The sequence below is a fragment of the Misgurnus anguillicaudatus genome, chromosome 24 (assembly GCF_027580225.2).
Source record: "Misgurnus anguillicaudatus chromosome 24, ASM2758022v2, whole genome shotgun sequence".
NCBI classification, from domain to species: Eukaryota; Metazoa; Chordata; class Actinopteri; order Cypriniformes; family Cobitidae; genus Misgurnus; species Misgurnus anguillicaudatus.
In genome coordinates this window covers 31,186,698-31,297,747 of record NC_073360.2, presented here as the reverse complement: position 1 = coordinate 31,297,747, position 111,050 = coordinate 31,186,698, and the positions used below count along the sequence as shown (strand labels likewise).

General features: G+C 37.6%; 6 protein-coding genes across 10 annotated transcripts; 3 read left to right on the top strand and 3 right to left on the bottom strand.

Moving 5' to 3' along the window:
* The first annotated feature begins 1,134 nt into the window (after positions 1-1,134).
* On the top strand, positions 1,135-2,874 carry LOC129438885 (C3a anaphylatoxin chemotactic receptor-like). The gene has a single exon (XM_055197785.2). It carries the CDS (start codon positions 1,152-1,154, stop codon positions 2,187-2,189), a length of 1,038 nt encoding a protein of 345 aa, XP_055053760.2. The 5' UTR covers positions 1,135-1,151; the 3' UTR covers positions 2,190-2,874.
* A 3,865-nt stretch (positions 2,875-6,739) lies between these two features.
* Positions 6,740-14,214, bottom strand: lin37 (lin-37 DREAM MuvB core complex component). The gene is made up of 10 exons (XM_055197133.2): positions 14,061-14,214; positions 13,449-13,544; positions 13,293-13,359; positions 12,188-12,238; positions 12,028-12,057; positions 11,717-11,802; positions 10,941-11,098; positions 7,885-8,010; positions 7,167-7,240; positions 6,740-7,083 (listed from the first exon to the last, which is right to left on the bottom strand). Exons 2-10 carry the CDS (start codon positions 13,483-13,485, stop codon positions 7,005-7,007), a joined length of 708 nt encoding a protein of 235 aa, XP_055053108.1. The 5' UTR covers positions 13,486-13,544; positions 14,061-14,214; the 3' UTR covers positions 6,740-7,004.
* Positions 14,188-36,709, top strand: proser3 (proline and serine rich 3). 4 transcript variants are annotated; one of them, XM_055197128.2, is made up of 15 exons: positions 14,224-14,324; positions 14,482-14,511; positions 14,584-14,682; positions 14,782-14,893; positions 16,603-16,895; positions 18,093-18,244; positions 21,085-21,173; positions 21,621-21,706; positions 22,087-22,220; positions 27,769-27,968; positions 28,648-29,075; positions 30,081-30,264; positions 30,458-30,632; positions 34,739-34,820; positions 36,522-36,709. In XM_055197128.2, the coding sequence occupies exons 3-15, from the start codon at positions 14,663-14,665 to the stop codon at positions 36,577-36,579; spliced, it is 2,013 nt and encodes a 670-aa protein (XP_055053103.2). In that variant the 5' UTR covers positions 14,224-14,324; positions 14,482-14,511; positions 14,584-14,662; the 3' UTR covers positions 36,580-36,709. The 4 variants fall into 4 exon arrangements, with proteins under 4 accessions (XP_055053102.2, XP_055053103.2, XP_055053104.2 ...); XM_055197127.2 differs by lacking the exon at positions 14,482-14,511 and having other exon boundaries at positions 14,188-14,324; XM_055197129.2 differs by lacking the exon at positions 14,482-14,511 and having other exon boundaries at positions 14,282-14,324; positions 14,593-14,682.
* hspb6 (heat shock protein, alpha-crystallin-related, b6) lies at positions 36,486-38,367 on the bottom strand. Its single transcript, XM_055197134.2, has 3 exons — positions 38,080-38,367; positions 37,693-37,815; positions 36,486-37,542 (listed from the first exon to the last, which is right to left on the bottom strand). The coding sequence occupies exons 1-3, from the start codon at positions 38,236-38,238 to the stop codon at positions 37,381-37,383; spliced, it is 444 nt and encodes a 147-aa protein (XP_055053109.2). The 5' UTR covers positions 38,239-38,367; the 3' UTR covers positions 36,486-37,380.
* A 3,024-nt stretch (positions 38,368-41,391) lies between these two features.
* psenen (presenilin enhancer, gamma-secretase subunit) lies at positions 41,392-45,406 on the bottom strand. Of its 2 annotated transcripts, none has more exons than XM_055197125.2 (4): positions 45,268-45,406; positions 43,881-43,974; positions 43,542-43,646; positions 41,392-41,921 (listed from the first exon to the last, which is right to left on the bottom strand). In XM_055197125.2, the coding sequence occupies exons 2-4, from the start codon at positions 43,939-43,941 to the stop codon at positions 41,782-41,784; spliced, it is 306 nt and encodes a 101-aa protein (XP_055053100.1). In that variant the 5' UTR covers positions 43,942-43,974; positions 45,268-45,406; the 3' UTR covers positions 41,392-41,781. The 2 variants fall into 2 exon arrangements, with proteins under 2 accessions (XP_055053100.1, XP_055053099.1); XM_055197124.2 differs by lacking the exon at positions 45,268-45,406 and adding an exon at positions 44,348-44,484.
* On the top strand, positions 45,385-99,269 carry kmt2bb (lysine (K)-specific methyltransferase 2Bb). The gene is made up of 32 exons (XM_055197123.2): positions 45,385-45,693; positions 47,767-47,845; positions 48,657-51,827; positions 55,562-55,761; positions 56,012-56,116; positions 56,261-56,417; positions 60,486-60,696; positions 60,810-60,874; positions 60,956-61,210; positions 61,763-61,869; positions 61,962-62,072; positions 67,514-67,627; positions 72,201-72,347; positions 73,291-73,383; positions 75,097-75,214; positions 81,142-81,255; positions 85,437-85,639; positions 85,849-85,950; positions 89,701-89,811; positions 92,323-92,399; positions 92,509-92,732; positions 92,833-92,936; positions 93,136-93,273; positions 94,151-94,309; positions 94,426-94,543; positions 94,653-94,731; positions 94,841-95,001; positions 95,088-95,258; positions 95,343-98,412; positions 98,507-98,599; positions 98,918-99,022; positions 99,128-99,269. Coding segments are annotated over exons 1-32 (10,272 nt in total). The 3' UTR covers positions 99,129-99,269.
* The last annotated feature ends 11,781 nt before the right edge of the window (positions 99,270-111,050 follow it).

Here is a 111,050-nt window from a genome sequence, read left to right as displayed (position 1 = left end):
AATATGCAGATCGTTATTTATTTTTATCAACTCACAAAACCGCTAAGGTTGTTGACGTTTTACATTGAAGACTCATAAACGTTTTGCTCTTTGTTATGGCTGTTTTTGCACTACTTTCCCAGTAAAAAATTTGCAATGAAATTTGTTGCGTTTTTATAATAAAATTTTACATATAGCTCTTATTTGTCACATCTGACCTGAGGCACTAAAGGTATGTTTAAAGTATTTCTATCATGCATTTTAGTTTCATACATATTTGGTTTTTAAAAAAGAACTCTTTCTAATTCCAGGGATAAGGATTGCATGATTCCTATTTCGGGTTACATTTCTTCGACATCTTAAACAAATATAAAATGAGTAAGTAAAATGTTCTGGTGAATTAATGTTTAAAGTATAATCAAACTGGGCTTTACAAGTCATTTCAATGTAGTATCTTGACTAGTAAAATGAGTTGCTTAACTTATTTTGATGAATCAATGTAAAAACATGTTGCTTTATGACGCATCACAACATTTTTTACATTACTGTAAAACATGTTTGCTGCCTGAAATTTTCAAGTACAATCAGCTTTAAAAGTCATTTCAAATTACTATTTTTAAGTTTTACTGCACTGTAAAAAATTGCACTTAATTTTTCAAGTTATTTCAACTTAGATTTTATCTTGACTAATGAGGAGTTACTTACGCTAATTCAACTTTATTTTATAAGTTACAGCAACTCTGTATCATTAGTAAAAAAATAATCTAAGTTGAAACAAGTAAATCCAAGTTAATTATACTTAAAGATTTAAGTGCATAAAAATTGACAGTGTGAATTTTCACTTATCAAATAAAGTTAAGTGATTTCAACTTGTTTTTACAAACTTATCGCTTAAAATCGCAAATAATTTAAATAGTAAATTGGAATAATTATTTTATTTTACTTCTCTGAAATCTAGGGCAGCAAAATTGTTTTACTGTGTGCATAGCCGTTGTTCCTACTGAAATCTTATGACATTGCAATTTTAAAACAGCATTTTGAAATATCCTGTAACACCAAGTATGTCCCCATATGAAATATCTAGATAAACAATAAACATGCAAACTATTCTTTATGCATTTATTTTCTAAATTAGCTTTATTTTTTTAGACCAAACAGGAGATTCATCCAATATGACGACGTCAACCAGCAATGCACAAGTCAACATGGACCTCCTCACCTCCATCACAATATTCCTCCTATGTGTGACACACTTGCTTGGTGTTGTTGGAAATGGAGTGGTCATCTACGTAGTGGGTCTAAAAATGAAAAAAACTGTCAACACCATCTGGTTTCTGAACCTGGCAGGAGCCGATTTTCTATTTATTTTCTTCATGATCTTTAACATAATCTACACATTCCGTAATTTCGACTGGCCTTTTGGTGATTTCATGTGTAAGTTATGCAGCCTGGTGACAGTGCTTAATATGTTTGCCAGCACCTTCCTTTTAGCGGCTATTAGCGTGGACCGTTGTCTGTCCACATGGATGGCGGTTTGGGCCCGGACCAAACGTACGCTATTCAAAGCAAAAATAAGCTGCTTGGTAATATGGTCGGCATCCATCGCTTGCAGTATTCCTTTGGTGATTTTTCGAAAAACAAAATTTTATGATTCCGTACAAATAACCGTGTGCATTGCTGATTTTCCCTATGATCTAGCAACCTATAAGATTCTGGTAATGTATCGTTTCATTGTGGGATTCATGCTCCCTTTCATCGTAATCTTTAGTTCGAACCTGGCAATTGGCGTGAAAGTTCGAAGGCTACGAAGAAACAATAAACTTAAGCCATTTCGTATTATTCTAGCTGTAATCCTCGCCTTTTTCTTCTGCTGGCTTCCCTTCTACATACATCAACTTATCGACCTGCGGATACGCGAAATAAATGCTACAAACCCGTCAGACGAGCTTGACAGATTTAAGGAAGTTTTAGACGCGGTAGCGCCCCTCATAGTTAGTCTCGCCTATCTGAACAGCTGTCTGAATCCATTCTTGTATGTGTTGATGTGTGACGAATTCCAGAAGAAACTAAAGCAGTCTTTGGTGATTGTGTTTGAGAGCGCATTTGCAGAGGAACACCTGACACTTCTCTCACAACAATCCCAACCCAAAAACAACTCCCAATCTATGCATGGTAAAGGAACTGAAGGAACTGGGTCTTCTGAGGATTAATATAATGCACCATGCACTATGATATGTAAGGATTTTAAGAATATATTTTATTACATTTACGCATTTGGCAGATGCTTTTATACACAGCAACTTGCATAACAAGAATTACATTTTCATTCATATGTTCCCTGGGATCTAACCCATCTTTTGGAATTGCTAATGCTTTACCACTCAACATATTTTTTGTGCTATGCCATGATGAAACAACGTTAATATTATTTAGTGACAAAGAAATTAGTTTTCTTATGTACAATGTAACAATGTAATAGTAGCTGTAATTTTTTCTTAATGCAGTTTTTTTACAATAAATATATTATTATTATTGTGTTTTCATGGATCTTTTAAAACCTTGAAATATAAGCTATTTTATAACTAAGGAAACCTTGACGACGGGACATTAAATTAAAAAATAATGCACACCCAAGGTGGTAATGCGGCACGATGCGAATATGTTGATGTGAGAAGTGTAAATAAGATACACCATCCTTTTAGTGGAACATTTATCAACTGGTAAGACAAGGTCAACAAACTAAACCTGTTAAACTATCATAATTCAATTGCACAAACCAATGGACTTTTTGACGAATGTCTTCAGCTAATCTTTAGCTTCTTTGAAGTAAAGCATATCTAATGAAGCACACACAAAAGACCTGAACTGGAAATGACCTTTCTTGCCAAATACAAAAGTTTGTTATGCAAAACCTCAATTTTAAGTAAGAAATAAAACCATGTGAGGATCATTACACTGTCAGTACCCTTTAAAGAATCTCTTGCCATCTGTGAAGATGTGAACGATTCCTCCAATAACCTAATTAAGACCTTGATGCACTTAGAATGAACTTTTAAGTTCCTTAAACAAAATATATATATATATATATATATATATATATATATATATATATATATATATATATATATATATATATATATATATATATATAACAATGTCAGAAAAAAATGGTCCCAAGCTGTCACTGTGGTATACTACCCTAACATTTATGGAAAGATATGTATTAAGTACTTTTAAGGTACTAATAAGCAATTTTAGTAAGGAATAATTGAGGTACTAATATGAAATCTTTAAGTGAAAAGGTACCCCCCAAGTGACAGCTAAAGACCATTTTTTTCAGTGTAGGATCTTTTAGACTCTTTTAAAGGGTGTTTAAAGTGTCTTTACATCTGCGAATGTGACATCTGAATAATGCCAAATGCCTCTATGGGGCGGTTTTCCCAGACAGGGTAAATCCCACACCTTAGTTAACTTCAAATTCAAGGACTTTTCAAGGACTTTCCAGGTCCAATACCCTCAAATTCAGGGACTAAATGTGGGGGCACATTTCAAGTGAGAGCAAGGTTACATCGTGTTACCTTTTAAGATACATTGTTACAGTTTCCTTTTGAGGGAACTCATGCTGCGTCACTGCTGGGACGCCTTCAGGGGTAAGTGCGTCTGAATGTGTATATTAAGTTATTATATTGTGAGGCTTAACGATAAAGACAGGGTGATGCGGGAACCAGGGAGACGCAGCGTCTCGTTCCCTTCTCAGGGAACAACAAATTACATACGTAAACCGAGACATTTTCATGTCAAACACAACTATGCAAAAAAGCATTTTGGTTTGAATCAACATTCGCATACAGGAGATATAAGCATTTAAAGCGAACAGTTTAGCACGTGTGCTTAAAAGTCTAGAATTTTTATGATATTTTCCTACACTACACAGGGAATAATATGGATTTTTTTTCCAGAAAACTTCTTGCATAAAATAGATTCAAGCACTTTCAATGACCTGTATCTATGTCTGTATATTTTCAAAAACTTCCCAGGGCCTTGAATTTTTCCCCTCCAGATTCACAAACTTCCAAGGACCCGTGGGAACCCTGCTAATCCCAGATTATAAACTGCCTTAATTTAAAAACAGCTTGCACCGACATACCTTACCAATTATTAGTGCTATTGTTTTGTCTCAAGATGCACACCAGTAATGTTTTAAAATGTATGTTTGTAAAAATGTCCTAATTTACATCAATAAAAACACTGCAGAGAGTAGGTGATATATTAAGGTCATATGAATTTGATATCTGGTCTAAGAAAGTGCAGTCAGGATGAGACACAGCATCTCAATATAATCTCAAAACTAAAAAGGACAGAGTTGAAGTCAGGTTTCTTTCGCAAAGTTTCACAATACAAAGGGTGCGACACCAGAAGTATCAGCAGAAGTCATGATATGATGATTCTGACTCTGATACTATTTGCAACATGACCAAAGTGGTTACTTCTAATCTTGTTTTTAAATAATCACTGTAAAAATTTAAATATTTAGGCGTGGACAGGGTTTAGATTAATTCAGGACTAACCCTTAGTTATACCAGTGCCAGATGGACATCTTTGAACATAGTGACATGTCGTCTTGTTTAGCAGCATCTCTCACACAAGTGGCCTTTCTTATTCATTTTTTATCAATTGGAGCGATACTCAATCATTCAAGCATAATTCATTAAATCTGATTAGATATTTAGCATTGCACTCAAAAATGACCAAAGAGTTTTGATATTTTTCCTATTTAAAACTTGATTCTTCTGTAGTTACATTGTATACTAAGAACGACGGAAATGTAAAAGTTGCGGGTTTTTTTAGGCAGATATGGCTAGGAACTATACTCTCATTCTGGCATAATAATCAAGGACTTTGCTGCCGTACCATGGGTGCAGCAGGCGCAATGATACTACGCAGTGCCCGAAAACAGTCCCCAGCTATTAAAAGTTACCAGTTACCAAGAGACTATTTTCGAGCTGCACAATCCTCATTGCTGCACCCATGGTACGACACCAAATTCTCATTACAATTTGGTCATTTTTAAGAGCTATGCTAATGGTCTAATCAGATTCAATGAATAATGCTAAGCTATGCTAAAGTTGGTACCGCCAGAACAGGAGATTGGCTGAATGGATTTCAAAATGGTAAAATTAAATTTTTTAACTCTAGGGGAGCAGTGGAGTGTCCCTTCAGCCTCTTAAGACCCAAGGTTTGGTTTGTGTTTTTTTTTTTTTTTAGATTTCTACCAGCTGTTTTGGGGTTAGGAAGAACCAATAAATATAATAACCAAATATTTTCTTTCAACATGAAGTGGTGTAATTGTCTACGTTTGTGTACAATAAGTTCCAGTTACACAGAACTAAGTATTATGGTGCAAACAACAAAAAATATTATGTCCATATACGTGGACTACGGAGCCCCTACTGGGACATGGAGAAAAAAAATAAAGTTTAGTTTCGCATGTGCACGGGAAACTAAACTTTATTTATGTTTTTATATATGTCCCCTTAGGAGCTCCGTTGTCCACATACGTGGACATCATAAGTTTCAAGTGTGCACGCGAAACAAAACTTTAAACTAAATTCTGCACATGAAGGTTTCGCGTGAGCACGTGAAACTTATGTTACGTGAAACATCTGGGCTATAGAGCCAAAAAACCCCATCTATAAGCCTAAGATACGGTAACACTACAGTTTCCAAGTAATTGGAAGATTACTCACTTTGTGATGCATCAACAAAACAAGATTCTGTTTTGACACCTTGGTATCCACCCCTCTATTTATAGCAGTTTCTTGGAAGGCTGAAGAATGTTGTATTTCATCCAAAGAGGATGTCTAGACTTGGCAGTTTTTTTCTTCTTCATTGAATATTTCATTATTTTAAACATAATAGAAACAAAGTAATTACTGATCCAGGAACATGACTTCATAAAATCACCTGCTTCACCCAAGAAATAATTACTGCAATTTATTATTTACAGCAGGTGCAGTCGTGTCCTAGTGGTTAGAATTTGGCTTGTAACCCGAAGGACGGCAGTTCAAGTCTCACAGCTGGGAGTTGCGAATAAAACTAGACTACAGTGTGTTTATTTGTGTGTACGTGCACGTACGCACACAGTTGAACGCACAGCCTTGCACAGTTTATTTTACTCGTACGTGTACACAGATGTACGGCGCATGCGCATTGGGACAAAATGCAATCCACAGGGTTCCCACTCCAAGTCAAATTCCCTGACTGAAATACAGATTTGTTGGGGATGCCGTGAGCGTGGATAATGTAGTTTACACTGAGTTTATAAAAATGTAGCTTAAATGCGTGAAATGAATTAACAGTGCCAATCAACAGCTGTTTAGTCAGTGGAGGCCCAGAAATGGTATTCCTTGTCACAAGTTAACAAGCAGATTACATTTTGATAAATGGAAACTTAAAGCAACAAACAAAAATTTCTGGACTTGAACAAAAAATATACAATTCCCTGACTTTCAATGTCTGGAAAAGATCTTTTAAAATTTCATGATATTCCATGGGAACCCGAATGCATCGCTTGGGTTACATACTCTGTCCTCCTGTATGTGCATGCGTGACATACGTGTACAGTGTACGGCGGGTATTAAACGTCTGTCTGCATTCATTACGTGCGCACTCTTCTAATGCCCTTGAGCAAGGCTCACTAATCACTGGGTTGGGTTAAATGGCGCGGTCACGGTCACATACTTGACAAACGTGTCACACACACTTTCACTGTTTTTTACTGTTAATATAAACCACATAACATTTAACAAAATATGCAAAGCATTACGTTCCTCTTAAATTCTGCAGAGCAAGTCTATTTGAAAATAAAAACAAGGACATTAAAAAAACTGGTTTGCTCACATGTATTTACTTTAGTTCTGGATTTACAATTCTGGCTTAGTTGTGTAACTTTCCTTTTAAGGCTTCTTGTTAGAACATGTCGTTTCACTCCCAACACATCTGAGATGCATTTTTTTCTTCACGGACTAGCGTTCATACATTTCCTTCAGGATTTTTATGCTCTCACTGTATCTTAGTTGGTTTTTATTGGAGGCCTCCTTCCACCTACAACACATACGAATCAAATGAGAAACAACATATATTTTTTAAATGTGTGCGTGTGTGTGTGTACACAATGCCATTCATACTTCTGTCTAATTTTCTTCCAGCGTTTGATGTGACTGAAAATAAGAGGTGATGACCCTGCTGCAGCGTCTATGGACTGAAAGAAAAACATCATTAGTAACTAAAAATATGCAAAAATGTATGCAAATGCAGCTGAAGGCTCTTATTGTTTGAGTTTCGTATAAATGTACTGTATGTGTGTTTGTGTTATCTTTAATTCTGACTTGAGAGTACATACATGCATCTTAAATGTCCTTATTGCTTCTTCTTCTTATAATCTTTATACATTTGTATATATTCATCTCATAAGTTTTCATATGACTGTGTTGTGAAGTAGTACGTTTCTACTGATTATACATGATAACACCTGCTGATTCAGTATCTTCTAGTAAGAGTGAACACTGAAACGCAACTAAGATTGTTCAATAAACCATTTCCTTTCTATTTATCAAACTTCATTTCCTGCCTGCTGTTCTTCCTCTTCATCTCTGTATCTGCATTGTGGTTAAGTAAGTGTTAACTCAAAACGCTGACCATCTTTGAGTAATGAACAATGTCATTTTCCTGACTAGCTAGCTGGTTTTTAAGCTTTGACCTTTAGGATCTAATATCAGCATGGTGCACTATATCATATTGATCTAAAACGAGTGAAACATTTTCTAAGAATTTCCTGCCAAGCAGGATGTTTACAAAACCAAATATATATTTAGGATTTATGAAACATGCAGGTCAGCAGCTCACCTGGCTCTCTGCAGGCTTCTCTACAGGTGGAATTCGGAGATTAACAGGTTCATCTGATTTTATTGGACAGACAGGTGGAGGAAGTCTGTGGATGTTCTGACCTTTGCCGTTTAGCATGTCACTCATCTTAAAGAATAAGAATTAAAAACATATCTTTTTTATTTCTTAGCCATTTCGATTCGAGTAAGACACTTTCAAGGCAATTTCAGAAAAAAAAATACGAATTTTCATACGCATTTCAGAGGGATAGATGATGCAAGATGTAGCAACTTTTTAAAAACAACATTGCTCTGAAGTTAACAAGTTGCCTAAAAGTTGAAAGGTTACCCAACAGTAAAATAAAATATTATTGACTAACAATAGAAATCTATAGGGCGATGAGTCCCCTGTGGTCAAAATCAGGTTTTTAATGTTGTTTATATCTCTATGTGGTGTTTTTCAATATTTTTTAAGATAAACTATGTGCAAATTCAACAACATTGCTGAGTAATTCCTCTATAAAATTGCAGTCATCTCATTCCCTTGGTTTCCTACATCACAAACATGCAACTAATCACATCAACACAGTTGAACGAAGGGATCAGGCAGTTCGAGTCATAGAAACGTATGCCACGTACACTTTGTGCTAAAACAAAATACAATGTGAATGCTCAAACCTTCTCTAAAAATGCCTGTTGCAAACATGCAACTCACTAATGCATTGTGAAAGCAGCAGCTATGTGTCTGACACTGCCGAATGTGGCATCTATTTACATATATATCTATGGTTCGAGGTGGTGCGATTGAGTAAACGAGGGGACTAATTTGCATATTCATATATCCAAGTATACTAAATAAGGCAAGGGTATATAGTTACATTCAAGCAGTTTTAAAGAGGACATTTCACAATACTTTTTTAAGATGTCAAATAAATCTTTGGTGTTCCCAGAGTAAGTATGTGAAGTTATATCTCAAAATACCCCACAGTAGGTGTGAGCAAAAATGCAGTTTTGGGTGTGTCCTTCTAAATGCAAATAAGCTGATCTATAAATGGCAGTTGTGTGGTTGGATAGTGCAGATTAAGGGGCGGTATTACTCCCCTTCTGACATCATAAGAGGAGAGAAATTTCAATTACACTTTTTTCACATGCTTGCAGAGAATGGTTTACCAAAACTAAGTTACAGGGTTGATCTTTTTCACATTTTGCAGGTTGATAGAAACACTAGGGACCCAATTATAGCACTTAAACATGAAACAAGTCAGATTGTCATGATATTAGGGATGGGCAATATGGCCTTAAAAAATGATCACGGTAATTTCAGTTGTTTGTTGCGGTGACGATAAAACTGACGATAAATTATTCTCTTCTGTAAAATATCAGATTAGGTTATGTTTAAGTTGTGTTCCACTGTGACTGTGCTGAAAAACATCACACAACTACATTTACACAATAATAATTCAAACCAATTACAAGTTTAAAATGTAAACACAGATTCTGTATTTATTTATACTCTCATGGTGCAAAAATAGTGCAAACAGGAAAAGTAACAATGTCTTTAGATGTGTTTAAAAATTACAATAGAGTACAACTGCAAATAAATCCTAATAAAGTAACAAACATGTTAAAGTAACCTGATAAAGTAAAGAAGTTTAGTGTGGAACAGTCAATAGTCCCTTTCACACATACTGGTAATTTACTGGTAAAACATGTCATGTGTGAACAGAACCTTTCCGGTAAATCAGTACTCCCAATTTACAAGTAAGACAGGTTGTAAGATTACCAGTAATTTACCAGTAAGTGCTATTTGTGAACGAAAAATATAGGATTACCGGCATTTAGAACAGACGACGTCAGACCGCGCTGACAGCTTCGGCCAGAACGGGGTTTTTTTTATAGATGACGCGTTTACCCCCGCACTGTTTACAGATGTTTCCACACATGTGCTGCTTAAAAGTCGAGCACACCTGAAGTTAACATCCACATTTCTTCACCAAAGTTGTTTCAAACAGCTTAAAATTTATTTGCCAAATTGCCGACATCCTTACCACACCCTCTGTGATTTGCAGACGGCCCCTAAAGCAGCCTAGGTGGATATGCAGCGAATATCAAACCTAAAACTAACTTTACCTCGCTCCTCTGTGAAGCCTAATGTGCAAACGCAGGTTCCATTTGACGCCGCCTAACGCAATGTTATTTGGTCACGAGCAACTTCGCGACTGTCAGCGTTTGCCACAGATGTGTAAACAACAAAATACGAACCGTGGATATTAAGTCATAACCCGCCATTGTTATTACAAATACGACACTGAACTCACCGGCCGTGCGCCACAGGTAACTTCCTCCAAGTTTACTGGTATTTCGATATCTGTGAATGATGTCTTACTGGTAAAAAGACGAAAGTCACTGCATGTGTGAACAGCATGTTTTTGTATTTACTGGTAAATGCATTCTGGTAAATTCATGGTAATAACAACAAGCACCTCCTCAGCCTCACGTCCGCCTTCCGCCATGTTTGTTTTCACTCTGCACGTGAACAGTGAATTGGGCGCGCACAAACTACCTCATCAACTAGATTTATCGTTGTTATCGTGAAGCGTCAGATTTTCATCGCGAGGATACACTTTGGTGGTATATCGCAAACGATATCAGATAAGATATCGCCCATCCCTACATGATATGTCCCCTTTAACGACAACAAACAAGATAAAGGTTAGCAGGCAAGGTGTCTTATTTTTAAAGATGCAACATTGCACTACACTTCTCCACCTGTGTGTGTGTGTGTGTGTGTGTGTGTGTGTGTGTATTAATTTGAATTTTAACACACTGTTTTGTGTCATCCTATTTAACACATATGTTAATTTAGCACATTATTTGTCATTTCGTGTTAATTTTGAGTTCAAATAAATAGAAGGGACAACACAAGATGTGTTAAAACAACACAAAATGTGTTGTTCCAAAAATAACACAGAGTTGTGTTGTCCTTAACTAGACACACGATGTGTTATTTTAACACATTCGTTTTAAGAGTGTAGGAACATTTTCAAAGATTGCAATGTGGACACTGCTATCAGGTACCTCGTCTTCCCCAGAGCTGTGAGGAGGGCTGGGTGCAGTTCTCTCTCTCATAGAGGGGTTGTTTCTCATCCATGCCCGACAGATGGGGTAAAGTGGTGTGGTAGTGTTGAACTGAGCCAAGTCAACACTGCGATCAAATAACTTGATTATATAAGCATCTGAAGAAGAAGATCAGACACACATCACACATGCATTAAAAATAACATACCCAATATAAAATATTAAAACAAACCCATATATTTAGTGTATTACTTTATTGGAATGACCATGTAATTAAAAAGTTTAAGAGGGTTATGCAATAGCAAGCAAAATGAAGAGCTACAAAGTGAAGGCATAAATTTAACATCAAAGATGCCGATTCTCTCTAAGGGGGCGTGCACGACAAAGCTTTTACGCCCGCGGCCGGCGCATGTTTTCAATTGTTTCCAATGGAAGCTCTGCTTCTTGGAAGTTTTTCAAATAAGCCAGCAGCTAGTGTTTTTTTCTCGAGTTTTTTTCAACACACAGTGCTGAGCGTCGAGAGTTAAAAGAGATCACGCTTGTCAATGTCAGTTCTTACACGACCTTCCAATCACAGTGGAGGGGGGCGGGACAAGTATCACAACAACCAACCGGCTCACAGCTCAAGTATCGCAGCTACCAAAGCGCTCGGCTGAAGAAAGCTGGCGCTCAGCTGAAAAACAGCTGGCATTCGGCATCCTCCAGGCTGTTTTAAAAGTTTAAGCATTTAAAAGTTTTGGTGTGCACAAACCCTAACAGATGTTTAGTCATCTTACTCTGTTTATGCTGGTTGGTGTCAGCCAGACTATCATCCATCTCCTTACGCTTCTTCCTTCTGTGTTGTGGGAATCGTGACGATGGTCTGCGAGAGGCAAAAGTGTTCTTAAGACATGTGATACAACCTTCACTACGGATAAAAATCGGAAGTAATTTGGCAATTTTTTAACGAGAAGAATGATCAGTCCTTACTACAAAAATCCACCTTACCCAACTCATTTATTATCCTTTTCGATTATTAAACACCAGAGTCAATGTTGTCCCATTCATTTAAAATATAATACCAAAGGTTAGAGAAGATTATGCTTACCTTTTCCCGGCCGATGAAGGTGATAAATCCCTATATAGAAGAAAAGAAAGCAAACATTATTTATTTGCTTTACATAAAATTGTTAAATCTGTCTTAACTATTTTATATATGAAATACTTTTTAATTTAATAATATAACTGTGTTCATGTCAAAAGCATACTTGCTCAAAGTGTCTGCCACCATTTTCCCAGCATCCTCCTCATTCTGCTCTCTGTGGAACAGACAAAAGAAAAATTTGTGATTTGTCTCTAAAAACGAATGCGTTCTTATTCATAAAAGCCTTAATTTGATTATTCCAGTAATTACTTGGACACAATTCAATATTCATTTCCTGAATCAATATTTTTACATTGCAAAGTTTTCTGTAATCAAATGAAAGCAATGAAATCACTGCTAGTGATTGGTTTAAAATGAACGCCTGATAAGAAATGTAATAATAGCAGTTAACAAGACTATCAGACTGGCAATCGTTCAGACATCTGATAAATGAAGGATGTACTGTATTAGTGGAAACAAAACCTGTAAGTGCCTTGAATGGTCATAAAGTGTCTAAAAGTGCCTAAACATTGATAAGCTTTTTGATTTCCCAAATTTGTGGAAATTTAAGAACAAGAAATTAGCTGTCTAATGTGAAACATCAAATATGAATGGTAAACATCAAATGTGACTTGGGACCAATCATAAGGGTCATTTTTATTAAGATTTATTTCCATTGATGTATAGTTTGTTAGAAAAGGACAATATTTCATGGTTTTCTGAATTATGTTTGTCAATACCCTTGACTTAGATGAAGATCAGATCACATTTTATGACAAATGTATTCAGAAAACCATGCAATTCCAAAAGGTTCACATACTTTTCTTGCCACTGTATTAATAATGATAAATAAATGGTTGATATATTTACAGTGGGAAATGTACAAAATATCTTCATGGAACATGATTATAAATGATAAATATACCAATGGGACTTATGACAGATTTTGTGGTCCAGGGTCACAAATATGACCTGCTGTTATTTTACCTTCTGATATTTACTTTCATTGGGTTGTTGTTATACAGGCAGAATACCTGATGTTGGAAACCATATTTTTATACGTCGGTCGGTAATACGCAATGTTGGGTGTTAAAATAAGTGCTTTGTTATCATAGCCAATTGTTAAATTGCCCAATCACTAATGTCAACCATCAACAAAAATCACATGACTATGAAATCACATTTGATAATAGGTATTGGGTGGATTTATTTAATATAAATGTACTAACCTCTCACTGTCACTCCTTTCAACCAGACCTTGCAACACTGCATCAAGCCGGTTTCGAGCGCCAGGGTCTGCAGAAGAACACATTTACAGATATACTGCAAAATTATATCATAAATTGAGAATCATCTGAAAAACACTAACGTACAAAAACCCTCACCTGTTTTCTCAGTCTTGATCTTAGAATGAAGCATCATAACTTCAAAATGATTTTCTGGATTCTCCTGAAGGATTTTCTTCCTTTACTGTCATTCACCTGAGGATTTAGTGATATGAAGTTAATAAAAAGACAGTTTATCCAATCAATACTATAGTATATTATTAATATGATGATATTATTGTTGATACTACTACAATTTTTCTCATAATTTTTTTAAATGCTATCATCACTATTATGGTTATTATTATTTCTATGTAACTCCCCAGCTAACGTTACACTTCAATGACGACATTTAAACATAAGTCAGGCAATAGCCCTATAATGTGTATTATTTTAAAGTATCGTCATTCAGCTGAACGTTTAAAACCGCATATACACAATTCTCAAACAATTATATTATATATTTATTTATATAAACATAAGCAAATGTTAATAACGACTATTATTTTGCTAATCAGCTGCCATGACAAACAAATGACGTTAGCTAGCCAGAAACCCCCTAAAATTCATTATTAACGACATAAAACACTTCTCTATCTTTATTAATATCCGAATGTTTTAAATAAGTGTAAGATTTTATAGCAAATATTAGTTTATAATATAAAATGAGACCTTTTTCAGCAGTAAACCTTTAGCTGAGAGATTGACGAGCCGAATCTGTGTCCTAGTTCGACTTTCCTCTTCCGCGCGCAAGGACATTTCTGGCTCGTCATTGGACAAGGCAGTTGGGAGAGTATCGCTCTTATTGGTTCAAATCGTTGTCGATCAAACAATACGAACCTCGATTGGTTCCTGAGCGGCATTCGAACAATGTAAACAAAATGGTGTTCGGACTACATTTCCCAGAGAGTTCAATACAGGCACACAATTCGAAAAGTAAGCAGAGACTGTTTCCTTATCTGTATGAAAACTATATAACTAATATGTGTTGTAATTGTAGATATGTTCTGATATGTTTGTTTAAATATTACAAATAGGACACGGTACGTTTAACGCGGTCACAATTTGAGCTAAACGACTGTTTAATTCCTAGGTAACGTAAACACGCGACAGTTATGAAGAGGTAGTTTAGGTTTAGCGTTACTGTACTACAGCATAGAATGCGTTACATTCATTAATAATCATAATTTTCCAGGCTTTATAGAAGGATTCAGTAATTGTGCATTATGGTGAATCTACACTTGCGTTCTGTGCTTTGAGCAGAACAGCGTTGTATGATCAGCATGAGATCAAGGTGGGTTGCCTATTCAAATAATGTATAATAAATCATCAGGATTCAGGTCCATCAGATAAGTTTGATGAAATGTACAACATTCCCTATTACTTTACTTAGTGGTGCAGCTGTTTTCACAAGAAATAATCCTTTCCCTCGTGATCCTCCTTTGCCAAAGAGCCACTACAGCCCAACTAGATCCAGAAAAATCCCAAAGCAGCAAAAAAGTCTGGTAAGAAAAACACACTTGATGTTCTTCTGTGTCTAATTTTGGAAATGCTAGAAACATACTTATATATTCATCAAAATATGTGTTTTGGAGACTAGAATATAACTGTGCCAACACATTACAAAAATTTTAAAGGGCACCTATGGTCCGATTTCCTTTGGTGTGTAAGTGTGTATTAGTACATGTTAATGATATGCAAAAGGTACATGCCCCAAAGTAAACAATGACGCAAGTTATCATCTCCAACGGTAATCTCTTTTCTTTGACTTCAACAAACACACAGATTGCAGGCAAGTTTACTTCCTAGGATTGGTTATGTAGACAAGACCGACATTATCCTAATTCCTCCCACTTTGGCCTGTAAGATAACTCCTGTCAGCATTGCATTGTGACCGAATCTTTCATTATGGTAAAGAGCTTTACATTTCCGGCTGACGTCAGAGGTGTTCAGGCCAATCACAACGTACAGATAAGCTGGCCAATCAGGGACACAGCGCTTTTCAAATTGATGCGTTTTGTACAAAATCCATGTGTTTAAGGAAGAGAGTGAAATCTGGAGCTACAAAAATTTACAGTATGTGATAAATAATGTGTTTTTTTGAACCATAAACCACGCAAACACATTGTATTATACCAAATACACAAAATAACGTTGTTTTTTAGCTATGAAATGGGTACACTTTAAAATAGTTTTGAAATGGATGACTTGGACCTGTAGCTGCGAAAATACATATTGTGCCTTTAAAGGGATAGTTTGGCCAAAAATTATATTAAACCCATGATTTACTCACCCCCAAGCTGTCCGAGATGCATATGTCCATTATTTTTCAGAAGACCACATTTCCAGTTATTTTAGAAAATGTCTTTGATCTTTCAGTTAATCAAATGTAAAGTTATTGGGTCCACGTCCTTTAAGTCCAAAAAATGGGCTTTTATCCTTCCCCAAAGAAATCCAAACGTCTCCAGAATGATAAACAAAGGCCTTCTGAGGGTAATCCGTGCGGTGTTGTTGTAGAAATATCCATATTTAAAACTTTATAAACAAAAATAACTACCTTCTGGTACCGCCGCCATCTTAAGGGGATCGCACACCGGCCGCGCAGCTCAGCGCCGCATCGAGTCGCGTCTAGGACAACTCAGAGGTATTGTAAACCGGAAGTGCACATTAAATAGCGCGAGCTTCGGCAGATAGCGTCAAAATATACGTTAGCAGCCAATGTTAATCGTTAATGATTTGGGACAAATATGATGTAATTTAATGTTAAACTATGTGAGTGGCGCTGTGTGGCGCGACAGGGATTTGAGCAACTTCCTGAGTCACAGCTGGGCGGCGCGGACAGGCGCCACCTGGCAGCGCCGGTGTGCGTACACTCATAGAAAACAATGTGTTACCTTTTTTTTGAGCTGTGCGGCCGGTGTGCAATCCCCTTTAGACTCCTCTGTATTCAGGAAAGCGTATCAGCTTAGTGTTATGATATTGCCAAAAGTTGCATAAATACACAAAGTAATACAACACCAATACAAAACTTTTATTTCCGAGATGTATTTCACGTGTTTATCATGAAATAATGCTAACCTGTGAGATTTAAGTTATCTTCTGGAAAGTGATCATTATCTCAAATCAACATCAATGTGCTATAAAAGTGAGTAGGTGCAAAGATTAAGTTTAAACTTGCAAAAACAGTCAATCGTTTCCCTCCCTTACTTTACAGGCATTGAGTCCCGTCCTGTTTACTCAGAAACCCATTTCTCCAGAACCACCTTCGCAAACTTTATCTCAGAAGAAAGAAGACCAGGTCTTTCATGAAGGATCACACAGTGTCCTCCTCTGCCCTCCGACATCTAGTGAAGGCCCTCTGAGCTTCTCAGAGTCTTGGCCTTCTACTGACCTGAGTCCTTCTGCAGCTAACAGTCCATCTTCTCCCTGCACCGAATCTCAGATGTATGCCGCAAGAAACATGGTAGCTACAGGAACGGGGCCTAAGGAGCCCTCTGTACTTGCAAAGTAAGAACAATTTGTGGTTTCAGCGATCCATTTTAAGATTTAAACCTCACTTGGTCCTTGTGGTCTACAAGTGATCCCAATCGACATTACATTAGTTCAAAATGTGGTTCCCTTTATCTCAGATATATAACATTTTGTGCCTTTTTCTAAATAATCTATCTATACATACACAAAAAACTGGGCTTGATATAATATTTATTTATAATGTCATTTCTAATGTTTATATATACAAAAATTCACAAAATTTATCACTAAAGTAGTGATGTAAGCAGTTGGCCATATCCAGTAAAATGAATGGCCTTCTATGGCCCTCTGCTGGTCAAAGCTATTTCTTTCTTAAACGTTTATTCGTATATATTATTACATTTAGATAATAATTTAAGTGATTTTTTTTAAATATAAAATCTATATTTCTTTTCACATGCAAGCTGATGGTGTAGTTGAGGATTTTTTGTGGTAAATGGGTACAAAAGTACTTCAAATCTCTCGAAACACAGCTTTATTGTATAGATGAGAAGTAAACACAAAGAAATGATATATTATTTATATTATTGAAAATTTATATTTTTCTTACAATTATGCTTTCAGTTTTGGGGTCATATAGACCCCAAGGCCAGTAGTGTAAACAGAAAAGTACCATTTGAGGGTTAAGCTGTGACCATTAATAACTGCATGAAAATATTTTAGCAAATGCAACAAGCTCTAAGGTATTTCACTTTATAAATCAAACACCAGCTTTTTTTATCATACAGTCTGTATGCAATCTCTATCTGTTTTGTCTTTTGCCGATGGGCCAAGACATCCAATAATGTAATGGAAGCATAAAAAAACTTTATTTATTATTTTTAGTTGTCTACAAAGTTGCTTGAAATTATGTAAAGCATACATTACCATTTAACCTTAAAGATCATGCTCTGTTGTTTCTCTATTGAGAACAAAATAGGATTTTTAGTTTTGCAACCCTACTGTTGCACTCTAATTAAGCTGTTGTCAATAAGAAGCCGTTTGTAACTGTTTATCAAGCAATAAATCACACAATTGACTTGTCTTTTTAAAAGACAAGCTGTCAATCAAGTGTTACCACAGACAATTAAAAAGTAAAATTCTTTCAATCAGAGTCAGGAGTGTTACCATTTAAATTTGTTGTATAATTGCTACGTGGCACCTTTCATGAAATGCAGCATTTTTTTAATGTAGGTACATTGAGCGCTTCCGTTTCGGAAAGCCACAGAGTCGAGAGGAACGTCAGCGTGAGGTTGCTCAAGACGATGATCAACTATTTTGGTGGAAGTCCACATCGCCTCCATCCAGTTCAACACCAACCCAAGCATCAGAGAAACATGCCAGAGGTTTTTTAAAAACAATCATTGTTCATTACAGTAACACTGGACATGTCACATTTAATTTATATACACTATACTATAAAATATAGTATATAACTCTTTAAATGTAGTCAAGCTGTTTTGATATATTTTATTATGTTATAACGTTCACTTCTGAGTGTCAAAGTAGCTTGCATTTTCAAAGAAGATTTTATACCTTAATAGAGCGACAGTTCATAAAGTTTGAAATGTATCAGATATTTTAAATGGGCCATGGCATAAAAATCTGACTTTTCCATGTTTAAGTGCTATAATTGGGTCCCCAGTGCTTCTATCAACCTAGAAAATGTGAAAAAGATCAACCCAGTAACTTAGTTTTGGTATACCATTCTCTACAAGCACATGAAAAAAATAGGTCTTTGAAATTTGGCTCTCCTTATGATGTCATAAGGAGCTCTTGTTACAATAAAACCACCCCTTAATCTGCACTATCCAACCACATCACTGCCATTTAGTGCAGAGAAAAGCACAATTGAGTTTTAATTGCAACAAACCACCATCATTGTGATCAGTGTTTGAATTTCATCAGCTCATTTGCATTTTAAAGGACACACCCAAAACGGCACATTTTTGCACACACCTACAAAGTGGCAATTTTAACATGCTATAATAAATTATTTATATGGTATTTTGAGCTAAAACTTCACATATGTGCTCTGGGGACACCAAATATTTATTTGACATCTTAAAAAAGTCTTGTGCCATGGCCCCTTTAAAGCAACACTATGTACTTTTTTTACCTTTAAATAATGCCTTTAAAATTACTTCAGTGATAGAACAACTTTTAACTGGACAAATTGTACTCTTGCTGCAACCTGAGCAACCTCCTAGCTGCTACAAGCACACTCTGAAAGTGGCGGTGGAGGGTAGAGCACACAGCCCCGCCCCTCCCCCTGCCTGCAGAAGAGTGTCTAATACCAGGCACTGTTGCGCTTTTCAACCACATGGGGGAGCTGTAAGTCATTTTTACATGGAAACTACATAGTGTTGCTTTAAATATTCCATTAGATATGTTTTACTTTAGTGCAAATTAAATATTAACATATACTTTATATCATTTTCAGTTCTTGCCTGTCCATTACATTAACAAGGGAAGTCTAATGGACCGTACCAAGCAAATTCAACGATTTGCGCGAGTAGATTAAATACAAAATCAATGCAAAGATGGGAACCCGTGCGAGCGATGCTACAGACGCAAATTGGGTGACATGATTGCAGCGAAAAAACGTGCTGTTCATCTCAAATGCCTCTTTGTGCAAGTTGAAAATATTCAACTAAAGCAAAAAATTGCATGACACGAAGTTAAATCCCATGAGTAATCTAGAGCGAGGAACGCGTTGGCTTCACATTTGGTCTGTACGCAGCAAAATAGCATAATAAACAAATAATTTAAGCAGTACATCCTTACACATTTTACATAAAAAATGTGACCGTGCTATTTTTCTTTTTTTTATTGAAGTCACACTTTTTTTAAAAATCTAAAGCAAACTTTATTTAAAAATGCCATTTTATCAATTTTTATTGAATGTATTTTTTACATTTATCTTTATTTAGTACCAAAACAAGAAATGACATTGCATGATTAAGATCAATTTTAGGGCTGCAAGATACGTAAAAATATGGGAATTATGCAAATGTGCATAACTGAATGATTTAAATACTTCAAAAAGTTGAGTATAGTCCAAGTTTTAGTTTGATGCAGATAGCAGAGAGACTGGAGCGACAAAGAGATTAATGCTTTATTTTTCATGCGTGTTGGTTATATAATTTTAAGTTAATTTTTTTAAAGACATTTTAGTTTAATTTTACAAACTTTATGTCATCGTGAAACAGAAGTAGTGAATGTCTTTTTTTCTGTATGGCGACGTATATCTGAGTGAAACGGCTTCTGAAATCTGAAAAATGTAGAGCAAGACTTGATTTTGTCTTTTGAGAACTGATTGGATCGTTGGAAGTTGGCCATGTTACTAATAGCTAATCACTGCGATCTTTTCTTGGGCAGAAACGGGTCCTTGATAGCACTGCCCTAACACCATTCCTTGTGACAGGAAGTGAAGAGAAGTCATTTCGAGGAGGGGAGGAGGTTAACGTTTTTGATTATGAAGGCAGATAAATACATAAAAAATCACTATCAAAAAACAATATTTCATAAAAATGATAGTTTTTAATTTCAATTTCATGACGACCTTAAACAGTCGCATGTTGTATATGTTTAAGCAAGTTATCTCACATCACTTTTTTTTCTCAATATCATGCAGCCCTTATTAAAGGTCCCGTTCCTTTTGTGTTTTTGAAGCTTTGATTGTGTTAACAGTGTGCAATATAACGTGTTCATGTTTCATGTGTAAAAAAAGTGGTATTTTCACTCAATTTACTTATCTCTATAGTTTTCACTGTTCTTAAAACGGGCTGATGTCTTCCTTGTCCTATGAAGTCCCTCCTTCAGAAATACGTATTGAGTTCTGATTGTGTAGTTTGTTTAGTGTGTTGTGATATGACAGCAGCTTAGCTTTCCGTTAGCTTAGCTGGCGACTGACGTATTCCTGTGGGCGGAGTTTAGTAAAAAACATTTTCTAGTGATGTCATTAAAGCAGGAAGTAGATGGCTGCTGTAGTCCAAACCGGCTGTTCGCTGTAGGCTTTGAAAGGGGAATTCTGTTAAAGAAAAAATATCGCCTTATTTATGCTATTATAACAACATAACACATTAACTAGGGTTTGTAAAATGGGATCAGGAAGAACGTGACCTTTAATTTCTTTGTAAGGTATATGTATGTATGTGTAATGTAAATAATGTTTGTGCCGCAGAATCCCCTGACTTGAACAGTGGCCCTCTTAGTACCCACAAGTCTATTTCAAAGTCCCCTGTCAGAGACATGCTTGACCTCAGTATGCTGGTGAGTTATGGTTAATGTGAACTTTTGCCTTTTTACCCATGTGTTAAGACCCCATTTAGGTGTCTCATATGTCCGGTTGTTGAATGGATAAATGGCTCTTAGACAAGATTTCCTTGTTGCTGTTATACAATGCGGTACGTTTCGTTTCCAGGTTGGGCTCTGTTTACGAATGCTACTGCAATGACATACCTTTAAAGGAAGAAGAACTCTGTGAAGTCGGCTAAGTGTCAAACTTTACGTATTTTATTATTGTATTATGCAACCCTTGTATCATTTTAGAATTGAAGGACATGGTTAAACTCACCAGATGGTGGAAACTTTTCCAACACCCGAGGTGGCTCTTAAATGTCATTGCTCACTCGTAAACCACTGTGGTATATTTGTAGTGACAGTTATTACTAGTGACATTGTTATTGTAGCTAATCCTATTCACTCATTTTTGGCCAGACGTTATCGGAGTTGTCTCGCTGTGACCCAGAGGAACCTGAGATATTACAGCTACAGGAGCAGGCCAGCCGTTTACTACAGAAGAGGTGAAACTGCACATTCATTTCATTTCAGACCTGTAGAAAATAAATTTTACTTCACAATGATAAACGACAATCTGGAAGTCAGCACCGAATGTTCAGAGGCCAAGTCTGTGCTGGAAGTTTTTAGTAACGGTGCCTTTTCTTGTTGCTTTTTAAAAATAGAGGTCAAAGTCTAACTAAATTTAACATCACGAAGAAGTGAAGTTCCTGTAGCTCAACTGATGGAGCAAACGTTATTATGTTTCTTATTAAGATGAATTCTTAGGTGACACACCTACTGATAAAAAATGTAAAGCTTGAATATACTGTAATTAGTTTTAATAATACTTTTACTAGGAAATAAATGTCATTGAAATGTTAATCTTTCTTTACTTTGTTTTCAGTGCACGTTCTCTCAGCAGTTGTTCAATGCATATCAGCTCTGAGGGTTTGGGTTGCTCAGATTTCTCCTCCCCTGTCAGCGCAGATGAGCCGATAGGAAAACCACACGTACCCACTTTAATAGGCTCAAGCAACTGTAAGTAATAAAAGCACCTCAGAGCACCTTTGCATAATTTGAACACGTTGCAAATCATTATCAGTGGATCAGTGGAGCTTATTGCAAAAATACTTTCCTATTAGAGCAAACACTCAAACCTCCAACCACATGTTTTGAAGAAACTGAAGCGATTTTGAAGTAAACACGTAGTCAAAAAAAATGCCAAATTGTGTCTACTTAATATTAATACAAAATATTAATACATGTGAGTATCATACAAGCCCAAATCAGAAAAAGTTGGGACACTGTAGAGATTGTGAGTAAAAAAGGAATGGAATAATTTACAAATCTCATAATCTTATATTTTATTTACAATAGGATACAGATAACATATCAAATGTTGAAAGTGAGACATTTTGAAATTTCATGCCAAATATTGGCTCATTTCAGAATTTCTCTTTGTACTATATTTCTGGAGTGAATTTTGTGCTGTGATTATATAATCAAATCAAAGGAGGAAAAGTCTTCTGTGTGCACGGTGTAGAAAATGACAAAGGCACGAGCGTTTGCTGACTAGTGTTGCCAGATCTTGCGTGAAAAAAACAGCAAACAAGAAAAATCCAATAAAAAATACTTTATTCTGATTGGCTGAAAGGTGTGCATTAAAACCATTTAATGCACAGGTAGTTCCAGTCAGTTTGATTACAGTTAGAAAATAATCCGCTACTAAAAACATTGATAACCATAGTAACACAGTTACACTTGCCAACCGAGTTAGAGAGACATATATTTAGGTAGACTAAATGGATGATTTTTGCATATCGTTTAATATGTATGGTGAATATGGCAATTTTAAGAAATTGGCACTGGCACAAGACGAAATAGAAGACTTGGAGTCTCTCTCTCTCTATCTCTCTCTCTCTCTCTCCCTCTCCCCTCTCTCTCTCTCTCTCTCTCTCTCTCTCCCTCTCTACCTCTCTCTCTCCCTCTCTCTCTCTCTCTCTCTCTCTCTCTCTCTCTCTCTCTCTCTCTCTCTCTCTCTCTCTCTCTCTCTCTCTCTCTCTCTCTCTCTCTCTCTCTCCTCTCTCTCTCTCTCTCTCTCTCTCTCTCTCTCTCTCTCTCTCTCTCTCTCTCTCTCTCTCTCTCTCTCTCTCTCTCTCTCTCTCTGTTCTCTTTTTCTCTCTTTTAATAATGAATTTAAATAAATGTGATAATTCATTTAAATAAAAGCAAAACGATGGCACTACTTTATTTAAAGCAGACGGAGTGCGAGCCTTAACTCAAGAAAATGACCGTCATTTTTACCCGTTTGTTAAAAAATTACACTGTAAACATTAATTACAGCTTTAACTTCTTTTTAACTAGGCAAATAACCAAGGTATAAGTGCGATAATCCATGGCTAGCCATGCATTAAAGGACTCCGCTACGCGTCGGGTGGTTATTTGCCTCTATGATGTGCATTAAAATCCTTTAATGCATGGCTAGCCGTGTATTATCCCTTACATAAATCCAAATGCTTTAGCTCAAAGATCAAAATATTTGTACCGGCACCTTCACACTTTATTATCACCAAAATTTTGATTGCTTTATGAGCCACGGTTAAGTGCCAAAACGGTATGTACATACAAAAAAGAAAAGGACCTGACGGTTAGAAGACACACCCCTTACTGCTGATTGGCTACAAGTGTGTTTTGGTAATCAGCCCGACTCCCTTTTCCCAAGCGTTTTTCAAACATTGTGCACTCCGCCTTTAAATGCGGTTGGCAAACTTGACACTTCTGTAGTTACATTGTGTACTAAGACCAACAGAATATTAAAAGTTGCGATTTTCTAGGCAGATATGGTTAGGAACTATACTCTCATTCTGGCGTAATAATCAAGAACTTTGCTGCCGTAACATGGCTGCAGCAGGCGCAATGATAATACGCAGCACCTGCAAATAGTCCCCTGCTTTTGAAAGTAACGAAGGGGTTCCATCGTTCCTCAGAGGAACAACATAATTTGATTAAAAGGTTAATTTGAGAGGGGGAAAGGTAAAGAAATGCAGCAAAGTTTTGGATGCTCAGCTAAAATGATCTCAAATGCTTTAAAATGGCAATAAAAACTCAAAGCACATGAAAGAAAACAAACAACTACTTTTAAAACAGATTGAAGAATAGTCAGGATGGCAAAGATTAAGGCTTTCATCGCCTCAAAGATGATCTAAAATGATCTGTAAGTACTGTGACAGTCAGAAGACGTCTGATTGAAGCTAAGCTGTTTGCAAGAAGTTTCGTAAAGCACCATTGTTGAAAAAAGGCATGAGCAGAATCACATCAAATGTATCAAAGTAAAATGGAGAAACATTTTGTGGCCTGATGAGAGTAAACTTGTTATTGTGGGGTCTTGTGGTTATCGACAGGAGCTCAGGCGACCCACAGGTACTGAATTCAAACCACAGTACACTGTGAAGACAGTTAAACATTCTGCAAAAATCATGGTGTTAAGATGTTTTTGGGTGGCCTTATATGGGTGTTTAAACAAGACAACAATCCCAAACACACAAGCAAAAGAGCAAAATATTGGTTCCAGACAAAAAGGATTGAGGTTATGGAGTGGCCAGCTCTCTACTCCAGGGGTTTTCAAACCGGGGGGCGGGGCCCCCAGGGAGGTCGCGAGATGGTGCCAGGGGGCCCCCAGTTTTATGACATTTTATAAAATACATTAATTTATCATGAATTCTGTGTAATTAAACATAAAAAAATAAGGCTACTAACCAAAAGCACAACTTTTTTGTATAATTTAATGTGTGTTTTAGTAAATTGTTGAGTTTAGAACAGTTTTTTTTTGTCACAAATTTTCTTTGGGGGGCCGCGAAGGAATGCACCATACACAAGCGGGGCCGCACGCTGAAAAAGTTTGGGAACCACTGCTCTACTCCATTAAAAATTTGTGAGAAAAGATTTGTCAGATGTGGGTACTGAAGTTTCTGCTCAGACAATACGGCGCACCCTGCGTACTGAAGGCCTCCATGCCAGAACTCCCAGGCGCACCCCCTTGCTGTCTCCAAAGAATAAGAAGAGTCGACTGCAGTATGCCAAAAGTCATGTGGACAAACCACAGAAGTTTTGGGATAGTGTTCTGTGGAAAATTAGAACTGTTTGGGCCCATGGATCAACGCTTTGTTTGGAGGAGGAAAAACAAGGCCTATGAAGAAAAGAACACCTTGCCTACTGTGAAGCATGGTGGGAGGTCAATCATGCTTTGTGGCTGTTTTGCTTCTGCAGGTACAGGGAAACTTCAGCGTGTGCAAGGTACCATGAATTCTCTTCAGTACCAGGAGATATTGGATGACAATGTGTTGCAGTCCGTCACAAACCTGAGGCTTGGGAGACGTTAGACATTTCAACAGGACAAGGATCCCAAGCATACCTCCAAATCCACTAGAGCATGGTTGCAGAAAAAAGGCTGGAACATTTTGAAGTGGCCATCGCAGTCACCAGACTTAAATCCGATTGAGAACCTCTGGTGGGACTTAAAGAAAGCAGTTGCAGTGCGCAAGCCTAAGAATGTGACTGAACTGGAGGCTTTTGCCCATGATGAATGGGCGAAGATACCCGTAGATCGCTGCAAGACACTTGTGTCAAGCTATGCTTCACGTTTAAAAGCTGTTTTAACTGTAAAAGGATGTTGTACTAAGTACTAAGATTGAATGTCACTTGGGGGTTGAATAAAACTGATAATGATGTGAGCACAGAAAAGACATTTGTGGTTATTTCATTATAAATGTTATGTTATATTTGTCTGACCTACACATGCCTCTTTGATGTAATTGTAAGCAGGATGACTGAATGATCAAAATCAATGTCAAACCGACCAAAACAATCAATTTCAGTTGGGGTTGAATAATTTTGAACACAACTGTACATGTTATCCCACCGAACAAAAAAACAATTTTTACAGACTTTCCATAGAAATAATTGCAATACACGGTGATATAACATAAGCTATGATGGCTATCTACAAAGAAGGACAGATAGGGTCGATTATGAGCTAATAACACAGCTAACTTCCCATCCAATGACAACAAGCAGCTTTTAGCCGACTGAATCCAAAGTTGAATATTCGTTGCAAAATTAGATTGCATTTGTACCCCTCAAGGCTTTGTAGGCTTTTAAAGAGTCTCCAGAGTAGGACGAGGGAAAGTTGATGAGGTTAACCGGATACTGCAGGTCAGAAAAGCTATCCGTTCCTTTATCAGAACACGTTAAAAGCACCCCGAGGGCATTATAGGGATCTGTTATGTTTAATCTATTAAGTTTGCTATGTACATGTCTATGTCTTTTGAATTTAATTGCGCAGTGAACTGTGGCGCCATTCATTTTATATCCGCTCCCGGCTGTCCCTGCATGCCAAAAAGGTGATGGGAACAGAAAGGGTCACGTGACGTCCGGACCTCCATTGGAAGTATCCCAATATATCACCTCGCTTTAAAGTATAGCAACATATTGCGTCGCAACCCCATGTAACAATGATTCTTGCCGATACACAGCCCTGCTTAATCTTGTATAATGCCGTCAGTGTGTGAATGAGTGAGTGAATGGGTGAATGTGAGGCAAAATTGTAAAGCGCTTTGGATGGCCATGGGTCTATGAAAGCGCTATATAAATGCAGTCCATTTACCATTTGTTGGTGTTGTCTTGTGCTGCGTTCACACCAGCCGCGGTAGAGGGACGTCAAGCGCAAGTGATTTCAATGTTAAGTCAAAGTAAAGATGCGTTGACGCACGTCTGGAGGTCTCATGACGCGATTGACGCACATTGAGCTTTGCCACGGAAAACTTCGGAAAAATCGGAACTTTGTCGGAAAAAACGTGCCACGTTAACCAATCAAGAGTCTGCTCTAGTAGTGACATGATTACAGGAAGCGAGCGGAGTCAAAGAAGCCCCACCCATGACGCGAATTTTCGCGTGAATATCTCGATGACTAGAATTTCACGCGCGGCTTTCACACAAATGAAGCGCATACACTCAAAATGTTCAAGCGTTCGACTACGCATGGTAGACGCGAATTTGACGCCTGAAACGCATCTGGTGTGAACCCACAGTTACTGATGCAAGTTCAACAATTTGCGCGAATAGATTACATAAAAAGTCAATGCAAAGATGCGCTCAAACGCGTCATCGTGTGGGGCGATGCGAATGAGGCGATATAGGCAGCGCGTTTGCCGCGAAAACACGTGCTATTCGCCTCAAATGCATCTTCGACCATGTTGAAAATATTCGACTCAAGCGAAAAATTAGCATGACACGAAGTTAAATCCCGCGAGTAATCTAATAGTTTGGTGTGTACGTAGCATTATGCTTTATGTTTATATTTTCAACTTGGACGAAGACGCGTTTGAGGCGAATAGTGCGTGTTTTCGCGGCAAATGCGCCACCCATATCGCATCATTCGTACCGCCCCACGCGAGGACACATGACTTTGTATTTAATCTACTCGCGCAAATCGTTGAACTCGCGGCTGTTGAAAACCCACAGTTATTGTTACATTAATTTAACAAAAGCCTATTTAGTGCTGCTCACATGTTGTTTCTGTCTTTTTTAGTGGTTTTAGAGCCTAGTTTATGTGAAAGAACATCTTTTCCCACACCTGCTGTTGGGTCTGGGGTCAGACGTGAAGATGACATATTGTTTCAATGGCGTCTGAGGAGGAAGATGGAACAAGCCAGGCAATGGTGTCAGGAAACCTCTTCCCACAGTTCTGTTCTCCATGTACCCCTTGCACACACTGTGGGACCAAACCAGGTGAATTAAAGCCAGCATGCAAGTGTCTAAATTTCTCGTAGTTTGCTAGACATCGTGGTCATTTGCCAGGCACTGTATGCAAAACATACAAAAGCCAACAATTTTGCATATATTTTGCTAATATGTTATATTTGGAAAGTATTTCATTTTGTTGCATGCAACATATTTGTGTAGAATCATCTGATAAACATTATCAGTGGCCGTGTCAGTTCTGTTGTATGTAACTTATATATGTGCCATTGTTTTGTCTCAATATGCACATCAGTAATATTTTTGTAAGGTTTGTTTGTAAAAACTACTTCAATGTCCTAATATAACTAAGGGCTAGTCCTGGATTAATCTAAACCCTTTCTGAGAAACCACCCCAGTGTATTAGTCAGTGTCAGTTACCAAGACAAATAGCTTTTGGCAGTACAAAATAATACAGGAAATGTTTTCTACTCGATTTAAAAGTTGATAAGGCTATTTTTACTACGTAATGGCACAGTAACATTTGCATCTATATTAACATTTCGCACTCTCTTCTGACCCTGTCTGGACAGATTTTAGAGTTGCACCCATCAGATAAGAATTATTGATCTAGACTTTCACATTTATTATGCAGAGACTCCATGAGAAATTTTAGGTGAACATTTTTTTAAACAATGAATATGTTGTTCTCTGTTTCTATTAAAAAAAGGCACAACACAGCCATTTGAATAACACGCCTCTTCAGAGATCACATCTCACATTCACACCAGTCACCCTCGCCAGCCTCGATCCTCCAACACCTGAGCCAGCATTCCCTATTTCAAGCCCTAGCGTCTCCAGACTCCAACCCGGTGCCACCATTAAGCCCCAGGACCAACATATCCAACCTGACCCCCTTCCTCAAAAAAAGAAACATGAAACCAATTTGCCGCGACATCACAGACAAACAGAAACACAAGTCAACATCCAAGAAAGCAGCGGCACGAAATCCTCCTCTCCATCTCCACAGACTTCTGATAGCACAGAAGAAAGGTGGCCAAATACTCGGGGAAAGAAAACCACAGCAGTCAAGGGGAAGATTGAGAGTGAGGGGCATGAAAAGATTGCACCTTCAAGTCGAAAGAAAAAATCTGATGGGTATGTCTGATTTTATTGCTTGTTAGTGTAGTGCATCACACCTGGTTGGGAGACATTTCTGTGTTGTGAAGTAACGTTATTACGTTAATTGTTTATCCATGTAATATTTTCTTGTACTACTGTATCAGTTTAAAGGATTAGTCCATTTTCTTAAAAAAATATCCAGATAATTTACTCGCCACCATGTCAACCAAAATGTTGATGTCTTTCTTTGTTCAGTCGAGAAGAAATTATGTTTTTGAGGAAAACATTCCAGGATTTTTCTCATTTTAATGGACCCCAACACTTAACACTTAAAAATAATGAGGCATAAGGGTCTTATCTAGTGACACGATTGTCATGTTTTGCAAGAAAAAAAATGCACTTTTCAACCACAACTTCTCGTCTTCCTCCGGCTGTGTAATGCACCAGCGCGACCTCATGTAATTGCATAATGACGTGGAAAGGACACGCGTTACATATATGAAACGCACATTTGCGGACCATTTCAAACAATAAACTGACACAAAGACATAAATTAGTATCATTCCACATACAACAACATCGGGATGGTCCTCTTCTCCACACTTGTAAACACTGGGGCGTAGTTTCGCATATGTCATCCGTGACCTCTTGACGTGATGACGTATTACGTGAGGTTGCACTGGCGCGTCACAGGAACGGAGATAGGCGAGAAGTTGTGGTTTAAAAGTGCATATTTTTTATATTTCTTGCCAAAAATGACAATCGTTTCCCTAGATAAGACCCTTATGACTCGTTTGGAATCGTTTTAGAATCCTTTGAAACTGCAATTTTAAACTGCATTATAACTGTTAAGTGCTGGGGTCCATTAAAGTCCATTAAAATGAGAAAAATCCTGGAATGTCTTCTTCAAAAAACATAATTTCTTCTCGACTGAACAACACAAGACATCAACATTTTGGATGACATTGTGGTGACTAAATTGTCGGGTTTTTTTTAAAGAAAATCGACTAATCCTTTAAACTTATATCTGTGTCTACATAGTGTTAAAAAGAGCAGCAGTCCATTGAGGGTCAAGCAGGCGAGGGGTCACGAAGGAGTCAATCGCAAATCCAGGGAGGTGGGTGGAAAAACGAGGTGGCAGGAAGAGGGTCAAAGGTCGGCACAAAGAGGACGGTCTGGAGATCGAGCACCACCCCCCTCACCGATACAGAATGCTTTGGGACAGGTGTGTGTCTTAGTTTTACTACATTGGTCCTTAAAACGTATTTGCAAACATAAAAGTTTCTATATTGGAGCTATTGACAAACACTACTGAGTAAAGCAACTCATTCAGTCTTTATTTTGAATAAAATAGCCATAATTAAAATGTTCTTTGTAAAATACATTACTGAATAGTATATTCTTCTTGACGTTGGCAGGTTGTCTCCGAGGTGCTTTTTTCCAGTGTTGATTCTCCAACCCCTTGCAAGACACCATATTCATCAGTTTCCCCAGCATTCACCCCTCCTCCACCACTACAAACCCCTGATGCCCCTCCACCTGATGTGCAGCAACCATTTAAGGTCATAGATCAGCTTATGCAGGATGCAGAAGGTAGGAAAGGTTTTTAAAGGAATAGTCTACCCTTTTGCCATATTAAACTATGTTATTTTCCTCAACCTAGACGAATTAATACATACCTATCTTTTTTCAATGCGTGCACTGTACAGCACGTTGTTAATGTGTTAGCATTTAGCCTAGACCCATTCATTCCTATGGTACCAAAAAAAAGTTTTATTTTGTGTCACCATACTTACTGGTATAACTCCTCATGTAACAGTCTTTAAATAGGGAAAACACGGAAGTGTTTGGTGGCTTTCCTGTTTGGTACCATAGGAATGAATGGGTCTAGGCTAAATGTTAACACATTCATGACGTGCTGTACAGTGCACGCATTGAAAAAAAATAGATATGTATTAATTTGTCTAGGTTGAGGTAATGGCATGGTTTAATATGGCAAAAGGGTAGACTATTCCTTTAACTTGCTGTAAAATTGTATGATGACTATGATTTAACATGTTACGTTAAGTCAGAACCTGTTATAAATAGCGGGACTGACCTTTTAAAAGTTCAGCTCGTCCAACAGAGTGTTCAGCATTATATCAGGTGTGTTCAGTTACGATTGATTGCATATAGTTATTTTAGTTAGATACATTTTAGTAGATAGTAAGTTTTGCGGTCTAAATGTAAGTTTATATGCTATAAAATGTGAAAGTTGGATCTACTTAGAAGAATTACTTTAATTAACACATAAAACTTAAAGTGAAAAATTTAAGGTGATTTATTTTTTTTTTTGCTAAAATGTTAACTTAAATTGGTAACAACTAAATGTAAGCTTTTTCAACTGAAATTTGTCACTCATTTAGAAATTTAAGTTTTAAAAAAATAACAATTGAAGTAATTTTTAAGTTAACCCAACTTTTTACAGTGTACAACATACGGTAAGGTAGTACTTTGTTGTCCCCTAGAGGCAAATTGATTCACAGCTAGCAGAAACATACAACGAAAAAAAAGACATTAGACATGAACATATACACAATAGAATAAACAGTGATAGATACTAAAAAGTAAAAATAGACAGCCAACAACAAACAAAAGATTGTTTATATATTTGTACGGCATAAGTGCTGATAAAACATATTGGAGGATGGTAATAAATTAAACCTATTCTGCAGAGGGTGGTTAGGATCACTGACAATTAATTTGGCTTTCTTCAAAATTTTTACTTTATACAAATAATTTATTCAGAGGCGATCCAATAATCCTACCACACAATTTAACAGTACCCAACAATCTGTTTTTACTTTTCAGATTAAAACAACTATACCAGCACAAACATGATAAAATAATAACTGACTCAACAAAACAAGATGAAAACATTTTCATAAAATGACTATCCACGTTAAAACTTCTAAGTTTCCTTAAAAAATGCATATGCTAGTGTACTTTCTTCACAACAACATCCATGTGTGCCTCAAAAGTCAACTTGTCATTAATAACAGTGCCATGGTATTTAGATTTATGTACAATTTCAATCGGTTTATCCTCAATACCCACCGAAGAGATGGCTGTAGGGTTCTTCCTAAATCCATAACCATCTCTTTTTTTTTAGATGCAAAGGACCATTTACACCAGTCAATAAAATCCTCCAGAACAGAACCATGATCAAAATTGTCATTATTTAGTAAAGACACAATCACACAGTCATCAGCAAACTTAATGATATGACATTATAAATAACATAAATAACAGAGGTGAAAGTACACAACCCTGTGGTGATCCAGTAGATGATCAGATGTACTTAAGAGAGCTCTACAGGAAGATTTATACACCCCTTTTACAGATCCATAACAAAGATCCAAGCATTTAATGTAAATGTTACATATTGCTAGAACCCACCCAAGGACTTCATTACTTTGCAATGGCCCATAACAAAGTTTGGTGCATCCGGAGATAACCCTTGGAGCCCCTGCAAAGTCTTTGCAATAGTTTTGATTGCCATATACACACAACCGGCGCAACGTCATAGAATGTCTCTGAACAGGTTCACGCCCACTTTTGGGGGAAAAAAGACTAGACCTTCCATTGACTTCCATTCAAAATAGCGGAACAAAGCAACGCTCGTATACAGCCGGCAGGCGTAAATAACTTATGAAATCACTCAGATTAAACATGTTGAGTAATTATCTTTTTCAACCCTGCCTGCCATTAGAGCGCGAAAGATACATCAACACATTTAATTTGGTCACTATAAAAACATGTCCCTTTCATTCTCCCAGCGTCAAATTTGTGACAGTTGGGTCCCTGTCGAAATGATAAGGTTCAACAAAGCCATCGATTTCCAAATCAGATTGAGAATCCTGGTCCTTGAGCCATGTTTCCGTAAGAGCGAGAATATAAGAGCTGCTATACTCCTTCAGAAACTTCACATTAGCCCGCAACTCGTCCACCTTTTTGTGAAGTGAATGAACGTTTCCCAACATAACAATAGGGAGAGGTATTCGACGATGGCCTTGTCATTTCAACCCTTGATGACTCCTCTTCCTCGATCCATTCGGCTTGCAATCCCATCCTCATTTTGCCAGAGTAGAATCCGAATACTTTGAAAGCATAATAATATGAGTTCCGTAATAATATGAGAAACTTGCAGCTGTACCGTAAAGGATCACGGATAGGGATGCACCGAAATAAAAATTCTTGGCCGAAACCGAAACCCAAAAAAGAGGAAACCAAAGCCGAAAAACCGAAATAAATTATTATGCCAATTATTAGTACAAATGCATTTATGGCTATCACTGTGTACTAACTATACTAGGGGTGTGTGACAGATCACAAAACTCACGGTTCGGATCACATTACAGTTTTTTGAAGCATGGATCAGATTATTTTTCAGATCAGCAAAAAGGGGGTGGGGAAAATCTAATAACAAATAAAGAAATTGCAAACATTTACAAAAAAGAACAAAGTTGCACATTAATAAGGGCTAACATTAGCATTAGGTACATAAATGACTCATAACACTGTCTTTATTGTATAAATTAAATATATTATTATTCTTAGAGCTACAGAAGTGATTTTTTTCTTTGGCTTGGGTTGTTTGATTAACATTAATGACACAGACTTAAGTAGGTTAATTGAGGTTACTGTCTCTTTAAATAAGCAGAGACTGGTTTCTGACTGTAATCTATTCATACACTTAAGACATAAACATATGTTTTTTATTAGAAAAAGAATACTTTTGAAGATAATTTTGTTTATTTGTGCCCTGTCAATAACAGAAAGATTTTACGTTTGCTTGTTTGAGTCTCACTCGTGTGTGCACTATTGAGGGCACTTAAACGTGCACGCACACAGAGACCGAGGACGAATCCCAAACAGCGCAGCATAAAACGTTACGTTGTTTTTCATTGCTTTATTCAGCAAATGTATGTTAATGGACTACATTATGAGACACATTTGCGCGACTCTCTCTGAAGTTTACACATCACGAGTTCTGATCTTTGAAGGGCTTACTCACTGTGATGATCACGTCTGGACCGGACACATTCAACCGCATGTATGTCTCTGTGCGTACAGACAACTGCTCACGTTAGTGCCCTTTTGCAGTTAAATACATTCATACCGCATACATGTTGCTTCAGACAAGCACGTGCAGGTCGCGGTTTCTGTTTGCGTCATCACAACATTTCGGCCGTATTGTTTCGGTGATAAAAGTCTTTCGGTAAAATGCTCTTTTGGGCCATTTTCGGCCGAAAATTTTCAGTTGCAGAATATTCGGTGCATCCCTAATCACGGAGTTCACAAAAACCGCTCCAAAGGTGACGAGTGACCATTGACAGGAAAAAGAGGCCTCTCATATTTATGGAAGTCATTGTATATAAACGCAAGACCACGACCATGAAACACACCGCTGCTGCGTGTCGCCATACACAGCGCAACCATCCTAAGTTATAAATATATTTCAAACTATGACATGGTAGTAAACACAAAAAATTGATTCCAAAAAGCGGTTGTTTATTTGCTTGCTTGCTTGCTTATTTATTACTTAAACATCTCATGACAATTATATTTGCTTGTCAATCAGGCTTAGTTACATTTTTAACGTCATTCATAAAAAGATGATTTTCCATTCTATTAAAATTTTGATATCTTGTACACAGACTCAGATGGAAAGGAGTTTGAAGATGATCCCTTACTACAAGTTCTCAGACAGCAAAGAAAATTTGTGAAGGAAAAACTATGGTGAGAATATCAACTTTTAATTATTAGCTTTTAAAGATGCAGGGCCCTATTTTAACGATCTAAGCGCATTGTCTAAAGCGCACAGCGCAACGTCTAAATGGGCGTGTCCGAATCCACTTTTGCTAATTTAACGACGGGAAAAATCGTTTTGCGCCGAGCGCATGGTCGAAAAGGGTAGGTCCTATTGTAATGGGAGTATTTTGGGCGTAACGTGCAGTAAACCAATTAGAGTCACAGCTCTCATTCCCTTTAAAAGCAAGTTGCGCTGGCGCTATGTCTAATCCCTATTTAGATGACGGACTTTGTAAACTGAAAAATGAAGCGGAGGTAGAAGATCCCCAGTTTAAGATTAATGTTAAATAATTGTGTTGTTTTTCCCTTATATTGAAATTATTTTTTTTATTAAAACCTTTAAAACCCGTTTTCTTTTAGTCATGGAAGTAAAAAGCAAGCTTGTAATTGCTTTAAATGTATGGCTATCCAATATCATCAAAAAATAATTTACAAGTATCTAAGATAAGTTTTGTACTCTAAAAATACTTTATTTGTAACAAACAGGAGATAAAGAAATTACAAACGGCTCTCCTCACGTTTCAGCACTTTGGACAGCGTTTTTTTAGCAAAGAGTTTTTTTAAGCATTACTTACAAATGTTTCTCATCTCGCCATATCCACAGGTACATCATATACAATAAATCCGTGAGGTAGCATTAAAAAAAAACATTTAAAAACAGACGCATTTGTTTAAAGCAAAGCATTTATTTACTTATCAGGCTGCAGGTAAAGCAGCTCTTTGCGCCTTCTAACGTCTCATAATCAGTCCCCATTTATAAATATGTCCAAGAGACTCAATAATAATCTCTTAAATTCAATCCTTTAATCTTTCATATTTAAAAGCATTTTTGTGCTGCTGCGCATTTATGTACTTTGTGATAAGCAAACCCGCGTTGTCCTCCCGTAGGCGCATATTACTAATGCGCTCTTTAAATAACATAAAACATATTGCGCCATTGACTTTAGACTTTAGACCAGGTTTTTTTAGTCAATGGCGTAGTCTATTTTAGTTGCCTCAAAATAGCAACGCGCCAACAATGCGCCTGAACACACCTCGTTTTTCAGACCAGAACGCCCATGAGCGCAAAGGGGGCGCAAATGCATTTGCTATTAAAACAACGCGGCGCTAAACGTGAAAATTAGGGTGGAAACTAGCAAAAGACACTTGCGTCGCGCATTGCGCTGCATTGCGCCGGGTGTAAGATAGAGCCCGCAGTGTGTAGATTTTAGCGGCATCTAGTGAGATTGCAAATTGCACCCCTCCTTTTTGAAGCACATAACAGGACAGACATGTCATCGTCTGAGACAACATTGTGACAAACACGCTCTGTAGAGCAGTTTGTTAGTTTAGGGATACTGTAGAAACATAGCGGCGCAAAATGATGACTTCCATGTAAGGGGACCTGCAGTATGTAGTATGCAGATAAAAACGTCTCATTATAAGGTAATAAAACAATACAGTTCATTATGTAAGATCTTTATACACCACTGAAAACATATTTTTTTGCATTGCTGTCAAACGATCCTTCAAAAATGTACACACTGCACCTTTAATTCTACATCATTTATATTCTACTCTACATAAGTCATATTAAGCAAGATTGATATGCGGTTGTATTAAATTGATTTATTTTGCTTTATTTTCCAGTGAAGTTGACATGATGCTTGAGCAGTTTCTTCCATTGACTCCTCCAACAGGCACATGATTCATATACAGAAAGAGCAATATTTCAAACATGCCATCATGTTAAGGTTTACTACTATTTATTTTTGTTTTATTGTGGATTTGACTGTGTATGACTGTATTTATAAATAAAGATCTTTGCAAATAAACAAGGGTGTTACATTTTAACAGTAAACTTTACATTACACAAATAAAGATTTTTATTAAATTAAAACATAATTTTATCATTTAAAAATATGTACAACCTCGGCGTAGCGTTAGAAGAGTTGATTAGTTGAAAACTTCTTGCATTTCTTTAGAAAGTGCGAAATCACGATTTCCCATTGTCCGGATTAGTCGGTGTCAACTCTGTTACTGTCCAACTCTGTTACCAATGTAGAGTAACAGTGTTGACAGTCATGTATATGTGTGGGTTTCTGTGTTGGACTGTGTGTTTAAGCGTTTTGGATCAAAAGACCTGTTAACATGAGAAGGGATTTGTCAAGCTCACAGGCTGTGTGCCTAACCAACAGTAAATGTGATTCGATATTGTTGGCTTTGAATCAAGTACATTTGGAATTGCCAGGATAAATAAAGTGCCGTCGCCAGGGGCAATCGGAGGAAATGCAAATTACTTTGGTCTTGGACAGGAATATCCAATCCTGCTCCTGAAGAGGCACTAACACCTCCAGAGTTTAGCCTCAACCCTAAACAAACACACCTGAATAAGCTTTACCTCTCTGCAGGTCAGCGGCCTGTCAGGAGCAGGTTTGGACACCTGTGGTCTTGGGTATTATGCATGGATAATGGGAGCGTTTACATGAAAATGTCACACGTGTGTGCATTACGATCCACTGTGATTTAAAAGTCTATCTTCTTCCCGCAGAGGTGCTGAGATGATAAGCATTCCTTCTGGTGACATGGCTGATTCCAGTGCCATTGTGTCCACATTATTTGGGATCCGATATCGCCGATTGAACTGGCGAGTCACGAGTCCTGAACCATCCTAGGGTTGAATATACATAAGCATGCTTTTTTAAATGTCCAGTACAAAATATTTTAGGATATTATCTGACGACATGCTGTCTATCAATCTAATACAAATACTCAAAGCATCTGAAACAGCATTATGAAGAGAAAGACGACACTAGGATACCTTTCTTTGTTCATGTTTTCCCTCAACCACAACATAATCTCCGACCACTTTGACTAGCAGCTCCTCTGGACTGAAGTGTTTCACATCAACCTGTACAGTAAATCCTTTGTTGTCACACGTAACCTGTGTAGACAAAATAAATTTATAGTTGTATATGATATATATATATATATATATATATATAATAAATTTTTAGTTTATTATCTAAAATCACACGTATAATAAAGCATATAATAACCTTTTTTTAATGTAAGTACCGTATATAAATATTCAGAATCTACTAGCTTTTATTAATATTGTTGATTATAATAATTCATTTCTAATGTATTTTATAATAAAACTATTTTCACTATAGTTAATGGTCATTTTAGAGAATCAATACTCCACCTGTGCTGCTCCTGTGTGCGCGGAAACCGGAATTAAAAGTTCGGTCGGTGTCCACGAATACGGTCCAGTCGTCCCTTTCATCTGGGGAAATAACGGTGAGAGGACTCTGTGCCACGGGGTACCGCTTACGGGGAGAGAAGGAGGCAAGTCAAAATCCATTCCCCTAGGATAAATTATAAACGAATAACCACCAAATTTAAGTTAACAGTATATCGATGTTGGTATTATAACAGGTTGGACGAGCTTTTTGAGTGGTAACGTTAAGTTTAGTTTGCTGGTGCAGTAAAGTGGTTTATAAAGTGAAAGTAAGCGACGTATCGTTGGGATAAATAACGCTGGGAAAATCGTTACTCCAGTTTAAATAGCCCAGGAAAACACCGCCCCGTACACATGATGAGCCCTTCCCCAAAACAAACGCCATAATTGAATGGACTAAAGACTGTAGACGGTGAAGTGCTATTACTATGAATGGGTAAATGTGCAACGCTCTAGCAAAGGAAGTCCCGCCTTTTAATAAAAAGAGGCAATCAGCAAACGTTAAAGACTGATGATTCTCTGAGGAAGGGGCTCTGTAGCAGCGTGCGCATGCGCAGCATCTGTCGCAACTTGTACACAGTACTTGTAAAACGTACTTAACAGTACAACAGTTTAATTTTTGCTAGAAAAATGTGTTATTTTATTAAGACTTTATTTAGAATAGTTAGTAATAGGCTATCTGTCATCCCTCGTTCAAGTACATGACACGTATCAATGAAGTATTTGCCCGGAGGCGTTATAAAAAGGCCGCCGAGTGCGGAGACTTTCGCTAGGGACTGCGCTGGCAGAGATCCGAGATTTTTCTCGCACTTCTTCATACTAAAACAATGCTGGAACGTGATGCCAAAAGCGTTAAGTTGCATTTGCTCTTTTGGAATGTCAATGACAGGAAGGATTTTGTTCGACCACTTAAATACCCATGATGAAAGCCCGGGGTAATTTATTATATCGCCCTTATATAACAGCTCAAGGGGAACCGACTGAATTTAGTGCCTGGGGGAGGACATACTAATATTTTGATCACTTTAGCTGTTACGCGGAGAGGGAGAGAGAGATTTTGTGCGTCTATCCAATGTCGAGGGGACTCTTGTGTATGATGCAACGGTGAGGTGTCCGGCTATTAATAAGTTTGAAAGACACTAAACGTCTCTGCTTTCATATCCACATGGAACAGCACGTGCTTGCACTTCTAACAAGTCACTATGGCAACAATGGCGTCAGTTAAAATATCAGTACTGCACATTATTGTGACCAATATAAAATCAAAGATTTGAAAATTATTTTTATTTATAAAGATTTGAAAATTATTATTATTATTATTATTTTGAAGACTGTGGTGACCAAAAATAGTACTATTAACATTAAATCTTTTAATAAAATTTAGATTTTTGCCAAAAATTCTTGGGGACCCATAGGTCAATGAGGTGACGTTAATTATTTTGTGTCCTTAAATGTAAAAGGGTTAACATTTCAAAATAAATGTGCAGATTATTTGCATACATTCTCTTTTTTTGAGGACCAAGTCTACAATTTCTGGTTTTATTTCATTTTGAAAGAATATTTAGAGGATAATTGCAAAAATGTCAATGTGGTGTAACCGGTCTGTCGATTGGTGTAACTCGTATTTTTTTTAATGAAAATATAAATATATTCATAAAAATGTGGAATAAAATATAATCTAGTTTAGTGTAATATGATTTTTTTACATAAACTTTTACACAATTTGTCAAAGATTATTTAGAAAACAGAGCTGTTTTCAGCAGGACAAATATTACAAAAACACATTAAAATTTACATTTAGAAATAACTAATAAAATTATATATATATATATATATATATATATATATAATTATTATTATTATTATTTTGATGATTACGCTTACATGCCATCAAGGTGGATAAAATATTTATTTCTCATTCTGTGATGCAATTGGCGGTTACAGCATTTGACATTTTCAGGTCCATTCAGTCTTAACATTTATAAAGTGTGCAAATGTAATTTTTTATTGCATAAAATTAACATAAACACACTATGTGCTTTGAAATAAACCTGATGCGTGCCTTAACAAGATTTTTGAATTTCTCATCTTTTTTTTGTCACTGACCCCCCATGTAAATTAAGCAAAGCAAGGATATAGACCTATATTAAGTTTCCACCTTATTAACTCCTGTGGTAGGTAAATAGTACCTTTCTAAAGGATGAGGCCTATTTTGGCCACTTCACATTTGGTTTTACTGCAACTAGTTGACATTTAGTTACAGTATGGTATGTTCTCAGTTCAGGACCTGCTATGTTCCACATGAGATTTTTAAAAGAAATACATTATGTTGAATAATTACTCAAGTAACTATGTATATTAATGTGACTTAAAACCTAAAATTAAGTACTCTATGGGTGCACCTGATGCCAGTCCCTGGCATTTTCTATCTTGGTGTTAATGACAAATGTAGTTGGCTGGCATTACAATGATTGCATGATGCCATATGGCTTATGATCTGTTTGCCAAATAAAGTTTAATGTCATTGCTTAATATGTGAAATATGCTTAAGATGTAAACATCAAATAAAAAATGAAAAAAAAATTCAAAATCATATAAAGGGGGAGATAAAACATGAAGGTTAATACTGTACCAACAAAGGCTGTAAACTCACATTTTGACTTTTCTAAAAGGAATGAAAGGAATTATAATGACATTATTATGCCACAATTAAACACATTGTTCCATCTCTCTCGACCAATTAATTCAAACCTCTGTTTTAAAGGGCATCGACCACATGAAGCCTCATCAGCTGTCCAATGTGGCTCATGACTCATGAAAATACAGCATTTCTGAATGCCTTTGGGTGTAAAACGAACCAATGACCGATGCGCTGGCGAGCTAGGTATAGCATGTCCTTCTGCTGTTGGCATCAGCTAGTAAGAGAAGCAGAACTTTCTGTACATTGGTTACAGGTGACTAAAAAAAGCATGCAGGAAGATCAACGAGGGGCTTAGTGTTTGCTCAATAGGGCATCGCGTTTCATAACAGGCGCCTATAAGGGGTTACAAACAAGACGGAGGCTTCGTGCGTTTATATTGCAGTGTCTGGTATGCCAGTTGGTTTATAATCATTGTAAGCCGTGATGACTAACATGCAGAAGAACAGAGGAGCTCATCCTTTAGATGGATTTTCTAGCAATCTCTAGGAAGTATTTTGATCAGGCTCTAAAAATGGCCAAACGGTAGCTGACATACATATATATTTAAATGACGAATAAACAAGACAAGAAAAATGTTACATCAACTGCTGAAATGCAGTTCGAAAACTTTATTTTGTATGGACCTGTCTGGTCCGCCAGTTTTATCATACATCATCTTTAATGCATTGGAAAATTATAAAGTGTTATCTTAATAATAGCAACAACAACAACATGATAAACATACCAGCTAAAACTGTAAAACAAATGGGTCAGGAATTAAGCAGTAGTGCAGAAAAAAGCTCTTGGTCTTCAGCATGATGCATGATTTGTGTCCGTATTATCTCACCCAACCAACAAATGATTTCATCAGTTCACTAAATACCACAACTCCAGACAGATCCAGTTAATCTTGAATGTGACGACAGTGGTAAAATTAGGCAAGTAAAAAATTAATAAAAGAGGTATGGTGAAGCAACGCTGTTTCCTCAGGCTGTGCCCAGCGGAATAGTGAAGGAAAGATAATCTCCGACCTCTCCCCACCGAGCTCTGAAATGTTGGAATATGGTGATCCACGTCGTCAGCACCGCCACCCACAGTAAAAGCCCCAGCGCTGACTTCTTTACATCTTTTGGAAGAGGAAGTAGAAGCATACATTACATTTAACACAAATACTGTGCAACACATGTCACAGACCGTAATATCACATTAGTCACATGACATTTTCTGCTTCGGTGACATTGTATCAACTTAAAGATCTAATACAAGCTTGTAAATCTCATAACTATGAATACATGGAGAGTTTTGGATTGTGACTGGCAAAAAACACACTATATATATATACCCATATATTATGTCAAACACCTGTTTATGTACCTACTATGTATAACTGTTCAGCACCAATAAATTAATTTGCCCAAAAAGTCTTCATGAACCATTATGTATGTAAAGTGTTATAACTGCCTTATTAAAGGCAGTTATAACTGCCTATTATGTTAAAATAGACATTTCACAAGACTTTAAAGATATAAAATAAATCTTTGGTGTCCCCAGAGAACATATGTGAAGCTTTAGCTCAAAATATCACATAGATAATTTAATATAGCAAGTTAAAATTGTCACTTTGTATGTGTGAGCAAAAATGTGTTGTTTTGGGGTGTGTCCTGTTAAATGCAAATGAGCTGATCAATGCACTAAAGGGCAGTGGCATGGTTGGATAGTGTAGATTAAGGGGCGGAATTATCCTCTTTTGACATCACAAGGGAAGCCAGATTTCAATTACGTATTTTTTCACATGCTTGCAGAGAATGGTTTACCAAAACTAAGTTTTCACATTTTCTAAGTTGATAGAAGCACTGGAAACACAATTATAGCACTCAAACGTGGAAAAAGTCAGATTATGTGTCCTTTAAGTGCTATAATTAGGTCCCCAGTGCTTCTAGCAAACCCAGAAAATGCGGGGGGAAAAAACAGTAACTTTGTTTAGGTAAACCATTTTCTGCAAGCACGTGAAAAATAAGCAATTCAGATTTCACTCCCTATGTGACATAGAAAGGGGAACTTATTATAATAATACCGCCCCTTAATCTGAACTGTCCAACCACGGCACTGCCCTTTAGTGCAGAAAGAGAGAAAAAAATAATTGACAGCACAATTGAGTTTCAATTTCAACAAACCATCATTATGGCGATCAGTGTTTTGCATTTCATCAGCTCATGTGCATTTAACTCCTTCCCCGCCATTGTTGAGTTTTTTTCATCAATTAAGAGAAAACATTTGCATAAAAAAGTGTTCCTGGTGAGGTTTTATGTAAAACCGCGATTATCCACTAGATGGATTTATAAAACCCAATAAGAAAAAAAGAAGCAATTTTTTTACTCATTTTAAACTTGAAACTTTTTTGTATGTTTTGATAATCGTTCTGAATCTGATTTCTAACAAAAATCATTTTTTGAAGAAAAATACCCATATTAAAGAGTTTATAAGCAGAGAAAAAAATATATAGGATGAACACATGATTACAAACATTGCATGCCACATCGATGTTATATCCTGGAAATAAATATGTTATACATAATACATAATATTTCCTGCAGAAATAGTAGAAGTATGCATGCTATTCAGAACTGAGCCACATTTGGCTTAAGTAACATAACACCTTTAATGACACTAAGACATGGCATATGAGGTTTCTCACAAGCTTTTCAAATATGTGTCACACATGATGTGCGCCCTCCTATATACTTACAGGATTTAATGTTTGGTTGTTCCGTGTAGGCAGGTTTAACAAAAGCCTCTTTGAAAAACCACACCACATTAACAAGCCAGAGAAAAGGAAGGAATGCAAAACCACCTGTGGGAATATCAGACACAATATTGTTCAAACCAACGTACATGAAATTCACATTTCAGTGCATTACATTTAAATGTATGCATTCGGCATACATTTAAATGTATGCATTCGGCGCATGCTTTTATATAAAGGGACTGAAATTAGGATACAGTGCATTCAAGGTATACGTTTTCATCAGTATGTGTTTTCCCTGGAAATCAAACCTATGACCTCAAAGGTATGATCACAACATACCTAAATAGTATCTTCTGCAAAGGCTTAGTTTCTCCTCATTGGGCATTCGTTCAAGATTCATATTGGATGTGGTCTATGTTGTTGTGTAGTATTCCTGTAAAGGAAGGTAAGTTTATTAATAATAAATATCACCACTGATATCATACTGAACAAATCGATATGTTGTAACATTGCTGCCATCTGGCGACACGAGACAGTGCTGCCAAAATATCGCCATTTACATGATCGAATTATTGTACGACTTATTGTACAATTAAAGCCTCTGTATTCGGTCAAATCTAGGAATCGTGAATTAAACCGAGACCCTGTTTGGAAAATGGCTAAATGGTCAGAGCAATACAACCGTCAACCCTAATCTGCCATAACATCACTATACGACTGCGAAAAAGCAGTAATCGACCATATACATTACACAGCTTTACCAAACCTTAAACGAAACAATTATTCTTGTAAAAACAGGTGGCTACCTTATATGCCGAGCTCAGATCAGAAAACGAAAGGTTTAACACAACAAAGGCGACGGCGAAACAACTTTTATGGTTCCGGTTCCTGATGAAAACTATGATGTGACGTCACTCCGTTGCTCTGCATGATGGGTAATGTATTTTAAAGGATCGGTCGGACGAGCAATAGGATGTTATACCTTGAGCACTAAAATAGTACAGTAATGTATAACATTAATAATTTAAGACATTAATGAAGAGGAATTAAAAATGAACGATTTTTACACGTTATATAACGTAATTTTTTACATGGGTGGAAAATGTGCACAAATGTAAAAATACTGTCGCAACACAAAGCATACTGCCCTAAAATAAGCTTTAATTTTTTTTCATAATGCGAAAATGAAATTAATAATAAATCCATGACCGATATATTTTTTTCAAAAGAGTAAATGCATACAATGAATGCTATATGCAAAATAGAGGCTTTATATTTGTATATTTTGCATTTATGTATTGGGCATCTACGTTACATAACAGAAACACTAACAGACATATTTTTTAAGATAGTAAATCTTGGACATTTTTTTATAATAAAACTATATAATATATATTTTATAACAACGAAACAGGTGTAATATTGGGCAGTACATTTTATAGTATTTATGGTATTTTTAAATACTATATATTTATATATTAATTTTTAAAAAGGGCTACAAGAAATTTAACATACAAAAATCAGCAAAATACGGAATTATTTAGAACAATGACTTTAATAAAATTAAGAAAAAGGATACATTGATTTAAAAATACAATATAAAAATACTTTATTATTAATACAATTAATAATAATAATAATAATAAAACGGAATAATAAACTTAAATAAAATAAAACTTGCATTTATAAAGAAATGTTCAACCGTAAGAATTGTACATTAACTCACACGTCATTCCCGTACTACATCACCCACAATGCACCGCACGTCGTTTCCCCTCCCTATGTGGCGCTTTCCCTCTTCTCTCGCCCTGAGTTTCTATCTATCGGTGTTGTTGTTGAAGCTATGATGGCGGCAGCGGGATGCGGATCAGCAACCGCGGCTGCCGTTGTGGGGGCGGGCGGCGTTGGTGCAGCGCGTGGTCGCTTCCCCGGTCGGCCGTGGTCGTCGCGGAGCCGTTTGCGCTCGGAGAAGCGATGGCAGCTCGGCCGCTCCGGGACAGATCAAGACGAGATCTCCTCCAGCGGAGGCCCGAGGCCCACCTGCCTGGTGTTTGCGCTGAACGAGGACCAGTCCCACTTGCGCCTGCTCGGGATCGAGGCGAGCTACAAGAGCCTGGGGGAGGCTGGATACAGCTCGAGCGGGAGCGAGGAGGTGCGTGCTTCGCGCTGGCGTCGTTTCACGGTGCAGTTCAAATGGCCTTGTTTTGCGTGGCCGTGTTGCATAGGAAGCAACGGGAATGCAAGTTTGAGTGCAGCTGCGTTACACAAAATGGACATGCGAGCATACCGTATTAAAGGGGGAACTTGAGGGTCTTTAAAGTGGCGCACAAGTGGAGCTCACGCTGTTAAGATCCTTTCATTCCCATTTACATGCAATGTTTCATTGAATGCAACATTATAACACGGGGGGGAGGGGATTAATTACTGTAGCGTTGTTGCTTACGATAGAAACAGGGTCATGGGTGCAATTAGAATTTTAAAGTCATACGACTGTAGGTGGTGCGTATACGTCATTATTTAGGTCACTAGTTGTAGGTTTAGTTTTGAATATGGATATTTGCTTCATTTCTAAACATGCATGCTGGTTGCTGGATTTGATTCTCGTGTCAGGTTGCTTATGAGAGCATGCAGTGTGAATGGATCACCTGTGATGTTAGTTGGTTAAGAACATCACATGATTACTTAAGGTGCATGTTACTAGATTTGAGTTTGCATGCTTTGTTTTACCTGTTTCTAAGTGAGTATGCTGGTTAACTTGTTAGCTGGTCAATGTACTGGTTTTGTGCATGGTTGCATGCTTTGTTTCATGTGTATGCATGTATGTGAACTTGTTGATTGCTGCTAAGTTTACAGTACTGGTTTTGAGGTAGCATGTTTAGTTGTATCGTCACCTCTCAGTGCATATGCTTGTGAACCTGTTGTTAGCTGGACGGTGTTGTGGTTTTGCGATTGCATGCTTTGTGTATCTTTATTCCCACTATATGTAAGCAATACTGCTTTATAGATTGCTTTCTTTTGTTTTACCTTTTTGATGATCCTATTGTAGCTGTTCAGTATACGTGTTATGAAATTGCATGTTGTGCATGCAGGTAAACTTCTTGTTAGGTGGTTTGTGTACTTGTTTTTAGGTTGCATGCTTTAATTTGTTCCCTGGATGTATGCTTTTGAACTTATTGTAAGGGTCATCACAATGATGCATAAGATGAAAACTCTATGTGCTTTCAAAAAGAGGAAACGTAATAAAAATTGGCAAAGCTAAAAAATTAGACTCTGATTACGCTTGATGAAACGAATTGTTGATCAAAAGGCGTGGGAACAGTTTTTTTTTTTGCATTTATGTTGCTACACTTGTTCTCCCAGGCATCACATATCAGTGTTGTGAAGAAGATGTGCTATGGTAACTTGTATGTGTTGCTTTCTGTGTGCAGTAGCGTGCAACCAATGGAAAAAATTAATGCTTTAAAGATCAAGGTCAAGGCATTGTGGACTTTGAAAGCTTGAAGACAAGTTCTAACATTTTTCGTCTTATGAAATTAAACTCTTTTTCTCTTTGTCAGCACGCTGCAGTACCATTTTTGGGACTTGTTTTGTGTAGTGTGGGATGTTAGTTAGGGCAGATTGGCTGAAAATGTTAATATATCCTTGTCATAAATGTTAAGCAATATGTTATATCTCAATTCAAAATATATTTTATTTGTAATACCCTAATAGTTCACAAGACACTTACATTAAGTCACTTATCCAGTGATGCCCTTTATGTTGAGAAGCATTTTAGTTATATTTTTATATTTTAAACTTCTCCTGTGTAGTTCAGTGGTAGTGCATTGCATTAGCAGCTCAAAAGGTCGTGGTCAGCGTGATATGAACCGGTATAAAATGTATACCTGTAATGCACTGTAGGTCGCTTTGGTTAAAAGCGTCTGCCAAATGTGTAAACGTAAAATGTAATGTTTTGAATGGTTGAGTATTTTAGATGTGCAATAACACAACACATTTTTCTCTCTCATTTGTAAACGTCCATTGAAAAACGTTCGATCATCTACATTGTAGAAAATTAAGAAAAAAGAAAGCAACATGTATTTTTTGTAAAAACGTATAGGCTGTTGCTAAAAAAAATAGCATATAAGTTTTATGTAATTCGGCAAACTTTTTGTTCATCTAAAAATAAAATTTAACAAATAAAAAATGTAATTATTAAATGTTTAAGCTTGCTTTTTATTTTCAGGGAGCTGAATTCAAAGGCTTTAAAGTTGAAGATGAAGACGTCAGTGTCCCAGTTTGCCCTGTACGAAATCCTTGTAGACGTAAGTGTAACTTTATATGCATATAAATAAAGTTTCTCCTAAAGTTTTATTTCATTGTGTTTAGTTGCGACTAATTATTTGCAGAATAAAAGTTTTTGTTTACATAATATATGTGTGTGTACTGTGTATAATAATTATGTATATAGAAATACACACAAATGTATAATTTTAAGAAAAAATATATTTATATACTTTATTTATATATAATATAAATTATATATAAATATAAACATGTATATACACATGCAAATGTTTCTTATACATGTGTTTATGTGTATTTATACATAATTATTATACACAGTACAGCCACTTATATTATGTAAACAAAAACTTTTATTCTGCAAGTGATTAGTCACGACTAATCGTGAAGCAGCATTAATTGTGTTTGCTTGATCCCACATTACTACACTGTTATTAGGAAATATCTTAATAACTTAATCAAAGAACCAATCATTTACTCTAAAATATGAAACGGTGTTGCTGTGAATGTATTTATAAAATGTATATGATCGTTTTACTAATTGGGTCAAAGCAGACTGTTGAATAATCACTGTGAGACGGTTTCTGAAACAGGGCTTATCCTAGTCCCATTGCATTATAAACTGCCCTTATTTAAAAAACATCTTGCACTGACGTATCTTAAAAAATATCAGTGCCATTGTTTTGTCTCAATATGCACATCAGTAATGTTTGTTTGTAAAAACTACTTAAATGTCCTAATATAACTAAGTCCGGGATTAATCTAAACCTTGTCCTGCGAGTTGAAAAATAATTCAAGTTTAAATGCAACTTATTCATTTTTGTGTTGCAGGTAATCGTGCAAAGTCGTCGAAGAGGATACGTCAAAGGAAAGCTCCTGCAATTGCTGCATTGGATAACACAGGTTCACAAGATCCTCAAAAGGATTCAGGTTCTGCACAGCAACTACACAGTCAGCAGCCTCTAAAGAACCCTGTAGTAGATGATGGTGGTGGTGATGGTGGTGGGGGTGCTGAAGGATCACAAAAATCCTCTAAATCCAGGAGGAAAAGGGGGTCAATAAAACAGGAGCCTCAATCAGCTCCAAGGATCACCATCAAGTTGGTGACTAAAAAGACCATGGTCCCCTCATCGCAACGTAAATCTGGTAAAAAACGGAAGGGAATAAAATTCAAATCTGAAATTATAGAGGATCAATGTACCCAAATCTCAAGCGCTCATGTGAAATTAAAAACTAGCATACCAGCCAGTGACTGCAATAATGGTGAGGCAAAAGAGGAGATTTGTGCCAGAAGGCGAGGAAGATCTGCAGACAAGAAATTGGAATCTGCTCCTCAATCGGATCCTGAGAAAGCGAACAATGAGCAAAAACTGAAGTTGAGGAAATCGACACGAAAGACTCAAAACTCGCTGCCCGGTGAAAGCACAGAGCCAAAAACAGATGAAAAGCCAGAGCAAGAGGGTGCTGAAGTGAATAAGCTTGTGATTAGGAGACAGCGCAAAAGGTCCTCAAACTTTGCACAGGAGTCTGAAAACCAGAGTTTGGCAGAGTCGTTGTTGGAAGTCTCGACTATTGAAGAATCCAGGTCGCCATCAAAAAAGAAAAAGGAGAAAAGGAAGAAAAAGAAGAAGAAGAAAAGCAAGGACTCAGAAAGGACTCGGGAATCTGATGATTCCCATGAAAAGTTCTTCTTCAACAGTGATTTTGTCGGAATTCCAAGTTTAAAGTTGACCAGAATACGCAACCCTAAAACCAGATCTCGCAAAAAGCGCTGCAGAGTTGTTTGGACTCTTACGCTGGTCAAAACCAAAAACAAAGATACCCAAGAAAACGCAAGTAAAACAGAAGAAAGCCACATCAAAGAGGCAGGACCTTCTTCTGATCCTGTTGAGGAAGATGTTTCTACAGAAGCAGAATCCACGTCCCAGACTTCCAACACATTGGAGGCTGACACATCACAAGAGCAGCAAACCTTGGAAATACCTGCCGACACTGAAATTTCTGAAAATGCAGAGAGCCCAATGCCCATTGAGGAGGTTGAAGAGACCTCAAAGGAGGAAAATGAGGAGGTCCTGGAAAGATCAGAAGCTGCTACAGAAGCACATCCAGAAGAGGCCACTCAGACAGATCCTGAAGATCTGACAAGGAAAGAAATCGTTCCTCCACTTCAAATAAAGGTTGTCTGCTCCCCAGGCAAAAACAACAGTTTAAAGCAGTCCTTCTTGATTCAGCAAGTCACAACTTCTCCTGAAATAAAGGAACTCTCTGCAAAAGCTGAAGACCATCAGATATCGGAGAAGACGGAGAATGTGTTAAAAATTACTCCGGTGCACAGAAGAAGGAATCGGTTACGTCAAAACACTGCCCGGAAGAAGCGTGGAAAACATAAACACTGGACAACATACAGGCGTAAATGTAAAACAAATCCACCGAAAGAGAACCTCGCTTCTGAAATTGAGGCTCAGGTGGATGAGTCTCCAGTATCGCCATCAACAGTGCCAGCACCTTCCGAATCGAAACCAAATATGCAGTTGGGTGAAGCTGAGCATAAAAGTGAAAAAGGGTCCATTTCACCTAATACAGAACCCCATCCACCTGAAGCATCTGAACCACAGGTCATTGAACAAACTGTTGAATCTTCACCAACCAGTCCTGCACTTGTGACCGAGCCCCAACAGGAGATAAAAGTGGAGGAGAAACCATCAACTGAGATTGAAGAGGTTTTAGATGTAGAGGCTTTAGAGAGAGTTAAGCCACAGGTTCCTCGTCCCGTAAGGAGGCGAATTAAACACGTCAGACGTAAACGTAGGGCTTTGATTGGACGGAAGTTAAAAAATCCAAGACTGAGACCGAAGGAGTTAGTTGAGGTTGAAGTTAGTGTAGATTGTCCTCCAGTGATGCCCTTAGAAGTAGAGGAGCCGAAACCACTCAATCTGTTTTCAACAAAATGCAAGAGGAAACGAATTTCAAGTCGTCGGTGTATAGGAAGTAAAAGAAAAAGAGTCAAGCTCCTGTCGAAGCCATTGGAAAACACCAGTGAAGATCAGATGTCTAAGCAGGGAGACACGGATTCAGTGAGCGAGAAACCAGATCAAGACGTTCAGACCAGCAAAACCAAGTTCATGAAAAACATAAGACATTTCATAATGCCAGTTGTGAGCGCCCGGTCCTCTCGGGTTATCAAAACGCCAAAGAGGTTCATGGATGATGCTGGTATGTCTGACCTGCCCCGCAAGAACTCTGGGAAGAAGCTGGGTCTGCAACCGAGAACAAAGAGACAAGATTCTAGTGACAAGGGTGAACCTGAATCCCTTCAGTCTCAGGATGAAGATGATGATGATGATGATGATGATGTGAGTGAAACTCTGACCGATTTTGATTTGTCTTCCACCCTGGAATCAAAACCCAAATCAGCCGATGACAATGAGGATTTTGGTGTAGAAACACCTTCTGGGAAAAGGCGCTCGCTGCTCCGAGATCCGGGTTTTAAATGGGGAGTGCTGGAACCTGCCAGTGAGGATGTGTATACTTTTGATGAAGACCTTGACAAAGAGCTGGAGACCTTGTTATCTGCCAAAGATTTTTCAGTGGATGCATTACTCGCCCCTGTCCAAAAGAAGAAAAGGTCCACGAAATTCAAAGCGCAGTCATCGAAATTGAAGTTATACAAAAAGCTGAAACTCAAACAGAGTCTCGCAAAGCGCCAAAAGACCCCAGCAGGTGAAATTAAAAAAGTTGTTTCGCTCCCTGCCAAGGCAAAGAAGACAGAATTGGAAAAAGGTGCCAGTTTAATCCAGTCTCTCAGAGACATGAAGAGGGAAAAAGCCAAACTTAAGATTGAGGATCTCAACACCCCTGGGGTTGTTCGCAAAGTCTCCATCTGTGTCCGAGCTCTTAGTTCCAAGTTGCTAGCGCAACACCAAACAAAAGACATCGAGGAGGATGAACTGACAGATGAATTCTCCATTCATACAGACATCTCGCTTCCCAACAAATGTAAAGGTAAGTTAAGATCATATTTATAAAAACGCTTATTTATGCATTAAGGTTCAATGCCATTTTGTTACATCCATTTACCTATTTGCTTTGCACAGTTTATTAAATTATTAAAATTAGTTGCTGTTTCATGTTGACATTAAAGGTTAAAAAAATGAAGAAATAGTTGACCCAAATGTAAATATTCTTTCATAATTTATTTACCTTCATGCCATCCCAGATCAGGGGCTTGACATTATCTTTTTTGCTCACCAGCCACAGACTAATGGCGCTTTTCCATTGCATAGTACCCCACTGTTTGGTTTAGTTTGGGTCGGGTCAGCTCACTTTTGGGAGCTTTTCCATTGGGTGCAGTACGTAGTACCCGATACTTTTTTTCGTACCACCTCGGTTGGGGTTCCAAGCGACCTGAGCTGATACCAAACGTGACGCGAAAACACTGTAGATCACTGATTGGTCTGAGAGAATCGTCACGTCATCGCTATAATGTAAAAGATTAGCTTTACCTCAATGCTAGCTTGCGCTGTCTCGAGCAAACATGTTGTCATCTGCTCTGCTATAAGTTCCCAAACTCCCATTTAGCGATGAAAAACGTCCACATGTTGAGAATCAGTGACACCATAAAAGTTTTTTTCAGACATGCAGTTTGTGGCGGAACATTTGCGACGAGCACGTCAGCATTATATATGCTTAAATGCAACCTAAAGGCTCCGCGGAGCGCCGTCGGCTGACGCCGCGGGTATTTGTACAGAAACTGTCATGTGAGACAGAGGTATAGTGATAAACGCGATGTGCAAACATCTGTTTGTGGTGGTAAATTTTTAATTTTGTGGTGGACTGAGAAATAAATAACTGTATTGGAATATACAACGACGCTCTCACTTGTATGATGTCACAGCAGGCAGCGCAAATATAACGACACGCCTATAATCCCTCCCACTGCGAAATGATACTAAACTCGATGGAAAAGCTAACCACGCCAAAGTAAGGTGAGCTGACACGACCCAGACTGGACTAAACCGTGGGGTGCTATGCAATGGAAAAGCGCCATTATACGCCACAGCTGAAATCTACCCACATTTGGTGTGTTGTCAGGTGTTTATGTTGACCCCCTGTCCCAGATGTATGACTTCCTTTCTGAAAGTTGTAATGAATCATTTTAATAATTTTATTTATAATATAATTTTTAATAATAGGGTAGATATATGTATCGGTCTATAATCAGTATCAGCAGATAAAATATAAATTTTCCCACTATTGTTTAAAAACAGCTGATAATAAGGGCAGATTATATCCTGGCAATTAGGATGGACAGAAATGCATCACTGATGTGCCGTGTATAGACCAGTGGTTCTTAAACTGGGGGCCGCGAGATGGTGCCAGGGGGGCCCCAGTTTTATGACATTTTATAAAATACAGGGCTCCAGACTAACTTTTTTCACTAGGAGCACAGTGGCCCCCAACTAAAAATTTTAGGGTGCAACCAGAAAATTTAGGGGCACACACCGTAAATCAACATCCTTACCAAATATTCACATTTCTACTAATTTCCACTTTATTACTAATAAATACGTTAATAATAGATGCAGAAAGTACAATGTGCTGTTTTCAAATTCAGTGTCACATCACAAAAAAAAGTCACATTTAATGGTCGCACATGTGCGACTGGGTGTAAAATTCAGTGGCACACTCTCAAATTTTGGTGGCAGTCTGGAGCCCTGAAATACATGAATTTATTATGAATTCTGTGTAATTAAACCAAAAAAAAAATAAGGCTACTAACCAACAGCACTACTTTGAATAATTTTATATGTTTTGTTTAATTAAAATGTTACATTTTAGAACAAATTTATCATACATTTTCTTTGGGGGGGCCGCGAAGAAATGCACTGTACACTGGGGGGGGGCGCACGCTGAAAAGGTTTGAGAACCACTGGTATAGACGGTTTCAGCAGTAACAACATAAACAAGCGGCTTTCGTGGTCTTCACGTAACTTCTGGTAAAATCCGCGAAAAATAAATAACAACAAAAGTCCTTTTAAAGTAGTTTATTTATATAACAAACAAAATAAACAACACGTAGATTACCTAAAAAATCAAAACATTTGTTATTTTTGATGAGGTATTTGTTTAATAGTTCAGTTTCAGCAACTAGTCAGACCATTAAACAAACAGAAAATGGAAGCAAAGTTTGGACCAGACGCTTATCACGTAACGCCCGATGTAACCCGATGTAACGGTTTATACATTACCCTTTATATTTCACAAATTGACATTGCAAATTGAAAATATGGCCAATGGAAATAGCTCAATTTAGCAAAAACTCCCAAATCTCGCAAAAACGTTTTTACGCTCACAGGAGGTGTTTTTTTTTAGGCAATTCGGAAAAGCTGGATTTCACTGAACTGCAATGGAAACAGTTTATTCACATTTGTTAAAGGAAAACACCACAATTTTTCAATAGTTTATTATGTTCTTACCTCAGCTTAGATGAATTAATAAATACCTATCTTTTTTTTCAATGTGTGCACTTTTAATCTTTATACAGCGCTTCTTGAATGTGTTAGCATTTACCCTAGCCCCATTCATTTCTATGGCTCCAAACAAAAGTTTTGTGCCACCATACTTACTCGTGTAATTACTCATGTAACAGTCTTTAAATAAGGAAACATGGAAGTGTTTGGTGGCTTCTAAATTCATCCCTGTTTGGAGCCATAGGAATGAATGGAGGTAGGCTAAATGCTAACACAGTCATGACGCGCTGTACAAAGATTAAGTGCACACATTGAAAAAAGATAGGTGTGAATTAATTCGTCTAAGTTGAGGTAAGAACATGTTTTCCTTTAAGGTCACCTGATGCAAATCACAAAATCTTTAGTTTAAACCTCTCGAAAATACCTTAATATGTGTCTGCTTCCAAGTATAAGAGGCTTTCCTTGCCAGTAATGTTTGGGTAATGCATCTCTTTTGATTTAAAATAATGTACTTTTCCTCCAAGAAACACCTATATATTGCCGCTTCTTATTATAAGGGGCTTTCCTTGGCAGTAATGTTTGAATAATATTCTCCTTGAATAATTTTTCCTTCGGTTAATAATAATGTCTAGTGCGGTGGATGTGTTGTTATTAAACCTACCAACATCAGTCGATGTGATGCTTCGAATGACTTATCACGAGAGGATAATAGTTTCTCGGGATTTAGTAGCTAACGCTAAAGTTTTGTGCAAATTTGTAATGGAAATGCTGCTTGTGACAACAATTGCAGTTTCTATGCTCTGCACTTTTATGATTTCACGACATAATTTAAAACAAGGAGAAAAAGCAAAACTGTTGGTATCCAAGTAATCAGATTTCAGTATCGGCACAGATATTTTGTATCTGTGCATCATTAATTAAAGTACGTTCATGTTGGTTTCTTATATGGGACTCCACATGGTGAAATATTTTGAGTTTATTTAGCAATCGATTCGTTGCATATTAACATGGCAGATCAGTGCAGTAAGATAACTATACTTTTAACTTTACGTCAAATCTCATTGGTTCTTGCATGTCTCATGGCGAAACATGCATATGACAGTTAGTTACAAGACATGTGAGAACTAACTGAATGCGGTGATCTGTATGGCATAAGGACGAGTAAATTAAGAACTAATTTTATTTTTCAGGGAAACTGTTCCTTTAACTGTTTAGATGCAAAATTAGACATTAGTCTAATGCTTTTACCATTTTTTCTGATCTTAGACTTTGATAAACTGCATCTTGCAGAATCTGAAGGTCTGACTTCTGAGGAAGCTGCGGAAAACGCGCTTGACATTGAAGAGAAAGTCGCCTCTCATCGTCCTCGCCTTACAGGAGCTAACAAGCGCATGTTCAACCTCCTTAAGAAAGCCAAGGTCCAACTCATCAAAATAGACCAGCAAAAACAGTTAAAATCGTCTGGGGTAAGTGCATTACACTAAAAATGTGTTATTAATATGTCCATTACTGTTCAAACAAACGCATTTTCAGTTGCTCTCAATAGGCGATGCATGTGCTGTATGTGCCAAAACCATATTTAGTAAAACCCAGTACGTGCTCGGACAGCAGCTTATTAGCCAGTTTGCTCGCAGACTGTGATTTTTAAGTCGGATTTAATTGAAGCGCTATTAATAAGTTTGTTTTTAATCTTTTATCGTGCCTTGTTTTGGCTAGCTCTTGCCAGAAGGTAGGATCACAGCAACAAAGAGGCAGAGACGAAAACCAAAGGAACGGCGTGAAAATGCCTGTCCCGACAAGACTGATGCCTCTTCAGAGCAGGTGAGGTTATGTCCTTTTTTGTTTACTTAATAAATGTCTTATCGGTTCCTTGGAAGTGCATGCACTTTAAATCTTATTTACTGACATCAGTTGTCACAGTCATTTTTGTGAGTTATTCATTCAGTGCATGTAATTTTCCCAAAGGAGCCTGCCAGAGGAGGACCACGCATTAAACACGTCTGCAGGGCTGCAGCTGTGGTTTTGGGGCAACCTCGTGCCATAGTCCCGGATGACATCCCCCGACTGAGCGCGCTACCCCTGCACGAGAGATCAGACATATCCCCTACACCTGCAGAGAAAGGTATCATCGGATACTTGCACTGCTAAAAATATGAGTAAACTAGTGAAGAACAGATCATTCGAATCCTTTGGGCATTATGTTTACTCTAAATTATTTCATTACAACATTTACTTCATAAATTTATCTTTTCCCTTCAAAAAAAATTCAAGTATTCATACTGAGATGGAGTCTTGCTAAAGTTACTTCTGTATCCGTACCAAGTAAAAAGTTTTTGTGTAGTTGCCGTTAATAGTCACTCTTACTACATTTAAACAGTGAAACTATTTCAAAAGTATTGAATAGTTCAAATCTTGTGAAATGTGATATCTTGAAGGAAAACACCACCGTTTTTAAATATTTTTCTATGTTCTTACCTCAACTTAGATGTATTAATGCAAACCTATGTTTTTTAAATGTGTGCACTTAATCTTTGTGCAGCGCGTTGTGAATGTGTTAGTATTTAGCCTAGCCCCATTCATTCCTTAGGATCCAAAAAGGGGTTTTAGAAGCCACCAAACACTTCTATGTTTCCCTATTTAAAGACTGTTACATGAAATATGGTGCCACAAAATAAAACGTGACGATTTTTTAAGCGGATAAAACTATATTGTATGGCGGAAGAGCACTTAGTTTGCAGCACTTTGACCTCGTCGGCGCGCAGTAACATCATCACTCCTGACTACTCACTCAAACGTTCGTCAATATTTCTGCGTTCGAGGTCTGTTTAAAAAAATCACCACGTTTTGTACTTACTCGTGTAACTACTCATGTAACAGTCTTTAAATAGGGAAAACATGGAAGTGTTTGTTGGCTTCTAAATTCATCCCTGTTTGGATCCTTAGGAATGAATGGGGCTAGGCTAAATGCTAACACATTCACGATGCCCTGAACAAAAACATGTACACATTGAAAAAAGTTGGGTGTGTATTAATTTGTCTAAGTTGAGGTAAGAACATAGTAAAATATTGATAAACTGTGGTATTTTCCTTTAAGGTTTAAACCTCCCAGAAATACCTTAATATGTGTCTGCTCCCAAGTATAAGAGGCTTTCCTATCCAGTTATGTTTGGGTAATGCATCTCTTTTGATTAAAATAATGTACTTTTCCTCCAAGAAACACCTATATGTTGGTGCTTCTTATTATAAGGGGCTTTCCTTGGTAGTAATGTTTGAAGTTGAGGGAGGAACGGAGTAAAATAATGAAAACGGTGGTGTTTTCCTTTTTAAAAATATGATGTTTTGTAAATAATATTGTAATCAACCGTCATCTAACTTTTAACTAAAGCTAGTTCCCTATCAGTGCAGTTAGTGTTACTTTGGTTTTTTTTACACTTGGTATTAAGATGTGTTTTCATCGATCGGATCACAAGTGGACGAGAGAGACACGTTACGTTTACACCTGCTATTTAAATCCGTCTGTTTTGTCCACTTTCGACCGCTTCTGTCCTGAATACTGTAAGGGGGTGGTCTGTGAGACGATAGGCGAGTCTCTCTGCTGTCATTCAAACGTGAGCGGGAGTAATTATGAGTTTATATGGACGCTAATTAATATTATGTCGGAGTCCGCTGCTTGTTTGGCAAGTAAACATGCTGCACAGTGTTTTGTACGTGTGTATGTAAGAGCTTTCTCTGAATTTTCAGCGCAATTGATGAAATAGGATCGCACAACTTTCACACGCTTTAAAAATGAAACTACAGAGATCAGTCGTTCTAGTTTTATCAATGAAAGGCTAAAAATAGAGCTATTCACCGTGTGTTCACGCCAGAAGTCTGAAAAGACGTAAACCTTGTGTTTAGTATCTCAGATTAGATAAATGGGCGGAGAGAAGGCGGAAGCGTGTGGCTGTTCGAACACATTCAACCAATCGTGCGTTTACACTACAAAAGCAATCCAATCGAAATGGGTTTCGACTACCTCTGAATGTGGTTGAAAGTGGACGAGCTCAAAACTTTTTGAACACTGTTTACACCTGGTATTAACGTCGTCCACTTGTGATCCGATCGATGAAAACGCATGTTAATGCCAAGTGTAAACAGCCTCTTTAAAGCACATTTATGAAATTTTTTAACAACAAGAGGTCTCCACTACTTGTTTAAAAAATGTACGGTTTGATGATGATCAACCTCTCTGTGAGTAGACATGGGCCGGTTACCGGTTTCAAGGTATACCAAGGTTTTAAACAGAACATTTTAGTGGTTTTGAAACCTTGACTGTGATACCGTCTCCAAGGTATAAGCTGTGTTTATACAAAATTCATTAAATCATTAAGTTATGTGATTGATTTGATGTTAACATTTAATATACATTACGAAAATATTATATATTTTTGAAAGCATATACTTTTATCATACCGCCATATTCTTATACCGGCCCATGCCTATTTGTGAGTAGAGATGTACGAGACTAGTCGACTACACGGTACAGCTGCAACTAGTCGACACCTAAAACACCAGTCGACTAAATGAAAAAAAATACAAATCGAATTACTGTCATTTTAATTGTGATTAAAAACATAATTTTAAAGTAACACATTAAAGTGAAATATTTGAATATATAATAAATTATATTTTTTAATTTTTAAGTTTATCTAAGTGAAAACGAAATAATTAACCTTAGATTGCGAATGCGTTTTTAAAATTTTTTTTTTTGTGGCAAAGTCGCGCAGGGCTCAAAAATTACAGCTGAAAAGATGAGCAAGGTGTGAAATATTTGGACTAAGATGAAAAGTTTTTATGTAAGCTATGTAGGCCCTTACAATCCGTTTTCCTAAATTCTGTTTTTTTTTTCAAATTTAAGAAATAATGATTCACATATCAACCGATCTCAGTAGTCAGCCGCAAATATATATCCATTGTGCAGGGAGCAAAATCAAAGTAGTGCCCTACTAACATGCTCACCATTTCTCTCTGAAACCACATTTTGATTTATTCTATAGCGCCCAACAAGGACTAAACAACCCAGGCTACAGCCAATTGTTTTTATTAATGGAAAAATGTGTATATTTACATGTAGGGGTGAAGTCGGGTCCCCGTATTTCTGTTATTTTATTTAATTGTTAATGAAACCACGGAAAATTACTAGCATTTGTAGAAATTACAATGGGTTAAAAATATTTAAATCATTATTTGCCGAATTCTGTAAGATTCTGCGTTTTCTATTTTATTCCGATTGCGTCCTCATTTTGTACATCACAAATATCAAACAAGCAATTTCATGCCAGACAAGCATACCCTATAAGCTAATATTTACACCATAATCAGCAAAGTACTTTCAGTAGCTGTTAGCCGAGGAGATAATATAGCAACCTGAATGAAGGAAAAGCCCATTGCGTCATTGAGAGAACTGTGACATGGTGTTGCATTTATTATTAACATTTTATATTTTATTTTTATCATCTTAGTGGTAACGTGTTCCTTGCTGTTGTCAGTTATGTGGAGAGTGAATGACGAAAATTACTAATATCAGGGCGAAAAGTTATCACATTCCTGTTCGTTAGAACCTTTATTTAACTGCAATAATGATGGGATGGCTGTTAATGTATAAATGAATGCATCATATTTATACACAACGCACCTTATACATGCAGGTTTTTGGCATCTCCGGGACATTTTATATTTTAGACTAGTCAGTTACCAAATTTGTTTAAACAGCTGCTAAATTAGTCACAGCACACATCCCTAATTGTGAGTATTACAAGAAATGACAGCTGCTCTTATTATGGAAATCTCATGGTCATGTTTTCACACGTACTCGGGGGATTATAAATAACATTTGCAAATTTGAAGCCTTTATTGAAGCATTACCGCATATCGTGCATCACTTTATTCATCAAGTAATTACAATATAATGCAGCCCTAGTTGCAACATGCTATTGTCAAACTCTCCTGAACTTAAATGAGTCAACTCTCCTGTACGTTTCACGTTAAGAGCGCAATTTTCTGCCTTAAAGGTTTCGTTCGATGTAGCAAGAATGTTTCAGATCAGTCACGTCTCACGAAGGTTTTGAAACAGCTAATGTGTTGATGCTATCTAGATCTATTTTAATCATACATTGATGATTTGTTGTGCTGTTTTCTGTCACTGTGGCAGGTGTTGAGTCTCACTCTGATCCAGAAAGCCCTGCATTACAAGAACACAGGACACCAAAGTTTCGCAAAAGTAGAGCTCATCTGCTCGCGAGCCGAAACCGAAGGTGTGGGGAGTGTAAAGGTTGCCACCACGAAGAGGACTGTGGCAGGTGCATAAATTGCCTGGACAAACCCAAATTTGGCGGCCCAAACACGAAGCGGCAGTGTTGCGTGTACGTATTTTATTATTATTTACCCGCAATATTATTAATTTGCCAGTAAGTCAGAGTGAGTGCAATGTTATTGCTTAATTTAAGTCTTTATAAGGTAAATATTTGTTTTAAAGATATAAGCGATGCGATGCGGTTGAGGCGCGAAAAGCCCGGAGACAGAGTGGGAAGGCCCCAAAAGGTAAGAAAGCATTAAGGGTGATGATAAGAACGGATATGAAATGTAAAAAAGTGTGATTATTATGAGCACCTTCGTTCGCAGGGAACATGAAGAAGCGTCGTCCATCCATCAGCGCGGGTCTCTCGAGTAACGAAGATGGCGAGGGCGCAGATGGAAACGGGCGGACGTTTCCTAATACTTTGGGCGACAGCCCATCTGTACGCAAACAGCCACGTCGACACGTCAAACCACGTTCCTACTTTGACCTCCTGGATTACGACTCCGACTTCGACTGGATTGGTGCTTCGAACTCCACCTCCCCCGGCCGCAGGAAAACTCTTGGCTTTCGCAACGCAGGTCAGACCTCACTATAAGACCTTATTTACATTATTTGATGATGCATTATTAAAGGGGACATACCATGAAAATTTTACTTTTTCTATTTTTAAGTGCTATAATTGGGTCCCCAGTGCTTAAATCAACCTAGAAAATGTGAAAAGATCAACCCAGTAACTTAGTTTTGGAAAACCATTCTCCACAAGCATGTGAAAAAATAGCTCATTGAAATTTGGCTCCCCTTGTGATGTCAGAAGGGGATAATACAGCCCCTTAATCTGCACTATCCAACCACGCCACTGCCATTTAGTGCAGAAATCAGCTCATTTGCATGTTAAAGGACACACCCAAAATGGCGCATTTTTGCTCACACCTACAAAGTGGCAATTTTAACATGTTATAATAAATTATCTATATGATATTTTGAGCTAAAACTTCACATATGTAATCTGGAGACACCAAAGATTTATTTGACATCTTAAAAAAAGTCTTGTGAAATGTCCCCTTTAATAAAAACAGAAATAAGATTTTAATGGGGGTCATAACTTTGTCAATTTATTTAATGCACCGCAGATTTTGTGTCATTTGATGACTTCATCGGTGACGCTTTTGACGAAGGAGTGCGACATCGCAGGCCTGGTTTCTCCAAGGTTCCACCCATCAGAAGGAAAACCGAGAAGGTATTCAGATTGTACAAGCCTCGGGTGATATCAAAACTGTATTTATTTAGCCAACATCTCATTAAAAACTTGCTTTGTGCCTGCGTTTGTAGAGTCCTCAGGAACAGACTCCACCCAGCGTTCTCGCTGCACTCGCCAACGGTTTTGCTGAGAGAGAGACGGAGCCCGAGGAACCCACGCACAAGATCTGTGTGGATTTTAAGGTTAATCTTATATTCCTATTTAACATATTTTTAGATATCTTTGGATTCAGTTTGTCTTGTTTGGGTTGTTTTCAAGTTCTAGAGATGATTGTTTGAGTAAACGGGTATTGCATTTTGTAATAAGAAACGTTTCTTGCTTTAATTTTTTAATTCTGTCAATGGGCATAATTTTATTTATTGGCACAGTAACAATTGATGGGATAGTTCCCCCCAAAATGAAAATTCTGTCATCATTTTCTCACTCTCATGTTTTTGCAAAACCTTTGTTCTGATGAACACAAAGCAGGAATGTTTGTAACCAAACCGATCATGAGCCTCATTCACTTCCATAGTAGGAAAAAAGAATACTATGGAAGTGAATGGTGCGCTTTAACAGTTTGTTTAAAACATTCCTCAAAATATCTACCTCTGTGTACATCAGAACAAAGAAATTTATACAGGTTTGTAACAACATGAGTAAATGATGACAAAAATTTTCATTTTTGGGTGAACTATCCCTTTAATGTTATCACATTAGTAACATCCTAGGCCAGCACTAGTTTTGTTGTTTTAGCAAAGTTTAAATTATCATCCATGTGTATTTCTCACTCTCTATATTAAGAAATATACAAGAAAAGGAAAATATTTACACTAGAGATCGACCGATTTATCTGTTTTCCGATATTTTCCCCGATATTTGAGCATTTTCCGATGATCGGATATCGGTTTTGTAATATCGGATTGACCGATAAACAAGAGAATTGAGAATTGCGAGCTGGACGCATCTGAGGAGAGGAGCTCACAGCAGCAGCAGCCTGCACAGCAAATATGACGGCGGAGTGACGCGACTTTATTAAAAGGACTTTGAGTATACTTACTTTGCATATGAGGCATGTATAACACAGCTTATTTGTGAATTAATGTATGTTATGTTAAATAAGTTGATATTAAAAGCAATGTATGCAGCTTGTCCAAGAATAGAGACGAACTCACAGAGTCACACTGGCTGATCCATAAAATCCGGTCCCAATAACGACGTAGCTTTGCATGAATAAAACAGCCATGAATTAATGCTTTGTGGAATTAAAAACGCTAAATTCGTTTTTCTGTTATAAAGCTTATCATTACCATCGTAAAATCACGTTATTGCTGATCACTTACCAGGGTTGAAGGCTAAAGCACATCTACCACTTTTAACAAGATTTACCCTAAGTTATATTAACATTTACCAGATAAACATTATTTTGCTAAAATATCTAAATAAATGTCTGTGGATATTAATTAATTATTTTTTGCCTCCGCGAGCTGTCAACAGTTTGATACAGTTTATGCGTGAGTAAATGCATATAAACAGCGCTGTCTACACCCATTTCATAAGCTAAAACAACTAAATATTAATTATTCTGACATCGAATAACATTACCAGTTAAGAAATTCAGTGATATATAAGCCGTTTTGTTTGTTACTTTCCTGAATGTATTATTCCAGTCAGTGATATTATTTGTAAAATCTCTTTGGTTGGATTGCTGAAGGCTACAGGTTGCTGGTCAAAACAACGATATTATATCCCAAAAAAGGCACTTAATCCACATGTTTTACTCTATAAACTATGTATAACAAGCAACCAACTCCGCTATACTTTTCTCTCTCTCCCGCTCCGTTCCCTGGCAACGGCAGCGCGAACTTTGGATCAGTCCATTTCTGACAAAATGAGAGGGGTGTTTGGAATAGTCCATGTATTGGGAATATAGTTTCTACATTATATTCATTATATTCATTAAATTAATATTATTCTTCACTCTTTCAGACCACTCTATTTATGACTTTGTGTGCAAAGAGGGAGTGATTGTGATGATGATTATTATTATTATTATTATAAGGGTTTGTTCAGTTCAGTAATTATTATGTCAAAAACAGAAGTATAACAATAAATAAAAATCGGTTCAGCATATCGGTTATCGGGCACATAAGCATCCAAATATTTGTTATCGGCATCTGTTTGAAAAAATGAGTATCGGTCGATCTCTAATTTACACATAATGTTAGTGCGACACCCCAACTACCGCCCACAACCTCACCCCCACCACTAAGGACATCTTAAACTATTTTGAGGAGTCAAGGTCATTAGATTACAGGTCATTCAAGTTTATAGTCCCTGTGAAGTCAATCTTGAAAATAAATGTTAAAAATGTATTTCTGAAACATGCCACAAAGACTGTAAACTATGTAGTACTGAATTGCAGAGTTAGATTGTTAAACAGTTTTTACAATGTCTGAGTTCAGGATTTTTAGACGGGCCTAAAACTGTGGCTCGATTACGTACTTGAGCCACTGCGCATGGCTCCGCTCCTAACACAGTCACGAGCATCCGTTTATGTTGTAGCTGTATTTCAAACTTGAGAGAGACAGCAGCTATCCTGCGAGTGGACTGGAGAGCAGAAAATGCCGCCTATTTTTCCAAGATTTTGATAACTTGTTTTATTTACTTACAGTTTCTTATTTCCATTAAAGCTCACGTAACACACGCTGTTTCTGCATTTCTGATGTTAATCTGGAGTACCTATAGAGTAGTATGACATCCTTTATATCTCTGAAGAGTCTTTAGTTTAATCAGATTTATAAAAGAAAGATTAGCTTTACCGAATCTTTCCGATAACGTACGAAAAAATGAAGAAGGAGGTATAACATGGGAGGAGCGAGTACGAGTCATGCAACACTATACAACACTGTTTTAACTGATTCACTACATGTTTGTGTCATTTATATAATATGCACACGACTATTTCCAACATAAGACAGAAGTCTTACTTACCACGTGTAACTCGCCATGACCTGGTTGGGAAAATCCACCGCATCAAACGCACACGCAAAACTCGGCTGCTACCCTGGATAATAATCTATATCCATTGTTTCCATAAGGCTGGATTTCTTCTCCTTAAATCCAAAAACACACTTCTTCTTTCGTGCCATTGTTGACTTTTGAAATTAAACAAAGCTGAGTGGCGTGATAAGCTGTTAGCAGCTCTAGCGTCTCCCGCTGATTGACGGGTGGGCGGGGTTTTCCGGGGGAAGTTTTCCGGGGGAAGCCCATATAAAGAAGTGATACGTATCAAAAACCCCTGAAACGTCAGTTAGAACCATAATCGAAAAAAATTAGTACGAACCCTGGCGAAGTGCATTCGGCACAGAAATACTCTGTAACAAGTCCAACTGCTGTTTTGACACTTTTAAGACGTGAGGTCGCTGTGTTCACGTGCACTGATGACAGGCTGCTGTGTGTGAGCGTGTCAGGTGTACGCAGACGAGAGCAGCTGTGAGGAAAATTGAAGTTCAAATGGTCAAAACTTTAAAACGCATGCAAATAATAAACCTTCGCCATGAGGATGCAATTGTTCGCCATAGATGTGTGTTGTATACGCTGTTTGATGGGGATGTGAAGACGGACATCATTCAGACATCTCTGTAAAGGCAAATCTGCACATCGCACATGAGAAACGGGTTATAAAAACGCTTGCATTGCGTAAAAATGCTCTTTAAATGCATGCTGCATTCATGTGCCCTAAGATGACAAAGATAAACACAATGATCGGTTCATGAGGTCGGCAAATTTAGCGAGTACCAATCGAGTCATTTAATGCTGTTATAGGCCGATACCGATCTGCGGCTGATCGATCGGAGCATCCCTAATTTATATTTGTGCTGGTCAATTATTAACAATAGGTGAAATTGAACTGCTAGCAAAAATTGGAGAATTTGGTGGGGCCGAATGTTGTTTAAGATCGTAACAATTTAAGGGTTTCGTTGCAAAACGAGATAAATCCATTTTTTAACATTTTTGTCAAAACATGTTTATTATTATGTTATCATGTTATTATTTTGTTTTATGGTGCTACTTAGCTGTATTTTTTAAGTTATGAAGGTTTAATTCAAAACAAACCAACTGCAGTTGCATTGAAATTAATTGGAATGCACAACCAAAAAAACGTGATTTCTGAACAATTAAAAAAAACGGTGGTTATCTCGTTTTGCAACGAAACTCTTCAATTATTGTTTTTAAGAGCCAAAAAACAGTTTAACCTTTTAAATACCAAATAAACATCTTGTTTATTTATATTTCATTCTTTCTTGTTTGTTGCTTGATAAGAATAAAAAAATCGGAATCGTCCAGTTTGCTTGTAAAAAAAATCGGAATCGGCCATGAAAAATCAAGAACGTTCATCCCTATTATCTGACATTACAGGACTTTAAGAAAGCCTGCAGGTTTCTGTTTTTAATAAACACTTAAGCTTTTTTATTAATAATACTGCATACAAATTTCTTGTATTTTCTAGATGTATTCTAATAAAGAGACTGAAAAATAAATATATGTGTATTATACCTTAACAAAAGCAACACATCTAGTAGCGGCATGGTGACCTTTTGCACAATATTGTATGTTTACATGAAAATGTTAAAAAGGACTTGGCTAAAAAGTGCTTAAATTTGACTTCAGAAAAGATATAAGAACCTCGCATTTATCCAGATTTTAGCATTTCAAGTTTTTTACCACATGATGGCAGCATCTGACTCTTAGTTTGAAGCCTCAAACGTGATAAACTTTCATTCAAAGTACTTAAAGGAAACATCTGGTTACCCTCAAGTGACTTTAACATCCGCTGCACACTGTGTTTTGGCAGATGGGTTGTATTTAATCAATTTACTTTAAAGGGATGATTTACCCAAAATAGAAAATTCTGTCATCATTTACACATCCTCATGTTGGTGTAAACCTGTATGAGTTTTTTTTATTCTGTTGAAAGCAAAAAAAGATATTTTAATAAATCATGGTAAGAAAAACACAGATGACGGAACCCATCGCGTGGGCTGCGTTGGTACCAGTACAAAACCGGTTTGTCACTGTGACCTTCCTTTCTACTGAAAATCACAATTTGTCCTAGGCAAAGATCATATTGATGAGCTGCTCCTCGCCCACTCCCTGCAGCAACCTCCAACAAATACCTGTATGATTAAAGTCTAGTCTGACCGCGGTTTCACCCGATCCTGATGTCACCTGCATCAACACAACAAAAAACCTATATCAAGACATTAAAAAAGGGCATAATATGTACTCTTTAAAATCTTAACCACGTTGTAATTAGAAAAGTTGTTCTTTTTCCAGATATTCATCGCGGCGTGCTGTTCTTTCACGCAACACATGTTTTTACTAATATAAATCCAGCTTAGGAACTCATTGTTTTATTGTCTTGCTTGTTGGGTGGTGCATTCATTCTTGTTGCTCTTGCACCCAGCAGAAAGGTACTTTCTTAAAGTCTGGAGTCAATCATTATGTTTTCTATGAAAAATTTCAGCTTATTGAGAGATGGCTTTTGAGTCTCAAAACTTGTTTGTCATAATAAATGCATGAATAAATGTGAATGAATGCTGAATCAGTGCTTTAATGCATTTCTCTCTCGCTCTCAAAGGAGGACTTCAGTCTGGAAAGCGCTTGGCTCACGGGAGGTCTAAGTATCCTGACTTCTCTCCCTCTTGTGCCTCAGTACGTCTGCCTGCTGTGTGCCAGTAAAGGCCAACATGAGGTAAACCTTCTCTGTCTTTTCATTACTGTAGCAAGCTATCCTTCAACATTTATGTAGACATTAAATATTTGTACACAAATTTGAGTCAGCCAAATATCAAAAGTACCCCATGATTTACTCACCTTCAAGCAATATGAGATACAAAAGTCCATCTTCTTTCAGACGAGCACGTTTGGAGTTATTTTAGCACATTTCTTTGCTCTTCAAAGCTTTATAATGGTAGAAAACAGGGATTGGGGAACATCTGACTTAAAACCCCAAAAAAGTGCATTCATACATCCTTCATAGAAGTAATCAACACAGCTCAAAGGGTTAATAAAGGTCTTCTGTGGATATCTATATTTCAAACTTTATAAACTATAATAACTAGCTTCTGGTAATGACGCATCTTGGACTCATGTTTTAGTGTAGTGAGCGCTTGTTGCCATGGGTACGTTTCGCAGTGACTCTCATAAACCCTCATTCAAGATGGCGTCATTATCGGAAGCTAGTTATTATAGTTTATAAAGGTTAAAGTATAGATTATTTCTCACAATATGGCACCATTTACCCGCAAAAAGATCTTTATTAACTTATTGGAGCCGTGTGGATTACTTATCTGAAGGATTGATGGACTTCAAAGTCATAAGTTGTTCCCTAATTATAACCTTGGAAAAGCAAGGACATTTACGAAAATAACTCCAGATGTGTTCGTCTGAAAAATTGTGGACATGTGTATCTCGGATTGCTTGAGGGTGAGTGAATCATGGGGTGATTTTGATATTTTACTGATGAATCGCTTTAAAGCCGTCCTTAGTATACAGGTCCAAAAATATTGGGACAGAGGCATATTTTGTGTTATTTTAGCTGTTTACCAAAATGTATTCCAGTTGCAGTTATATTAAGAATATTGGCTTACGGTCCGCACTCCCAGTTTTATTTTGAGGGATTTCACATCCATATTTGGCTGAAGAATTTAGGAATTACAGCCGTTTAATATGTAGCTCCCTCTTTTTAAAGGGGTCAAAAGTAATGGGACAGTTGGTTTAAAAGTTGTTTTATGGACGGGTATTGTCTGTTTGTTAAATAATTTCCTCATGAATGACAAATGTTAAAGGTTTGGAGTTGCATTTGGAAGATGTGGGTGTCTGTGAACCGGGTGTGCCTCATAAGTAGAGGTGTCACGATTCTCCAAATCCTCGTTTCGATTACATTTTCGGTTCTAAGGTTACGATTTCGATTCGATTCTCTTTTTTTTTTTTTTTTTTTTTGAAAGATAAAAATGCTATGCCATTATTATTTATTATTATTATTATTATTTCTTATTATTATAGTACCACATTAACATGCACGTTGCCTGCTTTTCCTCATATTGGGGGTTTGTGGGCTTCACTTTACGCGAGAGATCATGTAGAGAGAGGATTCCTTCTTGCACACACATGGACTTAATGCGCTCCTTTTAGACTCCTAACATCTGAAATAAATCCAGTGCGTTATAAACAGCTGCGCTTCTCTTTGTCTCACGTGCACGCGCGCTTGCATCTGTCCGACGAAGTGTAAACATAAACTAAAGTAGTAATCCTTACATATTTGTTCAGTTTTATGCATTTCATGCGAGCTGAGGCAAACTGTCCATTTTGTTTAAAATATAAAATATAACCCGCTGCATCTTGGCGCCTCTATCACTCTCGTGCACGTGCAGAGAGCTCAGAGTTTTTTTTCCCCCCGCTTGGCAAGCCGACCGGACGTGACATGGGGGCATGGCAGCATCGACAATCCCATTTTTTAATTCGAAGTTTGAGGGTGTTACTTAATTTCGATCGATTTCGATTGCAGTACAAAGCATAAACCCCATCCTCTCAATTCAAACGAATGGGACTCTGTAATAAAAAAATTTAAAAATATATTTACACTTCCAATAAAAATTTCCGAAAGATGGTTTTGGTCCTTTAAGGTAGATGTTATTACGCTGATATATGTTCAACTGTTCATTTTGCTGCTATAGAAACTGGCGTGGTTGAATTTGACGTGCGAGCGGTTGGGCGGAAGTTTGATATCTGCGCATGCTTTGACTCCAAACTGACGTTTTTACGTAACATGGCGCCGACCATGGTTGGACATTTTTGGCTTAAATTCATTACAATGGAAGGAGGCGACGTCGCGTTGTCCATCTTTTTTACAGTCTATGGTGTGAACCAATTCGATTTCGATTCATAAGCTATCGGATTGATTCGATTCCGATTCTCGGACTGATTTTTATTCTTGATTCATCTCAATGAATATAGATTTAATACAAATACCAGTACTTTTTTTTTTAAGAAAACAGTGAACATTAGTTTACAAGTGGGTAATTAATAAAAAGAAATTAAGAGCCATCAACCTGTATATTACACTTTTTTATAGGGATGCACCGAATCCAGATTTTTTAGGTTCGGCCGAATCCACCGTTTAAGATTCGGCCGAATCCGAAACTGAATACCGAATCCTACTCGCATCCTTATTCCATTAACACAGTAAAGCACATTAATGAAGTAAACAACGTCCACAGCAGTGTATTTTTCATTTTATTTAATTTTAACTGTACATTATGCCAGGATGACAAGTTGGAAAACTATTTTGACAATTACCATAAGCCTATGCATAATAAAAGCGATGCGTTGCGACACGCTCGTTTTTCCAATAAGCAAGCAGCTCCGCGCTGAAAACTATATACTTTGAGTGAGAAGCTCCGCTCGTCAATGTCACAGTCTTCACACGGCCGTCCAATTACAGTGGAGGAGGGGCGGGACATTACTACAGCAACCAACCGGCTCACAGCTGAAGCATCACTGCGACCAAGCGCTCGGCTGAAAAACAGCTGGCATTTGGCGTCCTCAAGGCGTTTTCAGCCGTGTTTAAAAGTTTTGGTGTGTCCAGCCCCTAAGGCTCACCGAAAGAAAAAGCTCATCTCCACGTCAGCACCCGATGTGTGTAATCACCGGCCGCGTGACGTCGACCAGCGTAGCGCAAGCCTAGGGTTCGGTTCGGTGGAAAAAAAATCTAGGATTCGGCCGAACCCCGTCAAAAAGCCCAGTATTCGGCAGAATCCGAATCCTGGATTCGGTGCATCCCTACTTTTTTATTTTACGTACACTTGGGTACAATAAAACAGAACCCATCTCTAATTTTCAAATGCATACAATTATGTTAAATACAATACAGTTTTGATGCAAGATGAAAAATGTATGTTTAAAAGTCAAAACCGTCGCACTATTTGATTAAACAGGATCAAGTTATTTCATTAAAAAAAAATCGGTTTGTGACCTTTGAGAATTTTTTTTGCCCAGCCCTAGTGTGAACCCACATCATGTGGTTCAGGGAGATCTTCATGCAAGTGATACAGACCATATTTAGGTTTCAAAAACATAACAAATCCATCAGAGAGAACGTTAAGAGTGGCCAGATCAGCAATTTAGTACATCCCGACTAAAAAACAACACACTGGTGAGCCCGGCAACACAAACACTCCGTACGTCTACATAGGACAACAGTGGTGGATGACCGCATCATCCCCTCCACGATAAAGAAAAACCCCTTCACAACGTCCAGAGAAGTGAAAATTAATCTTTAGTTACATCACCAAAAAACACCGGCGATCCAGTGCCAGATATTAGTTTTATCTCTACAAATAAAGCTTTCTGACAGCTTGTCTGAGTTTTTTTGGAGTCTAATTTCCCCTTCCTATTCTTGTGGCTTTTGTATCTTGTGGTGAACCCTCTGTATTTCTGTTTGTAATATCTTCTCTTTATTGTTTTGATTGACAATGAAATCCTGAAGAGTGTTCTTCATTTGTCTGGACATTGTAAAGGGGTTTCTCTTAATCATCGAGAGGATAATGCGATCATCCACCACTGTTATCCTATGTAGACATACAGGATTTTTATTTTGCTGAGCTAACCAGTGTGTTGTTTTTTAGTCAGGATGTTCTGGCCTCTCTTAATGTTCCTGCTATCTCTCTGATGGATTTAATGTGTTTTTGAAACCTAAATATGGTTTGTATCACTTGCATAGAGATGTCCCTGACCTGAATGATTTGGGTTCACAGCCACAGCTTTCAAATGCAACTGTAATATGTCGACTGTCACTGAAATACATTTTGGTAAACAGTTAAAATATAACACAAAATGTGCCTCTGTCCCAATATTTATGGACCTAACTGTAAAAGACGTCTTTCCTTTAGCCCAACACATTAATGTTTATTATATTAAATGATATCCTCGGTCTTCCTACGTTTGTAATGGCATTGAAACGACACCATTTTTATTTAAAGCTCTTCCATCATCAAAAAAAAATGGAATCCATGTGACTTCAGATTCGTTTTTAATGTCATTACAAAGCTAGAAAGAGGCAGGATATTATTTAATATAACTTTAAACTGTGGTTTCACAGGCATGTTTGAGCTGTCTCAACTGAAAATAACTTGCACTGACAGATCTTGAAATATGCCAGTGCTATTTATTTGTGGCATTTAAGCCACATGCACACGTGACATTTTTGGTTACAGTTTTGCCATCTTGACAAATTTCTAACTTAATTTCTGCTGACATTGGAACAGATGCTGCACTGTCAAGTATGCTGTGAGCCTTTCCATCGGTTCTGCTTGGAACCTTCCGAGCGCCCCCTGGAGGAGAACAAGGAGAACTGGTGTTGTCGTCGCTGCAAGTTCTGCAGGGTCTGCGGCCGCAAGAACAAAGAAACCAAGGTAGTTTGCGAGGCATCTGAGATGTAGTTTCTTGAATGTTCTTAAAGGGATAGTTCACCCAAAAATGAAAGTAATGTCATTAATGACTCACCCTCATGTCGTTCCAAACCTGACCTCCGTTCATCTTCGGAACACAGTTTTTGATGTTTTATATTTAGCTTTCTGACCCTCCATTGAAAATCTATGTATGGTATACTGTCCATGTTCAGAAAGGTAATAAAAACATCATCAAAATAGTCCATGTGACATCAGTGGGTCAGTTAGAATCTGTTGAAGCATCAAAAATACATTTTGGTCCAAAAATAACAACTTTATATGCAGCATTGTCTTGTCTCCCACGTCTGTTGCGAATGCGCGTGCACAGTGATGCTGCTGACGTAGACACTGCTGACGTGTTATCCTTAGTCATGTTTGCAAAGATTTTTTATTCAAACTTAAAGCATGCTTCTCTCTCAGACTGTAAACGAAGCTCAGGCGCAAAAAAAAACTTGGGGGGCACCAGATAACACGTCAGAAGTGTCGTATGTCAGCAGCATCACTGTGCATGTGCATTCGCAACAGACAAATCATTGTATTTTTGTTATTTTTGGACCAAAATGTATTTTCGTTGCTTCAATAAATTCTAACTGACCCACTGATGTCACATGGACTAATTTGATGATGTTTTTATTACCTTTCTGGACATGGACAGTATACCGTACATAGATTTACAATGGAGGGTCTGAAAGCTCTCAGACTAAATATAAAACATCTTAAACCATGTTTCCAAAGATGAATGGAGGTCTTACAGGTTTGGAGCGACATGAGGGTGAATCATTAATGACATTATTTTCATTTTTGGGTGAACTATCCGTTTAAGGAATCTTTGCTGACAAGTATTTCTCACTGTACATTATTAAATGTTAAGCTCCACCATTCGTTCTCTTTTCTGATTTTAAAACAGCCTCTACTGGAATGTGAAAGGTGTCAAAATTGTTACCACTCTGCCTGTCTGGGTCCCAACTACCCCAAACCCAACAAACGTAAAAAGCTTTGGGTAAGTTTAGCTGCATGGGAACTTTCCTCAACATGCAGGACATTTAGGAAATAACTTTTTTATGTCATCACTCATCACTTTATTAGGTCAGTGTCTGAAAGCAAACCCACAAGACTATTGCCAGTGTATGGGGAAACCCGAGACCCTTAGAATATAAAGCGCAATTTGACCACAAATTAAACTCAGGCTTTTTTAATTTGTATGCGTGTACTGTATGTTTTTTACTGAATAACCTTCGAGCTGTTCCCATGCCATGATTTATAGTTGACACAGCTGTTCAGGTGTCTCAATCAGCTCCCTTGTTCAGTAGTATGGGAGTCTCAATTGCAAAATCTTTCCAGTGCACTGGAATGTTAGTTCCCTAAAAATTCCAGTGAGCATTGATGGTCTCTATGTTCCCTTACCAGAAATCCTGTAATCTTTTCTGATGCTGTCCAACAGCGCAAAATCGTGCGAGCCAACTCGATAAACTTTATGAAAGGAGACAGAACTTTTATAAAGACAAACATTTGTTTTAATTTATGCATGGGGATGTAAGAGAATAATGAAGCCGTTTTTGACAATGTACTTTAATAAAAAAAATTAAGGCCGAGAGTTGTTGGCTTTGCCAGTTGTTGATGAATAACAGCTGTGAATATCTCATTTTCTTAAAAGAAAAATCCAGATAATTTACTCATCACCATGTCATCCAAAATGTTGATGTCTTTCTTTGTTCAGTCAAGAAGAAATTATGTTTTTTGAGGAAAACATTGCAGGATTTTTCTCATTTTAATGGACATTAATAGAGCCCAACATTTAGTTCTTGACTCAACACTTGGCGGTTTTTTTCGACGGAGTTTCAAAGGACTATAAACGATCCCAAACGAGGCATAAGGGTCTTATCTAGCAAAACGATTGTCATTTTTGACAAGAAAATAAAAAATATGCCCTTTTAAACCACAACTTCTCGTCTAGGTCCGGTCCAGCGCGACCTAACGTAAATGCGTAGTGACGTAGGGAGGTCACGTGTTACATATATATAACGCGCATTTGCGGACCATTGTAAACAATAAACTGACACAAAGACATTAATTAGCATCATTCCACATACAACAACGTTGGAACAGTCCACTTTCTCAACACTTGTAAACACTGGGGCGTAGTTTCGCGTTCGTCCTCTGTGACCTCTTGACGTGATGATCTATTGCGTGGGGTCGCGCTGGCGCATCACGACCAGACCTAGATGAGAAGTTGTGCTTTAAAAGTGCATATTTTTTATTTATTTTTTTGTCAAAAATGACAATCTTTTCACAAGATAAGACCCTTGTGCCTTGTTTGGGATTGTTTGTGGTCCTTTGAAACTCCGTTGAAAAAAACTGTTAAGTGTTGAGTTGGGTGTTGAGTGTTGGGCTCTATTGAAGTCCATTGGAATGGGAAAGATCCTGCAGTGTTTTCCTCGGGAGGCATGGTTTCTTCTCGACTGAACAAAGAAAGACATCAACATTTTGGATGACGTGGTGGTGAGTGAATTGTCTGAAAATTATAAGAAAATTGAATATTCCCTTTAAGCTGCCACGTCGCAGGAAAATAAGTGAACAGTGTCCCAATGTAAAGTGAACAAGGGTCCTTACCAGTGCCCAAACCTGCATACATGATATACTGGTTCGGGAACTAGGAAGCGGATTGAGACAGCCTATATCTTTTCTAAAATTGAAATGTCACTCTTTACTTCAGGTGTGTATGACCTGCATAAGGTGTAAGAGTTGTGGCGTGACTCCAGGGAAGAGCTGGGACACGGAGTGGAATCACGACAAGGGTTTGTGTCCCGACTGCACACGATTATTTGATCAAGGTAAGACCTTTAGTTTCGTCCTATCAGGTGAGAACATTTATGTATAGAGCTATTATGGGAAAAACAAATCCAAATCATCTATAAAAAGCTTTATTGGGTCTTTATGATGTCCATTAGATATTTGCTAATCCAGTCATATCAACAAATGATGCATTGATTAGATCAAAGGTTTTCACATTTTATGACACCCTACCTAATATATATATATATATATATATATATATATATATATATATATATATATATATATATATATATATATATATATATATATATATATATATATATATATATATATATATATATATATATATATCAATTTATATGTTTTTGTTATGTTTAATGAATGTAAATTATAGGGGCGTGACGAGATCTCGTGCAATGATATCTTGCAATTAATTTTTTCACAAGATTTCTCGTGGACAGGGTTCTCACAGGTCCTTGAAAGTTTGTGAATCTGGGGGGGGGGGGATTCAAGGCCCTGGAAAGTTTTTGAAAATATACATACATGGATACAGGTCATTGAAAGTGCTTGAATCTATTTTATGCTTTAAGTTTTCTGGAAAAAAAATCATATTTTCAAAGGGGCGTGGTGTACGCGTCATGATGAAAATGAAAATATTTTTATTTAAAACACTCAAATAAAACTACATTTTTGAAGAAACTATGATAGAAACTGAACACATATTAGATTATTAATGAATTAAATGTTTTTAGCAGATACCTCTAACGAAAATAGCTACGTGATGATGAAGTGAAACTAAAGGGTTAATAAACATAAACTGAAGCAGATGTAGTAGAACGTCTGGCGAACAATGATAGATAGCGCAAACATTGTAAAAACGGATTATTTCCCACTATTAATTACATTATCTTAAAGGAGTGTAACTAGCATGTAAATAATGCACATAAATAACGTGAGCAAGAGCGCTCAACAATTATTTCGTATCAACGGGCACATGCAACCTAGCTAGCAGGTTGCTCAGACAACAAAAATCACCAGCTAACTTGCTTTAAATTTGCAAGAACTATAGACTAATACAATAACAGGCTTAAATAAACAACATTAAAATAAGTCCACTTACAGTTCTTACGGACACGCGTTTTATCAACTGGCTATTCTCCAGACAGTTGACGGACCATTTCGGGCGTGTGGCGCACGTGCACGCTCACGTTGTGAAGCGCGTCCGCGCTATTCTCCGAGATGCACTTGACGGCCTTTTGTGCAGCAATATTTATTTATTTATTTATTTATTTATTTATTTATTTATTTTGGTGACCTACTTAAGGCAGTAGGGTTTCCCAGCTTAGGCGGGCCGCCTGAACTGCAAAGTGCTGTGGGAAATCCTGTGAGTTTGTTTCTATTGCAGCAATTTAAATCTTGTTTCATAGCACTAGAGTCCCTAGAGTTTTCAAAATTTAGGGCCTTAAAAGTCTTAAATAACTGAAATAATTTTGAACAGATCTTAATTTTCCTACGTCTATGAAACACTGTCTCTAATGCTCACAGCGCTTTAGAAGGGTTTTCTTTTTTCCAAGAAATGGAATGCACGACGCAACAAATGTTTTATGACTCTGGGTCCTCTGTGACTAAACACAAGTCTTATAGTATGAACAAGAAAATAGTGGAATTGTTGTTTTTGGACATTGATAAGTCATTCAGATGTGTAAAAAATACACTGCAAAAAACTGAAATCTAATTTTAAATCTCAAAATAAAGTCTAGGGGTGTGACAGGATTTCCACATGATATCAAAATGTCAAACATGATTTTTCAGGATATAACTGAATACTGTGGTGTTTGGAGTCTGTTGACATATGTAAAGCCTTTAAACTTCGTTCTGAAGTTCTCAATGTGAATAATTTACAAAAATCAGTCTTGTGAAATCAGCATGAAGTTGAGTTTGTGGCAACCTTCTGTTAGGGTTGTAACCGTATACCTGTATGGCTGTATACCACGATATTGACATTTGTGATTTTAGCACCATGAGCATTTGCTTATCTACAGTTTTGGACACATATTAAAGCAGATCTCACATGCACTGCTGCGCATATGCTACTTTTTCCCATTTAGTGCTTAGACGCCACTCATACATACTGTATATACTGCTGAGAAAATGTGTCAGAACCAGAGGCTACAAATTCTAATCTGTATCCCCCGCAAAATAAAGTTAAAATCTACAGTATGGGAACACTTTCTGTATTTGTAAATGGCTCTGCACTTTTTGCTCTCCCATTTATGCTGTTCAACAGGAAGGACAGTCTGGTTTATTTTTGTCTAAGCTCTAAAGAGAAATAACTTATTCCTTTTTTGTTCAAATGGGAGATGTGCAGCTCTATTACTTACTTACTTTTACTTTTGACTTGATTGTCCCCCTAAGGGGAATTTCTTTTTCATATTAATATTATTTTTTTTCAAATGGTAGACTCATCCTTCCTAAAAAGGTTTTTTCCCAGAAAAAGTTTTATATAAACCGTATGTCCAACGCAAAACCCGTCTGCATTATTTAAGGGTCATTATGCCTGATGTTTAAATTAAATAATGGTTGTTTAATAGCGTACACCATTTAACTGTGATATTTTACGAGACGACTATCATACCGTGAAGGTACAACCCTACCTTCTACAGTGCATGCATTATTCTGTCTTTTAATGCGTGCGTTTTTTTTTTTTATTTCCAATAATGTTCATATGGGAACTTTTATAGTCTGAGGTGCGTTCTGTTTGACTTTTAATCCTTGTTAAACCTCTGACTAAAACTTAAACTGCACCCTCTGCAGCCATTTGTTATAATACACTATGGGGTGGTTTCCCATATTGTACTATCAGACTAAAATGCATGTTCAAGCTACTTGGAATTTTAAAAAAATCATGCTTTGACGTATTTGACTCTTTTCCCGCCATTGACAAGTTATCTCGTCAATCCGCAATACCGCTATATCCACTTCCGCAACTTATAAAACTCGGAAGTATCGCCCCAGGGCAAACAGCTGTATGTTCATCTACGTTTTAAAGGATCGCTCTGAATCTGATTTCTATCAAAAGTCCTGTACAAAAATGGAATTATCTGCTCAAAATGTTGTGTTTTCGAAGAAATCTACCCATATTTGAGAGTTGATAAAAAGAGAACTGATTAAGGTAGGATGAAACATTGTTTTTGTTTGAAAGCAGAGGGTCTGTTCTTTCATTTAATATATTGTATGTTTATATTTATATTTAAAGAAGATCATTTTCTGGGAGACTTTGATGAAAAATCATGAAAAATGCTGGCGGGGAAAGAGTTAAAATGTATCCATGCCATTGATTTGTCTCAAGAGACAGTATTTTTATTGTAAGGTATGTTTGTTATTATGGACCGGTTTTCCGGACATGGCTCAAAATTCCCCAACTAAAATACATGTTTGAACTGTCTTAAGGGAAGACAGCTTGCACTGGCATAACTTCAGTCCCATTGTTTTATCTCGAGGTCCACACCAATAATGAATTTTGTGAGGTATGTTTGTAAAAATGACAGTAAATTTGAAACAGAAATTATATTGCCTTTATTATATCATTATTGTCATTTTAAAGGTTATTGCTCACTTACGTCTCTTTATTACCAAGAAATATCAGATTACGTGATCACCATCAATTATCAAGATAACTGTTAGTGACAGGAATAGTTAAGTTAAAACTTTTAAAAATTGTTGTGTTTTCAGATTAATAAACTCTATTTATATATTTTTAGTTTATTTTAAAAAGTTCTGGTGGAGCATGGTCATGTGATCTAACCAATCAGGGCGAAGAGGTGCCTATAAATAGCTGCCCCTCATCTCTGTCCCGTGACAGTTTTTTACAGCATCCCTCCACCACCCCATCAACTCACTCTCAGCTAGTTTCATCTATCCCAGTTAAAGAGGGGTTAGTACTCTGGATTCCTGCCAATATTCAGAGCTCGGAGCTCTTGAACAGCATGCCAAAACTGCTTTTATCTCATTCTTTATCGATTAATGTGAACTGGTGAAATTCCATTTTTTTATTTAAGTTCCGAAAATCTTGTCTCTCTCTCGCTAACCTAATCTTGTCATCTTAGACTACCCCTAAAAAAATGCGTCTTGTTTTTTGTCATAAAAGATTAAAGGGCTTAAAAAAACACACTGGACTATATAACTATACTTCATTCTTGTGATATACGTCTTTAATTTCCTTCATAATTGCCTTTAACCTCTCGACGTGCACTAATTCGTGGGCGGGATGACTTCAGTTTTTTTATGCTGCTAACAATATCTATATAGCCTACTGTCTGCAAACATTAATAATATTGACATTACTATACATCGTTTAAAAGGTCTACCGGTTTAGCATCAGTGTATGGTCTCTGTTTTGAGATACAGATGCTATAGCATCATAAATATAGTATTTTGTGACAGAAGTCCAGATGACAACATGCAAAATATAAATCATACTTACCTTTGTGTTGATATAACGATCGTGAGTTAAATCCAGTCTGTTTCAGATGTTTGAAAAACCCATGGAAACCGTCTAATAGAATACATCCAGTGACCATTTTTGTCCACAAATGCGTATAATCCATGAAATATAGATCTATAGTTTGTTGTTTACATCAGATTTCGCATGAACTTCTTGTAATAGAATATAATATGCAATCTGAGGACTATTTATGTCATAACACTGAAAATGTGATTACACTTTAGGTTCTAGTAAACACGTAAACCCACGTTCAAACTTTGTTTTTAAAAGTAGGCGGGAGTATAATACTTAATATCAAAAAAGCATGTGACGTCATTTGACTCGCTCGTTTCTCCAATGACTTCATGGAAAATATTGATAGACAGAACATGTAGCCAATTAGATAACAAACCCAACGATCTTTGTGTGACGTTTTATTTACTGGTGTGGAAACTGCATTTTATATGCTAAAATAAGGATAAATAATATTAAGAACGAACGTGTATATGCATGTAAACAAAAGACTGACTGGCACTTAGAAAAGGCACTAGTCTTACAAAAGCCCTTGCAAAATCTCATTGACCTCAAACGTAAACCATAACTTCTTTAGACTTGTGGCTTTGGAATCATTCCATTTCTAGGTTTCACACACATATTTATCATTAAGTTTTTTAGTAATAAAAAAAGTTATGCAAAAAAAATTCCCAATGTACTTCAGCCTCTCTAACTTTTATGATTTTTTTTACTTAAAATAATTTTGAAACCTGGAAAATTAAGCTCAAAGTGTCTTCTTTCTAGTGATACCATAGTTATGCTTATAAATGGTTTAGTAAAACAACCCTTTTAGTGAAAGTAGATCTTTTCATTGTTTGGGATAGAGTGGGGGTGCTTTTCAAGAGGTTAAAAAGGTCTTAAAGTTAACTTGGTGAAACCTGCAGAAAGCTTAATGCTTTACAAGGAATACGGCCTTACAAAAACCAATGAAACTGTAATAAGCAGGGTTCCAACGGGTCATGGTCTATCTCAGACATTGAAAGTCATGGAATATCAGGGATCATGTTTGTTCGTTGGTGTTTGTTTATAAAAATTAATCCGCTTGTTAATTTTTAATATAAGGAATTCTGTTCCTGGTTCCAGGACAGATTTATTTGTAGTGGATTAGTTTGGCATACCCCAAACCCAGACAGAGAATGTTTCTGTCTTATTTGAGTAATCAGTCTTAAAAAAAAATTTTTTTCTTCAAGACTGTTCATACCTGTTTTATGTATGTTACATAGAAAGGTAGAATGGTTTAATTTAAATGAGACTGATTAGCCCTAGCTATTTGCTAGTTAGTCAGACTCATTCTTAAGTCGCAGTCTTGACGTCACGGCTATGTTTATGCAACCGGCCACTGGTGCACTGACCTCTACTCTTTATTTCCTTTTAAATAAACTACAAAGTACGTCAAACATATTTACACAATGTTTTTTTTTACAGGAAACTACTGCACCATGTGCTTCAAGTGCTATGAAGATAATGACTATGACAGTCAGATGATGCAGTGTTCCACATGTAACCACTGGGTCCATGCTAAATGTGAAGGGCTGACAGGTGAGTGACTTCATCGGTATAAAGGCTAGGGAAGAGATGTATAGATTGGTTTGATTCTTATTGCTATATACACTTGTGCTCATAAATTGGCAGAATTTAAAGCCGTTTCTCAATATGCGTTCTTGTCTGTACTTGCGTTCTTGTGGACTTGTGAAACGTCATCAGTCGCGGCCCAAGTACCGTTCCAATTCAAAGTTCGCATCAAGCCCAAGTTCACATAAAATCCCCGGATGTGTTCTTGATCCGCCCATTTTATCGAGGATGCATCAGAGGAGACTTGTGTGGACTTATGACAGCGAAGTTTCCCAGAATGCATTTCGCGTCAGGAGTTCGTTCTTACGAGTCTGAACTTGCAAGTTCGAATTACGAAGGACACAAGTCCGAGTTTGGCGTACTTGGTATTGAGAAACGGCTTAAGATTCCTTGGCCAGTTTTTAGAGAAGGTGAATGATAACAAACAAACAGTCCTTCCTCCCATTGTTAGTGTTTGGCTGAAGCCATTTATTATCAGTCAGCTGTGTTTATTCCTTTTAAATCATAATGAAACTACCCAAGTGACCCTGATCAAAAGATTACATACCCTGGTGATTTTGGCCTGATAAACATGCACATACGTTGACACAAATGGGTTTGAATGGCTATTAAAGGTAACCGTTCTCACCTGTGATTTGTTTGCTTGTAATCAAGTGTGTGTGTATAAAAGGTCAATGAGTTTTTGGAACTCGATGACGTTTCTGGATTCGGAGTTATGGGAAAGCAAAAAATGTCAAAGGATCTGTGGGAAAAGGTATAAAACAGGAAGAGGGTTATAAAACGATATTCAAGGAAAGTGAGGATGCCCTTCAGCAATGTTCAAACTATAATTTGGATGTGGGAAATGATGGGTACTGTTAAACCTCAGCCAACTGCCAGGAAAATAGTTCTGGATTCAAAGGAGGAGGCACCTGAAGAAAGATGGGCTGCATGGTCGAGTCGCCAGAAGAAACTCATTACAATGCAAAGTCCACAAAGTATCCCGCTTACAATACGCCAAACTCCACAGAGACAAGCCTCAAACCTTCTGGCACAAAGTCATTTGGAGTGATTAGACTAAAATGGAAATTCCTGGCCACAACCATAAACGCTACGTTTGGAGAGAAGTCCACAAAGCTTTTAATGAAAGGTGCACCATTCCTACTGTGGGAAATTTCAACCCAAAAGCTGCGCATTGGACGTACTTCGGCATTCCAAGATGGCAATGATCCAAACACAAAGGCCAAGTCGAAGGCTACAGCATAATTTTTTAGCCACTCTGGGGAGATATGCAGTTCATGCAAGACAGCCCAAGAATGTACAGGAACTGAAGGCTTTTTGCCAAGAAGAATGGACAGCTGTATTATTTGAGAAGAGAGAGCCTCATCCACAACTACCACAAAAGAGGTTAAGGGGCCGTTCACATGTCGTGCCTAAAACGCGTAGAAAACGCTAGGTGCGTAGGTTCTTGTCGCATGACCTGCGGTGCACTTGCGGCATTCTGACGCACCTGGGAAAAAAACGAACAATTTGCACACTTGAGCGCGCAAAAGACACGATATGTGTACGGCCCCTAAGTTGTCATTGACGTTAAAGAAGGGAGTACACAGTATTAAGAACTGGACTATTTCAACTTTTGTGTTATCATTCACATTTTCTGAAAAATGGCCAAGAAATCATAAAGTCTGCCAGGGTATATAAACTTGTGAGCTTAACTGTTTGTGACGCTTGTCTGTGAAATGAGTCTTTCACATGATGTTATTCAGTCAATATTATGGCGCTTTCTGTTGCAAATTTCCCCACGGTTTGGGTCGGGTCGTAGGGCTGGGCCGGTTTGGTTTTCTTCTTAACCGCTGGTAATCCACAAATTCATGCGGTTTATTGGCAAGGCAACAAGTTTAATAACATGCATGATTAATCTTCAATACAAAAAAAGTGCAAGTTACTTAAGGAACATGTAAAGTGAATTTTATTTCCTTCAACATTTCTTCAATTTCAGCATTCAATAACTTGAACAATTAATATTCTCAGTAATAGGGATGGCACGGTTCACAAATCCAATGGTTCGGTTTGTATCACGGTTTTAGTGTTTTATCTTTTAATCGTTAACACTCCAGAAATTGACTCGGCATATGAAATATAGGTTAATTATCCACAATTTAGGATACAGTATTAACAAAATTGTTAAATCATGTAATCATGCACAAACTGTATTTGACTTGACGTTAAGCACATTATTGGGACCATCTCTGAGGAAAGCTAGGTGAGATTTTGGTACAGCAAGAGAGAAGACATTGGTGTCATGCTTCTCATTTTTTTGGCAAAATAAAAGGAGTACGTGTATTGCTATCTCTACAGGAACTTATGTGCCTTTTTAGCACACAAAGATTGAACTGAAGAATTAAATTGCATTTCTCAAACTGCCAACTTTAGCCAAATGGTGCTTTTTCCATTGCATAGCCTTCCACGGTTTGGTTCAGGTCGGGTTGGGTCAGCTCGCCTCACTTTGGCTTGGTTGGCTTTTCCATTGAGTTTAGTAGCACTTCGCAGTGGGAGGGATTGTAGGCGTGTCGTTGTGTTTGCGCTGCCTACTGCTGTGGCGTCGTGCAGGTGGGAGCGTCGTTGTACATTCCCATACATTCATTTATTTCTCAGTTTGCCACAAAATTTTAATTGACCACCACAAAAAGATATTTGCACATCGCGTTTATCACCACCTCTGTATCACATGACAGTTTCTGTACAAACACTCCGCTGAGCCTCATTTAAGATGCCTTTAAGCATATATGCGGATGTGCGCATCGCGAATGTGCCGCCTCAAACTGTCTGGAAAAAACTGGTATGATGTTCCTGATTCACAACCTGTGGATATTTTTCATCGCTAAAAGGAAGTTTGGGAACTTACAGCAAAGCACAGATGACAACAGGTTTACTCAAGATGACGCAAGCTAGCATGAAGGTAAAGCTAATCTTTTACATATAGCAATGGCGCTGGTAGTGAAGATTGTCTCGGACCAATCAGTGATCTACACTGTTTCCACGTCACGTTTTGGTGTCAGCTCGGGTTGCTTGGAACCCTAACCGAGGTGGTACTAATGGCGCTTTTCCATTGCATGGTGCCCCACGGTTTGGTTTAGTTTGGGTCGGGTCAGCTCACTTTTGGGAGCTTTTCCATTGGGTGCAGTATGTAGTACCCAATACTTTTTTTCGTACCACCTCGGTTGGGGTTGTCATCTGTGCTCTGCTATAAGTTTCCAAACACCCTTTTAGCGATGAATAAACATCCAGAGGTTGAGAATCCGGGACACCATAACAGTTTTTCCAGACTTACAGTTTGTGGCGGCACATTCGCGAAGTGCATGTCAGCATTATATATGCTTAAATGCAACTTCAATGAGGCTCAGCGGAGTGCGTCAACTACTGACACCACAGGTATTTAAACCGAAACTGTCATGTGAGACAGAGGTAGTTATAAACACGATGCAAACATCTATTTGTGGTGGCCAATTTTAATTTTGTAGCGGACTGATAAATCAATAAATGTATGGAAATGTACAACAACGCTCTCACTTGTATAATGTCACAGCGGTAGGCAGCGCAAATATAATGACACGCCTATAATCCTAAATACTAAATTTGATGGAAAAGCTAACCACGCCAAAGTGAGGTGAGCTGACCCGACCCAAACTAAACTAAACCGTGGGGTACTATGCAATGGAAAAGCGGCAAAAGAAATATATTGGGTACTATGTACTGCACCCAGTGGAAAAGCCCCCAAAAGTAAGCTGACCCAAACCAAACTACGCAATGGAAAAACGCCAAAAGTGAAGTAAGCTGACCCGCGGGGTACTATGCAGTGGAAAAGCGCCATTAAAGATATCAAGTTTATATTTTCAGTCAATGTTCTTTACTTTATGTAGGATTATTTTATGTCAAAAAATCAAAGTGTCACATTTTATGAAGATGATACTAAATCGTATGTCTCATACGGCTGTATTTTTTAGGGAATTGCTAAGAAGATATATTGTCAAAGATGACTTGGGTATTAACAGTTAAGGAGGAGTTGGAAAAATGATGTGATGTCCTTGAGGATTTTATACGAGTCAGCAAAAGTACATCTCACCCATATGTTTTTCTCTGACTCCTTATTTCATAATGTTTCCGAACAGATGACCTGTATGAAATCCTGTCCAGTCTGCCCGAAAGCGTGGTTTACTGCTGTCAGCCATGCTTACAATCCCACCCTGATGGAGAAATCAGTGGAGCTGGCTGGAGGGAGGTGCTTCATCAGGAGCTCAGGGCCGGCCTGGAGAAAGTGCTGTCTTGCTTGCTTAGCTCCCCCCTTACCAGCCACCTGGTCACCTGCAAGGGGGTGGGTGTCAGATTTTATTTCTATGACTCTTATGGGGGTTTATGTTATTTAAGATGCTGTTTATGTGGTACTGTGTACTCCTTATTTAAATTCTCATTTTAAGATCGGACAGAAATCTGTGTAGTGACTTGGAAGTGCACAAAAAGAAACCATTTATTCAGGAACTTATTCAGTCTATTCAACCATTGCTACTTTTGTCTTTTTTGTAGTGTGCTGCGCTGGGTTCTCCCAACACTGTGACTGAAGCTTTGCCCGTTTGTGACCTCCACGCTGTCGGAGTGAAGTTTGAGGAAGGCTTGTACACATCCCTGGTCAGCATCTTAAGTAGTCAGGTTTTTTTACATGAATTGTTTTTCCCAATCAGGTCAACCTGAAAATGAACCGTTTAGAGGCTAAACTACATGTATGTGCTTTCTTGTTAAAACTAGAGCTATTCCTTCTCACGGTTCCCAACGATGGGCCTCATTCCACTGTTTTGTTTTTCTGCAAAAGGCTTTGGCTTGTCATACATGTTATAAACTGAAGCCAGAAATTATGAGTGTGAACAGTAACAGTTAGGTTCTTTTGGAGAGCACATCTGAAAGCCTTGTGGGAACGTTTTCATCCAAAAATGGGAACTGTTTATTCCTTTTGACTGTTTGCCTTAAATAATTCAAAAAATCCAACATGTGTCCTGAAAGTACTTTTCACAATCAGGTTTCAAAGTGCAAGTTTTTAAAAACTACGCAGTTATTGTTTTCATGTTAACTGCTAAAACGTGATATAGGCATGCACATGTACAACCAAACAACAACGGCAGACTCCATGGTTCTGTTTGTGCTTCTCAGGAGTTTATTAAAGGGATAGTTGACAATTCTGTTATCATTTACTCACCATCAAGCAGTTCCAATTTAAAGGGCCCATATTGTGTGGCTAAAAAGCACATTACTTTTGTGTATTTGGTGTAATTTGCATGGTTTATGGTTCAAAAAACACATTATTTACCACAAAGCATACAGTTTTTGTAGCACCTCTAATCGTGGGTTCACACCAGCCGCGTTTGAGGGGTCAAATTCGTGTGTGCCGCGTCTAGTTTGTTGCTTGAACATTTTGAGTGTACTCGATTCTTTCGCGCCTTAAATTCTAGTCATCGAGACATTCACACTGAAATTTGCGTCATGGGAGGGGCTTCTGCGACTCCGCTTGCTTCCTGTAATCACGTCACTACTACACTGCAAAAAATGACTTTCTCACTTAGTATTTTTGTCTTGTTTTCAGTAGAAATATCTAAAATTCTTAAATTAAGATGCTTTTTCTTGATGAGCAAAATGACCTAAGTAAATAAGTCTAGTTTTAAGACAAATAATATACAATTTAAGTGAAATTGTCCTTAAAACAAGCAAAATTATCTGCCAATGGGGTGAGAAAAAAAATTGTGAAATAAGATTTCTTTTTTCTTATACACTTAATTCAAGTAAAATTTTCTCACCCCATTGGCAGTTATTTTTGCTTGTTTTAAGCACAAATTCACTTAAATTGTATAGTTTTGTCATTTTGCTCATCAAGAAAATACATCTTGATTTAAGAATTTTTAGATATTTCTACTGAAAACAAGACAAAAATACTAAGTAAGAAAGTCATTTTTTGCAGTGTAGAGCAAGCTCCTGATTGGTTAACGCTGCACGTTTTTCCGCCAAAGTCCAAATTTTTCAACTCACGGACTTGCGTCTACCGCACCTCGCTAAATGCCTCATTCACACCGCAAGACCTTCAGACCTCAACGCGTCTTCATATTGACTTAACATTGAAATCACTCAAGCTTGACGCCTCTACCGTGGCTGGTGTGAACGCAGCATTAGTCCCACACACCTGTAACAGGTGGTTTTGTACAAAGCTCACAGTTCTGAAAAAGCGCGATGTGAACCGATTGGCCAGCTATCCAGTGCGTTGTGAACGAAAATGTGACGCTCCTTACTATAAAACTCAGATATCTAATTGATCAACTTTACCAGCCAATGTGAGCAGAACGTAACAGATTGGTAAGTAGTGCTGTGACGGATCGCAGTTGATCCGTGATCAATACAGATCATGACCCGCGGTTCGGCTCGCTGGCTCACTTGTGATTCGCGGATTAATATGCAAATTTAAATAGGGAAAGTTTATCATTTGCACGTGTTTCTAAGGCTTGCAAATGTTAATATTCAAGTGATTTAAAACAATTTTACCACAAAAAGGCGCTGAAGCCCGATTTATAGTCGTGCGTAAGTTCTACGCCGTAGCTACGCCGTTTAGCCATCTGACTGTAGCCTGTGCGTAGCTCTGCGTAGCCTGACGTGCACCTCGCAAATATTTTAACAGCGCGTCAGTTCTACGTGGACCGCAAGCGTTGCGATTGGTCCACCAGAACCCCTCCCATCAGGTAAAAAAACTGCGTCATAGGTATTTCCATTTCCGTTGCGTTTTGAGGAGTGATTTAACTCAAACTGCAACAAAAGTCGCTGTTTATTTACTTCCTTCATTGCTGGTCTTCTCAAATCATACACAACAAGTTGCTGTTTCTTCTTCGTTTGTGGGTTCACTTGCCAAGCTTCTTCTTCTTTGACACTCGCGCTGCCACTGTGGTTGCACGCGTGGATACTGCCTACCAGTGGTCTGCACGTGTTTGCACATCGACGCGGATGACGACACAAAAGTTTAAATGAAAACCGACACGGAACCTACGCCGTAGGACCTACGCACAACTATAACGAGCCCTTAAAGTGAGCAGATTTCTGTACGCACATGCGCTTAAATGTGTTTGGTCCAGCTCCAGTCAGACGTAATTCCCTTCAAAGATCAGAACTCCTCATGTGTAAACTATAGAGGGAGTTGTGCTACTGTGTCTCATACTGTAGTCCATTAACATACATTTACTGAATAGAGCAATGAAAATCAACATAAGGTTTTTATGTGAAGCGCCGTTTGGAATTCACCCTCCGCCTGTGTGTGTACATGCGGTTAAGTGCAAGGTTGGATTTGCTCCACTTTTTAGATGAAGCCTTTGTGTAAATCCAGCCTTATAACTCCTCCGTGTTTAGAAAGTAGTCCTTTAGTAAAATGTGCAGCACACAATCAAACATTTGAGCTGTACTGTTCAGAAACAGTGTTGTAAATAAAACCTAACCCCTGGTCTCTTCATGTTTACTCAATCGGAAGACCAAACAAAGTAGTTTGCCTTTCGCAGGGGAAAACACAGCGTCTCAACGACATGGCGGCAGCAACATTACTACTGCGTGATTGCAAATTACAACCTTCTATCTTTGAGTATACAATAAACAATAACAGTGTCATTCAAATGTTCAAACTAGTATGTCTTCTAACTGCAGGGGTGCGTTTAAAAACGGCTCTTTAAAAAAACTAATTTTGAGCAATGTTTGTAACCCAACAGATTTTGAGCATCATTAACCTCCATGGAATTTCATCCTACTGTGGAAGTAAATGGTGCTTTTACTTTCTGCATGATTACAAAATATCGTCCTTTCCGTGTGGCAGAAAAAAATTTTATGCAATTTTGAAACATCTTGAGGTTGAGTAAATGGTGACAGAATTTTCCCTTTAAGTGTAGATTTACTGCACAAGTACTGGAAGAAGAGATAGAAATATCTTAATGTGGTTTTTCTGGTTAAATAAAGGCAATTGAGGCACATTATTTATGACAATGTCTTAACCCACATACACCCTGATGACAGGTTTTATAAAATATGGTAGTTTAGTTTGGCATCTACTGGCCTGTTATGCATAACACATTGACACATTTTTAGTTGTTTTTAAGAGGTCTGAGTAATCGTTTGACCGCATTGTCATGTGTATGTGAAACTTTTCAGAAGCATTTTGCTACTATGTGGTCTTGATTTCTTAAGTTCTGTAAGACATGCACAATACTATCAAAGCCCTAATTTAAGTTATTCCAGTTTTTTTTTTAGGTACAGATATACATGCTCTAAATGACCCATTTGCTTTTTTAAGATGTTTCATATTTGAATTGTGTGATGTGTAAATATAGAAGTGAATATTTTTCAATTCTTTTGCTGATTGCTAAGCAGAAATCTTTTCATGAGGATGTGATCAAAGTGATTTGCCGTCACATTGAAGAAGAAGAAGGCCTACCAGAGGATGAAAGACCCACTGCTCTGGCCCGCTCCTATTATCTGACGGTCAGAATCTTTTGCATTTCATGCTATTTTTGTTTATAAGAAATAAGAAAAACTTATTAACACTATAATGGTTAGAAGTACACGGTGGGTTTTTTTTTCTTTTCGTTTTGTTATTTTTAGCCTACTTGGTTTAAATTTTTGCAGCTGTTGCCACTTAAAGAATTACTCCACTTTCATAAAAATCAATTCTGATCATTGTTCTGTCTATCATTGTTCAGTTGAGAAGATGTTTTATTTTTGGAAGGAAACATTGCAGGATTTCTCTAAAAATATCAGACTTTCATGAACCTCAACAGTATACAGTTTCAGTGCAGTTTAAAATTGCAGCTTCATTGCAGCTTCAAAGGGCTCTAAACGATCCCAACCAAAGCATTAGAATCTTATCTAGCAAAACAATCATAATTTTTGCCAAAAAATAAGTACTTTACTTTGAAAGATCATGAGTGATGTTTGCGAAACTACCGCTCGATTGTTTACAAGTATGTAGAAATAATGTCTTTGTGTCAGATTATTTTTAAAATTGTCCACAAGTGCATTTCACATGGGTAACGCGAGACATTTCAGCGTGATTGTTTTTCTTTTCTTTTTTTTGACTGATTCTAAATTTAAAGTCTAAATTCTCTTTCGAAGATATGGAGAAAGTTGTTTATGACTTTGCGTCATCCCGTTTGGATAACTGCAATGTGTTGAATCTCGGGGTGAGTCAGACATCACTTGTTTGCAACTTCGCCACAGAATTCTGCTGCTAGACTGTTAACGGGTACTAAGAAGAGAGAGCATATTACTCCTGTGTTAATCATGCAAACTGCATTTGGTTATCTATACGCTAAAAAATAGATTACCAAGTGCTGTAATGGTGATCAGGCTTTCTCTGTTGCAGCTCCTAGGCTTTGTAATGACCTTCCTCTGTCTGTCAAATGTCTTGATGTCTTACTTTGTTCAGTCGAGAAGAAATTATGTTTTGTGAGGAAAACATTCCAGGATTTTTCTCATTTTAATGGACCCCAACACGTAACAGTTCCAATGCAGTTCAAAATTGCAGCTTCAACAGAGTTTCAAAGGACTCCAAACGATCCCAAACGAGGCACAAGAGTCCCACATAGCGAAACGAGTGTCACCCTTGACAAGAAAAATAAAATTATGCACTTTTAAACCACGACTATCTCCGGTCGTGTGACGGCCAGCGCGATCTCACGTAATACGTCATCAAGAGGTCACAAATGACGTATGCGAAACTACGCCCCAGTGTTTACAAGTGTGGAGAAAGAGGACCGTTTCAATGTTGTTGTATGTGGAATGATACTAATTAATGTCTTTGTGTCCGTTTATTGTTTAAAATGGTCCTCAAGTGTGCGTTTCATATATGTAACCCGTGACCTTTCGACGTCATTACACAATTACATGAGGACGCGCTGGCGCGTCACAGGACCAGAGGAAGACGAGAAGTTGTGGTTTAAAAGTGAATTTTTTTCTTGACAAAAATGACAATCGTTTCGCTAGAAAATACCCTTATGCCTCATTTGAGATCGTTTAGAGTCCTTTGAAACTGCAATTTTTAACTGCATTAAAACATTAAAACTGTTACATGTTGGTGTCCATTATAAGTCCATTAAATCCTGGAATGTTTTTCTCAAAAAACATAATTTCTTCTCGACTGAACAAAGACAGACATAAAAATTTTGGATGACATGGTGGTGAGTAAATTATCTGGAATTTTTTTTTTTTTAAAGAAACGACCGTTTTTCAATATTTTACTACGTTCTTACCTCAACTTAGACAAGTTAATCCATACCTATCTTTTTTCAATGCATGCACTTAATCTTTGTACAGCGCGTTGTGAATATGTTAGCATTTAGCCTAGCCCCATTCATTCTTTAGGATCCAAACAGGGATGACTTTTGAAGCCACCAAACACTTCCATGTTTTCCCTATTTAACTCTTTCCCCGGCAGCATTTTTCATGATTTTCACAAAAGTTTAATGTCTCCCATAAAGGTTCTTCTTTAAATATATAAACATACAATATATTAAATGAGAAAACAGACCCTCTGCTTTCAAAAAAAAAGTTTCATCCTACCTTCATTAGTTCTCTTTTGATCACCTCTCAAATATGGATAGGTTTCGTCAAAAACTCAAAATTTTGAGCAAAAAGCTGAAATAATTATTTTTTATGACACGGGTGTGAGTAAATTGTTGGGATTTTTTTAGTGAAGTTGAGTAATCCTTTTATAGTTTCCTGTAAAATGTAACATTGGTGTCATTCATTTTCACACATGTGGCAGAGGCTTTTATCCAAAGTGACTAATGTTGCATTCAAATCATACATTTTATCAGAATGAGAGTGCTCAGAAAAACAATGCAACTCTTGGTATAACACTCCAGATATGTATTAGTGACTTTCTGTTTGCAACACAGCCCTAACATGCTTATTTTTTATGAAATGTCAGATGCTATTTTATTTTTTGTAACTCTTGTGAAGTGTTTTTAAAATGTCCCGCTTCCATTCTTTTAGCTAATAGAGGAAGTTTACAGTTGGTTCAACAGTCAAGACCCTAAAGTGTGGGATCCACGTTCCAAACATCTGCCTGCGTAAGAGTCATTTTATGTGGTTTCATCTAAATGTTTACAGATGGATCGCTTCAGTCTGGGGATCAATGCGCCTTTAATAATGTAGTATTTTTCCTTCCCTTCGTTTTAGTGGTATGCTTTCACATGCCGTAATGCCTCCAAACTATGAGCATGTTTATGCACAATGGCGTGAGACGGACAGCTGCGATAAGACTGGGGATGGCGCATCGCAGCTGGTTGGAGGACATGTTGATATTAAAATGGGAGAAGCGGCAGATCTTTCCACACCTTTGGCGCATAACACCAGCAGGAGCTGCTATATGGACATGAGTGCGCTACGACTGCAGCTGAAAGGTAATATAGGCCGTCCGTAGTCACTGTTATAGCTCTACATACAGTTTATAAAGCTGTGCAAGAGTCACCTAAAACTTGGCTTTATGCTAATTTGCCCTAGGTAAAAAGGGTCGCTCCTCTAAAGCAGACCTAGACACTGGTTGGTCAAAAGATGATGAACGGCAATGCGCGCTGTGCCAAAAATATGGGGATGCAAAAGCCAGTGTAAGTACTTCAAACACTGAGAGCACAGTGGGTTGAAATAGTATACTTGGAAAACACGGGGCTTTTTTAGTTCTTCTTCTTTTAACATTTTGAAGAACGTCATACCTTTTTTTTGACACAGTTCCTTTTCTCTAATTCTGTATAATAAAACTTCAGCATAGATACTGGATGTGGGATGTTATAAATTTATTTTTTCCAGGATGCAGGTAGACTGCTTTATCTGGGGCAGAATGAGTGGGCCCATGTGAACTGCTCTATGTGGTCTGCGGAGGTGTTCGAAGAAGATAATGGCTCACTTTTGCACGTCCATAGTGCTGTTGCTCGAGGTCGTCTGATGGTATGTTTTGTCTCCATGCTACGTTAGATAATCAGTAATAATTTCCATCAATGATATTAGCAATTATTATTACGTGGTACTTAAAGGGATATTCCAGCCAAATATCCAACTTTCCCTATGATGCACTCAGTCTCAACCCATCTGGGTTGCATATGTCCATTAACTTTCAGACAAACACATTTGGAGTTATTTTAGTAAGTGCGTTCCAAGCTTCATAAGATCGAAAACAGGGATCAGGGAACAACTTCCCCCCAAAAAGTGCATCCAACCTTCACAGAGTAATCCACATGGCTCCATGGGGTTAATTAATGTTTTCTGCAGGTAATCGATGTGATTTTGTAAGAAAAATGTTTCTCGGATGGCTTGAGGGTGATTCATACCAAAATGCTTTTTGCATAGTTGTGTTTGACACATGAAAACATCTCGGGTTACGTATGTGTTGTTCCCTGAGAAGGGAATGAGATGCTGCGTCTCCCTTGCCATACTTTCTACGTCCCTGTAACACCATCTTTCTGATAGCGATATACTTCCTGGCTCCCGTGTCACCCTGTCTTTGTCGTTAAGCCTCACCATTGGTTGAATTTGATATACGCATTCAGACGCACTTGCCACTGGAGGCATCCTCAAAGTGTCACCGCACCGATGCAGTGCAAGTTCCCTCGAATGCTAACTGTAACAATGTATCTTAAAAGGTAACACGGTGTATCCTTGCTCTCACTTGAAATGTGTTCCCACATTTAGTCCTTGAATTTGAGGGTATTGGACCTGGAAAGTCCTTGAACGTCCCTTGAATTTGAAGTTAACTAAGGTGTGTGAACCCTGTAACTGGCCCTAGATCTTTTAATACTGATTTTGCTAATGTTCCATCTTTTCATAGCGTTGTGAACGATGTAACCGAACTGGGGCGACGGTAGGTTGCTGCCTTACTTCATGCCAGAGCAACTACCACTTCATGTGTGCCCGCCACCGCAACTGTGTCTTCCAGGATGATAAAAGAGTCTTCTGTCACAAGCACCGGGACCTTATAAGTGGAAAAGTATGCTTTTGTTTCAGTCTTTATAGTTCAGCCGATATGTGCTTATTGAGTAGGTCATGTTGATTTGCACATTGTTTAATTGTTTTAAAGAACGTTTTTTGTTTTTTATTTACCAGATTATCACTGGTCAAGGGTTTGAAGTGCTTCGGAGAGTTTATGTGGATTTTGAAGGGATAAGTCTTCGCAGGAAGTTTTCGACTGGATTAGAACCAGAATCAATCAATTTAATGATAGGTTGGTTTTTTATGTTTTTTATAGAAATAATCTTGCGTAATGTTTTACTAAATAACAATTTAATAATATAAAAGACACTTATTTTAAACCTTATTGTTTTGCTATTTAGGTTCTTTACTAGTAGAAAAGCTGGGAAAGCTTAGTGAATTATCGGCATGTCATGGGAAACTTTTCCCTGTGGGTTATAAGTAAGTAATTTTGGTTATCTAGAGTCATTTTGCACCAAACATAATTGTGAATCTTTCTGTATGTGCACATGTTAGGCTTACCAAAGAATTTGTTTTTTGTTATGCTTAGATGCTCTCGCTTTTATTGGAGTACTGTAAACCCTCTTCGGCGCTGCAAATATACATTTCGTGTTCGAGATGTCCGACCCCCTGTTCAGGAAAAACCAGTGGAAGAGCTACCCAATCAGGGAGAAAATTGCACAATTGCCCACAGCCCATGCCCCCAGTCAGGTGCATAGCTTATAATATCATTACCTGCAGAGTGATGGATTAAACATGTTTGTATTTGACTTGACAAATATTATTTTTTTCCATAGAATCTGAAGCTCAAGTAGCAGACTTTACCCCTACAAATCCTTCCACTGAAAGAGATTCCACCTCTGTATCTGTTTTTGCCAAACCGGACTTCGGTGCCCGACCCAAAATCTCTTTATACCCTCAGAACAGAAGACCTGCTGGAGGGCTGTCCAGACCACTGCCTTCTCCAGGTAATCAAGATTAACAGCATTGTCATACTATAATACCAACTCTTATAAACTGAAGTCATTAGAAACATGTATTTTTTTTACCAGGAGCTGCCCCATCCAAGCCTCACCACATCTTGACTATTAGTGATTTGGACGACACTCGAAGGCCACGACGGCATAGCCCACACTCTCAGAATAGTGGTACCCGCAGTCACATGACGTCCCCTACTCTTGGATCCCCAGCAGGCCCAATCACATCTAGAGCTGGTGGATCCCACCACCATAAATCCTCCCAACCTTCCTCACCAGTTTTTCCTCTTGGTGCTACTGAAAACTTGCTGACCTCTTCATCAGCTCGCCCTGTTGGTCGAAGTGCTTCCTCAGTCTGGGGTTCTGGAATATTGATGCCCCATTCTACCTCAGGACTGTTTTCACAGTCCACATGGCAAGGTGGCATTGGCAGTACACCATGCACCAACCGAGCCCTTAGCTCTCCCACCCATCTCTCCACAAGACCCCGACCTTTTGAGTTCAGTCATTTAGACTCTGTAGAACTTCCACACAATTTCATAGCATCACCACAAGAATATCCAACAGAAAATGGTGCCTTGCCTTTAGGAGACCCTTTAGGTATGCAAAAAGTCAATCATCTAGTAAGCGACAAGGATTTCTCTTACCCTTCCTTTCACTTAGAGGCAGACCTAACTATTGCACCGGAGCTAAAAACTGAGCTTGAAATTGAAGAAACTGTGCTGAATGAGGGAGTAGCCATGAACTGCAGTGCGCAAATTGTAGTTGGCGAAGAAAGCCAGGAAGGCTTTTGGGTCCCAGAAGAGGAGAAGTCAAAAATGTCCGCTTCCAGATTGACTTGTTCAGTTGATCCTTGTAGGCAAGACTGGGACAATAGTTCTTCTGATGAAGACATGGAGAACTACTTTAATTTCACTCGCACTGTGGTTAGTCGCAAGGCTCCAAAAGATGCCTCTCTGACACCTACATCTCCATCTTTGAGGCATATTTCCCAACTTGATGGTGTAGATGATGGGACAGAGAGTGATACAAGTGTGGCTAATACTGATAACCAGAGAATGAAGAAATTGAATCAGGTCCAAAAGCCACACAAGTCATTTAATCCTGAACCCCACGAACAGACAGCCAGCAATGGGCTCTGCTTAGCTTTTCCAAGTCCTGTTTCTAATATTTCATTAAATAGGTGTTTTTTAGAACCCATGTCTAATCCTGTTGACACTCCTGCCTCGGAGGCTGTTGTTGTTTCTGATCCTTCTACAGTAACTCAACCATTGCATTCAAACCCTTTGGTTTTTTTACCTCCACAAGACTCCACTTTGACTAATTTCGTTGACCATAAGTCTTTAAACACAGCATTTTCTGCATACAGTGAAGATTACCAAACATCTAGTTTAGTTTTTGACCCAGAGACACCCCTGATCCTTGAGAGGTGTGATCCACCTTTACCCAGTGCAAGTTTCACGGAGCTGGTCCCAGTTCAGGAATACTCTACTGTTGAAACTCAAAAAGAGTCAAAGGAAATTTACTTGGATCCTAGTAGTGGGCACTTTGTATCTACTATGGATGACTCTACAGTTTACCCAAACAACTTGCCAGAGGCTATTTCTGACATTCTTACTTTGGGCCCAGTTAATGGAATTCAGACTCCACTGCATCAAATTCCTGTTCCCTACACAGAGTTACCTATATCTGCATCATCTGTTGAACATTTATCCTCCGATCCCTCTGTTCAAAATCCTTTAACAACATTTCCAAGCCAGGTACCTTCTTCAAATGTTCATTTGTATCCTGTTCAAACTCCTGAGGGTAGAATGGTCTTGCCTCCCATGGAGAGTTTCAGAACCAAACTGCATCCCCCTGCAGACCCAAAACAACCAGCCCCTTCAGTCCCTGGAGGCGCAATGCCGTGTGTTCCCACAAATTTGCCACAGAAACCAGATTCAATGCTCTCTGTGCCATCAGCCACTGGTGTGCCCCCTGGGACTTATGAGCCAGTTTCTGCCACAGAGTCTGTCTCTTTGTATCCCATTTACTCGCAGCCCATTGGTTCTACAACAGTCGGCGAAGTTTTGTTATCTCCATCTGTAACCTCTCAAACATCAGTTCAGTGCCAATCAACACCTGCTGCCATTGAGCCAGACTCTGCTCCAGGTGTCATTAATGGTTACAACACCATGCCTATGCAAAAAGAAACTGGCCCAGGACGGACAATTTCCATAAATTTCTCAACCCCCAGAACAACATCGGAACCTCAACAACAGTTGGTTACCCAGGCATTACCAGGTCACGCTATTCTCACTGTAAAAGAAGTGGGTGGACCCAATGTGGATCCCACCCCACATGTTTTACTAGTCAATCGACTGGGTCAGATTTTTGTCAAGAACCCTGAGAGCAACACCTTCCAGCTTCCAACTCCAAACTCACCTTCTTTCAATTGCGTCACCCAAATTGCCAGCCTCTTGCAAAGCAATGCCTTGTCAGCAACACTTGCTGCAGCTAGTAACTTGTCCACAGTGGCCGGGCCCACAATTCCAGCACAAGTCTCCCAAATTGTGACTCCAATGGTACAGACCTCTAACACCATTACCCAGCTACTCACTACCAGTAGCAATGGGTCAGCATCACTACCAGCTGATGCTAAGAAGCCTCGTAGGAATGCCAAAGCTTCTTTAGATGGTTCCACAGCAGGAATGAAGAAACCACGGACAAAGAAGGATTCCTCCACACCTAGGCGGCCCAAATCTGGTCCCTCAAGCAAACAGTCTGCAGGTCAGATTACAACTTCATCAGATGTCTGTAATCAAGCGGAAAGTGCTCAAGCTATCATCAACCAGGCTATGGCTGGTTATTATGATCCCAACAAGACTGTTTTTAGCATCTCACCACCACATAACACTACCCCTGCTGGCCGGCCTCAAACATTTAGCCCAGTAGTTTTACCCGAAGATCTCCTTGTTGAACCAAAAGTAGTAGCTTCTCCACCATCCCCACCAGAAGCAGCACCCCGACCAAAGCAGGTTCGAATGAAAAGAGTGTCCTCTCTTTCTGACCGAATTGCCACCAAGAAATCAAAAGCAGACTTTTTAGAATTCGATCGCCTTAGTGGATTGGAAGAAGCATGCAGGTCTAGCTCACTATCAGCAAGGTAAAAACAGGAACAGGCGTTGACTATTATTTAAGGATTTGTTTTCTTGCTATTAAAATGTTTATGGAATATTACATTTCCCCCCTTTTTCTAGGTATGGAGTTCGAATCAAAACACCAACCGTCAAGGGAATACTTGATCTGGATAAGCTAAATGAAGAGCCAAGTAGTGACTCAGAGAGTGCAAGGTAACCCTTAAAATGCAAAAGAAGACAATCAAAGGGAAATTGTTTTGGAAACCTTGAGGGTTGGTTTCCCAGACAGGGATAAGCTTAAGCTAGGACTAGGCCATAACTAGTTTTAACAAACATGCCTTACTAAAAACATTGCTTGGGTGCATTTTGAGGCAAAACAAAGGGCACTGCTGTATTTAAAGATATGTCAGTGCAAGTTGTTTCAGTTTGGACAGCTCTTACATTTATTTTAGCCTAAGGCCAGTCTAATCCCTGTCCGGTAAGCCGCCCATAAATGTTTTTCAGTATGTTGAGTAACAGTCCTTTTTTTAGATCTGGTCCTTGGGATCGTCTATCATTGTCTCGAGTTGGAGACGGCAACAAACCAGCAAATTGGGATTCTGCTAATCGCAGTGGACTAACTGACTGGAACAAATACTCAGGCATACTTCTTTTATATTCTCTTTTTTGAACATTTTAATCAGTTAAAGGTTTTTTAATGGATCAAACATCAAGATGTTATTTAAAAGATTAATCTTTCACATTAGGGATGCCGTCTTGCTCAGATGATGAGGTTCCTCCATCAGACAGTGAAGAAGAAAGTCCCCCTAACCGTGACCAGCCCCACCTACGCTTTGAGATCTCAAGTGACGATGGCTTTAGTGTAGAGGCAGAGAGCATTGAAGGTATGAGCTCATCATGATTGTTCTATGTTTTTGAGAAAGTATGTTTTTACAGTTGTGGCCAAAAATATACACACCCTTGGTAAATATGAGCAAAGAAAACTGTGAAATAATAAAAATAATATTTCTCCTATTGAGCTTTAATTGATAAATAAAATTAAAATTACATCATAAAATTCCTTATTTCCTTAAAGCCACTTTTTTTGTGTAGCTCTTTGGGTTTACCCATTCTAATGAGTGATTAAGAAGATTTGAGCTTTGTGTTACTCAATATTTATTTTCCTGTGAAACAGGAAGTCATGACTGTGCACCAACATGTTTCGTAACCACCTTGGTGTGTTAATAAAAAATTGCACGCGTGCATTGAGGCACATAGGCTGATATCCTCCTCAGAACCAGGAATTTTTTATTTTCTTTTTTTATTAATTGTTGGGGTGGTAACAAACACATTGTAAAGAATAAAGAATTTTTTTATTTTATGACATGTCCACTCTAGTGGACAACGGGACTTTAACTCTTTCACCGCCAGCGTTTTTTAAAAAGTTGCCAGCCAGCGCCAGCGTTTTTCATGATTTTTACCAAAGTTTAATGCCTTCCCGAAAATGTTCTTCTTTAAATATATAAACATACAATATACCAAATAAAAAGAACAGACCCTCTGCTTTCAAACAAAAAAAAAAAAAACGTTTCATCCTACCTTCAGTGGTTCTTTTGTAATCAGCTTTTGAATATGGGTAGGTTTCTGCAAAAACACCACATTTTGAGCAAAAAGCAGAGATAATTCCATTTTTGTGACAGACTTTTCATAGAGATCCCATCAGAGCGATCTTTAAAACAGACACGGACATGCAGCCGCTTGCCATAGGGCAATACTTACGGGTTTAAAAAGTTGCGGAAGGGCCACCTGGTGGATAATAGTGGTATTGTGGAAAGACGGAAAATCTCGTCATTGGCGGGGAAGCGTTTTCTCTTAATTGACGAGATATCTCGTCAATGGCGGTGAAAGAGTTAATGTTCTGAATTACATCCGTCTCGATTCAATGTTTTTGCCATTAGATTAAATGTTCACATTTATGCAATTAAAATTAAAAGTTATGAGTTTTAAATTTGATCCAAGATTATATTTGATGTAGCATTCTGACTTCTTGGAGACACATGGGAACATACTGCTCTTATTCCATCTCACAAATGTCTGCTTGTCATCCGGGGATACTGCATCCAAAAAAAAAAAAAAAAACATTTAAAAAATGTCCAGCATTTGAGGCAAATGGATTGCACCATATTTCCTAGTTCTCTCATCTGGGTGTGGCTTTCTTTAGATTATTCGAAAACTCTTTAGAATAAGGTTGTATTTGTTAACATTAGTTAATGAACAATGAACTAACTTGAACAACTGTATTAACATTAACAAAGATTATTAAATGCTGATAAACTATATTTTTCAATGTTGGTTCATGTTAATTATTGCATTTCATAATGTAAACACATATAACTTTATTGTAAAGTGTAAAAAATTATTGTAACACATCTGTCATAGAACTAGAAGTGAAACAAACATAAGAACAAAGTCCTGGGGCCGGATTCACAAAACATTATTCTTAACTGACATTTTAATCTTAAATTCAAGTTTAAAAACAAAGTTAAGAATATTTTGTATTTTCAAAAAAGCTTATTAAGCAACTTCTTATTTTTCCTTAACCCTTTCGCAGCCACCATTTTTTTTAAATGGCAGGCAGTGCAAGCATGTTTCATGATTTTCACAAGTTTAATGCCTTCCAAAAAAATTTTCTTCTTTAAATATATAAACATACAATGTATCAAATGAACAGACCATCTGCTTCCAAAAAAAAAAAAAGTTTCATCGTACCTTGATTAGTTCTCTTCTTATCACCTCTCAAATATGGGTAGGTTTCTTCAAAAACAAAATGTTGAGCAAAACGCTGAAATAATTACATATTTGTTAAGGACTTTTTATAGAGATCAGATTCAAAGCTATCCTCAAAAACATACACGGAGTTCTTTCTCTTTAACGTGAGGCATTGCTTCCGGGTTGTATAAGTTGCGTAAGAGCGGTGGATAATAGCTATATTGCGGAAAGCCGGAAATACTTATTTGCAGGAAAGCGTTTTCTCGTCAATGGCAGGAAAAGGGATAAGAATGTTCTTAAAGGACAAGTTCGGTATTTTACAGTTAATGCCCTGTTTGCAGATTGTTTATGATGAAATAGAACGGTTTTGACTGAAATTTCGACATATGATGTTGGCCCGAGAATTTTCGGGTGTTTCTTGTATCACCTCCCACCTCTATAATGGCTGTATAGGTGCACTGGAACAATCCTTTCTAAAATGCATTAAACTTTCATTTACAAAGACGTGAAACTCACCGAGTGGTCGGGGGTGTTCACTGGTGTGCTCGCGCGGGAATCGCTGCAAAGGACGCATTCCAACAGGTTTTATCGTAGTTTTGTCCAACTCCATTGACTTGTATTAGATGTGCTGTGAGGTACGGTATTACAACGCGCCAGGAACGTTGTTTGTATTCTTGCAATTGGCAAAGGTGGATGATTGTGTGAGCATATCAGTGAACACCCCTGACCACTCGGTGAGTTTCACATCTTTGTAAACAAAAGTTTAATGCATTTTAGGAAGGATTGTTCAAGTGAACATATACACACATTGTAGAGGTGGGAGGTGAGACAACAAACACCCGAAAATTCTCGGGGCAGCCGCATGTTGAAATTTCAGTCAAAACTGTTCTATTTCATCATAAACAATCTAAAAACAGGGCTTTAAGTGTAAAATACCGAACTTGTCCTTTAAGAAAAAAGTTAAGAATTCAAATTCTTGAACAAGAAACTGTCTTAAATAACATCTTAATGTTAGGATAACCTCACAGTACTCTTAAATCTCAAAATGTAAGATGTTTTATAAGTTAAATTGACTGTTTTAGCTTAATGAGGAATTTCTTACTCATAAAGGCCTGATAATAAAGTTTAATGGCTTACTTCAGTAATATGTCACAAAACACATAAGTGTTAGTCATAATATTAGCTAACATTTTACTTCCTTAATTATACATTCATTGTGAAATACGGACCAATTGGGAGATTAGGAAATTGTTTACTCACCGCAAAGCCTTGATACACTAGCTGGCCTCTGCTACAACAGCGAATAACATCTTCGGTTGTCTTCGCACATCGCTCATTTAGACGGTTTCGGCAGTTACAACATAAACAAGCGGCGTTCGTGGTCTTCACGTAACTTCCGGTAAACTCCGCGAAGAATAAATAACTACAAAGTACCTTTAAAGTAGTTTATTTATATAACAAGCAAAATAAACAACACGTAGGAACCCAAAACATTTGTTATTTTTGATACAAGGTATTTGTTTAATAGTTCAGTTTCAGCAACTAGTCAGACCATTAAACAAACAGAAAATGGAAGTAAAGTTCGGATCAGAGGCTTATCGCGTCACCGCGCGTGCATCCGATGAAACGGTCTATATACCACGTTAAAGATTGCAAGGTGATAAAAAGATTAATGGACTAACAACATGAGCATGGTTAAAGCTTGTCGTTTTATTCTTAAGACAAACATGTAAGGTGTTCTTGAGTAAATATTTGAGAACTTCTGAAAAAATTTACAAAAATTGTACTTAGGAACATTCTTACGCACTTCTTATACACTGAAAAAAATTATTCATTGAATTTAATCAATTTTTTTAAGGTAAGTGGTTGCAATCAATTTATTTAAGCTACATTTAAACAAAAGTTTTATATTTTGTTTTACGTTACTAATCTTTTTTGTTTAAATGTAGCTTAAATAAATTGATTGCAACCACTTACCTTAAAAAAATTGATTCAATTCAATGAATCATTTTTTTCAGTGTAGACTGTTTCATCAGACACACGTGCGGTAACGTGATTACGCGTCTGGTCGGAACTTTATTTCTGGTTTCTTTAGTGTTATTTTTAATGGTCTGACTAGTTGCTGAACTGAACTCTTGAACAAATACATTGTCGAAAATAACAAATGTTTTGATTTTCTAGGTAATCTACTTGTTGTTTATTTTGTTTGTTATATAAATAAACTACTTTAAAAGGACTTTGTTGTTATTTATTCTTAGCGGAGTTTACCAGAAGTTACGTGTTGACCACAAAAGCCGCTTGTTTATGTTGTTACTGCTGAAACATCTATAATTATCTTATGAACGTTCTCACTTTATGTCTTAAGAATGTTTTTGTGAATTCGGCCCCTGGTGTCCACTACAAGGGACATCAAATAAAAGTCGTCTTTTGAAAGGTTTAAAATTGTTGTACATTTCTGAATTACTGCTTAATTTTAAGTCTAGACTCTTGAAAAAAAAACATTTATGATTTTCAAGAAAACATGTAATCTGCAAAAAAGTAATACTTCCCTTGTCGTCATAAAAAGTGGAAATTGCAATTGTCTTTATTTTGAAAAGAAATTTTGTGTGCTCTGTACAAATATATCCACACAAATATGCTATTTCTAGAAAACCCAGGATGTCCTCTTGACGGGACAGTAGGATTCAAATAGGTTGGATAAATTGTGCTTGACTTTCGAGGTCCACCACAGAGAACAAAAATGAATTGCTGGGTATATTTTGAAATAATAAAATGTAAACGAGTATCAGTTTAGTTTCAGAAATTTGAAGCACTTGAGTATAAAGGGTATGCATGTGACATCACCTTCAGCGAAAGTGACTGCGGTTACACCTACTGAGTGGCAAAAGACAAAGCAGCAGAATTTGTGTACAGTGTGAAATCAGTGAAAACACAGGGAAAACATGGCTAAATGGGAAACAGCTGTTTTGGGATAAACTGTACTAACAGATTAACAAGAACACAATTTTAATGTAATTAAGTATTAATTACATTTTATATGCAATATTAAAGAATACACAGTATGATTCTATGCTTTAGAATGTAGTGAAGTAAAAATGTTCCCAAGAAAAACACCCTTATAAAGCACAGATGCTTGGAAAATGTAACTAAGTATTGTCCACCTCTGCTGTCAAGTCCAACTAAATTCTATTTAAGCTGATAATAGTCAGTTTTACTGGCATTTTCCCAGCAGCTCTTATGAAAACCAGCCATTTTGTTGAATGTTTGCCACTCAACAGGGCGTGCTCCGGCGTGGTCACATGTAAAAGTGACGTCAGTGCATTACCTCTATAACCTCTATATGTGCTTGACCATTTTGGTAGTGTTTATTGTAGCACTTTCATCTGTGAAACAACACACGGTCCAACTGAGGAACCTTATAAAGGTTATAATGTTTCCAACTGCTGATGGGTGTACTGGTAGCGCAGATGATACTTTTTTTGCAACCTTGAGTGACCATCAATGATCATTTGATATTAGTTGCATGCTCTTGAAAAAAGCGAACACACACATATCACATGCCAACCGTCACATCACTATTAAGTTAGACAAAAACTTCCACAGGAAATGAGAATAGATGTTGTTGATGAACTTGTTATCGAATACTGTAAAACATCTGGGCAGACAAATGTCAGTGATTCACAAAACAGATAATAAAAAACAGGAAGACGATTTAAATAAGCAGATAAATTTACAGACCTTCATCTCTTTTTATTGCTGAAATTTGTAAAAAGAAATGTTGGCATGAGCTGTCTTTTATTGCAGTTTATTTAAATAAACAGTAAACCAGTTTTAAATTAAATATAAATATAAATGTAAATGGCTTTTGTTTTTCAAATTACATGAATAAATTAATCCTAAATAAATGTATCACCTTTTCTATCACAGTGGCTTGGACGGCTGTTCTCGATAGAGTCCAGGAGACGCGTGCCATCGCCGGTCTAAGACAGCTTTCTTTCTCTGGGATAACTGGGGCTCGTATGATGGGAATGCTGCATGATGCTGTAGTTTACCTTGTGGAACAGCTTGAAGGGGCCAGACGTTGCCATCGCCACACTTTCCGCTTCCATAAGCAACCCAGTCAGGATGACGATTTGCCTGTTAACCCGAGTGGCTGTGCCCGCTCTGAAGTCTACTTGAGGTTAGTTGAACTGTTTTGTTGTGTCATATAATCCAGACATTCATTTAACGTAATAACATGTGAAATAAAGTGTTCCTGTAGCTCAACTGGAAGACATTGTTAGCCACTCATTAAGTTGTGGGTTTGATTCCCAGGAAAACTATGAATGTAGTGTAAGTCACCTTGCATATGAGCGTCTGTCAAGTGTATATATCTAAATGTTAGATTATGTGATTAAAATTTACATATTAAGAATGAATGGCCTCAAAGTCTTCCTCGGGAAGATTCATACTTAAGGTTTAGGTTAAAGAGCCCATGAACCTGTCGATTTTATTGTTTTATACTGTTGTCTGAGGTCTATTTATGATGTTTGCATGGTTTTTACATTCAAAAACATCAAAAGCAATAAGTAATAGGCTATTTTGTAACATGGATTAGTGGCTCTCTAGATAATGGTTAGTTTGAAGGGGCGAGCCGCATTAAAGACCTGGACGTAAACGCCCACTGCTATGATTGGACAGCTTCATTCCCTGTCATTACACGTGGGGAAATGTTTTAAAAACATTAATGTGTAAAAATAGCAGCCGAACACATATATGTTTGAGCCACAAAAGATTCTGGTTGCTAAAGATGATACACATAAATGACAATACATACAGTAAAGTAGAAACAAAACTTTAAACTCGACGTGACTAAATTACCGTAAACAACACAGTAAGCGCGCATCAGAATCTAAACTGCGTCCTTATCAATAAGTTTGTATATTTCTATTGTGCTTGTGAGGTTGCTCTTACATACATGTAACGTTACATGCCACAGTTATATGGTAAAACAGCTTTGTTGAGTGTTGGACCTTTCAAATGCAACTTGCCTAAAATACCGTATACAACACGGTAAGCGGGCATCAGAATCTAAATCGCGGCTGGTAAGTCCTTCCGTATCACTAACTTTGTATATTTTATCTTTAAATTACAGTTGTACTGTTAAGTGTTGCACCTTTATTAATCGTTTATTTTTAGTAAATTAAAACATACGTGTTTATACATGGATGTTACAATCAGGACATATCAAGCGATCTCTAACAAAGCAAAAGTAAAACGTAGTAACTTACTAAAATGTTTTACTCACATAATACTGCTGTGCCATTCTTGTCAGATCCAATATTAGTGGTGCTTTTAATCACAGTCTCTCTGCAAATCCAGCATCAACTTGTGGCTTCTTTACAAATGAATCCACGGTAAACAAAATAAACAAACACTCCCCACGCGACCTGGAACTTCTTTAAAAACAAACTCTAACCAAGCATTCCTAATGTAAAGTATATAGCGACTGTGTTCTTTCATAACCGAACACTACGTTTCCATGGGTACTCATAACAGATCACCACGTCAAAATAAAGGTCTTTCAGAAAAAATCTATTTAAAAGTCAATTTGGTTACATTTGGCAATCTTTAAAGACATGTTTACTGATTGTTGAGACACTGCATGCTTTGCTTTACCCCTGACCCACACTTTTGTCACGCCAAGCTGTGGGCAGGCCTACAAAAGTGGTCGTTGCCTTTTGGGTTTGGAGGAGGTGTTTAAATTCTAATCTGACGTCACATTTTGGCACATTCATAAACCGACCGTTTTCTTGGCTTGGTGCCAAAAACTTATATTTCAGTAACAAGGACGTTTCAAATTCTGAAACTTGCATGATGTTCATTTAAGGACAGAATATCAACTGATTGTTTGATTCACTGCTCCTTTTAATGTTCAGTGACCCAATATATGGCTCCTTAGATCACTTCTTATGTCTTTATTGTGTTTTATGCATCTTTCAAATGTTGTGCGAGTTGATATTCGAATATCTGCATCAATATGATGAGTAAAACTCAAAATTGTAATATTCAGGTCCTTTAATTTGGGAAAGGCCCATGGGAAATGCCCATGTTATAACTTGGAGGAAGTGTAAAGGTTGCCTAGAAATATTTTAGCCAATCTTTGAGAGTACACAGTGCTTGAGAGTAACAAACAAGGGAGATTTGTATGGGCTACACAGCTGTCTTTGAAAGCCACAAAACATGTTATCTAGGAACAGAAATTCTTACTTTTTTCTATAGGAGCTAAACTGCTTTTCTCACCTACCTTCACAGAAAGTCAACCTTTGATATGTTTAACTTCCTGGCGTCTCAGCACCGGCAGCTTCCTGACACTGATCTGTATGACGAAGAGGAAGACGAGGTTCTTCTCAAATCAACCAGGTCAAATAAGAGTTTGAATTTTACTGAATGAAAGTTGAATTGTTTTTAGCTGATTGACATCAGTAGGTCCAGCCAACAGACAAATTGCTGAGGATAATTTGGATAGCATCTGCAAATGCATACGTTTTAATTGACATTAATTTATGATTTCTTTGCTGTTTTTTCCCACTTTATATTGGGTTTCTTTAAATGCTGTGTCTTGCATAAGAATATGGCATATGCATATATTGTACATATTGGGCACGTGTACTGCCCTTTTGAAAATGAACCATATTTTTGTAGGAAGCATGTTTGTGTATTGATTACCATGGGCAAACACCAGGTTTACTTAGTAACCACCTTTAGATTGTTTTATGATAACAATTAAAAAAATTCTAACTGTAATGAAATGTGGTTTACACTTTAAGGGTTCATGGTACATTAAGGGTTAACAAAATGTAATTGAATGCAGATATTTTAAGTGCAATACAATTTTACAAGTGTACGTGAACTTTTTTGCAAAATTGTATTTGAGCAAAATGGCTGATTTTGTTATAGACTTTAATAAGGAGTTTTTGTGTGTTGGTTTCTTTGCTATGACAGCGTGTATTTATGGATTTTATCATCTTCTTTTTTTTAAAGATGCTAATACTTCCTTCTCATTTCTCATTCATTCACAAGTATTACTGTAAATGAATGATTGGTTAACTCGGATATGGTTTCCTGTGATTATTAAACTCATTCGTTTTTATTCTAGACGTGCGACGAGTTTGGAGTTGCCAATGGCGATGCGGTTCAGACATCTAGAAAGAACTTCTAAGGAAGCCGTCGGTGTTTATAGGTGGGTTAACTTGAACCATCAAAAGTCACACCTTTATTTTAATCTTTCTTCCACATCGGTGTCATGTCAGTGGAAATTACCACTTTGTCTGCTGCATGCAACATTTGTATTATGAAACACTGTTAAATAAATATATAAGGATGCTAGCAAAATATTACTCTTGTTTAAAGTCCTTGTAACAGGGAAAAATTCAAAGCCCTGGGAAGTTTTTACAAATATAAATACATAGATACAGGTCATTGAAAGTGCTTGATTCTATTTTATGCAATAAGTTTTCTGGAAAAAATCCATATTATGTAGTGTAGGATAATATCATAAATTTCTAGCCTTTTAAGCACATGTGCTAAACTATTCACTTTAAATGCTTATATCTTCTGTATGTGAATGTTAAATCATGAAAAATGCTTTTTTGCATAGTTGTGTTTGATACATGAAAACGTCTCGGGTTACATATGTAACTGTTGTTCCCTGAGAAGGGAACGAGACACTGCGTCTCCCTTGCTATACTTCCTGGGTCCCTGTAACGCCGTCTTTGGCAATATTTCAGATAGCGATATACTTCCTGGCTCCCGCGTCACCCTCTCTTTGTTGTTAAGTCTCACCATTGGTTGAATTTGATATACACATTCAGACGCACTTACACCTTGGAGGCGTCCCAATAGTGTCACTGCAGTGACGCAGCACGAGTTCCCTTGAAAGGGAACTGTAACAATGTATCTAAAAGATAACCTTGCTCTTACTGGAACCCACATTTTGTCCTTGAATTTGAAGTTAACTACGGTGTGGGAACCCTGTTGTAAAGTCAATCTTTAAAATTGTTTTAAACGCATTATAAATGTTAGAAATGTATTGCTGAAACACACCGAAAAGACTGTAAACTATGTAATACTGAACTGCAGAGTTGGGTCGTTAAACAGTTTCACCATTTTTGAGTTCAAGATTTTTTTTAGGCGGGCCTCAAGCGGTGGCTCCTAAAGCCAAGAATACACTGCAGGATTTTTGCACACCTATGCGCTTAAAGCGCATGGCCCCGCCTCTAACACAATTGCGAGCATCCATTCAGATTGTAGCATTGATTGAAAGTTGAGAGAGACGGCAGCTTTTCCGCTAGTGGGCGTGGTTGAACTCTGACAGTGGACACGCCCTCAGCGCTTGAGAGCAGAGAATGCATTGTTTTTTTTATATTCATTTATTTTAACTTATTTCATTTACTTGCTATTTTTTCAATCATTCAAATTTGTTTGGGTGGTTATTAACAAATTTTTCTGTGGTGTGACAAACTCAAACCACATTTAATATCTGACTTTCCAAGTCAGTCTAGCCCGAGGCATGTTTCCTATAATTTATGACATCTGATTTAGTTTACTTTTTATGTACTTGTAAACAACACATCAGTAAGTTGATTTATCTGATAAAACTGCTCAGGTTTTTCCAGCTTAAAAAAACATTTGCACGCAACCAGCAATGACTAAACAATTTAAATGGTTATCTTGCGGTATTCATCATTTTTCACAGTTACAAACTTGTTTTTTCCCAGTTACGGAGATGTGCCACAAGTTTGAAGAAATGTTGTAAACATGGTGATTCCAACTTCCACATTATAAGGCTCATGAAGCCAGCTGTCTCAAGAGATAACTGTCCAAGCCCATATGATTTAATGTTCAAGTTTATTTTAAGTCCAAAGGGCATTTTTTGTTGAAGCATAAAATTTCTAAACACCACACAAACACCACACTAACAATTCATTGACAATAAACATCATTGTCGCGGATTTAAAAGTCTTACAGCAGTAGTATAAAAGTGATTACACTTTAGGGCCCATGAATCATAATGTACTAAGACAATTGTATTTTTACTTAAACCTGAACTAATGCTGAGCTAAGGCATGTACTAATCTTACCTAATGAAGAGTCAGCATTAGTTATTATGAGTCATATACTAAATGATGACTCTTCATAAGTTTACGTTTCGTACATGCCCTAACTTGGCATAGTTCATTTTCAAGTAAGATTAATTTAGGTATTAGTTCATCGTGATTCATAGACCCTTATTTTAAAGTGTTACCAGAAAATCTATATTGGTTTAGGCATACTATAACGTAACCAGAAGAAAGCATTTATAATTCATGGGAACAATCTACAAGAATAGCTTTAGCTTTCTGTAGACGAACCACTTAAAATGGTCTGATAAACCATTTATTGTCGTGATGAACTCTGGCTAAGATCTTCCATCTATCTATTTTTAATATTCTGAATCATGCCAACTGACCTTTGGAAACACTGACTAGCATCTTTTAAATTTATATTATCGTTTCCTCCGTGACCACCCGTGTCATATGCACACATGACATTTGCCCCCCCTAAAGCAATTCAAAATGCACATGTCTGTCATCTTTCAGCCGAACACATTTGGAGGAGTTATTTTAGTAATTGTCCTCGCTCTTCCAAGCTTTATAATGGTAGAAAACCGAGATCAATGCCCAAATTTTTACTTTGAAAGACCAAAAAGTGCATCAACCTTTTAGAGAAGTAGTCCACACGGCACTACAAAATATCAATATTTCACACTTTATAAACTATATGCCGTGTGAATTGCTTCTCTGAAGGATTGATGCACTTTTTGGGCTTCAAAGTTAGAAGTTGGGCCTTGATCTCTGTTTTTTACCATCTATAAAGCTTAAAAGAGGAAGTATAT

Bases quoted from the DNA above. Each gene is read 5' to 3' on its own strand.
- LOC129438885 (XM_055197785.2), top strand. From the start codon at position 1,152: ATGACGACGTCAACCAGCAATGCACAAGTCAACATGGACCTCCTCACC.
- lin37 (XM_055197133.2), bottom strand. From the start codon at position 13,485: ATGATGCTTCATTCTAAGATCAAGACTGAGAAAACAG. The intron at 12,239-13,292 runs GTTAGTACATTT...TCTGTTCCACAG, and splicing joins GAAAGGAGTGACAGTGAGAG to AGAGCAGAATGAGGAGGATG. The intron at 11,803-12,027 runs GTAAGCATAATC...TGCCTCTCGCAG, and splicing joins CCTTCATCGGCCGGGAAAAG to ACCATCGTCACGATTCCCAC.
- proser3 (XM_055197127.2), top strand. From the start codon at position 14,663: ATGATCAGCATGAGATCAAG. The intron at 27,969-28,647 runs GTGAATTAAAGC...TATTAAAAAAAG, and splicing joins ACACTGTGGGACCAAACCAG to GCACAACACAGCCATTTGAA. The intron at 29,076-30,080 runs GTATGTCTGATT...GTGTCTACATAG, and splicing joins CGAAAGAAAAAATCTGATGG to TGTTAAAAAGAGCAGCAGTC.
- hspb6 (XM_055197134.2), bottom strand. From the start codon at position 38,238: ATGGATTTTGACTTGCCTCCTTCTCTCCCCGTAAGCGGTACCCCGTGG. The intron at 37,816-38,079 runs GTGGAGTATTGA...TTGTCTACACAG, and splicing joins CGCACACAGGAGCAGCACAG to GTTACGTGTGACAACAAAGG. The intron at 37,543-37,692 runs GTATCCTAGTGT...ATTCAACCCTAG, and splicing joins GAAAACATGAACAAAGAAAG to GATGGTTCAGGACTCGTGAC.
- psenen (XM_055197125.2), bottom strand. From the start codon at position 43,941: ATGAATCTTGAACGAATGCCCAATGAGGAGAAACTAAGCCTTTGCAGA. The intron at 43,647-43,880 runs GTATGTTGTGAT...ATATTCCCACAG, and splicing joins TTGCAGAAGATACTATTTAG to GTGGTTTTGCATTCCTTCCT. The intron at 41,922-43,541 runs GTAAGTATATAG...CTCTTCCAAAAG, and splicing joins ACAACCAAACATTAAATCCT to ATGTAAAGAAGTCAGCGCTG.
- kmt2bb (XM_055197123.2), top strand. From the start codon at position 45,385: ATGATGGCGGCAGCGGGATGCGGATCAGCAACCGCGGCTGCCGTTGTG. The intron at 75,215-81,141 runs GTAAGACCTTTA...TTTTTTTTACAG, and splicing joins CACACGATTATTTGATCAAG to GAAACTACTGCACCATGTGC. The intron at 92,937-93,135 runs GTAAGTACTTCA...TATTTTTTCCAG, and splicing joins ATGGGGATGCAAAAGCCAGT to GATGCAGGTAGACTGCTTTA.